This window comes from Aquila chrysaetos, chromosome 5, assembly GCF_900496995.4.
Source record: "Aquila chrysaetos chrysaetos chromosome 5, bAquChr1.4, whole genome shotgun sequence".
In the NCBI taxonomy this organism is placed as follows: Eukaryota; Metazoa; Chordata; class Aves; order Accipitriformes; family Accipitridae; genus Aquila; species Aquila chrysaetos.
Window position 1 is genome coordinate 68,940,384 of NC_044008.1, and position 109,988 is coordinate 69,050,371.

Below are 109,988 nucleotides of genomic sequence, written 5' to 3' on the forward strand. Positions count from 1 at the left end.
CCATGGTCTCCCGGTTTCGCAGCCTGATGAGAGATGAGTGCTTCTGATGCAGGTTTCCCTCTTATTTTTGAGGATAAACTCTTGTGTCTTTCTGAAGGGTGGAAAGAGCTTAAAATTGAGGGAAATGAGGATTTGTAGGGTTCTGAGGAGGAAATGTGTCTGTTACATACATACAAGTAAGTTCAGAAAAGACTTGGGATTTTGGTATTGGCTTTTCAGCTTAAGGGAATAAGCGTTAGAGAAGGTGGCCTTTCTCCTACTTGCTAGTGTGGAGTTTGGTCCAAGGCGGTTTATTTGTCCTTGTCAGCCCTGGAATCCATCAGAGACTCTAACATTAACTCATGTGACAGTGGGTTTAGATGATTTTTTTTTTTTTTTCCCCTTCTGTGCGATCGAACTCACTGGATTTATACTTGATTGCATTACCTTGCACTGGTGCCTACAGAAAAGGCAATATAAGATGTTTACGCAAGAGCAGCAGACTGTGCATCCAGAAAAGATGGGATCTATGTCAGAAAACTCTGTCCAATCCAGCAGTGACAGGCAAGTGAGAGCCCCTGGATGATTAAAGCAATGGCTAGTACTCTTGTGTACGGCAGCAGAGGAGGGAGATAAAGCAGGGAATAAGAGAGAAATTGTAGGTGATCCCTCTCCCCTTCTCTCCTCACAGACCTTTCTATACATATCTATATACTCCCAAAATTCAGTGACTGCCTGGAAAATCTTCCACCTTAATGCAGTTGCAGACCAGAATTGAGGAGTCTCTTTTAACCTGGCATTTATAACTCAGCAAAGATAATCAAGCACTTTTGGTGTGTCTGGGAGAAAGACATCTCTGACTGGCTCCTAGATCTTTTTCTAAGAAATTTTAATATAAAAATGGGAAAATCTTAATTTTCTCATGCCTGTCAGTGTTGAAGAGGCATTTCGACAATGCCCTTAATAACATGCTTTAACTTTAGGTCAGCCCTGAAGCAGTCAGGCAGTTGGACTAGATGATCGTTGTAGGTCTCTTCCAAGTGAGCTGTTCTATTAATTGTGAAAAATAATTGCCTGTGAAAATTATTCTGTTCCTAACAATAAATTATTATCATTTATCTATATAGTGTAGCCATACTGAGTGAGTGAGTGCTTGGATGCAAAGCCCTAGGCTCTTTCACAGCAAAAGCCAGGTGACATGATGTCCTGGTTTTGGCTGGGTAGAATTAATTTTCTTCCTAGTAGCTGGTACAGTGCTGTGTTTTGGATTTAGTGTGAGAATAATGTTGATAACACACTGATGTTTTAGTTGTTGCTAAGTAGCACTTATCCTAAGTTAGGGATTTTCCAGCTTCCCATGCTCTGCCAGCAAGCAGGTGCAGAAGAAGCTGGGAGGGAGCATGGCCAGGACAGCTGACCTGAACCAGCCAAAGGGATCTTCCATGCCATAGAACATCATGCCCAGTGTATCAACTGGGGGGAGTTGGCCGGGAGGGGCCAATTGCTGCTCGGGCATTGGTCAGTGGGTGGTAAGCAATTGCATTGTGCATCACTTGTCTTTTCTTGTGTTGTATTTGTTTTTTATTTTATTTTATTATAATCCTTTTCATTACTATTATTATTACATTTTATTATTATTGTTGTTAGTATTATATTTTGGTTTACTTTAATTATTAAATCATTCTTATCTCAACCCCTGAGTTTTACTTTTTTTCCCCGATTCTCTCCCCCATCCCACTGGTAGGGGGAAGGAGTGAGTGAGAGGCTGCGTGGTGCCTGGTTGCTGGCTGGGCTTAAACCATGACACATGATTTTGTGAAAATATTTTTCTCCTGCAGTTTTGACAAGAATATCTCAGATCTGACCTGACACTCAATATAATCAAACATCGGTGATTTCTGTACAGGTTGTATGCCAACGAATGAGAATTCCCACAGTCTGCCCCAGCTGGGGAGTCAGCACATTGCTTTCTTTTGCAAAACGATTAGAATTACCTCATTTCCTCTGAAGAAAGGAGGTTTGCAGAGCTGAGCATGTGAAATGTAACTCAGCAACACCAAAAAGACCTGCTTGCAGTTCATAGAGCTGCTCGGTGCAGAAAACAGTGACGATAGCTTCAAAGGCAATACTGAATCACCTCAAACAGCTGCTTTAAGGTGCTCAATGAGGGCCAAATCCTGAATTCCCAGTCCCCACGGTTATAAAACATCCTCTCCTTGCAGGTGTGTAGAATTTCATTAGGATTAATGGGCTGCCACATGCAACGAGCTCCTCGTTATAAGGTGCTTGCACAGGGTACTGCTTGCTCCTGGCCCCTTTCATGCCAGGACTAGGCAGAGGCTGGAGCCGGTCGTTCCCTGGCATCCCGCTTTTGGGCCATCTGGGCTCGGGGCCAGGCTGCTGAGAACGGCCGGGCTCTCCAGCGGTGGCCGGACAGAGCCATCGTGGGGCTTGTGCCCGACAGCAGGCAAGCAAAGGGGCTTCGGGGACAAAGGCTGCGGGCAGAGGGGAGGGAGAAGGGGGCAAAGGAAGCTGATGGGGGCAAGAAGGCAAAGAAAGAAGGAGGGAAGGAAAGGAGAAGGGGGCTGCGAGAGGCAGAGACGGCGGAGGGAGGCTAGGGCAGAGGGGAGAGCGAGGAAGGGCTGGAGGAGGAGGGCGAAATGAGGAAAGCCGTGCTCTGCTGTGGGCCCTCACAGCGAGGGAAGGGTGCAGGGGGAGCACGGCCACGGGCAGCGAAGTGCGGGCGGAAAGGGGATGGAGGGAGGGAAGGGGTGAAGCGGGGAAGGGCTGGCAGACGGAGGTGGGAAAGGAGGGGAGCTTGAGGCAGGGGCAGGAGGGGGAAGGCGGCGGCGGGGCGGGATGGAGCGCTGGCGGCGGGGCCGGCGGAGGAGGAGCCGTGGGCGGAGGCAGGGATGCGGGAGGAGGGGAGGGAGGGCCGGCACCTGCGAGGCCGGGTTTGACAGGAGGGAGGGAGGCAGGGAGAGCCGCCGGCGCGGGGAAGGGGGATGGCGGCAGCGGCGGCCCGAGGAAGGGAGGCGGGATCGGCGGCGTGAGGGACGGCCCTGCCCGGCTCTGCCCGCCGCGGCTGGCAGGCCGCAGCCCCGCCGAGCCGGGCCGCACCATGGGCAGCGCCGACTCCAAGCTCAACTTCAGGAAGGCGGTGATCCAGCTCACCACCAAGACTCAGGTGAGGGCCGCCATGTCGGGCGGTGGGTGAGGGGAGGGGGGGCCGCCATGTCGGGCGGTGGGTGAGGTGAGGTGAGGGGGGCCGCCATGTCGGGAGCCGCCCGCCCGGCCGCCCTGAGGCGCGGCCTCCCGCGGCTGTGGGGTGGCCGGGGACGCTCGGAGGCAGCCGGGGTGGGCTGACAGGCCCTTCTCCCCCGGCCCTGCCCCGAGACCCCCCCCCGGGGCTGAGGGAAGGGGGCGACCGGGCCGCTGTCGACGCAGCCCGACCCTGGTGAGCAGGGAGGGCGGAGGTGACAACACCGCCGGGGGCTTTAGCCACGGCTGGCTCTGGTCCAGGCTCTCGCAGTGAGGCCTTGCCATAAGGTTGGGGAGCCCATGGGGGGTCTGGGCAAGCTGGTCCTATCCGCCGTGTCGCTGGTCTACGGAGGGGCACGAGTAACACCATAAGGCCGCGCTCTGCCTCGGGGCAGCAGCTGGTTCGTGGGGACTGCCGTCAGGTCTGGCAGGGCCATGCCTGTGTCACCGCACTCGCCGCCGCTGACATCTTTCGCTTTGCTAAACGGCATCGTGTGGTAGCAGACCGAGATGCTGCTGTCGTCAGGGATGTCCACAGCTCCTAATGTATTCAGCTGCAGGTTTACATCACCACAAGGATTGCCAATGCCCCCTTTTCTGTATCTTTTTTTTTCCTGAATAATTGGTGGAGAACCTTGCCCTGTTTTTGGGTCATAGCCGATCGAAAGGGCTGTTGGCCAACCATGATGTTGGGAGAGCTTTTTGCAGCAGAAGCAGCTTCCATCTGTAACCTGTGAAGTTACGCTTTATTTCTGCAGGCTGTAGAGGAGAAGGAATTAAGTGAAAGGAAGTCAGGACTGTGTATAGGGAGCGTGGTTGCCTAGAGGTCTAGCAGATGTTGCACATGTCCTGGGAGCTATCTTAGTTCTTGTCTTACGTTGAGAGCCCGGCAGCAGCAGCACACTGGCAGAAAATTAGTAGACTGTACTTCTGTCTAAGGAGCAGAGGGATTTTGCTCTATTGAGCAATCACGTCTCAGGTTCTGAGCTACAATGGAGAATTGCTGTTGTGATCCACCTTTGGTGGTGAAGGAATAACAGCTGCTAAGAAAACTTGGAGGTTATGGCAGAAAGATACTTAACGATGGGGGTTGAATTCAGAAGAAAAGGGTATGGATGTAAAGGGTAATAGGAGAAAATTTGTAAAAACTCAAGAGATGAAGACTAGGACTGGGAAATGAATCACAGATAGTGAGGCTGGAAGAGGCTTTGGAAACTGTGTTTCTACTTCTAAAGCAGTATCACTTCTATCTGCATTGCTCAGGAATGGCTTTTTTTGAACATGTTCTTAAAAGCCTCCAATTGTGGATGTTCCACAACATCCCTAGGCAAAAAAAAAAAAAAAAGTGGATGAATTAATGTTTTAAGGGATTCTTCCAAAGTCTCATCCAGATGCTAAATAGTTCAGAATGCCTTCAGCTTTGGACTGTCCTTCCTCCACTGGGAAACACGCTTATCAAGTGAGATTGGCAGGGGGGTGGAAATCAAGCCTACAGAGATCTTCTCAGTCTGCTGTTCACAAAGAAAATCCTGTATGAGGCAATCCTTCGTATTGCCAGCCAAGAAGAGAGTGCTCTCCTCCCCCGGTTTGTCGATGTGTGTAATGAAAGAAGGTTCACTGGGGCCCCGAATAAAGGAAGGAGAAAAATCTTCATTCTTGGCTGGATTCATTTCACTTCTTTGCAGTCTAGGTGAGACTAACTGCCATGTGGAAAAAGGGTGGGGTGTTGGCGCTCCCATATTTACATACTGTAGAAGGGCACTGGTATTTGCTTGTGCAGAATGCGTGACTGGACTCTCCTGGAGTCTTCTGAGCTTGTACCAGAAGCAACCTCCGTGCAACCTCCTAGTCCATGAGACCCTGGATTCAAAACCAGGCTGTAATAACAGACAGAGTCAAATCCTTCAACACTATTAGCTCAAAATACACTTTGCTGCTTCAGCAGCGTGTCTCCTTTTTTGCAGCCTTCTCCTCTGACATTAGGTAGCTGGACAAATAGATTTTCGTCAAATCATTGGTAACATGAAACCGTGAGCTTAGTAATGCACTTATGTGGTGTTTCCTAAGGCTCTGATGGAAGGAAGAGGTTGAGCAGAAAGCGCTGTTCACTACTGGTGAAGGTTTAGAGTTGGCAGTGAAGTTAAATTTTCTTAAAAATAAGTTCTTATAATCTCCAGGCTTTCGTTAATTAAAAAATATGAGCGTTCCTGTGTGAACATTTTACAAAAATTAAATAAATCTGTAAGGAACATAACACTTGAATGCTTGTAGCACACATGGAGCCCAGAACTTAAAAGTTGAACCAAGTCTGGACACAAATGAAATTCACTTAATTGATTTTTTTTAATTAATTGCCAAAGAAGAACTCTGAAGGTGTAAGAGTATTAAAAAAGAAAAAATCATTTCAGAATTATTTTAGTGATTAAAAAAGGACAGTAGTACCAGAAGGAAGGAATTAGCTTATGCTACAGATGTGTATTTATAATCACATATGGAGAAATGGGCTTTAGGATTTTTATATGATACATATATATTACATTACACTGTACACCATTAGATTCATAGAGCCCACCCTTTTAATAATAAAACAGGTGTGCTTTATCATGGAGAATGTGTGAGCCCTCCCAAACTGCCCATCAAAATGGTGTCTACTTAACAGGTGAAGGGAAACTATGACAACTAGTCAGTGGCAGAGCAGGGAACTGAAGCTGTGAGTCTTATCTGCTGGGGAAGCACGGTTTCTTTTCTCAGTCAGTTAGCGATTAAATGGTTCCTGCAAGCAACTGACTGGAAGATAAGAAATTTTGATCTTGTGAACCAGCTTGTTAGATTTTAATGCTAGCTATGCCTCTGCTTTTAAAAAGACAGGAGGGATCAAATATGAGGGACAAACTCCAGTCCTTTCTTTTTCCCTGATGTGGAAATGCAGTAGTACAACAGGCTGTCAATTTGAGCCTGATAAAAGTACATCTTGTGCTTGGAGAGAGGTCTGTTTCTGGTAGCCTATTTCTGATAGTATTCAAGCTTGACTCAAGTGTCCAAGTGTCTCGGGTTGATCAAAAGCAAAGTTGGTGTCTTAAAAGCAAAGCTGTAACTAACACTTCACACAGCTGACTTTTGTCCGGGGCTTTCACTGTGACTTCTACAAATCCCATTTTCCAGTTTCCTTTGCAACACTGTCTCTGCTGTGGGAGCAGACAACTGGTGACAGACTCATGTGGAGCCTCTCCTTGATTCTGCACTGCTGATCACAAAGATCCTATTACTCTGAAATATTTGTAGAGCTGCCATCCTTGGCAGCAGAGATGAAATCTTGCTAGTTATTAACATTTTGAATAAATCTGTCCCCAGACTTTCCTTTTGCATGGTAGCTCACAAACAGATGGTACAAAGGTGTGTGAATTGCCTCAAACTAATCTACTGGCCCTACAGGGTTGCCTGATCTCCTAGAGCTTAATCAAGTGCTGCATGAATGGGTCTGTGGTCATTACACTCTGCAGTTTTGCCTCATTTGGGGTGGAAAGGAGCACGCTGCTGTTAAATATTATCTGAGCTTGTGTAGTACTGGCTAGAAGCCCTGGTCAGGGGCTAGGGCCCTGCTTTGCTGTCAAGTCCCAGAAAAAGGAGAGTCCCTGCCCCAAATGCCTCGCTACCTTGGCTGGTGGGATACTCAGTTGGCATGTTAGCAAGAAGCAAAAGGAGAATACAGTGAGCGAGACTAGCAGCTGCTTGCCCCCTTGGTTCTCCACTGGCAGTTTGTAGCAACCTTAGAACTGGTTTAAGGACAGCCCTCTGGTTGGGTCCTGTTGCAGGAATTGTGGGGAACGAGCATTCGATGTAAAGGTGTAAGTGCAGAGAGCTCTTGGTTGGGAAAGAGAAAGCGAAGGTGGTGCTAGCGTCAGACCGAGGACAGTAAGGAATGGGGGGAGGCTGTGCCTTGGAACCTTTTCCTGTTTATAGGACATGGTCAGCTCAACTCTGTTTTCCTGTTTCCTGTGACGTATCTTGTTTGCCGGGCGATTGCCTGTTCAGGGCTGTGATTCTCTGTTCAGTAACTGGGAAGATGCTTGCAAACCAAGCGTCTTCCTTTTCTGACTCCTACAGCGTGTGTGGTGTGCTTTAAAGAACCTGAAACTCAACATTTATAACTCTTGGGAAATAAAGGCTGGAGGTGTCCAGTAGCACTGGTTCCACCTTTGTGTGGTCGGCCTGCAGGTGGGAGGTCTTTACACCTTGCCCAGATGAGCTGAAAGCAAAAGTCTCCCTCCTTGCCCACTCTGAGATGTGACATCACCTTGGCTCTGCCCATTGAGTTCTCAGCAATCACTCTGCGCTACAGTCATCTCATCCTTTTGGTGTCAAGAGCTTGGTTCAGGCAGCAGCATCTCTCTCTGCCAGTTAGCTCTGTAACTTCAGCAGCCTCTGCAGTGGGATGCGTGGGGTGTCAAGAACTTCCTTTGCTCTCCAGATGTGCTGGTTGTGTTTCCAGAGTAGAGTTGAGCTACTGATCCCTCAATTCTTCTGGGAATGATGAAGTTCTTATTCTCATTGCACTGCTGGTGCAGAGCTGGTTGTCTGTACTTGCTGGAGGAACATCAGGCTCTTTCTTACCTGCGCTGCAGCTCTCTCCCCGAAAGAAGACAGATCTGTGCTCATCTGGAGGATCTGAAGTGCCTCCAGCTCACAGCATGGCTGGTTGAGGATTCAGCTCCTCGTAAGCTCTTCTGGTTAAAGCACTGTCAAAGTTAGCTGCGGTGCTGTGGAATTTGTTACTGCAGCATGTGCAGTACCAACACTTCTAACTAAATCTTGACATTTCCAAATGAACATATCTGTGGCTGGTGAGCAAGACTGTTCTAGGTCTCTGTATTTCCCTTCTCTGTGAGCTAGATACAGGCTGTTGGGTGAGCTCAGCATGAGGAAATAGATATTTAGATCCCCAGAGATGCTGTGTGCAGAATACAATCAGCTTAAAAACATCCAGTAATGTTCTATCAAGGAGATGAATATTATGTGGATCGAGTAGCTTCATGATGCCAGACTGTTAATTAAAACAGGGGGGCTGCGGGCTGTGAGTGACTCAGTACTGAATCCATGTCCCAGGATTGTACACGGGATACCATCTGTTGATGAGGAGCTGACTTGCTGTAGCTATTAAAAATTAAAGAAATGGTGTTTTAGTGTAATCTGCTTGCTAAGATGGCAGCCGTGACATTAATGTGGCTGCAGCATCCGACGTTGCAGTCTGGGTAATTGCTGCTATGCTTCTCTAACTGCATGTAATTTTAGTCGAAGACAGTGTTCTTCAATCTGTCTTAGCTGTTGTGTTACCACCTGTAAAATAGTGGCTGTGTTCGACCTCTGAGGAGGCCTCAGGCTAGTGGGAGGTAAAGGGATCTGTATCTACTGGAGGGAAATGGTTTTCTGCTTCCCCTCTAGATGAGAGTGAAGCCATTATTTATGCATGATCTTCAATTAGCAGCAATTGCTGCTCACTGTTGTCAATGGGAGTGGCTGTGGCAGGCAGCCAGTCAGTACATGTGGCAATTATACATGCGGTTGTGGTACATGGTTTGAAAGGGGGTGTAGGATGTGTAGGATGTTTCAAGCATTATATAGATCAGATTTCCAAATACTTGGCTCTTTTTGAGGAGTGTAAGTAGAGATTAGATTTGCAAAATAGCTTTGCTTCCATTTAAGCATTTCATGCCCAGGTTACAAAGAGCACAGCTCCTTTGCACACTCAAGAAGCTGAAAGTCAGGCTGCAAACACTTGCCTGTTCCTACAGATCCCCTCTGAGGAGCTGTGATGTTGAATCATTTGGAAAAAGTTGTTCTTCTGTTGGGAAGAGGTTTGGTGGGAACTCGCTTTGGTGGCCAGGTGATAAAATGAAGAGGGTTTCAGCACTAGAGCAGAGTTTAAGAAGTTGCCTAAACACCTGTGGACTTTTTTCCGATTTTGTTTTTAAAGACTGGAGAGTCACTTGGGCTGATTCACTGCATGGCTGGAAGGACCAGGACAAGCAATAATCAGCCTCTACGGCACTGGAGCATTAAGGCAGATTGCTGCAGGGCAGTAACCTGCTATACCAGTTTGGGGGCAGCCGGCCTGCCTCCCTGCCCCACTCACTTTTTGGCCTTTGGGTGGTAGTGACACATCACCTGTTCCCAGATTGTGGCTGTTAATTCAGGAGGTGATAGCAAAGGGGGAAGTGCAGCACTGCTCCGTGTCAGAGCTGTGAATGAGCTGTTCTCCCTGGAGTCGCATCTTAGCTCCATTTAGAAACAGCATATAGCTGGGCAAGCTTTCTGCCTACTACAGCAAAGCTGGGAGTGGGCAGGAATTAAGTTAAACACACATTCATATTTTTGCCCCTTTCCCATCTGACATGGTAGACCCGCCCACGGTGCTGATTATCTCAGTTAGCGAGAGCTGCTGTTTGCTTTAGAGCCGGTGCACATTGCAGGTAGGAGGCTGCCTTCATCCCAAGCCAAGGGCTGGGGTTGCTCAGGTGGATGGCTCTTCTGACCTGCTGAGCATGCCACCGTGCCTTGGCATGGCTGGGGAAACTCCTCTGGAAAAGCTTCCATTTTCCTCTTCTGACTGAAGTCGTGGATCCATCTATTTCACACTGCTTGGCATAAATAGGCATGTATTTATCCCACCCCTGTAGCTGGACCCTTGGGCTGAGTGAGCACTCCCAGACTTGTTTGGGTGATGCCTATCTCTTGCCAAGTATTAGTATTTAGATGGGAAGAGCTGTGCTCAGTTTTAGGCTGTCTGAAAAGTGAAGTCTTTCCTGATTATTCAGAGCTCCCAGGCTTTGGATGCCTGAGATGTTGTGTAATGGAGATGCCTTCTTGTTCAGCAAACAGTGCTGGCATTTTCACCTTCTGGGGAGTGGCAGGTCATCACCGCACTTCTGCAGGGTTGGAGTCACCTCTGGTCCTGTTTGTCTGGGCCTCTGCTTCACCTTGAATGGCCAGCACTGCTCTCTGGCTCTACAAAGCCATAAAGGGCAAAGTAAGGTCCAGTCCGCTTTGTTCAGCCGCGTATAACCTGACACCCAGGTTGTCATCATTATTTTGATTTCTAAGTAGATGCCATGCTGTCACGAAGAAGCTGGGGGGATATAACATTGGGACTCTGCAGCCAGCTGTACAGAGCTGTCTTTCCAGCTGCAGCCTGGCAAACAGACCGTCCTTATGGCCAGCATCCCTAGCAGTGGGGTTTCAGGGTGGGCTTGAGGAGAATACTTATTCTCTCACTGTGGAAAGGGGACAACAGTGCTGGTAACAAGAGGAGGTTGTCCGCACCTGCAGAGCCAGAAAAGGTAATGGAAAGAGGTGTGTTCCCATGCATGTGGGGGGAGTGGGCTTCTCAGACCACAGGTCTGAAATGGATTGCTTTTTTTGGTATATCAGTCTCCTCCTTCCATCTTCCTCTTTGAATTGCACACAGTGCTTTTTAAGAACAAAGCCTTGGCAGTGACCAGCTGCACTGAGTCCACTTCTCTATAAATATTTGATTCAGAAAGATCGATTCCATTGCATCCGTAAGTGCTTTGAGGTGGGTCTGTCAGTTCTGTGGGTCCGTTCATGCCCTACTGTGAGATGTCCCTGATTGCTTCCTTGAGACTTTGGTTACAGTAGAAGTAATTCCAGTGCATGCTCAGGGCATCCTTGGCTTACTCTGAAGGTGACAGAGTGCATGACAGTAGCCTGGCCCACGCATGCTGGTAAAGACCTTGTAATACCTGCCCCAGGTTGCAGACAAGCAGGAGGCCTCATGTATGTTGTGACTCCATGAAAGACTTGGAGAGTCCCAGTCTGATGCAGTTGGTCTTGCTGCTCACCCACTCGCTGAGGGAATGCTCTGTTTGGGAGATCAAATTGGCTAAAGACCTGATAACAAAAAGGTTGAGGTACAAAACCAGTGCCAGTATGTTTTATTGAACCTCTTCTGTGCCTGGTCCCATCCCCAAGCCAGGCATAATCGCTGATGTTTGGACTTCATAGAATGGTAGTTCTGCATCTGTAACCATGTTTGTCTCTCCACAGCCTGTGGAGGCAACGGATGATGCCTTTTGGGACCAGTTCTGGGCAGACACAGCCACTTCAGTGCAGGATGTCTTTGCCCTTGTACCAGCTGCAGAGATCCGAGCAGTGAGAGAAGAATCGCCTTCAAACTTGGCAACTTTGTGTTATAAGGTAAGGTTGGTGCTGTCTTATTCCTTGGTAGGGGAGTGTCCGTGGATCAATAGCCCTATGACTCCCTAGGTGAGACAGGTACCATATTATTTCCTTGTACCACATGATGTGCTTGCTTGTCCCTGTCTTCTTGTGTTGGTAACTCTCAGCTCTTCCTCTCTTGGTTTAGCACAGACTACAGCTGGCATTTGCTCACTTCGGAGCCTTTTTCCACTTGTCCCCTTCCTGTGTTTCACTCTGCCCTCTTGGGTCTTGCCTGCTGTATAAACTGGTTCCTGCTTAGGGGACTTTGTACCAAGGCTGCATATTTGTGGTGAGGCTGGTACATCCAATTCCTTGTCTGCATCTAATTGCTCCTCACCGTGCACCAGTCTGGCTTCAAGCTGGTAGAACCCAGAGGGATATGGAGATTGTCACTGTATAAGTGCCTGGATGAAGTTCAAGAGAGATCTTAAGACTTTTCTTCCTTCTGCTGTAATATCAGAACATCCCTGGTACTGCTTCTGGTGTTGCCACATCCTTGTGTGGAGCACAAGGGACATTGAGTCATGTTTCCTACCCTGCTAGGTTTGGCAAATTGTCAAGCTGGTGAGCAACAGCCTGAGACTTATTCTGCCTGGGAAAGTGCAGGTGTTAATAATTCTCCTGATTAGCCTTGAATTTGTAGTATTGGAAACATTTGGAATGGCATTTTCCCAGTTTTAAATGGTTGTTGCTGTCCTGTTTTTCTTTCCTGCTCTGCAAAATGTGAATGAGACCTACTGAATCATACTGAAGGTACCTCTGACTGGGAATCGTGCCTCAGACAGATGCCTGTAGTGGATACTTGAGAAAATACAAAAATGAGGGAAAATGGAATGGTTCTTCCCTAGTGCCATCTCCTGGCTTCTGGCAGTCAGCAGCTTGGGAATCAAAAAGGGCCGAGGAGACCTGTACTGACTACTGTACTGCCTTTGACTCTGTGTCCTCTTTCCCCCCAAACCAAGACTAAAATATGGGCTGTTCTCCCTACTGGAAACAGATGTGCTGGAAGACCTGATGACTGCAGGGCTGTTTATCCGGGAGCCCTAGATCTTGGGATATCAGGGTCAGAGGAGCCTGCAGACTTCTGCAGTGCTTTTGCCAGGCTGAGGGCCCTGACCTGTGCCATGTGCAGTGTGCCACTGGACTTGGCAATGCTGCGTGTTCGTGGAGAGCACAACAGTGTGGCTGAAATGTCATTTGCAGTCATGGCTAGAGACTCAGACTGTACAGAGTCATAAACGTGCCTGAAAAAATAGTAAGCTCAGTCACAGAGTAGTGTGTGGACAGGCTGAGACTATGCAAACAGCATTTAAATACCCATTAAGGCAATGACGCAAGCTAGCAGAGTCAGTGACCCAGACAGTCTGCTATGAAAATAAGCAGGGACACATGACCTCATGAATTAAAAAGCAGCAAGGTGAATCCTTGGTATATGTTTTGGCTTTCATTCCCCCTCTGTTTCCCCTTGGGATCAGGGAGAAAGAGCAAGTGGGTGCAGCTGCTGGGGGAAGGAGCTGCCTTTTTCTATCTGTGGGTAAAACCTCCTGCCACTGCCTCCTGGGGCTGTGGTTGCTGGCTGGCAAGACCCACATCCTATTCTGAAAAACCCGGTGACTGTCTCCATTGGCAGTTTCAGCAGTGATTGAATGGACTGCGGAGACTCAGCCCAGAAGCTCGTTCCAGAGCAGCAGTCCTGTTCACAGGGTCAGTGGGGGAAACCTGGACAAACACCCTCCTTTGCAGCAGGACCTTGACAGACTCTGCTGGAGGCCATATCCATACACTTAATGGTCACAGGCAGCAGCTTAGCTCCCACCTCTTGAGTCAGGAAAGGTCCCTGCTGTAATCACAACAGCACACGCAGATCTGTCAGTTTGTGTGTTTCTGTGCAATCTTCCCCTGCCTCGCACCATGCAGCACAGCACCGCTGCCTTGGTTCTGCCTGTGTCTTGTGTACTTGATGTGGCTGATTAAGCTGATCTGCTCTTTGCAGAGTGTGGTGTCACGGAGCAGTGCTGGAAGGAGCCTTCTGGTGCTCTGGCTGGCTGTCTCACATGGCATGGCACGTGTACTGTGTGGATTAGCCCTGGCATGTGAGGTATCTAGCAGTGGGACAGTAGAAATTCAAGAAGGTCTGTTTAAGATCATGAACCCTATTTCTGCAGTGTTTCAAGCAGCAACAGCACCTGTACCATTGAACTCGGAGAAAATGGGCTCCAAGAACTGCTTATAGCTATGTGAGGGTGTCACCAGCAGGACAGACCTGCCCAACTCTTGGTAACTTGTGTTGAGGCTAATGCTACCTGCCTCGATTTTGTTTCCTTCAGGCTGTGGAGAAGCTGGTGCAGGGAGCAGAGAGTGGCTGCCACACCGAGAAGGAGAGGCAAATCGTCTTGAACTGCTGCCGGCTCCTCACCCGAATCCTGCCTTACATCTTTGAGGACCCAGACTGGAGAGGTTTCTTCTGGTCAACTGTCCCTGGGGCTGGCCGAGGAGGGGTCTGTCTCTTGGCACTTACTCTGCTTTCTGGAGGGTGAAGGGGAGGCTGCAGCGAGGAGACCCTATGTACATTTGGGGGCAACTTTATTCCAGTTATTTCTATTCGGTCAGAAATTAGGTGGCACCTTCTAAGTTCTTTTCCTTCCTTTGATTCTTGCTGTTCTTCCTCTCACCCTCAGCTACTTTGTTTGGCACAGGTTGCTGCATCATCTGAATATTTCATTTGGGTGTGTAGCTGTAGGGGAGCACTGGTATGTGAGGGAAGGCTTCTCCAGTATAACTGAAGGTGTGACTCGAAATGAACATGAGAGCGGTACTAAAGGCTGTATGACTTTCTTAAACTGAAATGACCTTGTTCCATTAGCTAAAGTTGATTTAAGATTCAAGTCAAACAGAAATAGGGTGTCATTTCCACTGATTTTACAATGTCACATTTAAAGCAAACAGTGTCAGAGAAGCTCTCAGCATCATGACTCAATCCCCTGCTTATGAGCTGAGTGATACAGTTTTAACCAGGGGCCTAGCCTGATAGGTGAAGCCCACAACTGGGCAAGAGTGGTTAAAGAACTAGGGTTAAAGAATTAGGTACTGTTTCTGGCTCTGTCAGTGACATGTATAACCTCAGGGGAGTCTCTGAACTTCCCTACATTTCTCTGTCTGGAGAGCAGGCACAATAGTGCTCTTCTGTGTCTCTCAGAGGAACAGGGTGAAAGTGCTTCAGGATCTCCTGCAAGTAGGAGAAATAGTGTTGAAAACACAGTTGAGTTAGGCCAGCAATACATATTTGCCTGTTTGCTCCCTCAGCAGCTGCCTGCTCTGTGCATAGAAAGCCCTCTCTTATGAGTTTCTGAATCTGCAGGTCAGCGTGGCTGTACTGAAGAGTGTGGTTTGCCCTGAACGTTAAGTGTACTGCAGTGTTTTTGGGGAAGGTTATAAAGGATCAGCAGTGGTTGGTACAGTACAAACCTTGCACCTTGCGCTGTCTCTGCCTGTCACCTCTAGTCTGTTTTGCCTGAAGCACTTCAAGGGGAAGTTCTGGGTGGTGGAAAGGGAAGTCTTTGCTAGCCCTGCTGTGTTAATGTGATCTGTGTGATTGGGAGGGTGGTGGTTGTCCATCCTTTCATCCCTGCAGGGGCCGGGGAATTCTGGAGAGGCTTTATAATGGAGGAGCTTGTTTTGGGAAGGAACTCGCAGGGCGCCAAGAGCTCTAATGCAGCCAGGCTGCTGTTACAACTGTTTTTCTACCTTGTTCAGCACCTGGAAGAGAGTTTCTCAGCCTCAAAGTGGTGGGGTCACCCCAGGGCGATCCAGCCCAGTGCATGTGTGCTGGGTTTGGGAGCCCTCCTGCTGCACTCTGCCTCCTGAATGTTGGTGGAGCTGTTGTGGTTCAGTGTGCTCCATCATTTAAACATATGCAGAAGCAGCTGTAGGGCTGGCTGAGCTGCCTGGCAGGGGATAACAAATAAAGCCCTGAGATGTTAGAGAAGCTGGGGCCACGTCTAATCTAGGGGCAACGGCTTTGCTCTCTGAAGGCCGATTTCTCCCTGGGAACTGAAAGGGAAGATGGTGGTATGCCTGGACCATTAGCAAATATCTCTGTGATTATCTTTCACCTGCTTCATGATGCAGTGATGGATGGCAGAGCTCCCCGGGGCATGGGTGCCTTCCTCCTGTAAGGGAGTCTGTATTATGTACAGATCTATTGGTTTGTTTTGTGTCACCCATTTTGGATGTGGTGGTACCCAGAGCCTGCAGGGACTTTTTCTGGCAGCCGAGGTGATGTTAGCAAAGATCATTCTTGGAAAAGAAATCCCCTTGTACCCTAATGCTTGTCATTTCATCACTGGCTGCGAGCTCAAGTAAGAGCATCTTTGCTGTGCTGGCTCCATCCATCCTCTCTGGGCCTCTCCTTACATCCGGGATCTGTTTGACGGTAGTCTTCCTGCTGTCACCGAGACAGACGTCAGAGCCACACAGGCTATTATCTCCATTAGCTGCCTGCTGTGATTTAAGAGCCATGTGTCATGTGCAGGCTGACAGAGGCCTGGCTGAGATAGATAAGCTCCTGCCATTCCTGCTCCCTGCCTTTCCCTCCAGCACCAGTGTGTGGTGGGGAAGGCCTCCCATCCAGGATGCTCTTTGACAGGCAGTATCTGGCAAGGTTTCCCATGGCAACGGCTGCAGCAGAGTAGCCATGCATGATTCGAGTGATTGCTTTGAACGCTGGAGATGGCAAAATCCTCTCTGCTGTCATGCTTGCTCTGCCACGGCAGACTGAGGTGGCCCCTTGCACAGTGCACACAGCCTTTCCTGGTTCTGTCACCTCCAGTTCTGGGTAGCCCATACAGGACTTTGAGAGGTTTTACACCTTATCACTGCTGGCTGGCTTCTTCCTATTGCTGTCTCTGTGGACCATCCAAATCACCCTCCTTCATGACTGTAAAACCATCTTCTCTGTAAATGGTTCCCTTTCCTTTTGTCTTCAATAAGTCAAGCATCTCCATGTGGCAAGGTCCAGTGCTACTCTTCTGTTTCCCCAACATCTCTAGGCCTTTGTCTGCTCAGTTTGGTGTCATTAAAGAGCTTGTTCCTGTTTAGTCATCACCTTTCAGGGGGAATTTCTTTCTTGTACTGGCTAGGTTTTGTGTGTTTCTCCCTCTTGTTCCTTTGTAACTTCTTGCCTCCCTGCTTGTTCTTGGAGTGTATCTTCTCTTGCAGTGTCATACTAGAGTTACTATGTGCATTTTGCTAACCCTGGGCTGACAATACTGTTCTACGTTTCTCGCTTTTAGGGAGATGAAGACGATGAAAATGCCCGGCCACTGGCCGAGTCATTACTCCTTGCTGTCGCAGATCTGCTCTTCTGTCCCGATTTCACTGTGCAGAGCCACCGGAGGAGCACGGTGGTAAGTTGAAACATGAGAGTATTTGCATAGAGGTGGATTAGCTGCATGGTAGGGGGGTACCCTGGAAAACCCCAGCAGCTTCCTGCAAACCTGCAGGCAGGAAAATACGGAGTTGCTGAGATTGAACCCACAGTGACTAATATTGATCAACACTTCAAGTTCATCTTGTGTTGTTTGTGCCTTCTAAAACAGATGTTCTGAGACAGCTGGGTGAGCCTCAGCTGGAGTGGCTGGCACTTACCCCTGCACTACAGCTCACCCCTCAGGAAAAGGTGGTTGTTCTGGCAAACAACTGCTCTTCTGCTGTTGCCAGCGAAGCAGAGACCTTTAGCACCTTGTTCCTTTCGCTGGCAATTTGGTGCAGACCGGGGCAGGAAGCAGCTGTTTGCCTGATCACAGGTGCTGTGATTTGAATTAGTAGATGGTCTCTGTTGTGTCTTTCCACCTCCTCTTCCTCTTTGTGTCATTGCAGCAGACAAATGTGTTCTGATCCTTATGGTGACTGTCTTTACTTCAGAGGAGTTCCCTGAAGCAGGGATCTCCTACCAGGTGTGCTAATGACAGATTCTGGTGCATCTGCCTCCCTCCCTCACTCTCTCCCTCTTCCCCCACCAATGACTCTGTGGTGTTTCTTGTAAGTCCAGTCTGTAAACAAAAGTGAGCAGCCCTCCTTTTTGGTATAGCTATGAAGTAAATTAAAAATGAACGTGCTAAACCACTGTGTATTTGATGGCTCCAAAATTCCCTGACAAAACTGAGTACTAAATTGCTTGCTTGAGGTTTCTGGGTAGTAGAAATAGGGTTGAAATCTATCACCTGGGGATGAAGGGGCAAGGCTGGATCAGAGCTACCTATGTGCTAAGAGTAAGCGGGAGTGAGGCTGAAGTAGGTGGACTTGCTGTCTAGTGCTGTTACTTGGGATGGATTGCACAAGTTGGGGTGACAAAAGTTTTTCCTGGGAGAGCCCCACTGCACCGCACCTGTGATTTCTCCCTTGGCAGCAGCAAGCCTGGTTTTCCAGGGCGCTGGGCAACTTGAATTAGACAATGAGATCGTGAATGCTTTATGTTCCATGCTGTTAGCTGCCTGTGTCCTCTGTAGTCTTTGTCTAGCTTGTCTTCCCTCTCTGGATCTGGTCTGACTGCAGGTTCAGGGCAGAGAGATGGGTACAACCACCTCATGCTCATGGCAGAACAGCGTATGGCCCCAGAGGTACAGATTGTGGTGAATAGTTGCTGAAGCAGAATTGAGTAAAAAGGAGGAGTAAGAACTGGGAGGGAACGGGTAAAGGAGACCTGGGACTGACCCATACTCTTTTGCTGTTTGCCCTCCTACTGAAGTCAGTCCTGGAATTATGGCTAGAAACTGGGGCTCCCTCTGTCATGCACAGTGCCTGCATCTCTGTGTTTTATCACTTGCTTGCAAAGTCTGAGCTCTTTGAGGGTTAATTTGCTGCTTTTCCTACCTTTGGGGTGCAGCCATTGGGAGTCACCATTATGTGGGTAAACTCAACATGACGTGCCCTGAGGTAGGGCCAAGGTGTCGAGCAGGACTGAACCCCTGTGTGGTGCTCCTGATCTGTAAAGGAAAAGCCCTGACCTGGGCTGTTTTAGGAGATGTGGAGGAAAGGAGAGGAGATGGGGATGCCTCCAGTAGTGAGAACAGAATGTATTTTGGATCCTTTGGCATTGGGTGACCCTTCCCAGTGGAGGTGGCTAGCATTGCACCGTAGCATGCTAGAGGAATGGCCTCATTCTGCATGGTGCTCAGTACCTGTTGAAGATGAGAGGCCCTCTGTCAGGGGTGCTCCCTGGGTGGGGCTGGTATGCACAGTCTGAGTGTTTGGACGCTTCTCTGCTTGTTTCTTTGCTATTGCTAAAGAGAGCAGCTGAACTGCCTTGGATACCACTAGCGCTGTCAGCTCTTGCTCTTGCCTTCTGTGGTCCAACCTCTTATTTCTCCCCACAGGACACAGCAGAAGATATCCACTCCATTGACAGCTGTGAGTACATCTGGGAGGCAGGAGTGGGCTTTGCTCATTCTCCACAGCCTAACTACATCCATGACTTGAATAGGTAAGAGGGTCTACAAAGCAGAATGGAAAGAAACTGGGCTCAGGGGAGGGGGATCTGCGGGAGACGGGGGTCTCCTTCCCTCCTTGAGTATCTGTGATTCCCAAGGGGCTTTCTACTTGCTCCTTTCTGAGCTAACAGGACTAGCAACACAAAAGAAAAAAAACAGCTGACCTTTTGAATAGCTTTTTGTAGTATGATATGGGAGTCGGAGTGTCTGCAACAGGAACTGGCAAAACATTGCTGCTTTGAAAATGCCTAGGAGCTCTGTACTGTATGTCTTTTTCATAAGGCAGCAATTCTGCTGAGCTTTGCGCCAGTGACAGCAGTATTGTGTATGAAATGAAATGGGCTTAGCTTTCCATGGGGAGTACTTTCTAGATGGGACTGAGCCTTCCTTATGTGTTATTGTGGTAAGTGATTGTGCTCCTGTGCCCAGTCCCTGCTCCTGAATGGCTCCAGGCCTTGGCTTCTTCTTCCCTTCTTTCAGGACAGAGCTGCTTAAGCTGCTGCTGACCTGTTTCTCTGAGGCCATGTATCTGCCTCCCTCCTCGGACAGCAGCAACGCCAACCCCTGGGTGCAGTTCTTCTGCTCTACAGAGAACAGGTGAGGGTGAAGGGTGGGGGACTGGGTGCCAGGGAGAGAAATACCTTCAAATCTCTTCCATGGAGTGTGTTGGTAATGGGGAACTGTAGGACTTGCTACTTCCAACATCTAGGGGCTGTTGCCCTTTTTCTTTGTCCCTGTCTTATGTATGCCCCATTACAATCTCTGCTTAGCGAGAGTTGTTCCTCAACAGCAGAAGGAGAGACTGAACATGGTGCTCACTGGAGTTTGATGCAGGACTGATCCCTGTCCTGTGGGAAATGGCAGATCCTGTTCCGTGCTGTAGACCCTGTTCCCTCGAGGGGATGGTGGCATGGCACTGCAGTGGGTGGTTTGTGGTGTTGGTGGCGGATGAATGCTGCCCTCTAGCGACATTGTCTCACTGGGACTTTCAGCTCCTCAATTAACAGTTGCTTATCTGGGGGAGCAGAGTCCTGGTTGAAGGCAGTTTTGTCTTTCCAGAGTCTAGAGAGCTTTGCCCCCTTTTTCACACTGCTGCACAGGATTTCTCTGGGTGGCCACACGGCCTTTTTCACCTCCCCTTCCCTCTCAGCTGTAGTCCAGGCATCCAGCTGGGAGCTGGAGTGTCATCTCTTGTCTCTGGGCTGCTCAGTCATGGGCCACTGTTAGAGAAGATGCTAGTATTTTGTCATGACCCCACACTCTTGGGGAGAGAGATGCCTGACACTCCCCAAGGCAGCACCTTTTGCTTTCCTGCTTCTGCCTTCTGAGAGTGTTTTCTCCTCCTCAGACATGCGCTCCCACTCTTCACCTCACTCCTAAATGTCGTCTGTGCCTACGACCCGGTGGGTTATGGGATTCCTTACAATCACCTGCTTTTCTCTGACTACCGTGAGCCCCTGGTGGAGGAGGCAGCCCAGGTGCTGATTGTCACTTTGGACTATGACAGCTCCACCAGTTCAAGTCCCACAGTGGATGGCACGACCACTGGCACGGCCATGGATGATGTGGATGTGAGTGACACTGGGATCTGTATTTGCTGCTCTCCTGAACTCCCTGTGGTCCTCTTGCACCAGCTTGTATTGAATGTTGACCCGTAGAGCTCAGCACCGCTCCTCTCCTTGCGGTCTGCTAGCTCTGGTTCAGTCCTGCTTCTTTCCTGTGGGTCACTAAACAGCTGTAGATGACCAAACCACTAGGTTTTGGTCACTGACTTGAATCAGGAACATGTAAGTGAAAGGCCCCTGACTTTACTGTTCCCTGAGGTGCTCTGTCTCCTAGCATTTAAAACTGAATCATTCAGAGGAACACTGAGAGGCATTAGCCCCTAGAGCCAGTGGTTACACTTTGACTTCCTGAGTAAACCTTGTTGCCAGTAAGCATTTCACTCATTTTCTTTGAACACAGCCTCCTGGACCAGACAATCTGTTTGTGAATTATCTCTCAAGAATACATCGAGAGGAGGTAAAGTGCTCCTGTCCTGAACTATTTCCTGTCTGATTTCATGCTGATTACATTAGCCCTGGGCCCACCACAGTCTCTTTCCTCGTCTGTTGGCAGGATTTTCAGTTCATCCTGAAAGGAGTGGCCCGCTTGTTATCAAACCCGCTGGTCCAGACCTACCTGCCAAACTCTGCCAAGAAGATCCAATTCCATCAGGAACTCCTTGTCCTCTTCTGGAAACTCTGTGACTTCAACAAGGTGTGGATCTGCTTCTTGCTGAGCTTTGCCTCACCTTTCCTGTTGCTTGGAGCCTGGTGTGGCTCTGACTGGACTGAGCCCTGGTGAAGGGTTGTGAGCAGGTAGTTAGCAGTGACTCTGCGGTACTCTGGTCAGCAGCCATACTCCCTGCTGCGTGGGCTGGGTGGGTCTGGCTGGAGGGACAGCTTGTGAGAGAGGCTGCAGCTCCTGAAGGTCGGTGCTTGAGGCAAATGCTGGAGCAGGTATTATAATAACTCTACAAATAACACTGGAGTTGAAGAGCTGCTGCACTAGTGTTCTTGAGAAACTAATTAGCTTGAGGCTACCTGTCCCGAGTCCTGCAGATGGTGTAGAAAACCGAATATGCTTGCGATTGTCTGAAATCCTCTCCTTTCTTCCAGAAATTCCTCTTCTTTGTGCTGAAGAGCAGTGATGTTCTGGACATCCTTGTTCCAATCTTGTATTTTCTTAATGATGCCAGAGCAGACCAGTGTAAGTTGGTTATTTTCGATATTTGGGGTGATCTGTGCTTGACAGTTGAGCTATAATGTTTTTAAGATGCTTCTTCCCTACCACTTCGATGCGATAGCATCTTGAGTGCGTGTTCCTAGCCTTCTACAGGCGTGGAGTAGAATGCTTCAATTAGCTGGGTTTTAATGTTTGTAACAGACTAGAAGCAGGACATGATCTATACCACAACACAGGGAAGGGAGACCCTTAGCATGTGGTAACTTGTTTTGAGTCCTTATGTCAAAAACTGTCGCTGATCCCATGAGGAGGGAGAAATGAGCAATCTGCTCTTGGCTTGGGTGTAAATCAGGCATAACTTCGTCACTGGGTAGTAGAAAGAAGTCAGATCTTTCCTACTATGGTGATGGGTTTACATCAAGAACATAATGAAGAAAAGCATGATCTGTCCAAGACTTAACATTGTACTGGTCCCATAGATGTGCTTGGGAAGGACACTGGTACTGGCAACAGAGGGAGCTCTGTGTGGGATGTCCCTTATCAGGATGGTCTGGTCTGTGTAGTTTTTCTTCCAGTCCCATAGTGTTTCTCCTCTCTCCTCACTGCCCTTCTGTCTTCAGGAGTCCATGGGTCTCACTGTGATGTGTGTGGTTTTGGTTGTTTGTGTTTTTTTTTCTGTAGCACGAGTGGGCTTGATGCACATTGGGGTCTTTATCCTCCTGCTTCTCAGTGGGGAGCGTAACTTTGGGGTTCGACTGAACAAGCCGTACTCTGTACGAGTGCCTATGGACATCCCTGTCTTCACAGGGACACATGCAGATTTGCTCATCATAGTGAGTATGGCTCCAGCAGTTCTTTTCTGTCCCTCCTAACTCCTGTTTCATACCTCCACAAATAATTGTCTTCCTTCCTCCTTCAATATACTCATCCTTCCTAGATTGCCAGCCCTAGCTAGAAGGTGTGTGGGATGTATCCAAGCACTGATGGGGTCTTTGCCCACTGTTACCCTGAGGTAGTGTGTCTGGCAGGGCTCATATGCATGAGATGGCATTCCATCTGCATGAGATGTTCCCAAAGAACAGGATTCTGGATGGTGCTGGTCTGGTGTCTAAAGGACGCTGGGACTGGCATGAGTGGGACGGGTGCATGGTCTCTACCAGACTTGATTGTGGGGGAAGGCAGGAGATCTGACGGCATTGCTGGCTCTGTCCCAAGTAACCAGAGCTCTGTGGAGCATGTCTCTTATAATGGGAACAGTAGTGATACCAATCTCAACTCTACAGCTTTGGGTTGCTGCAAGGCTTCATTCATCTTTTAGTCTATAGTGCTGAGGGCCACAATACTGCCTACAAACAGCTGTGTGTTTTGCAGTATGAGCCTCAGGTTACCCTCCTGTCATGTTTGTGCTCATTTGCCAGAGAAGAACCTCTCAGCAGCTTCTGATAAACCTCCAAAAGGAGATTCCCATTAGAAGGAGTGGGAAGAAATGTGCCCACCAGAACTGTTCTTGTTGCTATGTGTTTTGCTATTACGTTCCATTAGTTTTAGATCATCTCTCTATTTTCATTATGCTGCAGGTCTTCTCCACAGGCATGCCAGCTAGAGGTGGGAAGGCCAAGATTGGGAATGTCTGAACTGGTTGCGAGTCAGTTGAATCTTTCCATGTCTGAGGGTATAGTTAAGAAAAGTAGGACAAATATTTGAGTTAGAAGCTTGCACTAAAATCAAATGTGAAATGATTAGTTCTATGGCATTTCAAGCAGCTATCATCAGGGTTCAGAGTCAAAATCCATTGGAGGTGAAGATGTTTCTTACTTCCTGGTGGTTTATTTTTGTCTCAGACTACCTGTGCGTTTTGGAACAGTTTGCAGTCAGTTTCTGTTTGCAGTGTTGTAGAGCCCTAATCACATCCCAAAGGATTCCTTGTAAATGAAAGCTTGTACTCCTGGAGCGCAAGTCTGCAGTGAGAGCAGCCTTCCCCACCTGTGTAATTGTGGAGGGTGCAGGGCCCTGCCTAGGAAGGAATGGTGTCAGGAAGTGATTAGTGTGAGGGTGGCACTGGTTTTGGTTGAGAGGGTGCTTTCAGTAAGGTACTATCTTGCTCAAGAACTCTTTCCTTACCATAGGTCTTTCACAAGATCATAACCAGCGGGCATCAGCGGCTGCAGCCTCTCTTTGACTGCCTGCTCACCATCGTTGTGAACGGTAAGCACTGTGTGCAGTATGAAACCACAACCCACAGAGGGGACAGCTCTGGCTGCTCTCACTCCCCTCTCGCTGCGCTCCTACCTGTGCCCCCTAACATTGACCAGTGTCAGTGACTGCTGCTGGAAACTGATCCTTTCTAGTCCTTGCTGGAGGTGCCAGCTGCAGATCAGACCTGCGTGCAGGGTTATTGCCTGGGCTCAGTCAGATGGGGCAGAGGGTGGGACAGCAGAGTCCCTGGAGCCCTTCTGGGGTGGCAAAAGGGCATTTGCCAGAAGGCCTGGTGGAGGTGGTTGGCAGTGCTATCCCTTTCCAGCAGGGAGTGCCACCTCCCCACGGTGGCACTCACTTCCCTTAGTGAGTGTCCAGGTGGCTCCAGTTGTGTTAGCTTTTCAGCTACAGAAGAGCCTCTAAAAGCAGAAATGCCTGTTTTTACTAGGCAATATCTGTGTTTCACTTCTTTTATATTTGGAAATGTTTATGTGGAACCCTGTTGGGCTCAGCTATTCCATGAGGCTTTTGCAGAAGTACAGGGTGGGAAGTGGTAAAAGCAACATTTTTAGTGGTGTCTTTATGTGGATAAATACCCCTTGGTTCTTTCTCCAGTTTTCATTTGTTTGCCTTCCACAGTGTCTCCATACCTGAAGTCTCTCTCCATGGTGGCTGCTAACAAGTTACTGCATCTCCTGGAGGCTTTTTCCACCACCTGGTTCCTGTTCTCTGCTGTCCAGAACCACCATCTCGTTTTCTTCTTGCTGGAAGTTTTCAACAACATCATTCAGTACCAGTTTGATGGTAAGAGACTGACTGCTGTATTTAGTGGGTTTGTACCAGTTTAGTACAATTGAACATGAGATGGAAGTTCAGAGAAGGGCCAAACGGAAGAGAGAAGGGAAGAAGTGTAGAAACCAGCTACATGGAGACTTGGCAAGGACTGAGAAGTTCAGTTAGTAGGTAATCAGTGTTGACCCAGACAGACTGGGTTAAAGCAAAATGACATGGCAGCTAATTATCAGCATAACCTCAGCCTCCTGCAGACGAGAAGACGAGATGGGTAGAGTTGAAGAAGAAGGGAAAGTGAGTGTCTAACACTTAAGTTGTGACTGGCTGGATGCTGCTGTGAGACTGCTCATGCTGCTCAGCGATGTAGGTGAGGGGACAAAACAACCTCCATCTCCTTAAAAGTGCCTCTCAGTTCTGCTCTGGCAGGTCACTGGAGCTGAAGACCAAACAGCCCCATCCAAACAAAGTTCTAGCACTTGCTACCTTTCCAGGAAGTGTCTTATGTTTTCCCTCTTAAAAGCATGACAGTCTTTTACCTTGCCTCAAGGAAATAATAGAGTGAGGTCGCTTAACCTACTCAAAATTGAATGTTTTGCTTTAAAACTGCAAATCAAGAGTGGCCATTCTGCTTCCTTAATGGAAATCTTGCAAGTGGTGGTTGCCAGATCCTAAAACAGCCTTGTGTGGCTGTGATTTGTGTTTTATTTTAGGGGATGGTTTCATTCTGTTCTCTGCCACCTTGTAGACAGTAAGAATTCTGGCCTTTTGGCTTTGCTATTTCAAGCCTGTTTCTCCTCAATAGAATGTCCCTGATTTGTTTTGTGAACTCTTTTGAAGATGGAGAAATGTTTAATCTTGGCTAACAACCTTTTCTTCCAAAATAGGTGCTAATATGTGGTTTAAACTGTCCTTTTTCTTCTCAGTTGTTTGAATGTCAGTTTCTAAGCCTTCCAGCCTAGGAAGGATTTCACTGATTTCCTGTACTGCTTTGTAATGGATAAGAGGATATCGAGCTCTAGTCTTTCTTCATTGTGCCTTTGTGGGTGGAAGCATGGCTCTCTGAGCTTGTGGGGTCTCCACAATCATGCTTTGTGTACCCCGTGAGCTGTGCTGTATTGGCAGAGCTCTTTTAGTCTTACTTCTCTGCTCATTTTGTTGCTGTGATTCCCAGGGAACTCAAATTTGGTCTATGCTGTTATCCGCAAGCGGAATGTATTTCACCAGTTGGCCAACTTACCCACAGACTCGCAGTCAATCCAGAAAGGTCTGCAGCGCAGGAAGAAAACTCCTGAGCCCATTTCTCGCACCAACTCCCAGGATGGGGTCTCCATGGAGGGGTCACGTCCTGCTGCCCCTGCTGAACCAGGGACGCTGAAGACAAGTTTGGTGGCTACTCCAGGTCAGCTTTAGTTTACCTGTGTAACAGGAAAGAGGTTTGTTTTCTCTGTGAGACATGATGTGGACTCACCCTTTCACTGGGCGTGGGAAAGATTAAGAGTTTACATCTGCGAATGACTACTGCCTTTCAGTCTGAGTTTCAGATCAGTTTGCCCAAGCTGATTACAAACAATTTGAAGTAAACTGCCTTGAGTTTCTCTCCTCTCACTTAGTGTCCACACGGCCATTTGTCCTAATCTTGACCTTTTGCCTCAGTTTAACTATATCCATGTGAACCTGTGTTCCCCTTACATCGGAGCATTTTCCTAGAGACAAACTCCTTCGGGGTGATGACATCAAAGCTAGATCTTGCTTCTCCTGTTGAAAGGAGAGCATTTCAGATGGCAGCAGATGCACAGGGTATCTGCACATGGTAGGGCAGAGAAGAACCCCCTGCCTGTAAGCTTATGTAATTCACTTGTGTTTCTGAGCTTTTTCTCCTTTGAACACAGGAATTGACAAGCTCACAGAGAAGTCACAGGTATCAGAGGATGGGACCATGCGTTCGCTGGAGCCTGAGTCTTCACAGCCTCCACCAGAGGGTAACCTGCCCGCAGCTGTGAGCGATGGGGAGCCCTGGAGCGGGGTAAGGCCGGACACTCTGGTGTGTAGGGAAGGACTAGGGTGTGAAATGAACTCAAATGGGGGACTTAGAAGGAGAGGTCTGGTTGGCCCACTGCACAAAAGCATCATATTGGAGGCAATAAGCACACGTGCACTGTGCTAGAAAACACCGTGGTTCAGAAGTACAGTTGCATCATCTTGGGTGTTTCACATTTGTGCTAGTGACACAAGAGCTAGGACAGGAGAGGAGTGAGCTTTTTCCACCTTGCTGCTCTATCAGTAGCTTTCAACTGCATAATTGCCAAGGGATTTTCCTGATCCAGAGGCTTTCAACTCAGGCTCTGACTGCTGCTTCTTTTTCCTCTCCCTTCTTTCTGGGATGGAGAGCTCTACCAGAATCTTCTGTCTAGCTGGTGTTGTGAACAGTGTGTTCCCATGAGGGCTTGGCTGAGATGCCGCCCTCAGAGTGGCGTCTGCTTTGGCCATGCATATGAGACAGACGTTTTGCGGTCTGTGAATCAAGGCTGCGCCGGCCTCCTAGGCTCTGGTGGCAATGTCAGCCATCTGGCATTTGCTAGTCTTCCCCATCAAGAGCTATAAACCAGCTATCTTCCAATTTCAGTGGAGCAGTAGTCTTTTATTGCTCTCTGTTAACTCCTCAGTCTGTGGCCAATATGAAAAATCTCTAGGCTGTCTTGTAGGAAGTGTATTACAAGGGCTGTCCTGCATGTCTTCTCCTCCTTCACTGTCCACCGAGCCATTTCATTGCATCCATTTGCACAGGGGGGCATGGCTGCCCCATGGTAAAAGGCATAACTTTCCAAGTTTTTCCTCTCAGTTTTCTCTGGAATCACCAAATTGACACACCAGCTCTTGCCAGGTGTGGAGCAAACTGAGCAGGAGGTGATGAGTTGGGATGGGATGATGCATTTTATCGTGGGCTGTGGACTGTGGTGGTGCTACAAGAACCTTTGAGTCCGTTTTGCTCTCGACATGCTTTTGGCTAAGACAGTACTGCAGAATCAGGGTCCAAATGGAGGATGCTTGCAAAGGCATTGCAATCTAGCGGAGCAGGCTGAAGACTCCTATGTTCTACCCTTACGTCGTGATGCTCTCTGCTTGTTCTGCTTGCGTGTGTGCGCATGTGGGCCTTTGGTCTCAGACAGACAGTCGCCCATTAGCTGCCCCACCTGGCTCCAGCAATGCTATTTGCATGTCTGAATGTTTGTGGGGTGGGGGCCAAAAAGCAGACAGGAGGTGAAGGGTAGTAAAGCAGTGGGTGTGGGATATGTTATGGGGAGAATCATCACTGCTATCGCATGGCGCTTCAGGTAGCACACACCTGTCTCCAGGGATTGTGGTGTTTCAGACTATCTGAATGTTGTCTCCTTTCTGCGCTCCAGCCTGGTTCCAACCTACTGAGTTAAGATAAATTAATCAGAGATACTGGATAAATTTTAGGATACCCATCTTTATGACTGATTTAATTTCCTTCCTTTATCTGTTGTAACGTTCCCCCCTTATCAGTCATAACCATTTCAAAAGTGTCTCATGAAATGTTCAACAGCCTTCATATTTCAGTGTAATTCCATCTTACCTCTCCTAAATGTGTCAGCTGGCTGCCAGCATTTGGCTGGCAGCTGTGAGGGGGCAAGGGCTGTGGGAGAGTGAGGAGGAAAGAGGAAGAAGGTGGGGTCATCTGAAGGAAATCAGGGTTTTTTTTATGGTTTTATGAATTTTATTTTTAGAAGCTTGATGAGGACGTGGCACTGAAGCTGAACAGGCTGAACGATAAGGTTGTAGCTGCAAACATAGCAAAATAATACTGCTGTTTAGGCTTTGAATAAACTGGAATGAACAGAATTCCCAAATATCTGAGGACCAGTTTTACTTACCCTTCCTGGCCTTCCCTGATACCAGATGAAGGCCCATGGTCAGCAAGATGTCTTAAGCACACAATTAATTACGTTGTCATTAAGTGAGATCTTGGCTGAGAGCTTTCAGAAGAAAGGTTTTCTTCTTCCAGGAGCCCATGAAACATAATCATGGGTCATTACATCTCTGTGTCCAGCAGCTGACTTGAGCTGTTCCCCAGTCAGAAAAGTACTGGTACAGCACCGTCAGATTCCAGTGGATTGCAGCACAGCTCTGCCCCAAGCCTGCTGTTTCTGGTTCCAAAGGTGACGTGTGAATGAGTCCATGCGTGTGGAGGTGCAGGATGGCTGTTGGAAGGAAGTGCTGTTCCCATTTGTTTCATAGAAAAGTCAGCTCTAGGCTGTAATAATGAATGGTCAGGGTGCATTGCAAAAGGAAAAAGCCTCTCCATTTTTACGTCATGCAGAGATTGATAGTGATTTTGAAGGGTTATTTCCTTCCTTCCTATCATGAATATGGAAAGCCAGGGTGTTAGTAATGTCTTCTGTATAAGAGAAATGAAAACAGATTGATGGCAAGAAGAATAATAAGAGAGAATTGGGTCTTGGACTTTTGACCAGAGCTTTCCAAAAAGTGACTAGTGATGGTGTTTGTGTTTGGGGGTATGACTGTGTCATTTCTTAAGGGGCAGGGGTTGTTAGGTAGGAGTTGTTGAGAGCCCACCCTTGGCAAAACACTCTTTAAGATATTCCAGGATGGGTGCCAAAAATCCCAGAGATACCCAGTAGACAGAGGTCTGAAAAGCTGTGGCCTTTAGCTGTTTAACCTCTGTGCTAAAAGAAAGAAGTGTGGCTGAACAGTCTTTTGTCAGTCCCATTTTAACTCTCCTACTGTGGATTGTTCCAACAGAGTGTCAGCAGTGGTGACTGGAGTTGCGACCTTGCCACAGGGTCCTACAACTTAACCCCATCAAATATTGCCACTCACTGGGTCAAAGCATGTGGTTTTGGTGAATGAAGGTCTGGTGGGTTTGATCTGTTCTAGGGACAGGCTGAGCTGTCTCTCCCAGGAGTGCTCTGGAAAAGCTGGAGGGAAAGTCAGCAGAAAATGGGTTGTATTTCTTGCACTTAAGTGTGATTTGCTTTTGTTTGTTTGTTTGTTTTTTTTAAAATAATATTTATTGATAGGAGGCATCACATCCCCGACGGGATCAAAGGCGTCTCTCTAGTGCATCCTCCAGTGGACAGTGGACCCCAACTCCTGACTGGGTAAGGGAATTTGGACAGAGGAAATAAATAATGAGGAAAAGAGTTGTGGTGGAAATGCCACACACACACTCCATTCTCACACTTGCAGAGACTTCCCCAGAAGAGCATTTCCTTGACTTGTGGTCAAAGCTCCAGAAGTTTACTACCATCTACAAAGAAGTATTGTTTCACCCGTTTTAAACCAATGCCCCACTAGTTTCATTGCGTGGCTCATAATTCTAGTGCCCCAGGATTTATTGTATTGCTGTTGTGCACTCAGTTCATCCACCACCTTCATGATTTTTGTAAACCTCATTTGTTGTAGAGGTAGGGGAGATAACTATAGAAAAAACACTAATGCAGTGCACTGATTTCCCTGCGGGCTTTCCTACTTACAGGTGATGTCTTGGAAGTCAAAGCTTCCCCTGCAGACAATCATGCGGCTTTTACAGGTGCTGGTCCCTCAGGTGGAGAAGATCTGCATTGACAAGTAAGGAAATTTTTGGAGAGCAAGGGCTGTGCAGTGTGTAAACTGCTCTGTGAGGTTGGCAGAGTTTGAATTTGGAGGGCCTCTAGGGGAAACCTTGTAAAGTATAATTGAAAGCATCACAGTCTCAGCAGAGGAGATATTAGTTTGCTTGCCAAGCTTCTTGTTTGTCTGATCCCTTCTCTGTGCCTGTGTTTGTTTAGACTGATACTTTCTGCTGCAGCAGTTTTGGGGGTGCCTATGGGACATGCTAAGGATGTTCCTGATCTGTCTCTTTGCAGAGGTCTCACTGATGAATCAGAGATCCTCAAGTTCTTGCAGCATGGCACACTGGTGGGGCTGCTACCTGTACCTCACCCCATCCTCATTCGCAAGTACCAGGCTAACTCGGGCACTGCCATGTGGTTCCGGACCTACATGTGGGGAGTTATATATTTGAGGTATACCAGCTGGATGCAGTCAAACTTGGTCTTTTCCAAACTTTGGGGGGGCCTGTAGAGAGAATTGCATGCACTTGGCCAGCTCTGGATTGTCTCATATTTACAGGATAGAAAGTTTTTGTTCACTTGGAAGAGACTAGGGTGAATCAGCTGCTCCAAAACTTTGTTTGAGTGGGTGACATGAAAGGAGTTGTTCTGGGAGTACTGCTTGTTGGGGAACTGGCAGCAGCAGGGAACAGAAAAGCTGCCTAGAGGGGATGATGCAGAGATTTCATGCAAAGCTCTGGCTTTGTGGGATGTTGTAGATACTGTCATCCCTTTAAGGTGCCTTGTCTCTCAACCAGTGATTTCTTCTTCTGCAAAGTCGAAGGCATTCTGTGTAGGCAGCTCTGTAATCTTGGTTGTGAGATTTGAATTCCATGTACCTGGCCACAGAGGGTAAAGTGTCTCTTGTCTGTCTTTCTCAGGAATGTGGATCCCCCTATCTGGTATGACACAGATGTGAAGCTGTTTGAAATTCAACGGGTCTAAGAGAGCACTTACCTCTACTAAGAGAAATACACTGGATCTAAGGACTGCTGTGCGCTGCTTCATCACAGCTATTCCTGCATTTCACATCCAGCTGAGAGACCAAAAGGACAATCACTTCATTTACCTCCCTGTCATTTAAAGCTTTAATTGGGACCTGCTTGGACATCCCTCCCCCCAGCTCACTTCTCTTCTCTCACCCTTCACCATGAACCTTGAGTGAAAAATGTCTAAGGGATTGTCCATTGTTGTGGTTGCACTAGAAATCAGACCTTTCTTAGCTCTCTGTTACTCTTTTGCTCCTGGATGTGGTTTGGAAACCAATCTGACCTTGTCCTTGCCCTGGTCAGAGTCAGCATTTAATTGAAAAAGACTAGCTGTAAACTGGGTGCAAGGGAGAAGCTGCTATTCCTGCAGGAGATGGGGTTTGGAAACTGCAGTTGCTTTCATGTGGCTCCATAAAGTTTCCGGGGCATCCCTTCTGGCTGCAGATGTCTCCCTGGTGTCTCAGTTGCATATTGGCAGGGAAGTCTTTCCCGCCCAAATGAAAGGAGAAGTTGCTGAAGGAAAACTTTGTGTCTCAGTTCTGAATCTCTCTACTCCTTTCCTGGAGAGCTGCTTAAGAAGTTTTGTCGTAGCTTTGGTGTGGCATGAGGAGTTTTTCCTTGGCTTCCAGGCCCAGCAGCTTGTCCTTTGTGGTGGGCTGTTGCAATGGAGTGTGTGTCACACTGGAAAGCCCTGCTTAGTCCATGTGAGCACATAGGGAGGAAGGGACTGGCTCAGTGAGAGCAAGAAGAGATATGACTATTAAACTCTTTTAGTCTTCTCCCGTTGACTGAAAGGACAGTGTCACCTGGGTTTGAAAGGAACCATATCCTTCCATCTTTGCCTGGCAGGCTGATGCAATGCAGGCAGTGGAAGGGTCTTTTGCACACTACTGTCTAAGGCAGGGGATTGAGGGAGGCACTCAGGGAAGTTGTAGGAGGAATCTGGAAGTTGGAGGAGGAAAAGCATCTCCATGTCAGTAGGGAGTGGAGAGTGCTGAGGCAAAGTTCAGTTCTTCAGGGCATTTTGTTAGTGACCAAGTTATCAGATCTTGAATGTATTGGGTCCCAAGCATGTGAAGTCTGGGAAACCAGAATTAGAATTGGTGGGAGACCCACTGTTGCTGGCTTGGTTCAGCAGCATGGGGTTGCACATTGGTAAGTGGAGACATCCTGGGGTTTGGGTGAAATTTTATGTTGTACTGGGAGGGGCTGCTGTCTTAGACCTGTGTGGTGTTTAGACAATGAGATGTGAGGGGTTCTGTCATGAACTGAGACCTTTACCTCTGCACCAAAGCTTAGCCCTTGGTGCTCTGGTATTCAGCCTCTTGGGAGGATCACTGGCCATGAGCTTTTTGCCACAGCTTAGAACCAGTGAGATCACTCCATGGAAACCGGTCTCACGTGTTAAAGTAAGGGGACAGGTATGGCACACATTTCTGTCTTGTAAGCCTTGCCTAAGTTTTGAAGCTAGAGTGATAGCAACATGACCATCCTCTCCTAGAGAGAGTGCTGCTGTAGTGTACTGCTGGCTCCTGCTGGCTTGTAGTCAGGTAGTTTCCTCCTTTGGGTGCTGAAAGTGGACTGGAGTCCCAGGCCAGTAGAAAGCTAACATTAAAACCTGAATGGTTTTGTGAAGGATAAGAAATATGTGAAAGAGAGAGAGCTTATTCCCCCACCCACCTCCCATCTCCAACCCACTTTGCCATCTAGCACTACTTCCATCCTGTCTCTGTTCAGATGTAAACAGGGTGAGAGCTCTGTTTTACTTGGAATCTCTTTCGTATATAAGAATGTGATTTGGTGGGGCCAGCCTCTGATTGTATGGCACTTGCACCTCACAGCTGGAATGGGGCATCCTCTGTCCCACGTGCTTGCCTCTTCCCTCCCATGGATCTGCTGGTTCTCATGATCTCTTCCGTCCTCTCTTTTCTGCTTTGTTTCTTTGTGAGTTCTTCTGAAAACCTTTTTGTTTGTTTCTTGGTGTTTGGAGTCTGATCCTTGTTCTGTGGAAATCAACTTGCACTGTAAACTATTTGCTTACTTACAGAGAGAAAGATAAAGATTATCTGAAACATGCAGTTCGTTGCTTATTTTTTTCCCTAGAGGGAGTTTATAATCTTGTTTGTCTTTTGCTGGCGTGATTTGTGCTACTAAGAGACCATGTGCTGGCTTCCTCTGCAGTGTGTGGATTTTTTTTTGTGATCAGAAATGAAGATTGGACTCTGGAAAATGAGCCTGAACTGTGTGTTTTGGCCATTTCTGTGTTTACAGCATGAGACATCATCAAAGGTAACTGCCTCAAAGGCTACAGAAAAAGAACTATATCAAACAGAATGAAGTCTTCTGACTTTGTGAACCATGTACTAAAACATTTGTGCAGTTGAGACCCATAAAACAGGCACCCTGGCCCTGGGAGAGGTCTGGAAGTCATTCATGGATGGCAGATGACAAAGGAGCAGGTGGGCCACTGACATGTCATGGCTGTGTCGGGTTCAGGAGTCAGGCTAGCTCACTTCTCACTAGGCTTTCAGATTACTGTGCCCAGCCCTGCTGTCAGTCTTGTAAAGGAGCCAAAGGCAGTTTTAACTGCGTGCAAACTGCGTGTTCATGATTTTACCCCTCCTGGAGGTAGACACAAATCAGTCCAGAGATAGAATCCTCCTAAGTGAAGGGGCTGAAACCTTGGACCCTACGTTTCTCTTTGGCCTGGAAGAGTGCTTTTACTGTTGACCGTTGTGGGATTTCTTACCTTCATCTGCTGTGTTAGAACTAGGCATTGATAGGAAAGGACATAGAGGCCCTGACCACTTATCTGATCTATAGTGGCTGTGGGTAAGAGTTGGAGCTGGTGGGCTTCATTCCTGTTTGTGCTAATCATGTATTCAGGTAGTCCATCTGTTTACCAGCAAGAAGTCACAAGCTGACTTCTCTTTCAGTCCATACTTCCGCATAGTACCTATGGGACTTGGTATTTATATCTCAGTGGGAGACCTCCAAAGTCACCTGATCAGTTGAGGCTCAGTAACTTAAACAGTGTTTTATCTATTACGCTGCAGATAAAATCCAGGTCATGGGTTTGCCCATCAAGTACACCATTGCTTGTCTCTAGGCTGTCAATAACTGGGAAGAAGGTTTGAGATCATGTTCATCATTTGAAAGGGCCAGACCTTGGCATGTATCTCCTGTAGATCCCTTGGTACAAACTGTGACATGAGAACAATAATTAACTTTATTGGAGCCTAATTTATCCAGCTGTTATTTCTCATGACATATTTCTGTTGACATAGGCCTAAGTAAAAACACTTATTGGGCAAAGTTCATGCTCATGCAATCATTCTCACTTATAGTTTCAGGGCAAGGTGCTATCATTGCCTGAATGCTGAATCCTAAGGGGGGTGGGATGTGTGTGGTCAGGAGTTTCTAGTTCTCACCATTGTTACTGTATTGGGAGAGTTTGCTTTTCTAGGGGGTCACAAAAAAAAAAAACCCATAAATAGGCTCTGATCCTAAGCCCACACTGCTTTGGGGATTGATTTATAGAGGAACAGAAGCAATAATGTAGATGCCTTTTGTACCATGCTACTTTGGCCTTGCTTAAGAGTCATGAAAGATTTTGATCGATTGTAAAAAAAGGCCTGCCCTTAAATCTCATATAACCTGTGAACGCAAGAGTGGTGTAAGTCAATGTCAGTTGGCTTTGAGTCTGGTCTTTGGTGAGTGTAGATCAGACCCAGAGATTTCACAAGATACACATAAAAATTTAATTTCTCTTTATTTCCATTCATCAGGCTCTGTATTTGGGACCCATAGTTGCAAGCCCCCTTGCGCTCCCATGTGCTTTCAAAGCAAGCATCTCTTGTGGAACAAATACTAACGGGTCTTTGATCAGGCACCACGCTGTGCAACCGTGTTCCCTTACGCACAGTGCACCTTGCAAAATGTTTGTGGATGTGCAAAGCAGCAGTGAGGATTGAAGTGTTGGGGTAGGGGGGGGATTCACAGTAGATTTGGCAGTAGCTCTTTCTTGAACTAGCTCTGTGTGTGTGCAAGGGTGGGACCTTTGCTAGTACACGCTGGTGATAACATCATGCATGAGTAGCATCAAGTAAAGATCAGCCTTAGTACTTCTCTAGTGCTTCTCACTTGAGGCTCTCTGAGTGCCTGCAAGGAGAAATAGTGTTTATTCTCAGTAAGGCAAGGTAATGTTATAGCTTCTATTTTGGATAATGGGAAAAGATGCACTGAACTGGTGCAGGTCTGAAGGCCTGTCCTGCTCTTCAATACTGAGAGCTGCAAGAGCTTGGCACTCAGTAGGGCTGAGTCCTACAGGACTTGCGCAAGTTGATGTGCCGGATGTTGGCACCAGGAACAAACAGAAATAGTCCCTGTTCTGACCATTAAAGCAACTACCAGCATCTTTTTGAAAATTACATGTAAAAAGTGTATGTTTGGTTCATTTCTGAATGACTGTGGCTGTATGTGCTTCTAGTGCGGCTGGTACTGATAGGTCTCTTCTGTGCTGCAGGATGGTGGGTTGGTGAGCAGTGGTGTGGCTGGTGGTCTTTGTGGATTTTTGAAGTTCTGTGGAGTGCAGGTCAATCTTTGGTGCTTTTGTTGAAGGCTGCTCTTGCATTCTTTTGTCTAGAAGATTTCAATAGGAGCTGGTAAAGTCCCACTTGCTACCATACAGCATCCACTGGCAGACACTGAAAAGTACCAGCATGCATGCTTCCTTAGAGTAGTAAGACGGTTTGTTTATGGGCTTTAAGTCTATTCTCTATGGAGAAAAAATGATAATATAAACCAACCTCCTTTTCTTCTGAAACTCACGGAGATGTTGTGCAAGGAGAAGTTGAAGCAGAAGCCGGAGGGAAAAAGCTTAAAAGTTTCCATGTGCATATCTGCTGCTTACTGCATCTTTGTTCAGCATCATTGTTACACCCCAGCCTCTGGGGCAGGGAGTCAGCTTGATTCAGGCTGTGATGTAGACCTCCAGGAGTCCCCCGACGGAGTGCATTCGGTAGAACACACCCAGTGGGAGGCCAAAGTTCACGATTGCAAACCAGGTGGAGTAGCCGTAAAATGATTTTTCCAGTCCATTCTCGAAGACAGGGTGAGCCCCAAATGTAGGCATGATCCACAGCTAAAGAGGTGTAAGGAAAAAAGAGCAGAAGTCAGAGGGTGACAAACTGTCTCCTATCTGCATTCTAATCTCAGCACTGGCTCAAGTCATTGAAGGAATATTTCAAGACTATCAGAGGAGTCTCCCTGCCAGGGAAGAGAAGGAAAATCCCCTAGTTATGCTGCTGACTCCTTGCTATATGTCAAATACTGTTGAATTCCTGGAAACCTAATGATAGCCTCGTTCTGCCCCAGCCAGCTTCCTCTTTCTACAGAATTTCACTGTTTCCTTGGCCAATTTGTTTTCACTGGATTAAGGCTGCAGTGAAGATCCATGTTGATTCAAGATCCCAGAGCGCAGTGTACTTTATTGGGTGTGTTTCAATCCTGAAGACTCATGTTTACAAAGACTCACTGCTGATGCCTTTTTTCTCCACCAATCTCATGAAACACCCTTAATGAATTTGATAACTTTTTCAGAGGCTAAGATTTTGGCACGTAAGGATTTATTAGCTGTCTCCTTCCTGCACCCAGGAAACCTAACCATGTTTGACTCTTAGGTTAAAAAAGAGACCTTGTAATTATGAGTGGGGTATTAACAGCAAAATCAGTCTTAACTTGCCTCACCAGCAAGTTGAAACTTGGTGGGCAAAGGTTTGTTTTCTGGAATAGCAGCCCAAGAGAAAGACAATGAGAGCACATCTGTATCACAGGTGATCATGGCTCAGCCAAGTTGTGATGTAGCAGGAAGAGCAATACTTACTATGATGTTGCACAAAACCAAGAAGAATGAAATCTCCCTTAATGCTCTTCTCTTCCAACTCAGGTGAGAGTAGCTATGGATATAGGACAGAGAAACTTTCCGGATCTCCTGTCCTAGCTCTAGCATGCTCACTCGTCTCTGGTCATAGGCTTCATGATTCTGCTCCTCTTCAATTTCTTCCTCTTTGTCAGGAGATACCTGTGTGTGCTCCTGTTTGCTGCTTGTTGTGTTTTCCTCTTTGCCAGGTAGCTCTGAAGCCACTGCATGCTGCCTAGCGTGTCCTGTGTGTCTGGCCTCAGTTGCTGCTACAGAGGGCTGCCGGTGAAGCCCATCGATGATGAAGACATTCTGGGTGATGTTCTGAAAAATGAGGAGGACAGAATAGGACAGGATGAGACTGTTCAACAGGTCCCTGGGGTCAGTGGCCACAAGGGCAACAATGGAGAAGTAGGACATGCCAATTTGGCCGAGGGCTGCCCCCATCAACAGGATCACATCCAGGCTGCGGGTTGGATTCTTCAGCGTGTCCAGCTCCCTTTTTTCCAAGGCATGGATGATTGTCCCAATCACTGCGCCCACACTCATCAGGGGCAGGAGCACAATGTAGTAGGAATAATACATCACGAAGACCTGGCGGTTGGCGGCTGAGCCGGTGGCCTGAATCTGGTACATCATGAAGACACAGATCCCGATGATTACAGCAGCGGCGCCCAGCAGTGGCCCAAAGACCACCCCTTGGAGCTTGAACTTGGGCTTGATGTGAGGGACGTGGTGGTGATTGATGCGTCTCCCCACGTTCTTCCACATGACGTACAGCACGGAGCAGCAGACGAGGCAGTACTCAGTGTTGAAGGGGTAGAGCAGGATGTAGCCCTTCTGGAAGACTTTGCAGATAGTTGTGTTTGGGCATGTGCACGAGGTAGTCTCATTGCCTGGAGCTTAAGAAGAAGGCGGCAACAATTATAAGGGAGATGGCCTGGATTTCATGGCTATCTTTGGGAGTTTCCTGTGTGCAGGCACAACACCTGTCTCTCTATATCTCAGAAACAGTGATCAGTAGGAAGTTAAGTGACTGCCACTCGGTCCTCAAGAGTGCGAGGATTCAGAATAACAAGGTTTAGCAAATATCTTTTCCCAAATATGTAGTGATCCTTCTGCTCAACACCATAGGTGCTGAATGAGAGACACCCCCCTTCCTTCACAGTGAAGCTTCCTCTATGTCTACTCTTGGAATATGTTTCCCCCTTTTTTTTTCCCCATATCCTCAGAAAGAAAAGCACAGCAATTATGTGAGTCTCTTCTAGTCTGGCAATCTTTTGCTTGCAGTCAACAGGTAAATGTGAGCAAAAATGCTAATTTATGGTGGGCTTTTCCTTTGCTAGCCCTCAGTTCCAGGGTTTCATAGCAGATCCCACCCCCTCCAGGTGAAGATGTTCTCCCCTTGCAGCCCATCTCCTTGAGACAACCTCCGATAATAGGGGAGTTGCAGCATTTGGGGGAACTGGTTGTGATACCTACATCCCTGAGATCAAGAACTGTTGTCTCCCTGGAAATCTATGTCAGCCTAACACAAATAGGGATGTGAAAAAGGAGCCTTGCCTGCAAATCGCTGCTCCACCTCACGCAGTTGAGACTCAATCTCCATGTGAATGGTGTCATTAGTCACGGCCAAGAGCCAGAGGAGGAGGTTAGTGGCTATGGTCAACATCAGCCCACACCTGGGAGAAGAGAAAGGCACTTCTGCAGTATGTTGCCTGTGGAGATTGTTTGATGTGTGTCCACCTGCCATGTGGTGCTGCCCTTTGCTTCTTGCTTACCCACGCACAGATGCATGCAAACACAGTGCATTTGTGCCCGTTCTGCGTATGGACATTGGTGCGTGACTTTGCACACACAACTATGGCTGAGGACGTACCCATTTGGCCATTTGCAAAGGAGCAGGGCAGGCAATGCCAGGCTTGCTGGTGAAACTGGCCTAGGTCTGGGTGCAGTTGAGGGAGGGAAGGCTGAGACATCTCCCGGTGATAGGAATGGCGAGGCCACCCCACCTCATCCTCCACTTGGTGAACTGGTCCCTGAGCCATGCAGCAGGAAGGTATTTGGGGTTAGGAGGAAGCAAAAAGCTTTGCAGCAGTCCGAGGCACAAGTGAAAACCGAAGGGTGCTGGTGAGCCCAGGTCAATGGAAGGAGGATGGGTCTGATCGAGTCATAGCTTGGTTCTTGTGTGATGCAGAATATAGAGAGTCAGTGTAAGATCAGATGAAGACAGTTCTAGTGGGAATAACGGAGGTCATAAGCAGACAGAAAGGAAGGGTTTCTTTAGAGGAGTAGAAGGCAGTGTTTTCCCCTTCTTAGTACCTGGTGAAGTTGTGCTGGACTTGAATGCAGTCCTTGGAGTGACGCCACAGAAAAAAAGCCTGCAAATTGATAACAATAATGACGTGAGCAGGGTGAAGCTGGCAGCCTGCCGTACACGTGGTGGAAACGGACAGGCAGGCAAGAAAGCACATGTCCGAGTGGGAGCAAACCTGCCTCTGTGCAAGCGGTGCAGGGGCATGTGTGCACCTGCATCTCAGTGTTGAGGCATGTGCTGGCGTCCTTAGCTGACTGTAGCATGTGTGTGCCTGCACCTGGTACAGATCTAGGAGATCTGCTTTTCTCTGTCTTGTATATATGTGCATATTTGCTGCTGAGATGGGAACTAGTTTCCTTTTCAAATATGGCTTTGGGTCTGGAAAGAAGAGAGTTGCTATCAGAGCAATGAGTTGCAAATGGTTCGAGATATTTTTGCGTGCAAAGGATTTTCTTGGGGGGATGCATTCGCAAATAAAGAGAGAGGCTGGGTCTCAGACTGGTACAAAGACATCTCTGGCAAAATCTGAAATTTCCTCTCCTCTCTCCCTACTTTGCTCCGAAACACACTCCTCTGGATCCTACAGTATGTCAAGTATTGCTAGTGTGTTTTCTTTCTAAATCTTACTACTTTGTCTCTTAATCTGGCATGTGAGGAGTGTGGGTGGTATTTGAAGTGGATACTTTAATGCTCATGAGAATGCCTTATGTGCACCCACTTCCCCCCACGCCTTGGGCTCCCAGTAATGGGAAAGAGAAAATCAGCAAGCTTCCAGAAGGGTAACATGCAGTACCTGGGTGCAAATAAAAAGGATTTCAATGCTGGGGAACACAATTTCCACCCTGGATTTGCACTGGATGAGAACTGCACTGTAGCCGATGTGAAACACGTTCAGGAGGATGCTGAAACTGCCGAACAGCAGCACTGACCCTGGGCAAACAGCAAAAGCACCAGTAAATAAACAGAGACATGTCTGTGGAGCATCTGAGCTTGGCTGCGGACTGAAGCCCTCATGCCTCTTGGTTTTGGGTGGAGCTGGAGGCCTTCCCATTTGGAAGTCTCATGATTTTGAGAGAAGGGGGAAAAGGGGAGCCTGGTTCCTGAACTTGGTTGTGTGCTTTGGCTGGTTTAAGGAGTTCAGACAACACAAGGTATTTTCTTCTGCTTGTAACAAGGTGGGAACTGGGGTTTTGGCCTTTTCTGTGCAATCTGGAGTGACAGAGGTAAGCTAACGGCAGGTGATGTTTCTGCCTTGTGGAGAAAACCCAAGATGAATGCAGGTGTGCTGAGGCTTTTGGCAGTACCAGTCTGCACAAGTTAGGACCCTTTAATTGATTCTCCCTTTTGCCTTGGACATCTCTCTACAGCTTTAGGTACTCGGGTACCTTGCAGCTTTCTTCCCTTTAATTCTCCATGCTTAGTTAACAAGACCGTGCACTAATTAGAAACTCCATAATAGAGCAGAGGCAGGGCTGCTTGGAGAAGTGTCATTTCATGAAGTGGGGCAACTACTGATGGGAAATCTCCCAGGAAAGCCTGGGTGTCACAGGGTTGTGACCCACTGGGCAGCAATCTTCCCCTGGAAACAAGGCTGCTGTGATGCTAAACAAGGACAAGGGTGGCATGGGGCTGCTGATGCCCTTAGAGGGTATACGTGGTGGTTCTTCTCACTTTGCAAAGTGGTCATGCCTAAAACCTTTCCTAAGTATCTCCCACTGTGCTTAGTTGCTGGGCTGCAAGTGGGACATTCCTGGATTGTGCTTTGGGAAGGGACCACAGCGTGAAGTTGGACTGGAGGCTACAGGGAATCCAAGTTCAAGACTTTCCTGGGTGGTCTGGTTCTTCTCTGTGGCCTCCACTATGCCCCTCTCTTCCCCCAGCCTTGCACCACAAGCTGAAAGGGCACTGGGAGATTTCCAATGCCCTAACTACACCTACTATGGCTTCTAGCTCTTTTAGCACTAGGGGAAGAATTTCGTTATCTTCCAAGCACTGGGAAGAAGGGGAAAGGCACGAGATGATGAAAGCAGAACTTACCCCTAATCCAGATCGGCCCAGCGTGGGAATCCCGGTACAGCACTGCGTGCGGCTGCCGACTGGTGCCCAGCAGGTAGTAGATAATCCAGGACACGCACAAGACCTTGAGGATGGAGAGCAGGATCCAGACGTCTGCCAGTGTGATGGCCACGTGGTTGAAAATCACGCTGCTGATGAAGGCGCTGCCCAGAAACACCACGTTCATGGCCAGCAGCCCTGAGAAGAGCTGCCCAGCTTTCTGAGCTTGCCTGTCCCTCTGCTGCACTGAAGAGCAGTGACGGTACAGCCAGAACTTCTCATAGTGGATCGTGGAGGTGTCTGGTGGGGCTGACGCTGGCCTGCTCTTGCAGTGGTGGCAGGGCTTTTGCCTTGAGGCTTTGTTGTCCGACATGGCTCATCTGCCTGGGGGTCACCTGCTGCATTGAACAAAGGGGAGGTTTAAAGTAAGAGAGATGGTGGGGGACATGCTGAGATGAGAAGTTGTGTGCTCTGCTGTAAAAGCCACTTGGGTGGTGATCTCCCTTCCTTGCTTTGCAGCTTCCCTTTCCCGTTCCAGAAGCTGGATGAGAGGAGGAAAAGAGATTGGTCTTTAGCCCAGGTAAGGCATTAAAAATTTCCTGGTGGACAGAGTCTTTGCAGGGCACTGGGAAAAGGCCCTTCTGCCAAAAGCTGTCCAAAGGCTCCTGCATTAAAATAGGTATTTGAAGTCTCTGCCCTGCCCCACCAGTACTTGGAGCTGTTGGGACCAGAGGTGCCCAAACAGTTCCAATCCTCACCTTTCACACCTCCTCTGCGTGCAGCCCTGGCTTCCCGTTTCTTCCTCTCCCTTTGTTGCTGTAAGGATTAGGTGAGAATACAGAGCTGTATTTGAATACAGCTGTTTGATTTTGTTTGATGGGTCCAACCTCTTCCTTGTGGTTTTTGGGCTGTGTGAGTTACACCACGGTCCTTGTATGGTCGCACAAATTGTGGCAGAGCTGGAAAGAATAAAAAGAGGGTCTGTAAGTTTTGATCTAAGCTGCTCAGAAAAGATCGAACCTCCCACCCAGGCAGGCTGAGACTGGGACAAAGTTAATACCTGGCTTGCTTTCTTTTTCTACTTGTAACAAAGAGGAAAATGCACAGAGCCGTGAGCACACTGACACAGAGGAGTTTGAAGGATTGGCTCAGATAGAAAAGCTCCCAGGCTCTGGCTGTCTATCTGGCTTTTGGAAAAATCTCGGCAGGACCATATTGCCCATGAGAGAGGAAACTCCTTGCTCATATACAGCAACCGGGCAAGACCAGCCTTTCTATAGATTTGATATATGGAAAGGTGCTTTCACTCCACGGAATGACTCTGGCTGCGGTGGGGGGTGGCTGGAGCGAAAGCAGACCCCTGAGATGGGTTTGAGGGTGGGGGGAATTATACGTAGCTGTCTTGGGGCTTTGGGGGAGAAGTTGTCTGAGAAGGGGTTGAAATTTCAGTGCTTCCCTCTTTCTTTGCACGTGCACTGAGGTGCTCTGTCTCCCTCTGGTTTCTGGGGGTTCAGTGCACTTCTGTTAGTGAAAATTGGTCCTAAACTCTTCCCCGTTTGGCTCCAAAACTCTCCTAACTTAGTAGCACAGGAGCAAATGCCCTCCCCTCTCCTAGGGCCGTAATTCCTCTGCTTCGGGCTGAGGGGAGGGAGGGGAGAGGTCATAAAATCAGAAGGATCAGACGGAAACCCATCCAGGCTGCATCAGGAGGTAGCCAAGCGCCCAGACAAGGCTGCACGCAGCAGCTGCTGCCATGGACCCAGCCCCTTGACCCCGTAGCTGTACGCTGCTGAGAGCAGCCAAGCCCCAGCCCTTACCTCCCTGCAGCCTCCTGCTGCCTGCCGAGTGGGAGCAGCCGATGTTAAAACCACTCGCTGGAGTGCCACCAGGATGCATGAGAGTCTTTCCGACGGACCAAGGCGCAGGCAGAAGCTGTCGGGGCTGCTCCCCGCTGAATGCGGCCTCTGCTCCCAGCCCATTGATTTTTGTTTTCCACCTTGTTTACTTTTGGTCTATTATTGTCATTACATTAATTACTCAGTGAGAAGCTCTCGGCTCTGCCAAGGGCAGCCAATGAGGATCAGCTCCTTTATACACCTGCTGGGTTGTCCCATGTCAACGGCCTTGGCACAGGATGTGCCAACTGGTAAAACCACAAGCTGCGGTGATTAATTTGTGCCATGGCTCAGGCAAGTATAGAGCTAATCTCCTGGCACAGGCTTGTGCTGGGAGTGCTTAGCCACACTGCTTTGACTAAAATCCACTTGAGTTCCCCACTCCCTTGTTTTTAGGTAGATCCTAAGATTTTTTTTTTTCAAGTGTACCATTACTTTGTGCCTTTATCCAGGGCACAGATACCCAAACTGATCCAACAGGCAAAACTCACAGTCCAGCCTAGGTGCAAGGACGATGCCAATTTGATGCACTTCTGGCAGAAAGGTTGCTTCTTTTGGGTGTGGGAGCTATGACCTATTAATGTTGACCTCAGAGCCAGACCCTCATGTGCAAACCCCACAGGTTCAGCCATGCGGGGTCGGGGATGCTTTAGGTCCAAGCTGTGCTGTCCCTGTTCCCTCTCCTGTTGCAGGGCAAACTGATTTCTGTCTTGGGACTCTGTGGTGAGCTGATCCCCTTGGTTTTGTGGCTGGCAATGGGGACTGGGCATTCCTGGCCGAGCTGGTGAACCTAGAGGGTTCATCAGGAGAGGATGGACCTCTCCATGTTGGGGAGGCGTTGCTTGTGTGTCCCAGAATGAACCTAAGCCCTGGGGTTCTTGCAGCTGGCAAACACATTAGCTGGGTATTTGTAGCCATGAAACATTTCCCAAGAAGCTGATTAGGGGTAGGAGTGGTCGGGGGGAGCACAGGTTATCATGCGTGGGGGTGTGATAAAAGGGACGGAAAACAAGAGTGAAAGGGGCCCATTGCTCCTGGGTGAGAACACCCAGTGTGCGCTGATGCAACTGTTGCATTTAATGTCTGCCAGCAAAACAGTCATGTTTAATGTCTGACCAAACCCTTACACTGCTGTGGTGGAGCCCAGACGCTCTGATCTGGGCAGGTTTTCAAGAATACCCATGGCTAGATTTGTTCTGCCTTCCCCCAGAGCACCAGCATCTCTAGCCTGCTTGGACGACCGTGTCCTTGCTCCTTGCTTTGATGCTCTGGGATCCCCTGAGTGCAATTGGGGTCTCCTTTGGGTGCCTGGCTCTTCTCCAGACCCCACTGTAGAGCTTAGCAGGGAACTGGGATCTCCCAAGAGCTATTGGCCTCTTTGTTGAACAAAGCTGAAGATTTACATGCGGGACATTAACAAACCTGGCTGTTTTTCAGTGCTGTGGTCCTGAATTGGGGTGACTGTGCAGAACTGGGAAATGGAGGCCAGGAGTCTGAATATATCCTGGGGAAAAGAAGTTTGTGTGAAACCGGAGGTTTTTCCTTTAAAGATGGGCCTGAAGTAAAATGTTGGAGTCTGCTGTGCCCCAGTGGTTTTGCCAATGGGACTGTGCATCTGGGCTGCAAAGATGAGGCATCCTTCCTATCCTGGCTTGCCCTCTCCTGGCTTTGGAGCTGAGATTGAACCCAGAGGAGCTGTCAAGCCCTGGGAGACTGGTTTATCTTCCTAATTTGGCCTTTATGTTGAAGAAGAGCAGCTGTTTAACTTGAATGCATTGACACAAGTTTAACCAAGTCATTAACTAAGCAAGCGTGCAGGAGAGGGACAGAAAGGGAGAGGATGAGTTGAACTACGTGGATCGATCATGTAAATCACTGCCCAGCTCTGCCCTGGAGAAGCTGCCTTTACTCAGAGGCTGAGAGAAAGCTGCTAAACATTAGGAGTGACGTTTGCCCCTCTGCTATCAGCAGTGTGCTTATTAATGGCGTTATCTGTGTACTTAGCAGTAATAAGACCTAGGCTGGGCTAAGCGGATCTGTAAACAGGACCCTGGGGAGGAAGGAGGTTCGTGCCCAGCAGCTGTGTTTGCCCAAAGGCCGCCTGAGGAACGCCATTCACCTCGCGACTCCCCAGGCAGCCCACACCCTTCCTTTTTCTTCGCCGATAACCGCGCCGGTGACGTCTCCTACGGGGCGGGTGAGTGAGCACTTTTTGGGGCGACCGTAAAGAGCAGCCTCATCCAACGTGGGTGAGCCATGCTGCACTGCCCTAGCTCCGTCCTGCGCTGAGGCAGTGTCGTGGTTTAAGCCCAGCCAGCAACTAGGCACCACGCAGCCGCTCGCTCACTTCTCTCTACTCAGTGGGATGGGGGAGAGAATCAGGGGAAAAAAAGTAAAACTCGTGGGCTGAGATAAGAACAGTTTAATAGAACAGAAAGGAAGAAAATACTAATGATAATAACAATAACAAAATGACAATAATAATAAAAGAATTGGAATATACAAAACAAGTCATGTACAATGTAATTGCTCACCACTCACCAACCGATGCCCAGTTAGTTCCTGAGCAGCGATCCCCCCCAAGGCCAACTCCCCCCAGTTTATATACTGGGCATGACATCACATGGTATGGAATATTCCTTTGGCCAGTTTGGGTCAGCTGTCCTGGCTGTGTCCCCTCCCAACTCCTTGTGCCCCTCCAGCCTTCTCGCTGGCTGGGCATGAGAAGCTGAAAAATCCTTGACTTAGTGTAAACACTACTTAGCAACCACTGAAAACTTCAGCGTGTTATCAACATTCTTCTCATACTGAATCCAAAACATAGCACTACACCAGCTACTAGAAAGAAAATTAACTCTATCCCAGCCGAAATCAGGACAGGGAGCAGGTGGGCTCTGTGGGTATGTGCTGGCTCCACTCGTGAAGCATGGCTTGGAGTTTTCCCCGCTGGCCCTCGGTGCAGGTCGCTTCGGCCTCCTGCCTGCGTTGAGTTGCTCCTTGCTGGTGAGGACGACTGCCTTGGTCCCTGGGAAGTGCCTCCTCTGCCACCACCTCCTGCCCTGGCTCCCAGCACATCCCACAGCCGGTCCTGCTCGCAGGCTGCACCTTGCCTTGTGCTGCAAACCCATCTCTCATCTCCAGCCTTGTGACCTTCTCAGTGCATCCACTTTTCAGCTGCTGCATTGGCAGATAATAAGTAACTTGGATTCCTCCCCTGTCCCTGACACACCTCAGAGCAAATCACCCAGATAAAAGGCTTTTTTTTTTCCCTAATAAAACAAAACTCACCTTCAAATAACAGATGATTAAGAAGCAGAGGAGGGTATGCAAAACCCTGATAGTGGTGAGATGATGACTCAGTTCTGGCCTTGGCTATGGTCTTCCCTGCTTTTTTCTGAGCAGTTATTTCTGATGTCCTTCTTTTCATCTCTTCCCCTTCTTGCTGCTCTCGCTGGCTCTAGCACCACGTGCCTCAGGCCAGGGTCTGAATCAAGACCTTTTTGGCACTCATGCAGCGGCTCAAGTCCTGGGGCTGGATGTGCAGGGCTGGTGTTCCCTGAGCTTGCCCAGAGCTGGGCTCTTAACGCTGGCATCCCTTGAGGAGTGATTTTTTTATTGGTGGGGTTCAGTGCTCCCACCAAACCCCTGCAGCACAGCAGGTGCTCAGATCCCTGGGGGGCCAAGTTGGCTTTTATACCAAAGCGAGCGAAACTGGAAGCCCCTGGCAAGATGTGAGAGCTCCAGGGCAGCCCTTGGCTTTCCTGTAGCTCTTCATTTGCAGCAGCTTCCATTTAAACAGTCACCCCGAGGCACATGGTTGTCCTCGTTCCCCATCCCCTAATGCGGATCTGATCTCTGCTTCATAATTGATGCAATGGCAGGAGCAGTCAGTGGGATGCTGCTGGTGGCCTCGAGGCCCAGCCTCAATTTCTGCTCTGACACAGGCTTTCTGTTCACCCAGCTCCTGTGCCTCAGTTTCCCTCTTTCCAGGCATGGAAGATGAAGCTAACAGCAGTGCTTTTCTGCAGGGATCTGTCACAAGGACGTGTGTACAAAGGAACAAGTGGGACCCCTTGATGCTACTCAGGTACTCTGCGTTTGGGGTGTTCTCCCCTTCCATAAAAACTCACCATTAGGGAGAGATGTCCCCCTCTTTAACTGGGCTGTGAGGAGGTGTGTGTCCCGGGTCCGTAGTGGAGGGATTAGTGATGGAGCAGCCAGGATCAGTCGGCTGCATCGCCTGGCAGTGCTGAGTCCCAGGGAAGGGCACGGATCCATGAAACTAGGATGCGGCAGCACCTGCTCCGGGGGTGCACCCGGGTTTGCGTGGCACGCCTGGGATCCTGGCTGTGCTAAGGAGTTGCCCAGGGACGTTTGGCTGATTCCCCATCAGCCTTGGAGATCATCCCTTTGCACATTAACTGACCACGAGCTGATACCTTCTAGTAGACGATCCTTGAGCACACAGCAGTGCCCATGTTTATAGTGGAGTTTTCTTAGGGTTTGGGGTTTTGTGTTTGTTTTTTTTTTTTTTTGGACTTGTGGGTGCTCACCTTCCCTCTGTCCCCTTTCTTGGGTACATAGATAGGGTTTACTGATGGCCATTTCCCTACCTGCTGCCTCTCCGAAGATGCACGTATGTGGCTGGAGGGCAGAAGAAGAATGCAGCCCTTGGTTGGAAATCTCTGCCGTCCCTGCACTTGCAGCCTGGAGATGCCTCGGGTTAGCAAAGGGTCCTTGCAGAGCTTGTGCTGTCCCCAGAGTGTTTTGGTTTATCCCAATATGATTGCTTTTGGTTGGAAGTTGTGGTTGCTGCTGACCCACCACCCTGGAGCAGTTGATTTGGGATTACTGCCTGTATCAGTGCTGCTTGGGCTGTCGTGGGGTTCTCCTTACACCCATCCTGAGTTATTTAGCCCCAGAAGTGCCCCTACAGTTACTGTCCAGAACAAAAGAGCAGTTCAAACTCTGCCCTGCCTGGCTCGGCGCACCCAGCCCTGGGAACCTGGGACCAGGCACCAGCATGAGCACGTAGGAGGAAAACCTGGTGTGCCCCCCAGGAATAGAGTAGGTGATTAAAAGTGTTTTCTGCCTCTGTCAGAGATCAGCAGCTTGGGCTAAAACAATGGGTGGGGGTGGATGTAAGACTGACGTCTGTGCACCATTTACGTCTCTTTTCTGACTTAATCTGTGGCTCCTGCAGTTGAAATTAATAAGGCTTTTGTTTTATGAAAGGTAAAGTTTCTAGGGAGAGATTGTATCTTTACCAGATCAATGGAAAAAAAGGAGGCAGGCCTTTGCAGGGTTGGTGGGGCTGTGAGAGGCTGCCTCGCTGCTCCCAGGCTCGCGAAGGGAAGGACTGACCCACCCCAGAGATGCTGGATCAGTGCAGTCCTGCAGGGGTGAGGGAAATCAGGGTTTACCCCCTCTTCTACCTGCGTCAGAGAAAGGCTGCAGGCAGGCAGGCAGGTGTCAGACCAGCCAGAGGCACTGGTGCCTTCTGGTTTGGTGATCTAGGTTTGGAGGGGAAAGGTGGTTTGAAACGTGGGAGCCTGGGCTGGCAGTCTGGGCCGTGGGGTAGAAAATCGCATCACTCCATTTCAAGTGCTGTGATTTCTGTTTATTTTTTTTTTTTTTTTTCTATGGCGGATGCACACACGTCCGTAGGAAAAGGCTTGATGATTTCTGCCACCTCTGCAGTGTTCTTTATTGGAATGATAAACCCTGATGGAACAATAAAACCTTTATTGGAACAGTAAACCTTGATGTCTCAAGGTACAGACAAAGCTCAGCTGTGCCATTTTGGCATGCACCCTCCCGACCTGGCGGCGTGGGCTTTCTGAGGCTCCGCTTGGACTGTGGGTACAGCAGAGGGGCCCTTTTCTACCTCCTGCAGCTCAGGATTCTTGCTCTGAAAGCCCCCTGCATCATACGATGGTTCATGGAGAGCTGCAGGCACCCAGAAAGCTGTGTTGGGGCCCCCCTGCAACGTGCACTGGGGCTCCCTGGGTGCCGGGGCTGTGCTCACCGCCTCAAAGCGCGCACAGGCTTGAGGGTGCAGTGCAAGCATCCCTTCAGGGCATGGGACATCAAATTGGCTGTGGCATTGGATTGATTTCTGTGTCGTAGGGCACAGAAGGTCCCTTCAGGAGTTTAGTGTTACAGTGAAAATCAATAAATAACTTTGCGTACAAAAACGTTCATATATTTAAAAAAATCATTATCTATTAAAAAAAAAAAAGAAAAACAAATCTCTCTATCATTCCCCAGACTGTATTGCCCATACAATCTTTATGGTTCTTGAGCCCTGATTCAGGAAAACTGGGAAAAAAAGTGTGCTTAGAGCAACCCTGTATCAGGGCCAGCCCAGGACCACATGCACAGCTCTCCTGCCCCTCGGGAAGAAGAAGCTGCAGTGAGCAAACCCATTTGGCAGCAGTGATTTCTCCCTGGAGAGGAAAGAAAACAGCAGGGGCTGATACAGGGAAGGGTCAAGAGGGCCAACATAAATGGGCAATACGGAGAGGAAAGATTAAAATGTTTCCCAAAGCCTTTGGTGGTCACCGGTTTGTTTTTCACATCTCTGCAGGGGAGTGATTTCCGACTGGCCGTACCAGAAGTTGAAGTGGTTTCCCTTTCTTTGCCTTCCGCGCCTGCATTAGCCCCTCGTACCTAGCGGGTCTCTGCGTGCAGGCAGGCACTGACTGTCCAAGGGTGCCGAGCACCCGCTGGAGAGTACATCAGTGGCATGGAGTGAACAGGCTTTTAAGAAGGAAGGTGAGTCTCTGCATGAACCAAGGGTAATTACCATGATCCTACTCTGGACACCTTCCTTTTTTTGCCTTTTTTCTTTTAAGCTTTAAGAACTTCAGACACACACATGCACATCCACACACAAGTAGCAAAAATAAAATCTGGACTATGTTTGGATGATCTTCACTGACGGTTCATAAATGCCCCGACACTGCAAGGGGACATGATTCAGGCAGTGCTGGGGACCCCTCGGGACATCTGGGCAGTCTCCCAGCCCTGGGGTAGGAAGAAGGTGGATTGGTTGAAGAGAATCTCATCTTCCTTGTGAGAAAGCTCTTTAGGACATGATGTAGACCTCCAGCAAACTGGCCACTGCATGCATTCGGTAGAAGATCCCAAAGGGCAGGCAAATGTCCACGATGGCCGGCCACATGGAATCACCATAAAAATTCAGTTCTGTGTCATTATCAAACTGGGGCCGGGCACCAAAAGCTGGCATGATCCAGAGCTGTTTAGGGAAACAGGAGAATAACATTGTGGTGAGAAAGCTGTGCGGTACAGCAAGCACCTGCAATCACAGCTACTGAGAGATGGGGAAAAAAAGTGACCTTCTGAGCATGGGACCTATGCCAGGAGCCTGTGTTTACATTAAGATCAAGTATAATCTAGTGCTGTACCCTAAGACCAGTTTGGATTTATGCTCAGAGACAGGCTTGAACCAGGTGCTGGAGCACTCACCAAGGGAAGAACTTGAGCATGTTGTGTGTTAGCATGAACCTGGCATGTTCAAACTCTTTGGATGGGGCAAGTATGGGTAGGTCTCAGCTGGCAGCAGCTTGCTCTCCCCGGGCTTGGGTGTGTATATTTTCCTCAGAAGCCCAGCCAGTGTGCGTATCTGGTTGCATGGGGGTTGTCAGCTCATTCTCTGTAAGCTTATGTGTAAAATCAGTTTGAGGACATGATGTGACTGACTAGCTGGGGATTTGGAGGTTCTGTAGAGACATAACATGTGCTTGGCTTCTTTGGAGGTGCAGCTGTAATCCTATGTTTCTTTTGCAGGGAAGTGTGGTCCCCTGGCTGCTCATGAAAGTGGAAATCCCAGCTGAAGTTGTCAGTGACTGGCTTCTCCTCACAGCAACTGGGATCAGCGTTTGGGCTCCTAGGCCACAGGTTTTGAGAAGACACGTGCTGCCATTTCTCAAGAAAACCCAGACTTCACCCCAAGTGTTTGTCACTTCACATCCTTTCTTTGGGGGTGTAAGGGAGGGGTTTAATGTATTTTATTGCTTTTAATAAGCTAGTCTACATATCCGCTAATAGCCAATAAAAATACTGAAACTGATTCTTCCCTCGTACCCACCGCTTTTATTGTCTGATAGTCTGGTGATAAGTGACAGGTCTATTGGCGTAGCCTAAAATGTCTTAACTCCAGGGCAGTTGCTCTTGCTTTTATGTGACAAGGGAATCGCAGCTCTCCACACATACAAATATAAGTAAGTATGCTTTCTGTATAGCGGAGGCACAGAAAGGACTGTTTTTGCGTGGGCCGCATCCTTTCCTTCACAGACACCTCTCCCTTGTGCTTGCTTCCCTCTCCCCCACCCTGACAAACTCTCCTCTCTGCATGTACTCACTATGATATTGCTCAGCAGGAGGAACATGGAGATCTCCCTTAAGAACTTCCTCCTCCAGTTCATCTTCTTGGGGGCGGTGAGGGACCGCACGAGCTCGGAAGGATGGATGGCTTCAGTGCCAGAGGCAGTGCTAGGGGCCAAGGTGCTGCCGCTGTCGGGCACACGGAGGGACACTGCGTTGATGTTGACAAAGGTGAGTCCGTAGAGATCCTTCTGGTGAGAATCATGCTTGTGGTCTTCCTTGGGGGGTTGCCGATGAAGGCCTTCAATAATGAAGATGTTCTGGAAGGTGTGCTGAGCAATCATTAGGAGAGCATAGGTGAGGTTGAGAGCGCTGATAGCGTCCCTTGGTGTGCTGGCTACAATGGCCACAATGGAGTAGTAAGAAATAGCGTACTGCCCCAAGGCTGCACCCATCAGCAGGGCCACGTCCAGGGTCCTGGTTGGGTTCTTGTGCCGATCCATGTCTCTCTTGTCAAACCGGTAGATGACTGAGCCACCGATGCAGACAAGAGACATCAGGCCCAGACAAACAATGTTGAAGATGTAGTACATGGTGAGTGCTTGGCTCTTCTTGCTGGATTCAGTGCTGGAATTTACCTGCACCTCATAAACTATAAGGACTCCCAAACCACTCACCAGAATGATGAGGCCCAACATGATGCCTACAAAGAAGGTCCTTCGGAAGAGCCTGAACTTCAGGTGATGAATGTGGTGGGAGTGGTGGTCTATGATGCGTCCAACATTCTTCCACATGACGTAGACCATGGCAGAGGCAAAGAGACTGTACTCAATGTTAAAGGGGTACAGCCAAAAGTAGCCGTTCTTGAAGATCTGGCAGATCTGGCTGTTGCAATTGCATTCTTCGGCTGAGCTACTTCTCATTCCCGCTGAAACAAGATAAGAACACACAGATGCAGTGGTATTAAAACAAGGACCCAGCACTTGTTAGCAGCCCTGAAGAAATGGATACTTAGGGTCAGTGAAAAACAAGACCAAGGACAGAAGAATACGTAACCACTTTGAAAACAAGGACACTTCAACCTCAGCTTTCTGTTGCTAATGTTATTTCTGAAGAAGTTAGATGGCAGGTTAAATCTCTCTTTTTCCTTCCCTTCTTTGTTCCCATCCCATTTGTACAGGGCCTTCCACCTTTCTGACTCCTCTGTGATACAGATTAAGAAATGAACATTAAGACCTGGCTTTTAACATACCAGCTCTGTTAAAGGAACCTTCAGCTCTAGATAGGCCTTCTGGAAAGGGATAAAACCTGACTTGCAGAATAATTTCTACCTCATGGTCTCCCTCCCTGGACCAGATGGCTTCACAAATGGGCAGATTACCTTTCAGGATCCATCTGAAGATTTCCTCTGTCATGTTCTTCTTCAACTTTGAATGCGCTTTGTGAACGGACTCATCTGTCACTGCTGACATCCACACTGCTAAGTTTGTAGTCAGCGTTAGCATCAAGCCGCACCTGCAGAAGAAGGAAAAGGTTCATGAGATTAAAGCAATGGCTCTAGACCGTGTTGCTCCCATCCATGTTATAGATGTGCACAAGTTCAGATGGACTGTGGGAGCTGCCTGAAGTGGGCAAAGACTCCAGTGGTCAAGGCTAGAAATCCTTACCCTTGCTTTGCTGCTCTTACTCTCTTCCTATTTTTTGTCCATTCTCATGAGAACTAGCAAGGCCTGATTCCTCTCGCTGGTTTTGGAAGAGCTTCTCAATAGTGAGTAGATTTATAGGTCTGGCTTGGTCTCCAGTAGATCCAGTCTTGCAAAAGTGGACAAGATCTTGTTTTAGCCTGAGGCTTGCCCACTGCATCATTGTCTTCCCCAAGGAAGCAAAAGTCATCTATGAATCATTTTATTTAATGCTAATTATTTATTTAATACTAATCTGCTTTGAGTAACACTTGTATTCTTGAATTGAATCCCAGCCCTGCTAGATCCACAGGTCATGAACCTCAAATGCTTGAGCTGGGATCCAAGGCTAGCTGGAGACTGAGCAGGTTTAATTTTGGCCAGCATTAAGGGAGACGGAATTATCCTCTGCTGCATCTTAGCTGTGTGAGAGAGTGCAGGGTGTGTGCGGGTTTGCGGTGGCCCAGTTCTTCTGGGCCACCGCAATTCAAAGAGCAGCATTGCTCACCTGGTAACGTTCAGGTGTACGTGGACGCAGTCTTTGGCAGAGATCCACAGGAAGTATGTCTGGCAGGAACAAGAAAAGAAATTAATTCCGACAAAGCAAGAAAGCAAATCACGTCATTCTGAAGTAGGGATCTCCCTCCTCAGCAGAGAGCAAGCTGAAGCCATTGCTCTGCCCATGGCCAGCCCCTGTTCCTGCCTAAACTGTCCCTATCTGACCTCTTCCCTCTTTGATATTGTCCCAGAGCAGGTGGTCCTCCGTGTAGGACTTGAAACTGCAAGGCAGTCCCTGCCCTGACTGGCCTCCTCCCTCTCTGCTCTTCCTAGGAAAGGAGACCTGGCTGGATGCAGGCTGCTTAAGAGTTTGTGACAAGTCATCCTGGCATAAACCAAAATGTCACAGTATGGGAACAAGTTTAAATCAATGCCTTAAAGTGGGTTGCCACAGCTGGAAGTTGTCGTGGTTGGAGGGAGAAGATGTGGGCTGGGTGGGGGGTCTGAGTTGAACCACTTGAACTGCGTCCATGAGATCAGAGCTCCTTCCACCTGTGGCTCTGTCTCCATACCCCTCCCCGAGACAGAGCACAACCATCTCACCTGGATAACCACGAATATTGCTTGCACAATGGGGTAGATTATTTTGATCGCAGACAGGCAGCTGTAGAAGCTTGAGTAATATCCTATTTTGAACACATCCATGACAAGGCTGAAAATGGCAAATAGGATCAGGCCTCCTGTTGAGGAACCAAAATATCTGTGGTTGGACAGATGTATGCACATGTGGGCTAATGCAGATAGATGTGAGGAAGAAGAGGAACTATTGCCATGGAGAGGCTTTGCTTCTACCTCTGTTTTTCCTCTCCCGGCACCCAAATTATCTTGGCACCAACAGAATCATACAATAATTTTGGTTGGAAGGGATTTTCAATCAACCCTGTACTCTGACTGGGGCTAACAGCTCTTGCAAGAGCAATGGCAAGGTTGGGAAGGAACCTAGTGTAAAGTACCAAGAGCCCTTGCGGATAAAGGGAGACCTGGCAGTGAAACCAGCGCTGGGACTAGGATCTAACCTTCTGAAGCAGGGCATGCTGCCATGCCCCAGCACAGGAGGAGGAGGCTGTGCCCCAGATGGTTGCTGTTTCCCTTGTAATAACTGATGCCCCCACGAACTGTCCACCCCGCATCTCACCCCCAGCCCTAGCCCCCCAAGAGCTCCTACCTCTCAGCCAGATGGGCCCAGCGTGGGAATCTTTGCAGAGGATGGCATCCGGGCCTCGGGAGGTGCCGACGAGGTAGAAGATGATCCATATGATGACTATCAGCATCATGACGGTCAGCAGGAAGAAGACATCGTAATCGTGCACGGCAATCTTCTCAAAAGCCCCGCTGCTCACCAGCGTGCAGGCCAGCAGGGCTAAGTGCACAGCCAGCAGGATGGAGAACATGCGGCCGCCCTTTTTCCACACTTCCTTGGAGGCAGGAGTGGAGAGGGGCTGATGAGGCTGGTGGCTGAAAGACGCTATCTGGCTCGAAGCCAGGCTGGCTTTATCATCCTTGTGTCCGCAGCCCATGGTGGAGTTGGGGTGTCTGATCTCGCTGTCCTTCCGCCTGGGCTCTTCGGTCATGGTTCAGCTAATGCTTTAGCTGAGGGTTAACGCTGTTGGGAGGAGAGCCCAATGAATGAGAGGCGACACTTCATTTTGAATAGTCCAGGGCTGGACCAAAGCAGGACATGTGATGAGGAGGAGAGGACGTATCAGAGGAAAGGGGAAGGCTGAGACAGTGCAAAAAGAGGGATAAGCTCATTTTCAACCTTTCTTTTCCTGGTTCCCTGAAGGCTGTGTTCTTGCTTAAGATACTTTTGCTTGGGAAGATCCCAGGTCAGTTTAACAAAGCATGCCTCATTGTCACACAATGTTTAGGTGTTTATTGATGCAAGATATTGGAAAAGCACCAGAAGAGCTCTCAGGATCAAACATCCTGGGGCAAACGGCCAATGTGGTTTGATTTCTAAATGTCAGCCACTAAACATTCGAGAAAATGTCATACTTCCTGGCTGAGGAACAGGCCAGCAAAAAGTAAGAAAGCCCTGGGAGTCTTTGGAACCTCACGTCATGGCTTATACCAGTTCCTGCAAGAAAGATGTGAGCTATCTCACTCCCTCTAAGCCCCTTGCCCGTGCCAAGCTCGAGACTTCATTGATTCTCAATGAAAAGCCTGAAACAAAGCAAATCAACCATTCAAAGCAAGCCATTCCACCAACCTGTTTGCTGCCTGGGATCCAAATCTCTGCTCTTGCCAGGCTGAGAATTTTCCCCGTTGCTGCAGCTTAGTCAGCCGAAGAATTTATACCCGTTGGGATGTCTCTGTGATTTATACCATGTCTGGAGCTGACAGCAGGGCTTCATGGGCTTCTCAGAGAAACTCATGTGATCCATTTTGTGCAATAGCTGATTTTGGGGAAGCGGGAGAGAGATGAGGAGATAAGGGTTATTTACCTGGGGAGGGCATGAGGTGACAACGCTGCTAAGCATGGCACGGACCGCTCGGTCGCAGGGTCACGGTCACCACAGAGCAAAACCACCCCATCAAACCCATCTCCCTACAAGCGTGAGATCTCTTCCCTTGAGAGAAGATGGTTAGGTGATGAACTTACCTTTGCTGATGATTTTGGGCTTGGCTTTCTGCTTAACTGAGCACAATAAATGCTGTGCCTCACCCTGTGCTATTCTCATCAGTGTGCTCTACGCCTAGAACGTTTTTGAGAAAAAGGAAGAAATTTGCATTTGTATCTATTCAGTGCCAAGGGCAGCTCACTCTTTTCCCACCCATGGTGGCAACAATGAGGAAGGTTTAGCACTAGAACAGGGCAGGATTTGGGGACTGAAATCCATGTTCCCCTTTGCTGACACACTGCCTTTGACTTCAGGGTGGGATCACCTTTCTCTTGCCCTCAGGAGCCCAACTTCTCTCCTTTCAAGAAGAAAGAAATCATGTTACAAACCACGGCGCAGATGGGATTCAAGCATTTGCCAGGTGAGGGGAGAACTTTTGGTCAAGATCTCTTTTACCCCAGCTGTTATATTTCGGTGGGGGGTGATAGGGGAACCCAGGGCAGTTCTGAGTGGATGGGGACAAATTTTATTCCTTCACGAGGACGCCTCTTTTGGAGATGTCCCTGCTGCTTGCCGCCTCTGGGGCAAGCACAGAGATGGGGCTCTTTGCTGTGCGTTTTCTCAGTCCCATTGCTGCCCACTCACCACAGTGCTCCTTCTTGCAGCACCACAGGGACAGCGTCAAACTGAACTACCTGGGATGGTGAAGGAGAGAGCTCAGGATCTCCCGTAGAGTCCAGGGAGAACTTCATGTGTCTTTCCCGTGCTGCCACCAGCCGGCTGCCACAAGCAGTACTGGGTCTGCCCTGCCTGGCCTCTGCTGATCCTCAGGGGTTCCTCTTTGGGGTGAGTGGTTGATCTTTTCTCAGTCTGTAGCCTTTCCCAGGCGAAGCCCAGACCCCCCCAACCCGTGCAGTGAATCTGAGCTGATAATGGTGATGTTTTGCAGAGGCCAGAGGTTCAGAGTCCCCCTGGGCTAAACGCACTGATTTATCCTCCCTCTTTTGTCCTTAACAGCCAGCAACAGAGGAAAGAGCGTTTTACTGCCTTGGGCAATGCTCCCAGTCCCCCCTGGGAGCCACCATACAGCATAACAAGCTTAATTAATAATAATACAAGAATTCATTAAATAACCTTGGTAATGAATTGCGGACATTACTATGCTGCTTTTCACCTGGAGAGATCCCAGCGGCAAATACCTCCGATGTCTACTACAGCCCATCAGGACTCACCCAAGGAGGCTGAGCGGGTGAGTATGAATCTGCTGATGTGAGCAAACCGTATGGGGAACAGACCCTCTCTCTGGTGCGCTTACAGGTGTCCCCAGGCAGCCGGGACGGTGACTCCATGTCGGTCACCCCGGGGTTAATCACTGCAGCTTGTGTGGGTGCACCTGGGACTGCTTTAGGGCCACCCTGCTGTCTTGGAGCATTTTTTTGCTTACAAAAATAAGCTGTAATTCTCTCTGGTTTTCCTCCTTTCTGCTCGTTACTTTCCAACCCTCTCTGCTGCTGTCTTTCAGTCTTTCCCCATTTTTCCACTCTTTCCCCCCTTTCTCACCCATCTGCTGGGTCTGCCTTCACCCTTTCCAAACCCCGTGCGTTGTCCCAGGACCATGGTGGCAGACGCAGGGTCCAGTCCTGGAGATTTCCATCCCCAGAGGCAGGACGTGGTAGGCAAAATGCACAAGAGGAGCAAGAAATTCCTCCTCCATGACAGTGTGTCCCAAGGGATACGATTCACTGTTGGGCGCAACTGTGCTACGAAAGCTTCGTACTTTGGTCAACATCCAGGCTTGGCTTTGTCTCTCCTGACGGCAGAGGGTGCCCAGGGCCTGGGAATCCTGTGCTGGAGGCATTGCCTGGGGCTGTCCATCTCCCCACAGGGCTCACCACAGCCAGAAATTCTCTGTCAGCATAAAAGACACTGGAGGCCAGACACTGCCCCTCATGCACATCGTAGTAGAAGTACTGAGCTACAGACAGGAGTGGGTTTGGTTTGGGGTTTTTTTTTGTGGTCTCCAAAGAGGGAGAGGGGTGAGGAAGGGCATTTTTCCAGCCTGTATGAGTTACTTTGGGTTATCATGGATTCCGGTTGTGCAGTTTGTTGTGCAATTCCCTGGAAAACAGAGCCCTGTGGGCACAGGCAGGGTTGCTAGGGGACAGGGATGATGACTGGGTCTGCTGTTGTCTTCCTAGTGACACTAGGGAGATATATAGATATAGATATATCTTTTTTTTTTTTTTTTCCCACCAGGAAAAACTGAACTGTGAACACCCCCGGTGTTGCTTTGAAATCAGGGGCAGCCACCAAACTGCTCTCAGCCGTCTCTGCACGAAGCAGGAGCATCCATCCAGGTCCCAGCTGCTGCCCTGCTCTCAGGGGGCTGTGAGTGGAAGCAGCGGGGGCTCGCACTCCATCAGCCCCCGCTTCCTCCCGTGGCTGCTGCTGACCCTCACTCGAGATGGGGTAGCTACGGCGAGGGGTATGCAGGGGTATTGGGTAGGATACAGCCCGTGAACCTTTCTGGCAGCCTGCTCCGCTTAGGGGACATATAGACCCTGGAAGTCATCGCTGCACGACCCTGTGCCCACAGCACTTGGCTGAGCCCGACGCGGTGATGATGCTTAATTGGAGCTTTTAACGTGCCGTGTGGAGCTGGTTGCGTGAAAGGTTTGTTGTGAGGAGCCGTCGGGGCCGGAGGATGCTTAGGACCCAGGGGAAACACTGGAGAGCCTGGCTGGCTGGGCTTGGAGGAGCTCCTGCCTCCCCAGCCGGGACTTCTCAGGTGTCCTGGTACTGCCGCACTGTGCGAGGAGAGCTGCGCCCTCCTGGCAGCTCCCCCTTCCCCACGTCCATGCCCATCCTCTGAGCCCCCCTGGGCACCCATGCGCTCGCCCGGGGACCCCTCCGCACCATGAATGACCAGTACCACCGAGCAGCCCGGGACGGCTACCTGGACCTCCTGAAGGAAGCCACCAAGAAGGACCTGAACTCGCCGGACGAGGATGGCATGACCCCGACCCTATGGGCCGCCTACCACGGCAACCTGGACGCCCTGCGCCTCATTGTCAGCAGAGGGTGAGTGTTGGCGAATGCACGGTGCTGGTCCCGGGGAACAGGGTAGCTGGGACCCCGTCTTTCCCCCTTCCTTGCTCACAGGTCAGCGTGGGTGCAGGTGCCCCACAAAATGATAGCTTCTGCCCATAACAGCCCCGCTCCTGTCCTCCCCTCTGTTATTTTTCTCTCCTTGTGGTGCTTTGAGTCTAATCCAATGCTCCTGATAACTGCTCTTTGTTTTCCCAGCTCCTCTGACCCTATAACCGCTCCTGCCCCAAACCCCGCTTGCAGCTCCCCAGGTGGGACAGGGTCCCCCCCCGGCAAGTGCTTTGCAGTCCTGAGTCAGGTCCTGTAAAGACAGGCAGAGCTGAAGTGCAAGCACATCGGGTCACTGCCACGAAAAAAGCCCTTTTAAATGACAGTGCAGAGAGAATAACTGCTCCTTCTGTCCCAAGAAGTGCTCACATAGAGAGATGTGTGCAGTGCCAGCTGGCAGTAGGTGACACTTGTCTGTTTTACCCAAAGCGAGGTGTCAATATGTGACCCCCGGGCAGCCTGCCATGCACCTGGAGCCCAGGAAATTCAGGAGCAGGATCCCCAAGAGCAGATTTCTTTAAGCTCGGTCTCCCCCGTGGGGGCTGCTCGAAGCTGATGTGTCTCTCGGTACGTCACTCTGGGCTGCCAAATCTGAGGGTCTCTGACTCCATAAGCGTGGATGTGGTGGAGAGAAGGGAGTGGGACTGGGGGGACTTGTCAGACTGGAGGGCTTTACAGCTTGGTGTTGGGGGAACCACACAAGAAGGTCTGTGCTAAGGCAAGATCTGCCATACCTAGTTCCTTCTCGAGCAGTACATGGCTCTCCTGTTCTTACCAACCTCCCAAGGGAGCACATGCCAGCGCTTCCTTCCACTCTGGAAGCTTTTCTGAGCACTTCATCTAAAGGCATCCAAGGTGGGGTGGCCTCTGCCTTGTGTTGAGAGATTGGTGGCAGTGCTGATTTTGATTTCTTTCTAATATTGAATACTGCTGAGGTCAGCAGCCTGGATGTACATCGTGCCTCCTTGGAAGGGCTTTGCTTCTTCATGTTGGTTCAGGGCTTGGTGGGGCTGTCAGCTCTCAACTAGGGATTTTCTGTGTCCACCCTGGGCTGTCTTTGCAGCTCTTGTACCCAAACAGCCGCATCTCCACTGTGCCTGTTCCTGGGCTCTCAGCATCTCCTGATACTCTGGTCTACTTGTGCAAAACCTTCAGCTGGCTCCCCTGGCCCCAGTTAGCCGTACTTACAGGCAGAGCTCCCACAAACATTGCTGTCCTTCCATTGTAAAGCATTTTCTTTTCAGATCCTGGGGTCAGAAAGGCTGTGTACAGAGTCACTTTGAGAAGTCTTTGAGTGCCTGATGCAATAGAAGTGTGGTCAGGAAAAGATGATTTCAGAGTCCAGAGGGAAGGGAGCCAGACATCGCTCTGAGGGATGCATCCCGAGGTGCTCCTGGGCTGAAAGCCCCGTGGTGCTTCCCTGGGTGGGGGCTGTGTGACTTACTGTGTACGTCCCAGGAGAGACTGTGCCCAGCAGAAACCTGCTCTGAGCTCCTGCTGGGAGGTGAATCGCCACCCAGGGCCAGAGAGACAAGGGCAGGAACTCTGGGGATGAGACCCAGAAGTTAGAAATAGTTCCAAAGACTATTTGATGGCCAAAAAGTCAGTCTGAAAGGCCCATGCCGTGGCTGAACGCCCCTCCAGAAAGGCAAAGCCACAGGGCTGACGGCCACGTGGGTGCCAGGAGCAGCGCGGCCGTGTTGGTGGGAATCTTTCCCAGGGTGATGACCTGCCGGGAAGGTGAAGGAGCAGGGTGGAGCGCTGTCGCAGCTTCGTCGCCTCCGGCACCTGAGCTGGCTGCTTGGAGCCAGCGTGAGATCTGGGCACAGTGAAGTGCTGAGCCAGTAGACGTGCCCCGAGGCACTACTACGGTACAGCCAGCACTGAAGTGCTGAAAAGGCAAAGCCTTTCTGGAGGGGCGTTCATCCACGGCATGGGCCTTTCAGACTGACCTTCTATCTCTTTATATCATTATATCTCCTTATATTGCCTGCCTCCATCGCAGGACGCGCTGCAGCACCGCTGCCTGCCCTGCCAACCCATGCATCTAAGCCAGCAGTTTCTGCCTCTCCACAAAGCCCAAGGGCTGCTTTTCCATAGAGGGGCCCCTTTTATAAATTCACATTGGATTAAAAGGTCCTCGTGGGCTCAATCATGTCTGAGTGCAGCTTGGCTGCTGTTTAATTAACAGCCTAATATACATTTGTTCCTGACAGGGAAAATAGCCTGGCAAAAGCCCAGTGCCCTTTACGTGATGGATGGTGGAGCAAAGTGTGCGTCTGTGGGGCTGCAGGATGTGTTTACATTCGTGCATTTATCTCCGCATGTCAGGTCCAGCAAGAAACACCGAATCCTCCTTGCCAGCACTGGGCAGTTATACTGGTGCCCAGACAAGGCAGGAGACTGAGTGCTGGGGCCAGGCTGTTATGAAATGTCCTCGCGAGGCTGGCCAGAAGCACCCTGAGAAATCAGGGCTGTGGGAGGGGGGCTGCTGGGGGCAAAAATCACGGCTCTGATTGTCGCACCCCGCTGCAGGCCAGGCTGATGGGCACTTAGGATTATCCAGGCTCTGTCGTCAGTGAAGGAGCCTCATTCATACACCTGCGTGTTCAGCAGATTGTGGTGTAAGGCTGAAATGGGGAGGGGAAAAGAAAGTATAATAAATCCGTTGGTGGATCCTTGAGGAAAGTTCGTTGTCTCAGCCCACACAGAAGGGGTAATGAAGCAGGCTCATTGCTCTGTCCATAACAGCTGGTGATGTGTCTGTGCCTCCGTGCCACCTTTGCATGGGGATGGAGAGTGCGTTTGGGACGGACGGATCAGCATTGGCTCATCCTTCTTGTCTGCAACACAAAAAGCCTTTTTCTTCCTCCTGGCTGGGCTCCAGCGAGGAAGCAAACTCAATTAACATGATGGCTGGGAAAAGGCAGGCTAACTGGCATTTAGTACTGCAGCTTTTCAGAGGCAGTAATTCTTCAGTGTGGTTCATTATGAAGTGCTGTGGCAGGGGCGGGCATCAGTCCAGCTCCAGTTAGCCACGGGTCTGGGGACCTTGACTGGGAATGGCCAAGACTTTCTTGCGTTGGAGTGGACCACAGAAGTGTCCTTCAGCTAGACAGGTCTGCAGTCAGCTCTGTCACCCGGCTTTTCTTTGCAGAGTTCTGCCTCGGTTTCCCTTCTTACAAAAATGGGGGTCACGGATGCTTTGGATGTTAATGGCAAAGGGGTGCGAGTGGCTCAGCAGTGGGTTGGAGGAGACGAGATGGCTCCTGACATCAGCCGGGCTGCTCGAGAGAGTCATGTTGCCCTGGCTGGGGCAGGGTTGCGGCGGAGGTTGCAGCAAGGCACGTGAAGGTGATGTGCATCCTCTGCACGCCACAGGGCTGACGGCCACGTGGGTGCCAGGAGCAGCGCGGCCGTGTTGGTGGGAATCTTTCCCAGGGTGATGACCTGCCGGGAAGGTGAAGGAGCAGGGTGGAGCGCTGTCGCAGCTTCGTCACCTCCGGCACCTGAGCTGGCTGCTTGGAGCCAGCGTGAGATCTGGGCACGGTGAAGTGCTGAGCCAGTAGACGTGCCCCAAGGCACTACTACGGTACAGCCAGCATTAATAATCACCAGTAACAATAACTGCTAGCCTAGCTTTTTGCTGGTACAAGAGGCAGAGAGCCCTGAGATGAACCTCACCTACAGCATCTGTGCTGGATTTTGGGGGATCTGAACTTGGAGGAAAGCTGAATCCTTGACCTACCACCACCTGGACAAAGCTTGGGATACAGGATCCAAGGCTCTGCTTTGGCTCCAAAACCTCATCTTTTTGGCTCATTTCTAGGCTTTGCTTGGGTCATTGTCCTGACTGGCTATGCCGAAGCCGGTGGGTTTTTTTCCTCAAGCCATAAATGATTTTTATCTCTTCCTATATCCAAAAATGTTTTATGGGAGCCAGAGACACTCTGCACCTAGCTGGCTCCTGGTCTGAGGGCCTGATCCTTCACGCACACCCATGAGCCAGGGGGTGAGCCAGCCCATTGCTATCAGAGGAACTTCACACGTGCGGCCAGGGAAGGACGTATGTAAGTGCCGCTGGATTCCCCGGCTAATTGGGATCCTATTGGAGAAGTGGAGGGGAAAAACCGGCAGGAAGGGAGTGAGTGTGCATGTCACGGTGCAAACGCAATGACTCAGGAGATACGCATGTCCACCTAAGGGGCTCAATTAACAGCGTTTTTAATAATGATTATTACAGGAGTTGACTCAGCACTCGAAAACGCTTTGAAGTTGAGAAGTGCTGCACTTTACACCTGTTATTAAAATACGTTCCCACTTAGTGGACCCTGCAGTCAGCATCTCCCCGTGTGCAGCGCCCTGGAGGTGAAGTTTTGCTCAGACAGACACCTGCCAGAGGGAGGGCCTCATGTTTATTATCTGTGCTGGATCAAACACCTCTACTTTGCAAGACGCCGTTCTTCTTTCCTTCTGATGCATTTTTAGCACCTGCGGCAGACATTTATAGGGCAAACGGACCTAGAGATCTAATTTTGCTCTGATACTCTTGTTTCTAGGCAGTGGAAATGTCCAGGGAAAGCTGGTTTTCATGCTCTTTCTCCTCACTTACTCTCTGAGGTAGTGAAAAGCATGAAGATAGTAGACCTTCAAATAAGAATCCACCAAAACCTCCCTGGCTTTGCTCTTTGCCACCTGAACCAGACAGACATGAGAATGGGCTCGGAGATGTACTTTATGGATCGAGCATCCATACGCTCGGCTTGGGGAGCAAGATTATTTGTAGTGAGTCCGCTGCTAAGTCACTGTCCACATCATGAGTCCACGTACATGTTGGGACCCTCATGGTGCCCTGGCTCATCTGCCCGCACATGTTGGGCACACTTGTGCCCATTCAGAGCACACGTAAACAAACAACCAAGCCTTCACGCGCTGGAGTCCCACTGCCAGCGCAGGCAGTTCCAGTTTCACTGGCTCTTTAATCCAGCTCCATCAATAATTTACTCCTCTCTTGCAATTCATCAAATATTTATCCTCCCCATGAATTTCCCAGCCTGGACATGTCACTACGAGGGTAGAGGCAAGGGCTGGGGAGTTACCGCTCTGGAAACTCGGTGTTGCTGCAGTACTGGCAGCTCCCTCCTCTCCTTCTGCTGGCTTCACGGCTCTTCAACCCTGTGATCTCCTGCCCTTCTCCTCCCTAGCACCCATCTTTGAAGCCTTTTTCTGCTTCTGTGAGAGATGTCAAAGGCTCTGGATACAGAAGTCCTGCAGGGTTTGTGGGTCTTTCTGGCCCTTACACAGTTTTGAGCCTTTTGACTGACTTGCTGAATTTGCCAGCAGGCTCAAGGTTGTACTTACTAAGTTTCTACAAATTTTGTGAAAATACGAGCGTGGTGGAGCTACTGCTGGTAGTCCCACAAGGGGAAAGCTGAGCATACCTCATAGCAGTTCTCAGGCAGTGCAGCCAGGATCTGGGTCCAAATAATCTGCATCTTAACCTCTGGACGCTGTCTTTATCGCTTCTGCCTTTTGCAGAATCATTTTCCTTCAGTGTTACATAGCTGAGATGTCGGCAAAGCCTGAGGATTGCAAACTAGTCATTACACCAGCCGGGCGGCTGAACAGCCGTGTCCAGAGCGAGCGGCAGGGAGCCTGCCCCCAGTATGGGGGGGGGTCAATGTGCTGGACGAGGCTGTTACTGGCTCTTGTGCATGGGTGTTAGTAATGAAGATGCAAAGCAGCAGGGGAAAGAAGTCCCTGAGCTCCTGTGATCTCTGTGCTCTTCCTCTGAAGTAGTTACTCCTGGTGTCACCAGGGCTTGGAGCTGAGGTCTTTGTGGTGGAGGGACAGTGCTAGGTTCCTCTAGAGCTCATGGAAAGGGTGATGTGGAAACGGGCAAGAGCCGTGCGGAGCCAGGGCTCTGTCAGAGCCCTGCTGCCCACGGGGAGTTGCTCTTGAGGGTGGTGGAGCTGCACAGCCTTAATAAAAGGCTTCGCCTTATCCCTGTGCACGAAGGGAGAGCGCCTTGTTGACAGATACTGCTGCTGGCTGCATATCATTAGCACACGCGCTCGGGCAAAGGCTGGTGCCAGCAGGGGTGTGAACTAGCTCTTGTTTCAGCAGATCACAAATACAGAGGAATGTCAGGAGGACAGACTTCCCTTGAATCCTAGGTTGTGTCCGTCCTGTCACGGGAGGCAGGAGATGTGGGCAAGCGGTTGTGCCCCATCAGCAGCTTGCCGGGGTAGGGGCCGGCACGGTGTGAGAGGAGATGCTAATGGCATTAGTCAAGTGTCTAGCTCTTGAGGAGTACAGAAACCTAATCTCCACTTTCTCTGAAACTGGATTCTCAGGATGTGCTAATATCAATGCGCTTCAAGCCATGCAATTGAGATAAGCATGGTACAGCAAAAAACCCCACAAAACCCCAAGGCCAATGCCAGCAACTTTGCTCTTATTCTCTACGGACAAAGTGCCCTCTCATGTCCCGAATTTCCCCAGGCACCAGTGAGGAGGAGGGTGGGAAGGTGCAGCAGCTGGTGGGTTTCAGAACCATTGCTGAGGATGGCCGTATCATGGTGGTGCTACCACCATGGTGGGACCCCATGGTGCCCCACACAGGGTGTGGTGTATAAAGAGGTATTTTGGGATGTCTCTCCACAGAATCTGAATGAAGGCAAGATCTGAAGATAGAATCTGACTAGAATTTGATAGGATGTTTGAGATTTGAAATTTTATAACAAGTTTAAGGTCTGAGCTGGAATCAGCCCTGTATCTCAGTTCTGGGCTATTCAGAATCTGGCTTGCTTCCCTCCAAAAGTTGGTTTGATGCAGGAACATATGTCTCCTGAGAGCTAAATTCAAGCCATGGGAATTACCGCAGACTTGCCTGTCAGGCATGTGATTCCACGTCAGTCTTACACCCCTCCAGAAGACCCTCCCTTAAAATTAAGCTGCAGGGGCCAGAAGCGTGTAGCTTCATATTTCGAGGAGGCAACAGGTCATGGTGCTGATTTGCCCCTGCACAACTGAGAATATCTCAGTAGAGTCTGTCAGCCATGCCTGCATGCTAACTGGTTGTTTTTCATGCTGTCTAGGGGCGATCCAGACAAATGTGACATCTGGGGGAACACCCCTCTCCACTTGGCAGCAGCCAACGGCCACCTGAACTGCCTTTCCTTCCTCATCTCTTTTGGGGCCAACATCTGGTGCCTGGACAATGACTACCACACCCCACTGGACATGGCAGCCATGAAGGGGCACATGGAGTGTGTGCGATACCTGGACTCTATTGCTGCCAAGCAGAGCAGCCTCAACCCCAAGCTGGTGAGCAAACTGAAGGACAAGGCCTTTCGGGATGCGGAGCGGAGGATTAAGGACTGCGTGAAGCTGCAGAAGAAGCACCACGAAAGGATGGAGAAACGGTACAGAAAGGAGATGTCGGATAATTCGGATACCATGAGCTTCTCCAGCTATTCAAGTAGCACCTTAAGCAAGAAGTTCCAACAGATGTCTATGGTGACTTCCCTGCCATACTCACAAGCCACCATCCATGGCACAGCCAAGGGAAAGACGAAAATACAAAAGAAGCTAGAGAAGAAGAAGCAGGTGGACGGGACATTCAAGATCTACGAGGATGGGAGGAAAAGCGTGCGGTCTCTGTCTGGTCTGCAGCTGGGGAACGACGTCATGTTTGTGAAGCAGGGCACATACGCCAGCCCCAAGGAGTGGACTCGGCGTAATATCAGAGACATGTTCCTCACGGATGAAGACACTGTCTCCCGTGCCATAAGTGACCCAGGTTTGCACATGGACTCAGCCCATTCGGAAGTCAGCACTGACTCTGGCCACGACTCCTTGTTCAACCGCCCCGGGCTGGGCACCATGGTGTTCCGGCGCAACTACGTCAGCAGTGGGCTTTTTGGGATCGGCCGGGAGGACACTGGCATGCTGGGTGATGACAACACAGATGGGGTAGGTGTCAAACTGCGGAGCCGCCTGCAGCGCTCGCCAAGTCTCAACGATAGCATTGGCAGTGCCAACAGCCTGCAGGAGAGGAACGCGGAGGAGCTACCCTGGGATGAGGTGGAGCTGGGCTTAGATGATGATGACGAACCAGACACCAGCCCCTTGGAGACTTTTCTGGCTTCCCTGCACATGTTTGAGTTCATCTCCATCTTGAAGAAAGAAAAGATTGACTTGGAGGCCCTCATGCTATGTTCAGACAATGACCTGAAGAGCATCAATATCCCATTGGGCCCCAGGAAAAAGATTGTGGATGCCATCCAGAGGAGACGACAAACTCTGGACAAGCCAGACGTCATTGTAGACACTGAACTGTAAGTAGGAGATGGGGTCTCTGAGCGATTAAACCCTTCACCAGGTCGAGATGTGAATAATGTTAGGTCTTGCTTTCAGCCCACTTGGAAGAATAGGAGTCCGGGTAACCTTAGTGGTTCTGTGTATGGGCAAATTCCTGCTCGTGTGGAAACAATGAGAGTTCAGAGAGGTGGCAATAGCGTTAGTTCATTACTCAACAGCCCTAATGTGGCTGGGCAGGACGTGAAGCCCTTGTTTTGTTTCATAACGTGTATGAATGCAGACTGCTCTGTGGTCTGATTCTTCTGAGTCCCTGTAGCTGGGACTTTCAACCACGCTCAGGCTTGTCTTGACTCTTCACCTTTTGAAGGCGTTAGGAAATCAACCGCAACTCCCGGTGGGAGCAGGCTGACGGCAGGGCCCGGTGGCATTGGGAATCCTTCCCCAAATGCTTGAGATCTTACTCAGACCTTTGGAGATTGCATGTCTGGGTTGGAGTTGTTGCTCTTTTATGGTGTTTCCAAGGATTGGTTGGTTTGGTTCGAAGGACCACGTGCCTGCCATAGAGGTGAAGGGAAGGCACTAGTGTGGGTCTCCCCACTGTCACATCTGCTGACGCCCCAATCCACTGTGTTCTTCGGGCTTCCCAGCCTTCAAATATCTGTGTGCTTCTTGCTGGTTTTACAGGCTTTCAGTGCAGCTCAGTCTTGGATCCTCAGGGTGCTGACAGATTTTTCTCTTTCACTTTGCAGATAGCACCATCGTCATTTTATTTTATTTTTTTTTTTAATGATCGAGAAATAAACCCAGTTCTAAGTTGCCAGAAAACACAAGCCAGAGACTCCCTTCCTGGGGCAGCTGAAAGCTACAGCCATCCCCACCAGTCCCTCTGGACTGCCCTCCTGCTCCGTCGCTCTGCTCCCTGTCTGTGCGATGCTCCCAGGCGGTACCTGGTACGGAGGGACGGCTCCTGAGATCGGCCCAGGCAGCTCCAACCTGCCAACCTTGAAGGGACGATGGTCGCCTGCTCGCTGGAGGAAGAAGTGAGCTGCACAGCTGGCTAGGACACTGTGCTGTCACAGGCTGAGACCACACGAAGCCATGAATGGAAGGAGATATGTGATGGTATTTTCAAAGGGACCCAAAATAAATAATTACAATCCATTCCTTCTTGAGCAAGTGGTTGATTTGGGGTTTGGGCTGGAGAAGCAGAGGGATGGGGGTATTCTGGTCTCTCTCCTGGTTCTCGGTTGCATTGTTTGATGCTGTGTTTTTGGAAGGGAGTTTTGATTACCATGGCTTGGGGCTGTTCAGCTTGAGACATGCCAGCCCTGACTTTAGCCAGCAGGTGCACGTCCGTGAGTCCAGTCTGTGCTGTCTTGAGGGTGACAATCCAAAATTAAGATGGTGGTTTGAACATGTTGATTGTTGCTTTCCAGTGGTCAAATGGCTGTCCCACAGAGGCAATATTTCTGTCCCATCTCTCCAGGGCACTGAGCTACATCAGCAGTTTGTGTGCCAAGGACCTTGACTTTCACCTCCAGGAGTGTCCCAGGACTGAGCATAGCACCGGGCTGCAGCCCAGAGCCTTTCCAAGCATCTCTGATGCATGAGTGCTCAAAATGCATCTCTGAGCCATAGCATTAGGTGTTCTGCATGGACCCATCGCATCTCTTGCTGACCATTGCACTCTCTTTCTGAGCCCTCAACTCCCTGCTCCACTGCACCATTTTACGTACGTGATCTACGGATGGCTCCTGGGTGGCAGGAGTGTTTCTGGGGTGCAGCAGCAGGATGGAGACCTGGGCAGTGACATATCCTGATGGGAGAGAGTCAACAGCCCCTTGCCATGGGGTGCTGGCAACATGCCTGTTCAGGCTGTGATGCAAACTACCAGATCAGAGAAATGCCGCATGTTGTTACTGGTACTGCTTATCCAGCCTTATCTCAAGGATGCAAATGATAAGGAATGACCGGAGCACAGTGACTCCTGGCAGTCTGTATGTGCTCACCCTGGGTCTGGCTGGGATCTGGACCACCCTTGTACCTTCAGAGCTGTGGAGACTGTGGCTTTGTTGTTTGGAGGATGGGGATTTGCTTGGTGTGAAGCTGTGCTGCTCCCTGCCCTGTGCATGCCCTGGATATGTGTGTGTGTGTGTTTAGGGGAGGAAAAATACTCTTTGCAAGCAAGAAATACTCTTTGCAAGGTGGCTTTCTGTCCTACTGCCCCCCAAGTGGCTGAAGCCCCACCAGGAGAGGTGTGGAGTCCCAGCCTTATGCCACTGCACACAGAGATGCTCCAGCATCAGCTAAACACCAGTGCTGCACAGAAAGTCCAAGATCTTTCTGCAAGGATGCAAACTGAGAAGGAGTTTTTCAAAGTGATTTTTAGAGCTAGAAGTGCTTTTATATTTGAAATGACAAGTTCTGCATAACTCTTGGCTTGATTTCCAGGCAAAAGGGCGAGCAATCAGCTGTGCTGAGTCGGCGAGTTCTCTGTGAAGGCTGCACGGCGCCAGGGCCCCAGCACTATTTTCTTTGGTCCCTCTCCAAAGATCGGGCCTGCTGTCCCAGCGGAGAGAGCAGTGGCTCAGCTCGCTAATGTCACAGCTCCCTCTGCCGGGACAGGCTCTGGAAGAGCAGGATGGGACCCACTGCTCACTGGGGCTGCGAGGCAGCAGGGATGCGGCGGGGTAGAAGGATGGCTGCCAACTCCTGCTGGGAGCAGGAGCCATAACTTAAAGCCAATGTTCACGTGAGTTTACAGCGGCTAAATTCACCCCCATCCTCATGCACATGTGTGACTTCATCCAAGCCCTCTGACCTTGCTCTGGATAACCAGCACAGCACCAGCTGCCCACCACGAACCAGCTCCCAGCTCCAATTTCCCCAGGGATGAACTGTGCCTTTGGGTTTGTGCCGGACATGGGAGGGGAGCAATTTGCCTTGGCTCATATCGTTGTCACTCCAGTGCAATGGGGACCAGTTTATCCCAGCGGATAACAAGGAGACGTGGATCTATTGGCTTGGCACCTGCCAGAGCCTTTTGCGGGCTGGGCACTGGGATGCAGCGGGTATTTGGGGGCTGCTGGGCAGCTGGGGTTTGCACACTCCCTAACTTTGTCTTTTTGCTTAGGAGCACCGAAGCAGTTGCTGATGTTGGGCTGATGCTGACAGAGATCCCTTCTCCCCACCTGTCTTTCCTCCAAAGAGCCAGTGAAAAGGTTTGGTGACGTGACGGTACCCAAGAGCCATGCGACACGTCCCCGCGCAGCTAAGACCAAGCCCAGAAACGCCACTTGGGATTGCTGAGCCCGGAGACCAACGCGGTCACCGCCACAACTGCAGGGAGAGACCAAAACTGAGCTGTGGCACCAACGCAGAGTTGCAGAGCCCAAGAGATGGGCTCAGACCCACAGCTGCCCCAGGTGGGGTGAGGAGGACAGTCTGTGGGTACAGGGGTGGCTGTCAGAGGCACCGGCAGCCCCAGAGCAAGCGCCTGCTCTTTGGGCTCATGCGTGTTGCTTGGCTTTGGGTTTGGTCCTCGGTTTTCAACCAGGTTGTCTCCCACGAAGTGTGGGGATGCAGCCTTGAAGGACAGGGCGTTCAAACCCCCCAGCCCAGGAGAAGTCCCCCGGTTTCCAACTCCCCCGGCCGGCTGGGTTGCTGCATCCCACCAGGCTCGTGATGGAGCCAGGCTCTGCTTGCCCTGGGCATGGGGAGGGGACGTGGCTGTCCCCAGCTCCTCAGCACAGACGGACCCCATCAATGCTCTGCCTGTCCGGAACCTGGCCTCCGTGGGGGAACCTTGCCGGTGCTAATTGCATCTGCTCCATGGCTGAGAACAACAAGCTCCTTTCGGAGAGGGTGCTTGTGAAAGCAGGGTGGAGGCCAGGGCTGGCACACCCTGGAGAACACCCTTAAATACCCTCCCAAACAGAAACCGAGCCAGGCGGCAGGTTTCCCCGACCCGGTGCTGCCAGCGAGCAAACACCGGCCTTTGTGCCTGCCCGCGGCACCTGGGCGGTCGGACACGGCGCAGGTCCTGCGGGCACCGGGGCAGTGGATGGCAGCATGTCCCCAGGAGGGAACCTGCGATCCTGGGGACGGTCATCCTTTAACGCCCCAAGCCACGAACGCCAAACTGCCCTGTGCCTGTGTTAAATTGGGTTTCCTAGCAAAACCAGTCCCCTGGGTTTAGCTTGGGCATGTGTTTCCCTGTCCTCGATGGGGCAGGAGGTGGTGCGTAGGGAGCAGAGCGAGGTCAAGGGGCCGTGCCAGCGGTCTGGCTGTAGCACGGACACCCCATCCTTGAGCCAGACAGCCCCGGCTCCTCGACTGGAGGAGCATCACTCACAAAAGTGATGCCGATTCACAGGCCCTGCCCTTATCCCCATGTGGCTGCTGTAAGGGGGTTGTGTTGGCACTCGCTGTCACTCAGGTGCTTTTGTCTCTCCATCCTTAGGAGCTGGCTGGGTGCCCAGACTGCAGTCTGGAGGAGGGAGAAGGCAGGGGAGGTTTTCAGGGATGACCGAGGGTGTGCAGCGATGGTGTTGGAGATGCAGGTTTGCAGGCGCCTAGTGAACGTTGCAGCATCCCTGCTTGGCTGCTGAGTACTACGGCTGGCCCCGGGCAGGGGGACATGGCTGCTTCCCCCAAGCTGCTGGCAGCACCAGGGTTATTGGCTGTTCCCCTTGGATGGCACATATGCTTAGCCATGCCACGCGCGGGGCTGGCATGGGAACCGAGAAAGAACATTGCCCGCAGGACACCACGTAGGTCCTATGGGCAGAGGAGACCACAGGGAGGCATCTCCCTTGGGCTGGAGCACCTAGTCCTCAGCCCTGCCTAATGCTCCTCTCCTCCAGCCTCACCTGGAGCCACTGACAGCCACAGTGCCCACACCGGAGGGTGACGCTGGGGTCTGGGACCTGCCAGGCCAGCGCGGGCCATTGCATGCCACTTGCTTAAGTATTTCCTGCCCATCCCGCCGGGGATTCACTTCCTGGCTGAGCGGCTGAGTAACGTGCGGTGGCAGGAACGGAGGCGAACGGGAAGGGGCTCCGTGCAGAACACCCACGGCATGCCCCGGCTTTGCCATGCCTCGCACGATGTCCCCCCGCCCCGGCAGCTGAGCGCAGGGCTGGATGCAGCATTGATACGGCCCGGGTTGGATGCAGCACCTCACAGGGGCTTTGTAATGGCTTTCGGGACCCTCCGGGGCTGTTCCTAAAACCAAAGTGCCCCAAAAGGCAGCAACGTGGACACGGCTCAGCGTGCCCTCCCTGAGAGAGAGCTGCTGAGTAGGCCAGGAAAGCGGGAGAAATGAAGCGTTGTTTTCTTTTAATGCTGGCTTTAGGTATTAACAAGGCAAATTATTTCTACACCTGCTTCATGCAATTCATAAATGTCAGCAAAATATCAGGTGATGCCATGAATTCTGCCACCAAGTGTCTCGGGGCCGGAGTGAGCTCCCTGGTACCCATCGTCCTGGTACCTATCGCCCCGGATTGCTCTCAGCCGGGGTGGCCGGAGGAGCACAGGGATGCACTCGCAGACGGCGCTGAGCATCCCTTGGGGGGAGTCAGGGCAGAGAAAGATGTGGGGCATCACCGGTGCCCCGGGCCTGTCTGCCTTAGGTGGTCTGCCCGCAGTTCGCTCAAGGTGCAGGGTAGGGAGATGCTCCCTCCTGGGTGTTAAGATAAAATCCCCGGCTGCTGCTGAATGAGGGTCAGGTGCAGGGCAGCACCTCCCACGGGGCTTGGTACAGGGCCAGAGCACAGGTTTGCTCTGTAATTGTGGGGTTGTGGCTGCAATAACTTTTTCCAGCCTCAGCAGGGGTAAAGAACTGTTTCTGCAGAAGCGTGAAAGGAATTGCCCCAGCTGCGAGACCCCCCAGAGCCCCTCGACGCTCAGGCTGGGTGGGCTGGGCGTTAAGGGGGAGCTACAGGCTTGCGTGGAGCTGGAAAAGCCAGACATCTCCCAGGCTCCTTCCCCAACAGCATGGAGGGAGGGAGGGATTTAAGGGCTCACTGGGGACTGCGAGTTGGGGTGAAGATGTGGCTGCGGTCAGGTACGTGGCATTGGTCTGGATACATCCCGCTGAGCACTGATGATGCTACTGGGGATAAGTGTGCTTCGAGCACAGGCACCGCCTGATCTCTGTCCCCAGCTGCTGAGCACCCCTGGTCCCCGTGAAACCTGGACTCCTGGCTTGCTCTGGCATGGCCCTGAAATCAGCAGTGAGGATGTGCTCATGCCCAGCACTGCTGGTGGGGATACCGAAGCTGCGGAGAACTGTGTTTTAGGAGGACTTGACTCCAACTCCAGCTGGCTCTGTGCTGCTCCACGTGCCGAGGTGAGGGCACCGAGCAGCCCCGCACAGCCCCCAGACATATCTCCTGCGTGAACAAGGGATCAGCTCAACAGGGAGGCATGTGGGTCCCAGAGGTGACGGCGGGTGGGAAGGGAGTGGGAAACCCTATGTAGCCGGGGCAATACCGACACCAACTCCTCAGTAACGCTGCTAGCTGAGACCATGCGGTCGGCTGGGACGAACACGGGCGCTGCAGGATTGGTGCCCTGGACGGCCCGTACATCCTGCCCCGGATGCTTCAGTGGGAGGAAGGTGGGCAGCAAAGGCACCGGGGGGGCTGCGTGACCCCCAGCTTGCGTGGGGTGAGCCAGAACCCATCGACGCACGTGCTGCCTTGTCCCACATCACCTCCTGCCCCACTCACGGCAGAGCCCTGCGATGCCAGCCTGGGCCCTGGAGCAGCTCCGAGAGCCGGTGGCGATCACGGATTTCTTCACTCTCTCCCAGCCTCCTGCTTTTTCAAAGGGATGGGACAACCTTCTCGCTGCTCCTGTTCCCTGAACTTTGTCTGAGCTTTAACACTTTGACAACAACTATATTTTCCTGCTGCAGAACACCGAGCTCCAACCCAACAGTGCTCTCCAAAGCCGGCAGAGCCACCCAGCCCCGAAGGTCCCGGTGGGACCAGGAGCGGCTGTCACCGGAGGAGACACCCGGGCAAAGCCTGGACCACGCAACCCCCCGTGGTACTGCACCGGGCTGGAGCAGCACGTGCAGGGCAGCAAGGAGGCGATCCAGCCCAGAAACCACCTAAACCCAGATGATAAGTCCTACGCAAGCATTTAAGCACTGGTGGGGATGAATTTCCCCGGGGGGTCCCCTCCCCGGTTCTGGCGAGGCTACAGCCTGCCAGTGCCCGGGTGGAGGTTGCAGCTGGGCACCGCCGGCAGCGCGCTGAGCGCAACGCTGCTCTCGTCCAAGGACGGGCTCTGCCTTCGCGGGAGGCGCCGGGGACGGATCCGGCTGCTACAACATCCCTTTGTTCCCCACCCATTATCTCACCGCTGGGAAGCGGGAGAGCTTGGCCAGCGCGGCTGTGCCACAGCAAACCCAGGCGCTGGCAGCGGGGACCCTCGCCCACCCTCACCCTCTCCCGGGCTCTCCGGCAGCGTTTTGGAAACATGCCCGCGGGCGGGATGGCTGACCTCCACTTTTCCCCGTCCCTGGTGTGTAGTGCCGTCGGCCACGGGCAGTGCTGGCGAGAAGCACGGAGCGCGCGGGAGCTCCAACGAGACGGCGAAAGGCCTGAGCGGGGCAGAGGAAGGATCCTGGCAGCTGGCCTGGATGCTGCCTTTTACGTCAGCTGTGATAAACCCCCAACCTGGCCTTTCTCTGCAGCCACAAACAACCCCTGAGCTTGGCACCGGCCGCTCGGCTGACGTGCCGGCACCCGGGGGCGGCTGCAGTCCGCTGTACCGGAGTCAACCGGGGCTGACGGCCCCAAACCCTTCTGGGTCCCCAGCACAGGAGACCTCCCACACAAACACCCGTTATTTCAGCCACCCCGGCCCCGTCGGTGTTTCGGAGCACACTTCCCGGGGCGGGGGGCTCCCGTGGGGTCCTGCAAGGCCAGGGAAGGCTGAGCAGCACGGCCGTCCACCCGGGGAGGGACGGGGAGATGCACGGGGCGGCCGTGGCCCCATCCGAGCCGCTACCTTTGGAGCGGAGAGCCCAGCCCTCGGCCCCGCTCAATAACCGAGCTAACGAGAGCCGCTGTCAACAAGTCTGCAGCTCCCCAGCCCGCACGGGGAAGGACGCCTGCTCGAGGGACCCAGGAGGAGAAACCTGTTTCACTGACCTTGCTCCATCACCGCCTTCCTGGCTGCGCCGTGGGCGAGTTCGGGGCTGCGGCGGGGGGCGAGCGGCTCGGACGCCCCTCAGGGACACGGCGAGGAGGAGGAGGAGCGGGGCCGGGGCCGCATCGCCGGTGGGTCAGGGTGCTGGGGGACGTGCCGGGCGGGAGAGCGAGACCCCGCTCGGTCGATGCCGTGTCTCGGCGTGGCTCCTTGCCTGCCTGCGGAGCCTTGCTCCACCCCTCATCAGCTAATAAAGCCTCCGCCGCGCCGGTCCCTCCTTTGCCACTGACTCACAGGCTGACCTAGCCCAATCCCCTAACTGCCCCGCACCTCCATTTTCTGACCTATAAAGCAGGGCTCGTCCCCACAGCTCTCCCGCTTCCTTACATAAGAGCACCGAGCACCAAAGCAAACCCTGAGGCACTTTGCAAACCCACGAGTGATGCCCGAGGGGCAGCGGTTGGCGCTTGACGGCAGCGTATGCGCTCGGCCACCCGTGCCCAGCGGCGTGCGGACCCCGACTGTGGGTTTCGTGGGTGCTGGACAGCCCTCGAGGGCACTGACAGACAGCCATGAGCCGGCCGCTGGTTGCACCCACGGGCAGCATCTCCCCAGGGGTTTTGCTCGTGTTTCGGGGGCTGGGAAGGAGAGGTGAGCGGCGCGTGCTGTTCTTGGCACGGCGTCCTGCCCACTCCTGTGCCAGGGAATGCCTTTGTCCCGCTGCCCTGGTGCTTTGGCACACCTCCAGCACCCCGAAACCTGGCCGGTCAGGTTTGGAAAGCAGGCCAGGGACGGCTGGGGAGGTGGAGGCTTTCTGGGCACCCATCGGGCTGTGCTGGGCTCGTCTCTGCTGCTGGCCAGGGAGCAGCCCTGGCCGCATCCTGCCCACTCTTGCTAGGGAGAAGCATAAAAACGTGTCCCCCCCCTTTTTTTTTTTTTTGGTTGCTTTCAAAGAAAATGGCGAAGGCTGCTCTGTGTGAAGCAGGACTGTGCCGCAAAGGGTCCTGAGGTGGAGGATGAGCATCCTTGGGTCGCAGCGGGGACCAGGTGATAACACCCACCAGCATCCCCACAGGAAAGCAACTGGGCAGAGGGTCCCATGGGGCACCCAACAGGTGGGTTCCCTCCCCCCAGGGAGCGGGACGTTGGAGCTTTGGGCCCCACGAACGGCCGCAGTGCTGGGCTGGCGCAGACAGGGAGGGAAGCAGGATCTGGCTCGGCCGTGGCCCAGCACCGCCTGACGTAAGAGGTTATACAAGCCCGTGCGGGCAGGGTGCCGGCAGCAGCATCGGCGTGTCTGTGACCGGAGCTCTGCTCTGGAATAACGCCTGCAGGAATGGGGACAGCCCGGCCCCCCTGCCCCATGCTGGGCATCCCTCACAAAAGCCCTGGGTGGCAGTGGCACCCCGGAACAGTACCCACAAAGGATGCACAGGATTCCTGGAGGAGCACGGCGGGGCAAAAGCCAACCTGGAGAGGGGTGAAGGTGGTCTGGTGGTGTTCATGTGCCCAAGAGCTGTGTCTGAGGGTGGTTGGGATGGGGGGCAGCAGGGTCCCTAGATGGTGGCTCGGGGGCTACGGCAGGAGGAGAGCAAGGCGACCACTTGCTTGGAGTGAGTGGGTGGGAGAGGGTACAGAAGAGCAAGGAGAGCCTGGGCGACGCTGGGACGTGGTGCTGAGCTGGGTCAGCCCCATTCGCAGGAGCGGGGAGAGGCTCCCTGACCCTCTCCAGGAGGCATTTTGGAGGTGCTGAGAGGGGCCCTGGTGCCAGCGGAGCAGCACACCTCCTCACCCGCCGGCACCGGGTGATAGATCAACCCCCGGTATTTGAGGCAGCCGGCCGAAGGCGTTACTCACCCGGCCCGGGGCTGCGCTCAGCTCCGCCGGGCAGGAATGCCACGTGCTCAAACCGCCTTTCCCTGGGGAGGACCAGCCCCGCGGCCGGGGACGGTGTCCTTGAGCTGGGGCTGGTTCAACCCTGCCCGAGATGGAGGGACCGGGTGCTGTGAATGTCTCCTGGGTGGTTTTCCATGCCGGCGGGGATGAGCAGGTCCCCAGCCCTCAGGCATCCCGTGGACATGGGATGGCTGCCTTCCTTTCTGAAGGGGACCGTAAGCTCCCTTTCTCGCCACCCCAAGGGCAGATGATTCCACCCAGCCCTGACAGCAGGATAAGGCCGTGTTGGGCCCAAAGGCTAAAAAAAAAAAGCACCTTTTTGCACTGTTTCTTCCCCAAAATTATTTGGTATGTAAAGAAGGAGGGGGAGCTGGCAGCACTTGCCATGTCTCCTTAGACGTCCTTCCCACGCCAGGTCCCCACCAGCTCCGCCACCAGCAGAGCCTTCCCAAGGGACTGAAGGCAATATGCCTGGCGCTTCAGTGGGGCAGGGGATGGGCACGGGAACCCACTCACAATATCGCTGTGGACTTGTCTTCTGGAAAGGTAATTTTGTTGACCACAGGACTTTTCACTATGGGAAAGGGACACCTGCCGTTTGGGGAAAACAGAGGTTCTAGGATATTTCTGCCACGGTTGACAGCAGGTTTTCTCCCAATCTGGAGCAAATGGAGTGAAATCCTGGGTGACAAGTGGTCCGTGGGCTGGGGAAAACCATCGGTCCATGTGCAGGCCGAACCTGGGGGGCTCCATGGGGACTTTCCATCAGCTCCAAGGAGACTGGTTTCACCCCTTTCTCCAACAAAACAAGAGTCTTAGTCACCTCTCTCGCAGCAAATCGCCCTGTTTTCCGGGGGCATCACCTATGCCACGTGCCAGAAGGTGATATCCTGCTCGGGAAGCAGGCTTGTGCCAGGCAGTGGGGCTATTCCCAGAACCGCCTCCGGTCTCACTCCATAAATCCCGCTATCAGCTCCCTGCCTGGCTCCAGCTGGCTGCGGCCCAGCTGGGGATGTGACCATGGGACGGGTCCTGCGTTTGCCGGCGGATGCAGCTGCCTGTGGGCTCCCCAGGCTGGTGGGTGCTGGGGCGGTGCCAGCGGCACCTCATGATCCCTCTGTGCACTTTGGGGGAACCCTCTGGGCTCTGTTAAGTGCCCGGTGACGCTCGTCCTGCCACCGTAAGCGCCGCAGGAGGTTGGTCTTATCTCACCTTGCGCTGAACTTGGCTCATTGTTGATTGTTCTTTTCCCATTCAGGAAGAAAGGAAAAACAAAACCTACTTTTTCTGCAGAACTGCTGTCTGAGTCTCTATTTCCACTGAGTCTCCAGCTCACTGCCCTGGGTGCAGCTCTCCTGGGGCAGCAAGGACCCTCCGGAGAGGCAGTCCTGAGCCCGGGCCATCTGATGGACCAAAAGCGCCTTTGCAGGATGAAGGGATGGCTTTAGGGCTGAGTTCTTGTCCTTTTTGCACCCAGGCTCATCCCTGCGGCCCCTCTCCCCCTGGGTCCTCCAGCCCAGCGCCTCCCAAAATTGGAGGACTGGCAACCCTGCAAACTTGGTGAGGATGCTGAAGATGGCTCAGAGGCCCCCAGGTCTCCTGGGCTGGCAGTGGCAGCCAGCTCTACCTGCTGCGACAGCTTCTACCACCCACAGTTTAACCCTAACCTGGTTTCTATTCTAAGCCCTTTTTTTTTTTTCATGGGCCTCCTCCCTCTTTCGCTTTGCCCCACTTTGCCCTCTCGCCAGCGAGCTCTGGCTGCCGCTGACCCTGATCCCAGCGGGGCCTCACCGAAATCGGTAATAAAATGCACCGGTGAGGTTGCTTGTGTCAGGGTGGCTCCTGCTTCCCCGGGCTGGGATTAAGGAGAAGCACCTTGGATTTGCCTGCAACGGCTCATGGTGGGAGGGGGAAGGCTGGAGGAACAAGGCTGGGGAGACTTTGCTTTTGTGGCAAAACCGGCTGCAGGATTAGCAGATTTCCTGGTGTTTGTATTTTCCTAGGAGGCTGCAAAATTCCAATTTTCGGGCAGTGGCAAAGGAGGACGGTTTCTTCACCTGATGCTGCTGGCAGGGCTGGGGATGCAGCCGTGTGCCAGCCAGAGCTTACCCGCAACCTCCTCCAGGCTCCTCCAGATAGTCCCTTGGTGGACTGGGATCCGGAGCACCACTGCTGCAAAGGTATCATTAGAAGAGTCCTTGTTTTTCCAAGCTAACTGGTTTTATGGGTCCAGCCGTGCTGATGAAATAGCTGCCGGGCGGTGTGTGAGTTATCCCTCTGGCTGGCAGGGTGCATCTGGGTGCTCGCCTTGAAGAAGAAACAAAAGCTGCCCTTGGTGCGGTGGCACCTGCGAGAGGCAAGTTTGGCAGGGCTCGGGTGAGCTGCCCGTACCCACCGGGAAGGATAGGATCTTTGCCGGGGAAGGTGGGCTTGGGACAGTTGAGCCCCAGAAAGTCAGTCCCCCTTGCCCAGGGCTGGGGGCTGCTCCATGTGTAATGGGCAGGGTTGACACGCTGGGTATTGGCTGGATGTGTCCCCAAGCCTGGCAGGGAGATGGAGCCCGTCTGTGCCTGATGGAGCTGGGCCAGCAGAACCTCTCCCCAGCCCCTCTGCTCAACCGTTGCCTCCCTGCAGCAACAGAAAGCGGGGAAGTAGGTTACGGCCATGCGAGAGCTGGGGAGACGGGGCTGCGTTCTTGGAGTCCGGCTGGATTTGGGCAGCCCTTTGGCTCCCAACCAAAGTTCCAGCCTGAAGGAGTGACGCAGCGCATTGGCTTCCCATCCTGGCCGGGCAGCTCACTCCCTTCCAGGCACTGCCTCCTGGGCACGGCGGGTTACGTCATGGTCCCGGCTGCCCTCGCCTCCCCTCCAGCCAGAGCGGTGTGGGATTGGGCACCTGCCCGGGGAGTGTGGCATCCAATTGCTATTTGCACCCGGGGTGGCACCAACCCGCCGTGCCAGGACAGAGCCGATGTCAGGGCAGAGCATGGTCCTCTGCCCGGCGGAGGGCAGTGCCCATCCCAGGTGCAGGGGCAGCATCCTGCAACCCCTCCTCTTGCTGATTGAAGCTGTGCATGGGCTTCTTAATGAGCAGGGAGCTTTCTGTCTTGCAGGAATTCCTGGTTTCCGTGAATTCAACATCTCCCGATCCCACAAAGAGCAGCGACGGAGCAGAGACATAGGTACTGGTCTGCGCCTGTCTTAGCTCTGGTTTCTTAAACTGGGCAAACACAACGGCCCCGCCAGAGCATGTCCAAATGCTACTGGGGGAGAAGGCAAGAGGGTCTTGGCCTGAGCCCTATCCTCCGTCCCAGCCCCTTTCCCTTCTGGCCCACAAAGCCAGCAGTGGGAGCTGGCAGGGAGACCTGGCCCCAAAAAGCAGCTGTGGATAGCGGCGCTGAGGCATCCCGGCAAATGGTCCTTGCTCGGCTGCGGATCAGCCTGAGGTGGCAAGTGCTGGGTAGTGCCATCCCTGGCACAACCTCGCTGGGGTCCTTATCCTCCCTCCACGTGCTGAGGAGGTTGGAAACATCCTTCTTTCCTAGAGAGGGCAGAGGATGGAGCCTGGAGTTACCCTGCCTGCACCGAGCGGTAAAAGTTTCGTGTGGGCGGCTGCCTGGGAGCCGCTGGGTTGGGTGCCTGCCCGTGGGGACATGTGTATGGCCAGCCCCAGTGGCTCTGGCTTGGGGACCAGGAGGGCACCTGGGAGCTGGGGGGGGCTGGGGTTGGGCAGTGCTGTGGTTACAAGGAAAAATGTATTTAATTTTTGAGGACTGGAGGTGCAGCATTGCGCCCAGGAACATCTTTCCGATTGCTGGCTAATGACCGGTGCTGGACCGATGGCTGGTTCCCTCCTCGGGACCCATCGTTGCCAGGATGGGACCCCCCAGACCTCTGGGGTCACAAAAGAGCTGCCAGGCTGGTGGACGAGAGGGCTCGGCCGTACCTTGGTGGCACCGCTGGCGACAGGCTCGGCATTTTGGAAGCAGAGCAGAACAGAGCCAGTGGCATCTCCACCGCGCGCCTGCGTTGGGTAACACCTGGCCAGGCGGTGACGCCAGGGACCGAGGGGTGGGGGCAAGCAGTTTCGGTCGGGGCAAGAGCAGAGGCACCCAAACCAGTGATTACCTTCGCCCTGAGCTGCTAAGTGGAGGAAGTCTGTGATTAGTTGACACCTCCAGCCAGGCTTTGGAAATTAAGCTGTGCTGGAGCAGGGGGCGGATGACAACTGCTTTATTCACTGCTGATATATAAAACTGAAAGCATGGTCTGGGTATGGTATCAGGATATTCCGACGGTGGTGGCTGAAAGGGCCGGTGGTGGATACGCAGCAAGTCCCTGGGGGCATTTGGGGTGCTTATGGACAAGGATGGGTTTTGGTGCTGTGAATTTGAGCCCTGGGCAGGGATGTCCAAGGGCTCAGGGCTGGGCTTTGTGCTGGGTTTGGTTTTCACATGCAATTGGCTTTGAATAAACCTCCTGCACCAGCCGCTCCTGCATGTCTCACCCGGCCCTGCAGCCTTGGGAAGGCAGGGACTTACCTGGGGCTCATCCCTGAGCTTTGGGCTTCTTGTATTTACAGATAACTACTGAAAAGGGAAGAAGGAAAGTGGTTGCATTCCCCTCCATGGCGTAGCTGATACCAGGCATGTGTCTGACCCCACGCAAGGCAGAGCATCCCACTCTGCATGGACAGTCCCGTGTGGGTCCATCCCTGCTCTGCGAGTGGGAGATGCTCATGGTCCATCCCTGCAGCAGAGCAGCACACTGGCCTGGCCAGGACCTGGAAGACCATCATCCCAACCCCGGAGCTGGGAGGGCTCCGGTCCTGCCACACCATGTTGCCCCTAAAGCCTGCAGCACCGAGGAGCTAAACTGATGTCTCCATAACTGGCTGCTGCTGGCAGGTAAATCCTGGCTCTTCTCACCCCGGGGTGAACATCATTGAGGTTTAGCAGAGCAATTCCCCACGTGTGATCCCCCCACAGCACCTGTCTGAGGATCAAACAGGGATGAGAAAAATATGGCAGCAATGCAAAGGATGGTGTGAATGAGACCGGGGGTGTGGGGCTTGCACCTCCTTTCTGGCTGGGCAATGCCCTTTGCGGGGCTCTGCCATTCAGCCGCTTCCCTCCCGAGGTGCCGGGGCAGCACGAGGCAGCATTGGACCAACACAGAGCCTGGATAAGGCCATCGGCCTCCGTCCGCGGTGCCTCCCTGGCAGCCCGTGCACGACCCGTGACAGGGCAGCGTGGCTGTGCCTGCCCCGTCTCGCCGCCGTCCGGTCTGCGCCGCGTCGGCTGGTACAAACAGATTGGCCAGATTAGCCAGCGCTGGGATCCAGTTTCTTCCCAGAGCTGCTGAGCACGAGCGGGAAGTTTTCCATTGCCCGAAGTGGCCGTTTGTGCCCTGCAAATGGTGAGACGTCCCCAGGAGGGTATTTATTTAAGATTAAAAGCATAGCCTTGCCACGTCCTTGCAGGGCTGGGAGCACGTGGGCTACCAAACAGCCCCAGACGGATCTGGCATCTCGCCACCCCTGCCAGCCCCATCTCAGCCCGGCACGGCCGGAGCTTGGAGAGAGTCTGTGGCTGCACCCAAGGCCTTGGTCCCTCGCACCCCACGAGCCAGAGCTCGGTGGCTGTGCAGCGCCCAGCACCCACTGAGAGCTCCTTGCCCTGGCACATGGATCAGGCTGGGTCTCGACTTTTGGGAGCCCACCGGCCGAGCATCCCACGCTTTTGGCAAAACGACAGCGAGAGCAACCGTTGCACGGAGCTGTGACTCCCTCTGGTGCCTACCCTAAGGCTCCCGAGCTCGTCCTTCAATCTTTCCTCGTCCCACAGCCCCAGGGATGGAGGGTTTGGGGTGCCCTGGCTGGCTGTGGGGCAGCCCCAGCGTGGGTGGGTGGGTGCGTGGGGACCAGGGCTCAGCTCCTGCCTTGGCAGCAGCTGTGAGAGCTGCTCGACCGCAGAGCCTGGGATGTGCCAAGCACCCTTGTGCCAGGGCCTGAATTTGGGGGGGCAGAGCTGCTTTCGGGGGTGATGGAGACAGGGCTTTGCCTGCAGATGGAGCTCCTCGCTCGGCTGTCGGGCTCAGGGAGAGGGTTGGGGTGAGGTGTTAAACCCTGTGAATTTCTCTTCCTTGAGGACCCTGTGGCTCCGCCAGACCCCCAAAAGAAAAGAGGATGGTGCTTAAACTCTCCCTGCTGGGGAAGAGATGGTGGTAATTAATCCCTCATTCAATTAATTACCCAAATGTGCTTGGCCTGAAAGAGGGAGGGGAAATCCCACCCAAACCCAGGTATTAAAAAAAGCAAATCTCTACAGCCCTAGTGATGCCAGGCGAAGGCGGGGATGGCACTTTTGGGGTGTCTGGCTGCAGTGGCCTAGAGGAGCTGATGGTGCCCCATTGCTGGCCCCTGCAGCCTGCTCCTTCCTCCCCTGGGAGGAGGAGGAGGAGGGTCTGCAGTGCAGGTGGCCATACGGATGGAGGGGCTGCCAAGGGGACTCTGCCCCCGGCCCTGGGCTGCAAATGCTGCAAGTGTATGTAAACAGCTCCTGCGTTTGGGGCTGGAAACGGCCCCTATGGGGGCTGCAGCAGGCTCTGCCCCATGGGCTGGGGGATCTGGGGGGGGATCGGTGGAGAGCACTTGTGGCCACTGGGTCCTGCCAGCCTGGCATGTGTGCCCTTGTGCCACGCTAAAATGGCTATTTTCCCCTCGTTTAGGAGCAGTGACGTGGGAGGACCCTGCTGGGGGCCAGATTTGGCCTTTCCAAGTCCTAGCTGGGGCTGGGCTTGGTCCTGGGGGCAGAAGGACTGGAGGTCAGACAAGGGCAGTGGCGGGGGCCTGATCCCCGGGGCTCCCCCCGGGGCTGGCAGCTGCCTGCGGAGGCAGCGGGGTCTGCTTGCGAGACCCCCGTGCTGCCTGGGGAGAGGGATGGCCGCAGGGGTCAGCAGCCACTGGCAAGAGCTCGCTGCTCTGGGGATTACACTGATCCCCTCCAGCCAACCTGCTGCGTGCCAAAGGATTTCTGAGTCTGTAACGTGCTTTCCCTGCTAAATTGGAGGTGTTTGGGGCCATGGTGCAAGGGCCAAGTCAGCGTTTGCTTTTATCCCTAAAATCTTAGTGGGGTCAATGGGATTGCATGGCTTGGCCTGCATGTGGTGGAAAATCAGACGCAAATTGGGGTTTAAAAGTTTCTTTTGAACATGGAGCTCTGCAAGGAAGCAAATTTAGGGCTACAACCCCGAATCTGCTGGCCTTCCTTACAGCTTTGCAGGCTCTCCTTATGGCTGCTGCTCTCCCGTGAGCATCGTGACTCCCACCTTTGCTGCAGCTCGAAGGAAGAGGCTCTTGTGGGTTTGATGCTTTTCTCCAGAAGCCAAAACTCAGCCTCTCCCGCGTGGTTTTCAACCCACTATTTCTTCTCTTCTCCCAGGTGGTCTCTGGTGCCAGCGGCAGCATGGGACTGAGCGATGCCACACGCCCGCCTCTGCCCATGCACACCGGCACGCTTGCCGCCGGCTGCGGTGGGATCCTGATGGCTCATGTTGGTCTCGGATGTGAGGCTGATCTCCACCTCCTCCTCCTCCTCTTCCTCCTCGGCCGCCACCACATAACCAGTTCTGCCCCGTTCTGCGCTTGCGCAGTGGCAGCTCCACCACCGCTCACCTTTGGCCCTGCCAAATGGCAGCCTGGCACCCTTGGAGCAGAGCTTTGTCACCGTGCTGCCACCATCCCTCGCGGCCACATCCTAGGTGTGATGAAGGTAACGAAGGCATCGTTCAGGAGCGGACCCAGCAGCCCTATCCGATGCACCCTTTGGGTCTGACACCCACCTGCCCGTGGCCCCGCAGCACCCATGGGTGCTCTCCTGGCCGCGGGCTTCCCTCACTAACAAGCAGGTGATGAAAGCCATGCTGTGTATCAGAATGAATCACTGACCTGGCTGGTTGCAGCCAGCCCTGCAGCTTGCTGGGCTTTGGACGCTGCTGTAATTCGTTAGTGCCCCAGCTCTGGAAATGATCTTTCATAATACAAGCTCTTACAGTAGAAATGAAACCTCAGCAGGTCCTTAATGCACCCTCGGCTCTGCCCCTTTTGCAGCAGGTGTGATTTTTTTTTTTTTTTATTAATCTTTATTAATTTTTTTCCAGGGTATGATGACAGTCCCCTGGGGCTTGACACAACTTGGGTGCGAGGTTTGCTTCCCTGCGAGTTGCTGCAGTGATGTGCTGTTACTGGAGGCGCTGAGCCTGTCCCAGTTTGGGGCTGCGGTACCCCAGCAATGGGTATAGCAAACCAGCCTTGTCTATGGATTTGCTAGATGTCAGTGTTCACCAAGGTTTTGGTGGATCAGTTGAGCTGATCTGGTTTTTGGTTAGGAGAAACAACAAATTAAGAACAACAAATTAAGGGATGAACCCCAGCAAGAAGTGATGTGTTTTTAGCCTTCCCCCATAAAGAAGCAGGGCCCAGGACGTCCTGGTCTGTGCACGGGCATCCCCAAAGCTTTCCGAGTGCCTGTGCTCTGTCTGGGTGATTAGTTAGGAGGCAGCGATGGAAAAGGGAAGAAATTCTTATGAAATTCCCGAAAACAGCCTGGAAGAGAAGAGGGACTCTGGGGGGGTCAGGGCCGGGTGCCACAGCTGCTAGGCACAGATTTGGGGTGGCCTGGTCCCCGGCAGATGCCCCTGGGCTCTGCGTCCCCCCGCCCCAGCACAGAGGAGGGTGCCGAGCAGCTCGGCAGTAGCAGTTTGGGCAGGCAGGCAGACAAACAGGCAGGCGCAGGCAGGCAGCCGCGCAGCCGTGCACTGCCCCTTCCTTCCCGCAGCTTGCTCCTTGCTGTGAAAAAGGCCGGTTTTCTCTCCAAAACGGCTCCCTCGCAGGACAGGCGACATTTGCTCCCGCTCTCCGGCAGAAGCGAAACCCTATCCCTGTCCTCAGTGCTCCGCTTGGGTTTCTCGGGGCTATTTCTGGCTCTTGGCTCCTTCGCCTCCAGTGTTTCCACTGGCTCTCTCCATCTTTTTTCCACTCCTTCCCTCCTCTGCCGCCCTCACCTCCCCGTGCCCTCAGCCAAGCGTCCTTCCCATGGCCCCGCCGCGACGGCTGCTCCCTGAAATGGGCTGCCAAGGCGGATTATTGCCATCGCTAATCTGCATTCACCCTCCTCCCCGTCCTCCCCTGCTCCTCCCTTCTCCAAATTGCTGCTATACGGCACCGGTGTGCGGTGCCGCACGGGCTGGCCGGCCGCCCCGAAACGGCCAACGCTGGGAGAACCACCGTGCCAGGGCTGGTGTGAGTAGGGGGCTGTGGTGGCCGGGTGGTGACTGGTGTGTCCCCAGGGTGGGAGGCTGGGTGGCAATCCAGCCATCTCCTGTGGCTGTGTCCTCCTCGGGTTGTTTTTTTTTTTTTTTTTTTTTCCCCATCCCTGCCCTTCCCGTGTCCTTTGGCGGCAGCAGGAGCCGGGAAGCCCATCTGCGGCGGGTCGGGGTGCTGCGGTTGCTCCTCTGCGGGTCCTACCCCGTGTGGCCTCTGCTCGGCAGGGAGATGCCGCTGGAGGACGGGGACCCGGTGAGGCAGAGGGGACAGCGGGTCAACGGCGAGGTCAGCGGTACCCCCCGGCTTGGGGGGACGGGAGACCCCCCGCTCCGGGGCACGCCGGCGCCCGACGGCAGCAGGACGGAGGCGATGGCAGAGGGCCGGGAGCCGGGGCCAGCACTGGGTGACAGGGACGTGAGCCCCGGGGGGGGCCCGCAGCAAGCAGGGCAGCGTGAGGAAGCCCTGATGAGCGAACTCTCGGAGCTGGTGCAGAAGGTGGTGAAGAGCAGCAGCTGGTGGGAACGGTACGGCGTGGATATCGGCATCCTCGCCTGCAGCTTCCTCCTGCTCCCAGCAGGTAATCCGACTTAGCCCCTCCAAACTGCGGCTGGGGGGGGGTTCCGTTGCCTTCTCACGGCTTTTGCACTGCTGGTACAACTTTGTGCTGGAAGCCTATTAGCAGTCTATAAAGCCTGTAAGAAAGCCACAATAACCCCTTCACCCCGTGCCGTGGGGCACCCTGACCCCGCTGGAAACCCGCAGTGGGTGACGGTGGCACCTGGGGTACAGCCTGGGGTGAGGGGACAGTGCCTGGGCAGATGGGGACAGAGAGCGGCATGCTCCATCCGTGCCCTGCCATGGGGCAGGGAAACCCTAGCAGTTTTGGTGACAATGGCCCCAGTGGGTGCAGGGGGATAGTCGAGCTTGGGGCTCCGGTGGCGCAATCGGAAAGCTGCAGCTGGTGCTTTCTCTTGCTTTTGAACTCCTGGGGATGCTGAAATCCTGGCAGAGTCATTTGTCACCAGTGGGATCCTAGCCAGAGCTGCGGGATGGGACCTGGCACCAGCAACGCCTGGTGCCATCGCGGCTGGAAGTGGCCAAACCTTCAGCACGAGGGCAAGCGTGGCTGGTCCAGCTGTGCGGGGTGATGTGGAGGGAAGCTTTCTGGCTCAGGCAGTTTAAATACCTGTAACTACGACTGAAAAACAGGTTTAGGGCAGTGGCTGGCATGTGTGGGTGTAGCAACTACTCCAGCCCAGGTGCAAGAAGAGAGAGGTGAGGAGGAGTGCGAGCTCCTGCCTGGCTGGTTTCTCCATAGGGTTCCTGTGCCTGCGGTCAGCCCAGGCCATCCCTTTCCTGGCGGGTGTCCTCACCCTCGGCGTGGTGCATCACACCTTGACCGTGAAGGGCAGTCATCTAGCCAGCCACAACGCCTTGACGGAGTCCAAGTCCTGGGGCAAAGTCTGGGCCATCTTCTTCATTGAGGTGAGCAGGGCCAGGGGGTTTGGGTGACAGCTCCCCCCTACGAAGCCCCATCAGCACCTTGCCAGCACCCCAAGCCCTTCAGGAACAGCCACTGGAGAAGAAGATGGATCCGAACCCTTCCTGATCCGTGTGCAGGAGGGTTAAATGTAAAGCAATGCTACACTGGGGAGCACCAGGAACAGCCCTGCTGGTGGGGCTTTGCCTGGAGGCAGCGGGGCGGGGGGGGGAGCCCCCAGCTGGGGACGGCTCCTGTGGTGCGCTGGGCTGTGGGGTTTTGTGTTCGTCCCCTTGACCACAGGGCTGCAGAGCAGGATAATGAATTGTGGGGAGTGGTGGGAATGGTTTCTGGTGCTTAACTCTTAAGAAGGCCATTTCCAGACTGGTTTGGAGCCTGTGGGGTGCAGAGCATCTCCCCTGGGTACCTCTCCTGCGAGTCCAAGCCAGGTGGTGCCTGATCCTGATGCCGTGGCTGTAGGCATCACCTCTCCTTTCTCTTCCCTCCCAGCTCTGCTCAGCTTTCACGGCCGAGCAAGGCACCTACAACCACGTGAAGATCCACCACGGCTACACCAATGTCATCGGCCTGGGGGACTCCAGCACCTGGAAGCTTCCTTTTCTGAACCGCTACGTCTACATGTTCATCGCACCTCTCGCGGTGCCCATCATAACCCCTCTGGTTGCTCTTGGTATGTGTCCCGACTGCCTTGGGACGGGGTTCTGGGTATGGTGAGCTTGTTACTGTCCAGATCTCACCCCACCAAAGGGTTCTGCTTTGTTTGGCGGCATCACGTTAACTACACCAGCCCACAGAGAGACACAGGGCTGCAGCGAAGGCAGGTGATGCTGCATCTGTTCCGGGGAAGGCATCTGCTGCGTGTCTCCTTTCTGCTGGTGCTCAGAAATGCTTCACATATTCCTGTGTTGGGTCAAGTGTTGGAAAGACATTGTGAGCCTGAAGCGCCCCAAATTTGCTCTCCTTTGAGTCAGACCCTTGGCCATAGCAGGGTTCACCATCACATGGGTCTCTGGCTGGTCAGAGCACCATAATGATTTTGCTGACTGCATGCAAGGTGAAGGTGTGGGAGTCTACAGGGACCGGGATGCAATGAGCTCGGGCAGACAAGGCAGTGGCTCAGGGGAAATAATGGTGCCAGGAAACGATCAGGGAGAAAAGCCTAGAAAATAGTAAGAGGCTGAGGAAACCCGGTCCATCGGGCTGAACACACAGCTCTGGGCAATGCCAAAAATGCAGACAATGACTTGGCAAATTGTAAGAAATGAAGATGCAGCCAAATCCCCATGTGATAATGCACAGCTGGAGCCTCTGCCCCACTGCCCTGGGGAAGCTCCAGGCCCCAGCCCCAAAAACCAGCAGGTCAGCAGTGCTGGGGGGTTTAGGCCAACCTGGAGGATCGGGAAAGGGAGATGAAGAATGGGATGGGCTGTAGGTTTCTCAGCATGCCGGGCAGTCTGGCCGCTGGAGCAGCAGTGGCGGGGAAGCATCAGCACCTTGCCCATGTGCTGCCTCTTCTTCCTCGCACAGATTTGTTGAGGAACGTGGAATGGAAAGTAGCTCTCCGGACCCTCTGCTGCATGTTTCTGGGTCTTTACTGCCATTATTGGCTGCTGCTCCACGTCTCGGGCTTCCAGTCGCCGTGGTCCGCCCTGCTCTGTATGCTGCTCACCCGCTCCCTCCTGGCCCATCCCTACATCCACGTCAACATATTCCAGGTAGAGACCTGAAGCTCTGAGATGTCCCGATGGTGCTGGAGACAGGCCAACCACCACCCAGCGCTGGTGACATAGCCCTGACACAGCTGGCTGGGGCTTGTGTCAGCTTAAGGCGAGCGGCCTCGGTCGTCACGTCCCTCGTGCCAATGTCGTCACAGGGAGGATCAGGCCGGTGGTGCTGGGGTGGAAAGCGGTGGCCCTGGGAGAATGTCAGGGCAGAGGGGTGTGAAGGGCTGGAGGGTGATGTCCTCTGCGGTGGCTTGCAGGACTGGGGGCTTGGTGCGTTTGCAGGTGTAGGTGCAGCTGGTATGGCAGGTCCTGGGATGGCGAAAGGCTGGTGGCTCCAAGTGTGGGTGTGTTGGGGGGACAGAGCGCGGGTGCTCCTCGGTGGCTCCGTGGACAGACAAATGCAGGATGGAGCGACTTTAGGGATGAACCCGGTTCTGGGGTTGGCAGCCAAACCCCAACACGTGGCTCAGCCTGGCCAGCACCTTCATGCCCTCGCATGGCCAGAGCCGTGGTTGACTCTGTCTGGAAGGGGCCGGGGGGGTGATGGGTGCCACGGGGTCCCCACCCTGCTTTTCCCGCAGCACATCGGCCTCCCCATGTTCGCGGCCGATCGGAAACCCAAGCGGATCCACCTCATGAGCCTGGGTGTCCTCAACCTGCCCCGCAACGCCCTGCTCGACTGGTCCTTTGGCCACTCGCTCATCAGCTGCCATGTGGAGCATCACCTCTTCCCCAGCCTCTCCGACAACATGTGCCTGAAGGTGAGACGGTCCCCCAGGGCAGATGAGTGTGTTGGGAGGTGACACGGGGATGAGACCATCCATGTCCCCACCACCTCCTCTCCCTGCCACCGGATCTCTTTGCGCTGTTCCCCCCACGCTAGAGACCTCTTGCTGCTTTGCGCCAGCCCCTAACCCACCTCCCTCCATCCCCACTCCTGTTTCTCCCGGGTTGCTGCTCCCTGCTCCTTCCACTGGTCCCAATTCCAGCCTGCAGCAGCCTCCCAGCAGTCCAGGATCCTTCCAAACTCTTCCCTTGGGAAAGCATTTCCAGTGCTGCACAGTCTGGCTTTTGGTTTAGCCGGCATCCAGGCAAACCGCCTATAATTTTGGTCGTGCCCTTACTTGTTACTCTGAGGTGGGGGGTGTGTTCAAAACGTGGGCTCCGAGCACGGCCCTGGCTCGAGAAGATCCCAAGGCAGATCCGTGCGCTGCCCTTCAGCACGGGATCTCCACTGCTTTAATGCTGTGCACTTATTTCCAGTCTCAAGTCAGGGGAAAAATTAAGTCATAGTAATAGATGGAGTAGGAGCACCAGCGGGGTTTGGGTCATGCCCTTTGCTCGAGCTCACGGGGCCGGTAGGACCTGTACCCCTGCAAAGGTGTGTTGCAGGGAAGGGGTAATTAAGCTGGTGGCAGCCTCCCAGCCCTGCTGCCGAGCCGGCTGTGTGGGCACGTGGGGATAACTATGGGTGTGAGTGATGAGCGTGTGTGGCTGGCCCTTGTTAAAGCTTCGTTAGGGCATCCCTCCTAATCCGAAGCCCTGCATAGGCATTTTGCTAGGGCAAACTCCCTGTGTTGCTGCAACTGGAAACCACCTTCCTCTTAATTTTCATGGTAAAGAAGTTATAGCTGGTTCTGCCTTCTCCAGCCCTGTTTTGGGCATATGTGGCATGGGTTTTCTGGGCAGCTTGCAGGGAGCTCGGCGATGCCTCAGGCTGGGAACCTTGTACAAATGCCGGGGCATCCTGCATGGAGGTGAATTTGCCTTTGCAGATCAAACCCATCGTCTCCCAGTACCTGAAGCAGAAGAAGCTGCCGTACAACGAGGACACCTACGCCTCCAGGCTCCGGCTCTTCCTCCAGAGATACGAGGAGCTGATGGTCCACGCTCCCCCCATAACAGAGCTGGTGGGCATCCAGTGAGGACAGGGCCCCAGGACTTGGGGGGGCTGTTTCCTGCGGGGACTTGCAGCAGGGATGGTTTTAGCAGGATCGGGGCTACACAGACACACGCCTCCATAAAGCCATCGCGTAGGAAACATCTCTCCCCGATGTCTTGCTTTTGGCTAGGTAACGATGCACAGAGCCACGGCGGGAGGAGAGCCAGGTGGTACAATGTCAGGGACAGAAAAAGGGGGGGACCCCCCCAGTTATTCCCTGCCAGGGCTTAGTTTTATCCACTCTGCTTTCACGCCTGGGGAGAGGAAACCCCCCATCTGCTGTCTGGGGTCTCCATGCAGCAGGACCAAGGGAATGCGGCACCGTGTCTGGGGCATCCAGAGCCGGTTCCTGGCTGAGAGCTGCTGGGCTCTGTAGGATGGAGCTGCAAATGTGGGGTTGGGAGCTCAAGGAAGGGGTGGATTGTGGGGAGGGGGCTGTGTCACTGCTGCCTGCGCTTTGCCTGACTTTGGGATAAACCAGCCTTTTTGAGGAACAACGATTTGGCAAGTTCAGCCTTAACACGTTGAAGCGCATCTTCTTTATTACTGGGTTTTGTTGCTGGAGCAAGTCATACCGGTATCCCGCAGTGCCCGAGGCAGGGCTGGGGGAAAGACCCTTGCCCCATGTGGGGTATCTGTATTGGGGTGCTGGAGGTGACCCCAGACTCGATCGTTGCTATTGCAAGAGTTTAGCAGAATCGCCTGCCAGAGGCAGGCAGGTCTCCAGGGCTTGGAAGACTTTCCCTGTTTAGGGAGGGTGAACTCGGCCCACTGAGCTGCTGCCAGCGGGTGGGATGCTCACGTGGCTTGTTCCAACCCCCCTCCAGGACACCGTGCCTGGCTTTCCTGGGGCTCTCTGCTGTTCCAGACCCGCAAGACTAATGACAAAGTCCAGCCCAGTGTCACGGTGGGGACCTGGCAGCAGAAAAGGCAACTGGCCCAACTGGGACCAGCGTGCGAGTCAGTGCTGGCTCTGGGCTTTGTGAGGCTTTGCGAAGCTTTGCTCTTCCTGATTCATGCTGGACTCCCAGCCCCACAACCGGGATTTATAAGGCTGAACATTGCAAATGTGTCCTGAGGCACAGGGATGCTCTCCTCTGGTCTCTGCCTGGCCGTGGCAGGGCGAGGGTTGCAGTGGGCATGCCCCTCTGTGGGCGTCACGTACCCCATTCTTCTGCACCAAGTGTGGGGACATCCTCAGACCCACTGGAGAAGTGTCCCTGTGTGGGCACTGTGACATGGGGCTGGGATGGCCACTGCATGTCCCGGTGTAGTAGGTCCAGACTCGGGGGTGGGGAAAGCTGGCCCTGGATCTGTCCAGGGTGACCCCTTTGGCATCAGAAATAGGGAATTACTGATTTATCCTGGGCTGGGGCCCGGGGGATGCTGATGCCCTGGGCTGCTGGCATTGCCATGTCACCTCTAACCTGCCCCATGCGGGTTTATCGATCCACGACATTGTGAAACATCCAAAGGGCAAATTCTTGCCCTTTGAGTGAGTGTGGGTTATGCCGGGTCTGTAGGTGGGAGGGTAGCAGGGGGTGGAGGGGGTGGCTGGACCAAATGGCCTGAGTGCTCCCAGGGGTCACCGGGGGCTTGGGGGTGGCAGAGACCCTCCCCAGAGCTGCCCTCCTGATTAATTTCTTAATTGAGAATCAGAGCTAAATTACGCTAAATGTGCCAAATTAATGGTGCTCCTGGCTCCAGTGAGGGGCAGGGGGGGTGAGCACGCGTTAGCGGTGCTTTCGGCTCAGATGGGGTAATCTCAGCCTCACGTGTCCCCGCTTGTGGGCACAAAATGCTCTTTCTCCTTCCATATTGCAGAGATCCATCTCAAAATGTTTCTAAGCGTTGGTGGGAGCAACAACCCTTTTCACAGCTAGATCTCATGGATATTGTATAATGCAGTGCCATCTAAAGGCAAGTGTTCGCAGGTCCTTCAGCCAGCAGGAGATGACCTGTGATTTGGGAAATATGGGGATTGTTCCCTGCCAGAAGTGGCAGATACAGCAGCGGTTAATGGGGAAAAGGGAGATTTCTGGCCTGTGCTCAGAACACCCCAAACTTCTGCCTTGAGCAACGCCCCAAATTTAAACTCGACTCTTTTTGTGGACGATATCAATGCTGATATTTGGAACTGAGCCTCCAGCCTCGCCTCTCTGGGCAATGGGTTGGTAATTGCTGTGTTGAGCTAAGGCTGGGGGCTTGGAGCACAGGCTTTAAAGCTGTCGGAAATCCTGGTCCTCGCCACAAACACCCTGAAGGAGCGGGTACAGACGGAGGCATATGGCCAGCTGCTGTTCTCAGCATGCCTTTGCAGAAAGCCATGAACTAATTTTCAAGACCGTGCAAGAAAGTGTGTGGGTTTTATGACCCTTATTAAAATCGGCTTCTAGCTGTAAAATCCTCTCGGTCTTAATTGCTTTTAAAAAGCCCCGTTAGTGCTCGCCTGCATGCTTTGGCATCTGTACAATCCTTAAACATCTCCTGGTCCCGCTGAGATGATTTCCCTGCCTGGTGTATTGCGCAGGGGCTGAAGCAAGACGGGGTGCTCCTGCACGGGAAGTGTGAGTGGTTGCATTTGAAATGAGCTGAGTGATGGGGATTAAGGAGAAAATAAAGCAGGGGCCGTGGGGGAGGCTGGGGTGGGAGCTTTGGCAGCAGCATTTATCCGCTGGCACTAATGTTTTATCCTTTACTGAGGGGATGCTGTGGGTTTCTCCTGGTGAAGGGTGGACGGCTGTGCAGCGGGATAGTTAAAATCAGTCTGAGCTTCGGTTCCCCCCCGGGAGACCTCCGCAGTTAATCACTTTTGGTAATAAAGGGCCGCAATTAGCAGCCGCAGGGATGGAGCCGATGCGGGGAGCCCCAGGCGGGCAGGGTACCGCGGAGGCCTCGCCATAGAGTGCGGCGGCGCGGGCGGCCGCGAGAGGGCCTCTCCTTCCCTACTTCTCGGTGGTACCGCTGGTTTCCGGACAGCCGTGGCGGCAACCGCGTGCCGCCATTGGCTGCCGATGCGGGGGCGGGGCCGTGCAGAGCTGTGGGGCGGGGTTATGCTAAGCGTCGCGCTCTCCCGCCTCGCGATTGGTCGGCGGGGAGGAGGGGCGGGGCACCCGGCAGCAGCAGCGGCGGCGGCGGCGGCGGCCGGGATGGGACCGGGCGGCGCGTGCTGGAGGGGCGGTGGCGTCCCGGGCGGTGAGGGGCGGGGCCTGGTGGCGTCACGGGGTCAACCGGCACCGGGGGGGGGGGGGGGGGGGGGAGGAACACGTCTCCCGGGAACGGGGGGGGGGAACGGGGACCGGGGGCACCGGCGCTGCGGGAACCGGGACCGGCGGGCCCGTGCTGCAGCCCTGGGGGACCGAGGGACGCGGGGCCGGGGGGGACACACCATGCCCTGCGCTCCGGGGCGAGAGTGCTGGGGGCCCGGTGCTCCTCCGACGGGGACCGGCACGGGGTCCGGGTCTGGGTCCGGGACCCCCCGGTGCACGGGGCCGGGGGCGTCTCCGGTACGGTGCTTTCTAGGGCCCTTCTCCGGAGCGGTTGACAGCCTCTCCGCCACCACCGGCGCCGGCCCAGCCGTAAGCGCCAAGGCCGCAGGCTTGGCCGAGCGCGGGGGCCGCCGGCCTTGACCTCGACCTCGAGGCGTTTCCGCCTCAAATCTCTTCGGGGAGACGCGCCGCCGGGCCCGGTACATAAACCCCGGCCTTCCTCCGCCGCCCGGCTGCCCGCGATGGCCGGTGTCGGGGGACGAGCCCCTCTGGGTCGGTACCGGGCTGGAGGGAAGGGCTATGGCCGGGCCTGGGAGTTAACACCTCGTGCGGCATCACGTCCTCTCTGTCCTTCACGCCTCCAGGTTTCAAGCGATGGCTGTCCTCGTCCGCCCCGGCTCCTCGCGTCTGCGTGGTGGGCAGCGGGCCCGCGGGGTTTTACACGGCTCAGCACGTCCTCAAGGTACCGGGGTGGGATTTGGGGGTGGGTGAGGGCAGGGACCTGCTCGCTGAGGGAGGCATCGCCGTGCTGCCTGGCTCGAAGGGGGTTGGGGAGTGGTTTTGTGGGCTCCCGGCCCGGATCCAGCCAAGCCGGTGTCGTCGGGGGGCTGCGTGGGGCAGCCCAGACCCCACGGAGTCCTCCTGGGCCCCTTTGCCTGGGGTAGGTATTGCTGCCATCGTCCCTGCCCTGCCCCTGGGCCCTGCAGGCCGGACCCAGGCCTGGCCAGGTTGCTGCGAGTTCAGCCCAAGTGATTTTTCTAGAATCAAATAAGCAGCAGAGATCTGCCTCGCTCAGAGCTGTTGTCACCCAACAGGGGCGACATTAACTCTGCGTTAAAGGGAACGTGCAGGACCTGCTCTCCTGCTTCCTCCTCCCCCAGCTGAATTAAGGCACACGGGTGATCCTTTACCCGGTGTCTGTAAACGTTAGTGCTTTGGGCAGTCAAATCTCTGTCAGGAAATGAGGCCCAAGCACAGAACTGGGCTGCTGGCACCGACCAGAGATGCAGCAGCTTAACCCTGTCATTAAACTGTGCTGTGTTGTCTCCGGTACGTGTTGGAAAATAGCTGTTTCTAAGCCTCAGGGACAAATTTCAGGGCTGCTTAATCTCCGGGAAGAGGCTGGCTCAAAATACAAGATAACAAAAGCCTTGCAGCAAAACATCTGTCTAAAGCTCTGACCCTGAGGTGACTCAGCTCCAGGGGATCTCAGGACACGGGCACCTCTGTGGAGGGCTGGCAGACAGCCTGGCAGGTCCACCAGCACCCAGGGTGCTGCGCTGGGTGCTCCCCAGCCAGTGTGGGGGCTCTTCCATCAGCCCCCCGGGTACGGGATAGCCACCGGTTTAGTGCGGAAGAGGAGCTGTGGGGTGGGTAGCAGGATGGAGCCCCCCACGAGATGTACTTGATGGTGGTTGGGGTCACGCTCGCTGCTATGCCTCACGATCTGGGCTGTCAGTAACAGGTACAGCATCATCCTGTGCATGGAAGAGCCTGGAAGAGACTGTTTCTGGCTACGGGATCGTGGTGCAACTCTCCCTCCTACTCCGTATTTCCCCCAGCAGCAGGCGAGCGTTGCATGTCCCTCCTGAGCTGCTGGGCTCATGTGGCCTTTCTGTCCTCATCCCTTAACCGCGACTTTCTTCTCCTGCAGCACCACGGCGGGGCCCGAGTGGACATCTATGAGAAGCTGCCTGTTCCCTTCGGGCTCGTCCGTTTTGGGGTGGCCCCAGACCACCCCGAAGTGAAGGTTGGTGCTCGCCTCCTCCCCTTGCCGTTGCGGTTGAACACGATGATGGTGGTGGGTGCAGGCGAGGCAGTTGCCGTCCTTTGTGGTGCCTCAAGGCTCGCTGTGGTGTGGAGTTGTCACACTGGAGAGGTCCAAATGTCCTCCTTGTCCGTGCTGAGACCCAGCAAGGCCACGGCTAGGTGATATGGGATGTCTGGCATTAGGGCTCTGGACAGCGGGTCAAAAACAGGGGCTTGTGATGGGAAGTGCTGCTCCCGGTGCTGGTCAGACTGGCCTAGAGCAAGACCAAGGAGCACAGATGGGTTTCTTTGTACCAGGAAACTTTAAGCTGGCAGGATCTTGCCCGCTCGCTGCAGTTGTTTGCCTCTGCTCCGTTCGTACCCATTCTGGTACGAATGTGTACCCTGGGAACACACAGATCTGCTGTTAGGAGTGATGGAGTTGGGCTGTAGGTGCACATCTGGGCAAAGAGAAGGTAAACCAAGGAGCTCTTTGAAATCAACCATTTTCCTTTGCCTCGTAATGGGCATGAATTGTACCCAGGGGTATCTGCTGTGTCTGAACTGGGGTGAAGGTAGTTGGAGTGGCAGGACGCAGGAGATCCAGACACAGCAATATCTTGAGATGGTTTCCTTTAATCCTTGGAGATCATCAGACCAAAATGCCTGGATCCCTTTGAGCTGAGAGATGAGGAGTGGACATAACAGATGTGGGTTTTGGGCAGCTTCCGCCGTACAGTGGTATCCGTCCTGTTACCAGGCTGAGTCTGGCTGGAGCTGAAGGGGAAAAAGTGGTTGTTTTGCTGTGTAGCCCTGATTGCTCAGAGGAAAAGGCTTTGGGCGCCATCCTGCCCTGCGTCCTCTCTTGATGAAGTGGGTTTCAGAAAGGGTTGAGATGAGAGGCTGAGATGAGAGGCTGGCAGAGGGGGTCTGGCAGGCAGCACTCTCAATGGAAGGGGTTGTTTCGTGGGACTCCCTTGCAAGCCTCACCTCTGGGAAGGAGTTTTCTCTTATAGCAGGGTTTACTCAGAGGGGCCGAAGGTATTGAAAGTGACCTGTCCTCCCCAGGCGGATGCAAAAGATGGATTTTCCTTTCCACAAAGGGTGGTGGAAAGAGTGCCAAGTCACAGCTGTGCTTATCTCCCTGTGAATTATCTGCGGCTGTTGTTAGATAAGAGTCTCAGAATAACTGACTCAGAGAGGGGGAGAAGCATCTCAAGGCTGCGGGGGACGGGAACGAGGACCTCCTGTCAGCAGCAGGCCTTGGCCCCGGCTGTGGCTTGGACATAACTCCCCGGCGCTTGTTTGATCTTGGCAGAATGTGATCAATGCCTTCACGCAGACGGCGCGCTCGGAACGCTGTGCCTACTACGGAAACGTCACCGTGGGGAGGGATGTCACGGTGGCAGAGCTGCAGCAGGCTTACCACGCCGTGGTGCTGGTGGGTACCGTGCCTCACAGCCAGGGCTGCCTTAGCTCCCCAGAAGTCATGGGGAAGGTCTGCAGGGTTATTGCCCACTGGGGTCTCAGGAAGAGGGTTCGGGCAAGGTGTTTCTGGGTGCCTTATTACCGTGGCAAACTCTCCCCAGCTCAAATGCTACAAGGCTTGTCTGAAGCCTTGGAGGGAGCATGTGCTAGAGCATGGCATCAAATGCAGCTCTCTGAAATCCCGCTGTAAGGGGCAGCGGTTGAGGAACCTCTTCCCTGTGATGGCCAGTACCTGTTTCAGCCTGATACGGATTTGTCCCTCCTGTTCAGTCCTTAGCTTGTCATGCTCTGCCTTGGCCCAAGGAGGTCAAGTTGTTTGGCTCCGGAGCCCGGGGGATGAGGTGGATGAAGCCCCCGTGCTCAGGCTGTGTTTAGTCCTTCCATTGAGTATCCTGGCCCCCGGGAAGGATTGGTAGCCGTGCAGTGTCCCTGGCAGCAGCTGGAAGGGGACATTTGTGTTTTGGTATCAAACCCTGCACACAGTGACATCTCTGACTGTGTCTGCTCCCTCCTCAAGAGTTACGGTGCTGAAGATAACCGGGTCCTGGGGATCCCAGGGGAGAACCTTTCCGGCGTTTATTCGGCCCGAGCGTTCGTGGGCTGGTACAATGGGCTGCCTGAGAACCGGGACGTGAGTACAGCAGTGTGTTTCCCTGCCCTTCCTCCCCATCCTGCATCCGAACGCAGGCATTCAGCTCTAGATTAAGTCCTGAAAGGCCTGCAATTGGAAAAGATTAGCAGGCACCACGTTAAATCCTTCTTAGATGGTAGAAATGTGAACAATTTGCACATCAGTGAGAGCGGATTAGCTGGCTCTCTAGGTTGGCGGCACATTTTGGCTGGGCCAGATGGGAACCTGGGTGGAGTGATGCTCTGCTTTGGCCTGAGGAGGTTTTTTGGCCAAAAGAGCTCCTGCTCCCGAGTTGCCATCACAGGAAGAGAGGGAGAGGCATCGGTTGGGGTGCCCAGAGTGGCTGTGTTGCTGTGTCTGCTTGGGGAGGAGGCTGGTGTGGAGTTTCCCCATCTGCACCACCTCTTTTTGGGGAAAAGAGGGGTGGAAGGGAATTTGGGTGTTGGGAACAGGTCCGAGGGGGCGGGCATCATGGAGGCCAGGTGGATTTGCTCACGGATGGGTCGGTCTTTCCCCGCAGCTGAAGCCCGACCTGAGCTGTGAGACGGCGCTGATTCTGGGTCATGGCAATGTGGCGCTGGATATTGCCCGGATCCTCCTGTCCCCACTGCATCTCCTCAGGGTGAGTCACAGGGGTACTCCGTGCCACGAAGGCAGCTTGGGGCCCAAATTCACTCCCTGCTGGTTGGGTGCTGGTTCCTGCCCATCTCGGCAAAAATCTCAGACTCTCCTGTATTTGGGATCTTTCCCCAGGGAAGGCTGTTGCCTCTCGGGTGCACCCTGTGGATTCACAGTCCATAGGGAGTGATCCAAGGCTGTGGCCATGCCTTGGGTAACGCTGCAGAGCTCTCTGGATTGCTGCTGCCTCCTGGGCTGCTGGTACCTAAAAAGTTGGCAATTGAGCTTCATCCCTTCCTTTCCTATGAGAAGCAAAGGAGGAGCTGCTTGTCCTTTTCCACCACCAAACTAGAAGCTTCTCCTGTTGGAATTTTTTTTTTTTTCTACTGTAGTTGAGGGCAGCAGCCTGATTTCTGCTGGTAGCACTGGGCACACTGGTGGCTGGTCCAAGCTGGTGGACCTCTCCTCCTGATGCCGTGCTTCCTTATAGACAGCTGGGAGCTGGTCTGCACCAGCTGTTCCATACAGCTGCTGCCCCAGATGTTGGCAGCAAAGGCTCTCCCTCCTGGAGAAATGCCATGAGGTTTGTTACAGCTGTGCAGCAACTTCCTGTATTAGTATCTAAATTAAATAAAAAAAAAAAAAACCCAAACTTGGAGATACTGCTAACCAGTGGCTAAAGCCAGCTGGGAAGCAGTGCTGCAAAGGACATGGCACTGGAAATGAGTGCCCGAGTGTGCAGGCAGTGTCCTGTTAAGAATATTGGTCTGGAATGGTTTATCCTGGTCTCCCTCCCATCATGTCTTCTCTGGAAAAGATCTTCTTGCGATCTAGATACATGCACGTGACCAAAACAGAGCATAGGGTTGCTGCAAGATGCCAGCCATCAGTCAAGCCCTGCCGAGCCGATGCTTGTGTTTGTGCTCGGAGTTGCCCTGGGCGGGCAGGCAGTGATTTGAGCTGTGACTTGCGGTGGGTTTCACTCAAATGCCTGTATATCCTGAGCTGGGAAGTCACCCAACAGCATCTGCAGGCACCCCAAAATCGAGATGACTGGAAGGCTTTGCTCTGTTAGCCCCAAGGTTAACCTGCTTGGGTAGATCCCCCAAGGCAATCTCGCGGGGTGCTGGCTTGTTACCTTTAGTGCATTATGGCCTCGGAAAGTACATTCAGTGATGAGGGACCAGCTGTGCAAATAGCTCTGTGCAAAGGGAGATGACTTGTTTTCCATCCTCGCCCAGGCTCTCTGCATGCACAGCCTGCATTTCTCCTGGTTTTTCACCTTCAGAGGCTGTGCCTTCCCCCCAGCTCCCTCCAGATCTGCCCTCGTCCCACTCTCCTGTCTCTGTCTTGCAGAAGACAGACATCACTGACAGCTCCCTGGCAGCTCTCGCCTGCAGCAAGGTGAAGCGTGTCTGGCTGGTTGGGAGGAGGGGACCTCTCCAAGTTGCTTTCACTATCAAGGTAAGGCTGGGGGTGCTGGAGGGCAGCCGTGTTTCCTAGCCTTGAGGCCCAGGCTATCCATTGCTGGTGGGGAGAGGTGGTCTAGGGATGGGTGGGGAACCCAGGCTGCTGAGGGAAGAGGGCCTGGGGCTGTTGGACAACCTCTGTGCGCTGGAGGTAACATCTTCCTCCCTGCAATTCCCAGGAGCTGCGGGAGATGATAAACCTGCCTGGTGCCAGACCTGTCCTGAACCCTGCTGACTTCACAGGCCTTGAAAATACTATTAAAGGTGAGGGAAATGTGCCATGCTCTTCCAGACAGGGACTCACCTTGACAGGCAAGCATCCAGGAGTGATCTGGAGATGCTCAGAATATGCATCAGAGAAACTCTTTGCCCTATGCTTAATGCGTGGTGTGTGAAAGCCAGGTGACCATGATGTGGCTCGTCCTCAGAGTGCTAGGAGGCCACAAAGACAAGGGAACAGCCTGTTTTTGTGTTTGTGCAGTCACTTTGCTGCTTGGGTGTGATGCTTTTACTCTCTGAGTGATGAGGGCAGGAGATCTGGGAGGGCTGGGGGAGCCTTGCAGGAGAGATCCCAAGGCTGTTGATTTAAGAGCTTCCTGCAGACCTAAAAAGAAAACACTGAGTTCAAGGGTGTCCAGAGACTTGCTCTTCTCCACAGGCTGCTGCCTCTGAACACCAGCAAGACAGCGAAATCACGGGCTTTGATTTGTGTGTCCCACTGGCCTCAAGCCTCAGGAGCTCTCCTGGTCACTTTGACTTGTAGTTTGTCATCTCAAAGGCGTTGGACTCCCATCAGCATGACAAACTCCAGATGGACACACATACCACTGAAACTGCCTTGACATGACCTCGGCTCAGCGCCATGTCCCAAGGGGGTTTTGCTGAGGTTCCTGTTCTGCAGATCTTTCTTTCTTCCTAGATGCCCCCAGGCCCAGGAAGCGACTGACTGAGCTACTGATTAAAACAGCCCTAGAGAAGCCTGGGGAGAAGATGATGGAGGCGCAGGCAGCAGCAGCGCAGGCAGCAGCCCCCCGGGAGTGGGGGCTGAAGTTCCAGCGCAGCCCCCAGGAGGTGCTGCCCACCGCTGATGGGAGGCGGGCGAGGGGCATCCGCATGGCCCTGACCCGCCTGGAGGTACGGGCTCGTGGCAGGGCGGGTATGGCTCTAAGCAGGGCTGCAGGGATGGAGCAGGACACTGCTGCATCCCTGCAGCCCTTAGGAATCTCTCCAAAGACAGCTTTGTGTTCCCTGGCTGGTTGGAGTGGCCGCTGGCAGGCTCTTGGGGAAGCTGGTACCACTGACAAGAGGCTTTCACCTTCTAAAGGGAGCTCCTTCCATGTTGCTACTGCTGCAGAAAGGACTTTAGCAAATACCTAGGGAGCAAAGATGCCAAAGGAGACCGGAGGAAGCTGCTGCTCTGCATCTGGTGACTGTCTGGTGCTCAGTAGCCTCTTCCTCCCTCTCTCAGGGTTTGGGTGACTCTGCTAAAGCTGTCCCCACTGGAGACACGGAGGAGCTGGAGTGCGGGCTGGTACTCAGCAGCATTGGCTACCGGAGCCTGCCCCTGGACCCGGCAGTACCCTTCGACACCCAGCGCGGCGTTATCCCCAACAGCTCAGGCAGAGTGGAGGGTGTTCCAGGTCTGTATCCACCGGGATGTGTGTGGGATGCGTGTTGAGCACAGCGGGTCAGTTGGGGGCTTTGGGGTGGGAAGCTCCGTTCACTAAAGGCACTGATACAAGGCGGTCGCGTGCCTCAGTCAGAGAGTGGAAACTGAGGAAACGAGCTGCCTCTGTCAGGCGTTAAGAACTGGCCCGTCCTCAGCTTGCGTTAAGGGTGTCTGGTTTTGCAGCAAACAGCGCTGAAGATTATGGTGGTTTTACTGGGCCTTGGAGTCTGTTAGTGAAGCAATCAATACAGCCCATACAGCTGCTTAGTGCTGGTCTGCAGGTACACAAATTCCTGTGACAGCACCGTCGAAGGGCCTCGCTCTGTTCCCACCGCAGGGGTGGATTCTTCCACCGCTCGCAGCTTGATGTGACGCCCGGGGACAGGGCAAGGACTTGCAGCCAGGAGGGTCCACAGCCACGTGCTGGACCGAGCCTGGCTGCTCTGTGTGCCCGGGCAGGTCTGTACTGCAGCGGGTGGGTGAAGAGAGGACCCACGGGCGTGATCATCACCACCATGAACGACAGCTTTGACACTGCCCAGTCTGTGCTGGAGGATCTCCAGCTGGGCGTGCTGGACGTGTCCACCTCCAGAGAAGGCTTTGGGGCCGTGGAGAGCATCCTGCACAGCCGAGGTCAGTGCTGGGGGGGTGTGAGCTGCTGTAGCAGTCAGCATGAAAGTATGATGCAGCCAAACTCCTGCCGGATCGTATCCGGGGGCAGTGAGTCCTGCGAGCCGCTTTTGGGAGCAGAGTCTGAACCATGGAAATGTGTTGTGCTGCTGTCATTTCATTGCTCCAAAGCCCAGGGAGAGCGGGACTTGAATTCCCTCAAAGTCGGTGTCATTGCTAAGGTTAATGACCACTTTTGGGGAAGGGCCATTAAAAGCAGCACGGACCTTGGGTAAAATGTCACTGTCAGCTGCCTAGACAGCAAGCTATTGCTCTTGAGTGGTTTTCCTAGTAATCCTTCCAGGCAAGTTGGGGGAAAGATTAAAATGCCCAAGAGAGTAATTTGCTGTTGCTGTGTTTAAAGGCATTCAATTAAAGTGTGTGTGTTTTGCCTCTTAACTGTCTGAGGTATTGCAGTGAACTGGAAGCATTTTGTCCCCTAAGGTGGTGCCGTGCTTGCCATTGTTACGGCTTGCAAAGGTCTGACTGATCTGAGTCAACTGGAACCTGCCATCCCTCTCCTCACGGTGTTAGAAATTATTATTCCTTCGTGAGGCTGAAGTCTGACGCCGTGTTGGAAAAGGGCAGGGTTTGCTGGCACATCACGTCCCTGCTAACGGGGGAGGTGAGGCTGAACTCATTTTGACTTGGTTAAGTTCTCTCTCCCATCTCTCGCCGTCACCCCAGGGGTCCGTCCTGTTTCATTCTCGGACTGGGAGAAGATAGATGCTGCTGAAGTGGCAAGAGGCAAAGCTGCCGGCAAACCCCGGGAGAAGATAGTGGATCCTCAGGAGATGCTGCGGCTGATCGGTCACTAAAGCAGCAGCAATGGGAACATGGTGCTGGTCCAGCTGGTAATGCCAGTGGGTTACAGGCAGGGCCCAGGAGCACAGGGCTTGTGCCCGGGGCTAGTGGCCGCTCTGGGGAGGTGTGTGACACTTGAGCCTCTCTAGTAACGATGAACTCTTGAGTTCCCGAAGTGAATGTCTCAAAACATCTGAGGCTGCTGGCTGGCCCCACATCTTTGCAGCTGGCTGCCACTCCTGGGGGCGATTCTTGTCATTCGTGTCCTTTGAGCATTAATGAATCGGCTGGCACAGGTGAGGGGAGATGTGCACCTGGCAGGAGTCCTGGCCACACACTTTTCCCCATGGCAAGCCACACAGAGAAACTTTGTTGTGTCTTGCTGCCTCCCCTTTAAGCCACAAGCTTTGTTGCCTTGTCATTCGTGCCCGAGCAGGCTTCTTTTCATAATAATTGTTTTTTAAATAAACCCTTCCAGGAAAGCCAAATTGGACCTGCTGCTTGAGTCTGGCTTCTTTGTCTGTGACTGCCTTAATCTCGGAGCAGCCAGCCGAGCACTGCGTCTCCTGCAACATGTCCCAAGGCAAGGCAGCTCCTCTCGTGCAGGGAGGGACTGTTTGCTTGTTGTGAGCTCTAAACAAACAGACAAGGGCATTAATTTGCTTTCTGCCTCCCACAGTTAAACACCGGCAGAGCCTGGGTCCTAGCTTGTGGGGTGGACTGGGATAACAAGTGTGTAATTGCCTTGTTCCAGATCATGAGGGATCCGGTGTTTGTTGGTACCTGCCAGCGCTGACTGGTGCAAGCAATGCCTTGAGCCCTTTCACTTAATTCACTGGTGGGGATTTTTTTTGGCCTGTGTGTTTTGAAGCTTATTAAATGCTTCTTTTAGCCCAAATTGACTACGGTGATGGTGTCAGGTTTTAAGCCAGATTACAAGCCGTGAGCCATAATCTCCTCTTTATCCGTGGCGCAGGGGCCGCGTCAGCGTGGCCCCCTCCCCTGGCTGTCCTGCCACCCACGCTGTCCCCGACCTCCTGTGCTCCCCGCGGGAGCACTGCAGGATTGCAACCGCTCCTCTCTGACCTGTGTAAATGGTGACAATGGCAGTTGCTGGTGACTGTGTGTTAGAAACAAATTAGGCTCCGTGATGGAGGCAGAGGGTAAATCAAGCCAGGGCAGCCGGTGGGGGTTTGTCTCGGGTCCACGCTCAACCTCCATCTCTGCCGAGCCCTCTCCCATGGTAGAGGGCTTGTCTACTGGGCACTGTACTCCCACCCCATCTCTGGTCCAGCCTTAGGGAAGGGAGATCTTTGGCTTCTCTCTTTTTTCCTTTTTTCCCTCCTTCCTTTTCTATTTAAATCTCATTTGCAAGCTCATTAAGAAACTCAGGAAATGTGATACTGGGAACTCGTACGCAAACGAGCAATAAAGCTTTTGTCGAACAGCTGCTTGTGTGATGTGGCTCTTGTTACGTCTCGCGGCTGATGCAGTCCTAATGCTGAACTCTTGAGCGGGAGATTACATCAGCTCTGGGTTCGGAGGTGAAGAAGAGCTTTGGAAAGGGGGGTGTGGAGGCGAGGGGGTCGCGCTCCGGGCAGGGAGCAGCCGTTTCGGTAGGTAGCCGAGCCAGAAACGTGACAGTGAAGGGGTTGTTGTGGCTGCATCAAATCTGCAGGTATCAGGAAGAGATAAGCCAGCTCTTCCCCAGGGTTTTCTTCCACATCGCCTTGAATGTTGATGTCAGGGTGTTTTTGTAGCCATGAGGCAGGCCACCGTGCTTGCGGTGAGCACAGCAAATGGCTGTTCCCAAACTGGTGGTGCTTCAGGGTAGTTTTGGGGCTGTGATAACGGAGGAAGGGGAGCATCTTTCCTTGCTGAGCCCAGTATCCTTGCTCAACCCAGAACTTGGCCAAGGCCCTGGGGTTAATGCTGGGCTGAGGGAAAGCCGTGGGATGATCAAGGTCAGTGAAGGGCGGGGATGGAGGACTGAGCCTCGTGGGCAGAGGAAGGATCATCGCGATTCTGTAAATCCTTTTTCAATACCTCCAGCTCCCCTTTCCTCTGCTGCCTGCGTCCCCAAGCCCCAGCCGGGTGTCCTGCTGCCTCCTGCCTCCCCATCTCCATCTGGTCCTCTCCGTCCTTCTCTCCAGGGACCGGGATGCGTCCGGCTTCCCCGTGAAGGTCCTTATCCCCGGTCGCCGTGTCGTTAGGTGGCGCTGGGAGGCCGGTAACGGGGAGCAAAGAGGGGCTGAGTGGGGATGGAGGGGTGACCTGGCACCCCCGGGGCTGGGAGGTGGGGGGGGGGGTGACCCAGCTCTCTTGCTGCCTGCAAAGCTCCAGCAGCCTGCCCGGGCTCTGAGCAGGCTGGGGGGCCCAGTTCAGTCGGGTTCTGCTTTTAGGCATGATTAACCTTGTGTTTGCTCCAGGTATGTCCCCGCCACGGTGGTCCGAGGGGCGAGGGGGGGACAGCCTCGCTGGGCAGCCACCCCCTCGCCCTCCACTCTCTAGAGGAGCAGCTCCAAAGCCATTTTCCACAGCCGGTAAGGAGCCGGGAAGGCGATGCTCTGAGTGACACCAGTCTGCTGTTGGAAGGAGGCCTGAAAAGCTGAAAGCCGTCGTTGCCAGCTCTTAATGTGGACTTCCCTGCTCTGATGAGTTATGGCTCAGCTTAGCTTTAATGAGACTGCACAAAGCTGGTGGAGATCAGCATCTGGTGAAGGATGGCCTCGAGACCGGCCAGGCAAGACTGCGTGGTTCCCTTCTCACGGCTCCCTGTGTCACGCTTTCCTTGCTGTCTTGTGTGCTGCTCTGAAAGGCAGCCAGGCTGGGTACAGAGCAGAGAGAGCTCATCGCGGTGTGGGATGGTTGCACAGTAAGTGCTGTTCAGTTGGGTCTTTGCAACCTCCTGCTGCTGCTTTGCGCCGCTGTGCCTCGGTTTCCCCGGTCTGCAGAGCTGTGCAGGCTAGCTCTTCTCTCTCCTGGGGCTCCTGCCTTGCATGGGCTGCTGGGCAGCTTGGAGTAATCCAGGGAAGAAGCAGGTCTGAGACAGCCCAGAAGCTCCTGTCGATGCTGCCTTTTGCAATTACACCTCGGAGACAAAGTGCAGAGGCTCTCACTGGCTTTGCTAATAGGCTGCTTGCTGAACTCGGCCTTTTCAAATGAGCATTTAGAGCCCATGAAGCGGGAGGTTACCTGTGGTCTGGAATAAGGGAAAAACCAGCTTAAGTCAGATCCCTGGCCCAGCAGTGAAGAGCTGTGCTCCAGTTTAAAGGCCAGCTCATGCGACCAGAAGAATGGTTGAAAAAGCTTTTCCACAGCATGGCTAATATATAATTTTCCAGCCCCATCCCCGGAGTTAGCGTGGCCGCAGAGGCGGTGTCCGGTTTTACGCCGTCCCCTCGCCACATGAATCACCGAATTGCGGCATCCGCTGCCGGGAGCCTGGGTGAGTCCGTCCGCACCGGGGCTTCGTCGGGAACAGATGGCTCCGGAGAGTGCTGACTTCAGCGCTTTGGCTGAGCACAAGCATCGGCCCCTGTGTGTACCCTCCCCTCGCCGCTCGCTCTCCTGGGCACGTCTTCTCGTCCCTTGTGCGCTCTTCTCTCCGGATCCATACCCAGCCCCGGGGCAGGCATGGCGAACAGGTTGGGGTTGGGGTACCAACCTCTGGGGTCACTGGAGTGGATTACCAGCCCCACCGCACCTAGGGAACCGCTTCCCCCGTGGCACATCATCACCCCTTCTCCGAAAGGACCCCAAGCACATCCTTGGCTCCAGACCTACCAGAGACTCATGGTTTCCACTCCCAGCCTGAGAAACCTAACCTTCCCAGGGCCCCGCGCTCCCCCAAGTCTTGCCCGCAGTCGGAGGGCTGCGCTGGGGAAGGCAGCGGTGCTGCGGGGGCCCCGCAGCGGCTGCAGGGCGGCTGTGTGGGGCTGAAGGGTTTTCCCCCTGCTTGGTGTGAATTACTTTGGAAATTAGGGCTGCATGAGCCCATTTCCCGAGGCCGGGAGGGGAGCAGAGGTGAAGGAGATGTAAACTCCCAGCAGCTGCTTCGAGGAGCTATTTAGGGATACGACAGCGGCAAATAAAGTTGTTGGAGGGCGAGGGCTGGTTACGCCCCAGAAAGAAGCGATATCCTCCTTTCCTGGGAAATTTCCATTTCCAACCCACTGGCTTTGGCTGCCTCATCCCCAACCTCTGGGGCAGCCCTGCAGATACACACCACCCCAGGAGGAGGAATTATCCCTGCAGGGATGAAACCATCCCTGTTTATTTTAGCTCCCTTAATTACTGTGAGGGTAGGACGCGGTGGCAGCGGAGCAGAGCTGAGCCGGATCCATGCCGTGCATGCACCATGCACAGCACCATCCCCGTGGCCTCTCTCCCACCTTTCTCCTCGCTCTGCTTTCTGCCTCGATTGCTTTTGTGACTGCTGGGATCCAAGATACCGGCCAGCTCTGTGTGGTTATTTAAGCAACTGAATCCCCTTATGGGATGGAGCAGACAGGGGAGGGGGGCATGGTGCCTGGGGGTGACCTGGGAGCCGAAGGCAGCACAGGGGGAAGGTGATCTACACCCGCATTTGCTTCTTAAGTGAGACCTAGAGGGCCAGGGCAACGTGGGTGCCCAGGAGTAGGAGTGGCTGGGCTCAGACCTTCTTAATTTTTGCCCAAACTTCTGGGGAACGGGGGTTGGCAGCCCACAGGTAGGACCGGGATGGG

General features: G+C 52.8%; 6 protein-coding genes across 16 annotated transcripts; 4 read left to right on the top strand and 2 right to left on the bottom strand.

Annotated features, from left to right (window-relative positions):
• The first annotated feature begins 2,905 nt into the window (after positions 1–2,905).
• On the top strand, positions 2,906–33,380 carry HID1 (HID1 domain containing). The gene is made up of 19 exons (XM_030013047.1): positions 2,906–3,166; positions 11,302–11,451; positions 13,803–13,973; positions 16,767–16,880; positions 18,849–18,955; positions 19,443–19,559; positions 20,311–20,533; positions 20,928–20,984; positions 21,081–21,221; positions 21,623–21,713; positions 22,371–22,522; positions 23,816–23,894; positions 24,525–24,689; positions 25,849–26,076; positions 26,567–26,700; positions 29,741–29,821; positions 30,199–30,290; positions 30,569–30,727; positions 31,195–33,380. The coding sequence occupies exons 1-19, from the start codon at positions 3,101–3,103 to the stop codon at positions 31,256–31,258; spliced, it is 2,391 nt and encodes a 796-aa protein (XP_029868907.1). The 5' UTR covers positions 2,906–3,100; the 3' UTR covers positions 31,259–33,380.
• A 1,882-nt stretch (positions 33,381–35,262) lies between these two features.
• Positions 35,263–41,967, bottom strand: OTOP3 (otopetrin 3). The gene is made up of 6 exons (XM_030013057.2): positions 41,577–41,967; positions 40,333–40,469; positions 39,545–39,603; positions 38,786–38,904; positions 37,187–38,118; positions 35,263–36,445 (listed from the first exon to the last, which is right to left on the bottom strand). Exons 1-6 carry the CDS (start codon positions 41,965–41,967, stop codon positions 36,275–36,277), a joined length of 1,809 nt encoding a protein of 602 aa, XP_029868917.1. The 3' UTR covers positions 35,263–36,274.
• An 8,452-nt stretch (positions 41,968–50,419) lies between these two features.
• OTOP2 (otopetrin 2) lies at positions 50,420–76,552 on the bottom strand. Of its 3 annotated transcripts, XM_030013056.1 has the most exons (8): positions 76,292–76,552; positions 56,288–56,474; positions 55,244–55,681; positions 54,622–54,758; positions 54,029–54,087; positions 53,220–53,353; positions 51,877–52,766; positions 50,420–50,750 (listed from the first exon to the last, which is right to left on the bottom strand). In XM_030013056.1, the coding sequence occupies exons 3-8, from the start codon at positions 55,647–55,649 to the stop codon at positions 50,580–50,582; spliced, it is 1,797 nt and encodes a 598-aa protein (XP_029868916.1). In that variant the 5' UTR covers positions 55,650–55,681; positions 56,288–56,474; positions 76,292–76,552; the 3' UTR covers positions 50,420–50,579. The 3 variants fall into 3 exon arrangements, with proteins under 3 accessions (XP_029868916.1, XP_029868914.1, XP_029868915.1); XM_030013054.2 differs by lacking the exon at positions 50,420–50,750 and having other exon boundaries at positions 51,593–52,766; XM_030013055.2 differs by lacking the exons at positions 50,420–50,750; positions 76,292–76,552 and adding an exon at positions 75,639–75,719 and having other exon boundaries at positions 51,593–52,766.
• Positions 57,798–69,281, top strand: USH1G (USH1 protein network component sans). Of its 3 annotated transcripts, XM_030013070.2 has the most exons (4): positions 57,798–57,888; positions 58,896–59,720; positions 66,896–68,137; positions 68,870–69,281. In XM_030013070.2, exons 2-4 carry the CDS (start codon positions 59,557–59,559, stop codon positions 68,871–68,873), a joined length of 1,410 nt encoding a protein of 469 aa, XP_029868930.1. In that variant the 5' UTR covers positions 57,798–57,888; positions 58,896–59,556; the 3' UTR covers positions 68,874–69,281. The 3 variants fall into 3 exon arrangements, with proteins under 3 accessions (XP_029868930.1, XP_029868932.1, XP_029868931.1); XM_030013072.2 differs by lacking the exon at positions 68,870–69,281 and having other exon boundaries at positions 66,896–68,141; XM_030013071.2 differs by lacking the exon at positions 57,798–57,888 and having other exon boundaries at positions 58,752–59,720.
• A 10,491-nt stretch (positions 76,553–87,043) lies between the features above and the next one.
• FADS6 (fatty acid desaturase 6) lies at positions 87,044–92,775 on the top strand. Of its 5 annotated transcripts, none has more exons than XM_030013081.2 (7): positions 87,044–87,485; positions 87,647–88,086; positions 88,828–88,994; positions 89,500–89,680; positions 90,538–90,725; positions 91,316–91,495; positions 92,510–92,775. In XM_030013081.2, exons 2-7 carry the CDS (start codon positions 87,738–87,740, stop codon positions 92,657–92,659), a joined length of 1,215 nt encoding a protein of 404 aa, XP_029868941.1. In that variant the 5' UTR covers positions 87,044–87,485; positions 87,647–87,737; the 3' UTR covers positions 92,660–92,775. The 5 variants fall into 5 exon arrangements, with proteins under 5 accessions (XP_029868941.1, XP_029868940.1, XP_029868942.1 ...); XM_030013080.2 differs by having other exon boundaries at positions 87,650–88,086; XM_030013082.2 differs by having other exon boundaries at positions 87,704–88,086.
• A 3,022-nt stretch (positions 92,776–95,797) lies between these two features.
• Positions 95,798–106,708, top strand: FDXR (ferredoxin reductase). Of its 3 annotated transcripts, XM_030013067.2 has the most exons (12): positions 95,979–96,437; positions 96,530–96,627; positions 97,819–97,914; positions 99,232–99,354; positions 99,919–100,032; positions 100,553–100,654; positions 102,007–102,114; positions 102,299–102,383; positions 103,039–103,253; positions 103,588–103,759; positions 104,248–104,421; positions 105,145–106,708. In XM_030013067.2, the coding sequence occupies exons 1-12, from the start codon at positions 96,407–96,409 to the stop codon at positions 105,273–105,275; spliced, it is 1,449 nt and encodes a 482-aa protein (XP_029868927.1). In that variant the 5' UTR covers positions 95,979–96,406; the 3' UTR covers positions 105,276–106,708. The 3 variants fall into 3 exon arrangements, with proteins under 3 accessions (XP_029868929.1, XP_029868928.1, XP_029868927.1); XM_030013069.1 differs by lacking the exons at positions 95,979–96,437; positions 105,145–106,708 and adding an exon at positions 95,798–95,871 and having other exon boundaries at positions 104,126–104,413; XM_030013068.1 differs by lacking the exons at positions 95,979–96,437; positions 105,145–106,708 and adding an exon at positions 95,798–95,871 and having other exon boundaries at positions 103,588–104,413.
• The last annotated feature ends 3,280 nt before the right edge of the window (positions 106,709–109,988 follow it).

What these genes read in the sequence shown, in the direction of transcription:
- HID1 (XM_030013047.1), top strand. Translation starts at nt 3,101, where the DNA reads ATGGGCAGCGCCGACTCCAAGCTCAACTTCAGGAAGGCGGTGATCCAG. An exon ending in TGGCAACTTTGTGTTATAAG is followed by an intron (nt 11,452 to 13,802) that starts GTAAGGTTGGTG and finishes TGTTTCCTTCAG; the next exon opens with GCTGTGGAGAAGCTGGTGCA. An exon ending in GGACCCCAACTCCTGACTGG is followed by an intron (nt 29,822 to 30,198) that starts GTAAGGGAATTT and finishes TCCTACTTACAG; the next exon opens with GTGATGTCTTGGAAGTCAAA.
- OTOP3 (XM_030013057.2), bottom strand. Translation starts at nt 41,967, where the DNA reads ATGTCGGACAACAAAGCCTCAAGGCAAAAGCCCTGCCACCACTGCAAG. An exon ending in GTCCAGCACAACTTCACCAG is followed by an intron (nt 38,905 to 39,544) that starts GTACTAAGAAGG and finishes CTCTTCTCCCAG; the next exon opens with GTGTGGGCTGATGTTGACCA. An exon ending in GGTGGAGCAGCGATTTGCAG is followed by an intron (nt 38,119 to 38,785) that starts GCAAGGCTCCTT and finishes CTTAAGCTCCAG; the next exon opens with GCAATGAGACTACCTCGTGC.
- OTOP2 (XM_030013054.2), bottom strand. Translation starts at nt 55,649, where the DNA reads ATGACCGAAGAGCCCAGGCGGAAGGACAGCGAGATCAGACACCCCAAC. An exon ending in GTACACCTGAACGTTACCAG is followed by an intron (nt 53,354 to 54,028) that starts GTGAGCAATGCT and finishes CTTCTTCTGCAG; the next exon opens with GTGCGGCTTGATGCTAACGC. An exon ending in CTTCAGATGGATCCTGAAAG is followed by an intron (nt 52,767 to 53,219) that starts GTAATCTGCCCA and finishes ATCTTGTTTCAG; the next exon opens with CGGGAATGAGAAGTAGCTCA.
- USH1G (XM_030013070.2), top strand. Translation starts at nt 59,557, where the DNA reads ATGAATGACCAGTACCACCGAGCAGCCCGGGACGGCTACCTGGACCTC. An exon ending in CGCCTCATTGTCAGCAGAGG is followed by an intron (nt 59,721 to 66,895) that starts GTGAGTGTTGGC and finishes CATGCTGTCTAG; the next exon opens with GGGCGATCCAGACAAATGTG.
- FADS6 (XM_030013081.2), top strand. Translation starts at nt 87,738, where the DNA reads ATGCCGCTGGAGGACGGGGACCCGGTGAGGCAGAGGGGACAGCGGGTC. An exon ending in CTTCCTCCTGCTCCCAGCAG is followed by an intron (nt 88,087 to 88,827) that starts GTAATCCGACTT and finishes GTTTCTCCATAG; the next exon opens with GGTTCCTGTGCCTGCGGTCA. An exon ending in TCCACGTCAACATATTCCAG is followed by an intron (nt 90,726 to 91,315) that starts GTAGAGACCTGA and finishes CTTTTCCCGCAG; the next exon opens with CACATCGGCCTCCCCATGTT.
- FDXR (XM_030013067.2), top strand. Translation starts at nt 96,407, where the DNA reads ATGGCCGGTGTCGGGGGACGAGCCCCTCTGG. An exon ending in CAGACCACCCCGAAGTGAAG is followed by an intron (nt 97,915 to 99,231) that starts GTTGGTGCTCGC and finishes TGATCTTGGCAG; the next exon opens with AATGTGATCAATGCCTTCAC. An exon ending in CCCCACTGCATCTCCTCAGG is followed by an intron (nt 100,655 to 102,006) that starts GTGAGTCACAGG and finishes TCTGTCTTGCAG; the next exon opens with AAGACAGACATCACTGACAG.